Source organism: Canis aureus, chromosome 20 (assembly GCF_053574225.1).
Source record: "Canis aureus isolate CA01 chromosome 20, VMU_Caureus_v.1.0, whole genome shotgun sequence".
Lineage (NCBI taxonomy): Eukaryota > Metazoa > Chordata > Mammalia > Carnivora > Canidae > Canis > Canis aureus.
In genome coordinates this window covers 26,770,825-26,899,885 of record NC_135630.1, presented here as the reverse complement: position 1 = coordinate 26,899,885, position 129,061 = coordinate 26,770,825, and the positions used below count along the sequence as shown (strand labels likewise).

The following is a 129,061-nucleotide window of genomic DNA, read 5'->3' as shown; positions in this document are numbered from 1 at the left end:
GAGCACTGGGTGTTATTCTATATGTTGGCAAATTGAACACCAATAAAAAGTAAACATAATAAAAAATACCTTAAAAATGAAATGTGATCATTAAAAATAGTTATTTTTAAACTAATATTTGGATGTTAATCTAGGTAAAACACTAGCAAATATAAGTCTCTTACTGTTTTTAATCAATAGTTGGTACCACCTAGAATAAAAGTGATCTTTACTATTCTGAATGACTTTAGGAAGCCAGATGGAATGCAGTGTCTGAGATAATGATGCCAAAGTATGTGAAAGGACACCTGGAGGAAGTTGTTTGTCCCGAAGGATGTGTCTCTCCAGTCCATTCAGGATGATGACTACAACATTCCTCAAACAAGCAGGAGAAACTGCTGTTTAGAGAAAGTAACCCATCACACTCTTTATAACCAGCTTCGGTGTTGCCAAAGGGAGCATCCTCTCAAATATGTTAATTGTTGGCAAGAGGCAAACAGCCCTCCTCCCAGCAGGACTATGTTGTATTTCACCTCAAAAGGACAGTGTCTGAATTTCATCAGAATTTGTGTGGAAAGGAAGCAAGAAAGCAACACTTGTTTCAGTCAAAGATACTCAAGCTCCCTTTGACATTATATATTTGATCTTCTGTGTTGTTCTTGATGAACACTTACATTCAGAAAGGATCATAGGGTGCTTTTGAAAGGACGCAGAGTACCCATCAGTACGTTGGTCATGCTGCTCAGTAATAACTCAGATGGGGGTGCCTGAGCTTGTCAGTCAGTTTAGAGTCTGCCTTTGTTTTAGATCAGGCTGTCTGGGACCTGAAATATAGCCTACCAAGGATTTCCTTTCTCAGTGAGTGTTTTTTTTTTCCTGTCCAACTATCCTTCTTACCTCTCCTGCTCACTGCCCGCTTACCTCTCCAGCTCACTGTCTCTCAAATACATAAAGAAGTATTTTAATAAAATTAAAGAATAATCTGGGGCTGTGAATCACTATGAATAGAGGGCTACTGAACATGATGCATTTGCTTACCAAGCATGGGCTAAACTGCCACAGTTGGAACACTCATCATGTTAGGACTATAAAACATCCTGTACTATGAGATTTTGTATTTTTGAAACCCGAGTTACATCTCTCAAGTTCACTGAATGAGCAACACGAATACCTTAACTCAAGAAGGAATAAATGCATGTGAGAAAAAATTCCACTACCACACAGCTTATAATCTCCCCTTCAAACCCCCATGAAAATGGTCCACACACCTATGAAATACATTGTTCCTTATCATATCTGAATTCCCTCCAAAAGGGAAAAGAAGTCCAATTTCTAATTCAGGAAAACAGGCAAACATTCCATAGAAGAAATTGGAGACTCCTTCATTGATTTCTTGAGGGAAATTCTTGCACCAAACACTTGGCAATATTTAGGAGGATGCAGATTACTTGTCAATGCATTGGATGTGGTGTTCAGGAATTACTGAGATATCACTGTTTATATGGATAAATAATAAGACTGTATTGTAGTGAGTTACTAATAAGCATCATATGAGGGTGTGGGGGGCCATCCTTCTTGGTGGATAAAATACCTTCAGTTCAGGCCAAGGTCCCAGTGTTCCAGGATCCATCCCATATTTGGGGACCTGCTCAGCTCGAAATGTGCTTCACCCTTACCCTCTGCCCTTCTCTTTTCTTATGATCTCCCTGTCTCAAATAATTAAATAAAATTTTCCATAAAAGTTAATGACAACTTCAAGGAGACTGGCATACTGCATGAATAGAACTGATCTGCACATCCATTCCATTGATGAGTTCCCATAACTCATGCAGCTTATTGTGAAACCCAACTAAAAGTTCCTACCCTCTGGACATCTGGCAAAATCATTTCTGTGTCTGTAGATCCACATATACTTTCCTGTCTTTTGTAATTTTTTTCACTTGAATTTACCCATAATCTTGGTAGGTTTGTTTCAGTGCTAGAAATTATTCTTTTGTTCTATTTAGTATAGTACTCTACTGTATTTATTCACTAATCAGGTTTTTTTTAAAAAAGATTTTATTTATTTATTCATGAGAGGCACACAGAGAGAGGCAAAGAATAAGAAGAGGGTGAAGCAGGCTACCTTCAGGAACACTGTTGCAAGACATAATCCTAGGACCATGGTATCATGACCCGAGCCAAAGGCAGAGACACTCAACCACTGAGACACTCAGGTGCACCACTATTGAATTTGGATGAAAATACTCCATCTGGGAGAAATTCAGCTACTGGAACCTTACCATTTGCCAATAGCTATAGCAGTGAAAATGTTTGGGAGGGACAGGCTTCCCATTATCCATTAAAGATGTCATAGAAATCAAAAGTACTGCATAGGGATTATGATCAATCGAATTGTAATAGTGCTCTATAGGGAAATATGGTATAAACACTTGTGGTGTGCACAGTAAAGTATATAATACCACACAGTATTATGGTATTATATAGGTTATATATAATATATGTAGTACACATGAAAATAATGTAACCTTGTGTGTCATCTCAATTTCAATTAAAAGTAGTAATAATGTGGACATCTGGCTGGTTCCTTTGGGCATCTACTTTGGGCTCTTGTCCTGATCTAGGGTCCATTATGTATCCAGTGTCTTTGGGTACATAATGGCATGAATTTGTCAAAACACACATGAATGCATAACACGGAGCAGTCATTAATATATGTGGTCAACTTCAGTGATAATGTCTCTACCCTGGCTTGTTCTTTGCGATAAAATTTCCACAATAAATTAGGTGTGTATGATCATAGGAGTTGTGTATCAAGGGATAGGTTGATATGGAAATTTTTAAATGATATCTGGCATTATGATATCAATTTAACCGTAATCTCAGTAATAACACTCTTTATTAAAATATAATCAGAGATCTTACTTTGTTAGTATTTTACACAAACTAGGGTCAAATATTAGCTGCACAAAACCTCCCTTATAATCTGATCAAATTTGGGTGGTAAAATCAGATTTACCCTTTTGGGTATACACTAATGACTGATCATTTAAGTTAAGAATTTCACATGTGAAACAAATAATACAGCTTAGTATAATTCTTTGCACTATGGTGTCCTGATCACAGTAGAAGAATGATTCCTTTATCTTTTTGTAAAGAGAGTAAAAGAGAAAGTTAAGTAGGAGGGAGGTAGAGGAAAAGGAAGAGAGAATATTAGGGAAGCTCCACCATCAGCATGTAGCCCAACCTAGGATAATCTGATAACCTGAGGTCATGACCTGAGATGAATCCAGGAGACAGACACATATCTGAATGATCCAACTCTGTGCCCTGGAATAAGTTTTCTTGATTCAACTTAAGGAATGAATTTCCATGTTACTTTCTTTTTTTTTTTCCACATTACTTTCAATTGACTCTTACTGGTTGTATTTTGGTTTTACCCCAAGCATTAAGTCGTTTGGTTCAGGGTTGTGTCCCCATAGATCCACTTTGTTTACACAGCATGGAGTTAGGACAGGAACACGCAGTTGTTGTAAAAGAAGTTATGGGGGCAAATGCCTGAAAATTTCATGAGTCTGTGATTCAGATCTACAAAACTGGGAAAACACTCACCCTGTAATAAATCTGCTATGAAAGGGGAAGAAAAATCTTGAAAGTAGAGGAAAAGGAGACATTAACCATAATAGAATATGAGTTCCAAGGACCATGAGTTCTCAGAGAAGAGAGGTCAAAAGACACAGCAATGGTGACACATAGTGTAGAAAGAAAACATCTCTAAACCAAGGTCATTATGTTCAGGTAAGATAGCATTAAAGAATGCAGCCAAAAGGAAAATGAGAATTAAAACAACAAGTCAGCAGACAAGCAGGTGTAAAAACTGGAAGAATCAATCACTGGTAATGTATATATTTAATTATTTCATTTTTAAAAAGTAGATATTTTTATCGACATTCATATTTATTATTTTTATTTTATATTTATATATTTATTTTTAATGGTGTTCAATTTGCCTACATATAGAATATCAACCGGTGCCCACCCCATCAAGTGTCCCGCTCAGTGCACATCACCCAGTCATCCCCACCCCGGCCCACCTCCCTTCCAACACCGCTAGTTCATTTCCCAGATTTAGGAGACTCTCATGTTCTGTGTCCCTTTCTGATATTTACCACTCTATTTTTCTCATTTCCCCTTTATTCCTTTCACTATTTTTTATATTCCCCAAGTGAATCAGACCTTATAATATTTGTTCTTCTCCTATTGACTTATTTCACTCAGCATAACACATTCCAGTTTCTTCCATGTCGAAACAAATGGTGGGTATTTGTCGATTCCAATGGCTGAGTATTATTCCATTGAATACATAAACCACATCTTCTTTATCAATTTATCTTTCGATGGACACCGAGTCTTCTTCCACAGTCTGGATATTCTGGACATTGCTGCTATAAACATTGGGGTGCTGGTGTCCTGGTGTTTCATTGCATCTGTACCTTTGGGGTAAATCCCAAAGTGCAATTGTTGGGTCATAGGACAGATCTACTTTTAACACTTTGAGGACCCTCCACACAGTTTTCCAGAGTGGTTGCACCAGTTCACATTCCCACCAACAGAACAAGAGGGTTCTCCTTTCTCCACATCCTCTCCAACATTTGTTGTTTGGTGCCTTGGTAATTTTCTCCATTCCACTGGTGTGAGGTGGTATCTCATTAAGGTTTTGATTTGTATTTAACTGATGGCAAGTGATGCAGAGCATTTTCTATGAGCTTATTGGCCATGTCTATGTCTTCCTCTGTGAGATTACTGTTCCTGTCTTTTGCCCATTTCAAGATTGGATTGTTTGTTTCTTTGCTGTTCAGTATAATAAGTTCTTTATAGATCTTGAATACTAGTCCTTTACTGATACGTCATTTGCAAATATCTTCTCCCATTCTGTAGGTTGTCTTTTAGTTTTGTTGACTGTATCCTATGCTGTGCAAAAGCTTCTTATCTTGACAAAGTCCAAATAGTTCATTTTTGTTTCTTTTGCCTTCGTGGATGTATCTTGCAAGAAGTTACTGTGGATGAGTTCAAAAAGGGTGTTGCCCATGTTCTCCTCTAGGATTTTGATGGAATCTTGTCTCCCATTTAGATCTTTCATCAGTTTTGAGTTTATCTTTGTGTATGGTGCAAGAGAGTGGTCTAGTTTCATTCTTCTGCATGTGGATGTCCAATTTTCCCAGCACCATTTATTGAAGAGACTGTCTTTCTTCTAGTGGATAGTCTTTCCTCCTTTAACGAATATTAGTTGACCATAAAGTTGAGGGTCCACTTCTGGATTCTTTATTCTGTTCCATTGATCTATGTGTCTGTTTTTGTGCCAGTACCACACTGTCTTTTTTTAGGGTAGATCCTTTCCTTCTTTGGTTGGGTTTATTCCTAGGTATCTTATGCTTTTGGGTGCAATATCACCCAAAATTGTAAATGGGATTCACTCCTTAATTCCTCTTTCTTCAGTCTAATTGTTAGTGTATAGAAATGCCACTGACTTCTCACCATTGATTTTGTATCCTGCCACGTGACCAAATTGCTGTCTGAGTTCTAGCAATCTTGGTGTGGAGGCTTTTGGGTTTTCTAAGTAGAGTATCATGTCATTAGTGAAGAGGGAGAGTTTGACTTCTTTCCCAGTTTGAATGCCTTTAATGTCTTTTTGTTGTCTGATTGCTGAGGCAATCACTTCCAGTAATATGTTGAATAGCAGTGGTGAGAGTGGACATCCCTGTCTTGTTCCTGATCTTAGGGGAAAGGCTCCCAGTGCTTCCCCATTGAGAATGATATTTGCTGTGGGCTCTTCGCAGATGGCTTTTATTATGTTGAGGAATGTTCCCTCTAACCCTACACTCTGAAGAGTTTTGGTCAGGAATGGACGCTGTATTTTGTCAAATGCTTTCTCTGCATCTATTGAGAGGATCATATGGTTCTTGGTTTTTCTCTTGATGATATGATGAATCACATTGATTGTTTCACGACTGTTGAACCAGCCTTGTGTTCTGGGAATAAATCTTACTTGGTCATGGTGAATAATTTTCTTAATGTACTGTTGGATCCTATTGACTAGTATCTTGTAGAGAATTTTTGCATCCATGTTCATCAGGGATATTGGTCTGTAATTCTCCATTTTTGGTGGGGTCTTTTCTGGGTTTGGAATTAAGGTGATGCTGCCTAATAGAACAATTTTGGAAGTATTCCATCTCTTTCTATCTTTCCAAACACCGTTAGTAGAAAAGGTATGGTTTCTTCTTTAAATGTTTGATAGAATTCCCCTAGGAAGCCATCTGACCCTGGACTTTTGTGCCTTGGGAAGTTTTTGATGACTGCTTCAATTCCCCCCCCCCGCCCCCCCGGTTATTGACCTGTTCAGGTTTTTTATTTCATCCTGTTCCAGTTTGGGTTTTGTAGCTTTCCAGAAATGTGTCCATTTCTTCTAGATTGCCTAATTTATTGGCTTGAGGTTGTTCATAATATGTTTTTAAAACCATTTGTATTTCCTTGCTGTTGGTAGTGATCTTTCCTTTCTCATTCATGAAATTATTAATTTGAGTCATCTCTCTCTTCTTTTTAATAAGGCTGGCTAATGTTTTATCTATCTAATTAATTCTTTCAAAGAACCAAACCCTGGCTTTGTTGATCTGTTCCACAGTTCTTCTGGTTCCGATTTTGTTGAGTTCTGCTCGAATCTTTATTTACTCTCTTCTTCTGCTGGGTGTAGGATCTATTTGCTGTTTTTTCTCTAGCTCCTTTATGTGTAAGGTTAGCTTTTGTATTTGAGTTCTTTCCAGTTTTTGAAAGGATGATTGTATTGCAATGTATTTCTCCCTTTGGACTACTTTTGCTGCATCCCAAGTATTTTGAATGGTTGTATCTTCATTCTCATTAGTTTCCATGAATCTTTTTAATTCTTCCTTAATTTCCTGGTTGACCCTTTCATCTTTTAGCAGGATGGTCCTTAACCTCCACGTGTTTGAGGTCCTTCCAAGTTTCTTGTTGTGATTTAGTTCTAATTTCAAGGCATTATGGTATGAGAATATGCAGGGAATGATCCCAGTCTTTCGGTATCAGTTCAGACCTGTTTTGTGACCCAGTGTGTGGTCTATTCTGGAGAAAGTTCCATGTGCACTTTAAAAGAATGTGTATTCAGTTGAGTTTGGATGTACAGTTCGGTAGATATCTGTGTAATCCATCTGGTCCAGTGTATCATTTAAAGCTCTCATTTCTTTGGAGATGTTGTGCTTAGAAGACCTATTGAGTATAGAAAGAGCTAGATTGAAGTCACCAAGTATAAGTGTATTATTATCTAAGTATTTCTTCACTTTGGTTAATAATTGATTTATATATTTGGCAGCTCCCACAATTGGGGCATGTATATTGAGGATTGTTAAGTCCTCTTGTTGGATAGATCCTTTAATATGACATAGTGTCCCTCTTCATCTCTCTCTACAGTCTTCGGGGTAAAGTTTAGATTTTCTGATATAAGGATGGCTACCCCTGCTTTCTTTTGAGGACTATTTGAATGGCAAATGGTTCTCTAACCTTTTATTTTCAGGCTGTAGGTGTCCTTCTGTGTAATTGAGTCTCTTGTAGACAGCAAATAGATGGGTCTTGCTTTTTTATCCAGTCTGAAACACTGCACCTTCTGATGGGGTCATTAAGCCCATTCACGTTCAGAGTTACTACTGACAGATATGAGTTTATTCTCATCATGATATCTATTCAGTCCTTGTTTTTGTGGATTGTTCCACTGAACTTCTTCTTAAAGGGGAATTTTAAGAGTCCCCTTAAAATTTCTTGCAGAGCTTGTTTGGAGGTCACATATTCTTTTAGTTCCTGCCTGTCTTGGAAGCTCTTTATCTGTCCTTCTATACTGAATGAGAGCTTTGCTGGATAAAGTATTCTTGGTTGCATGTTTTTCTCATTTAGGACCCTGAATATATCCTGCCTGCCCATTTCTGGCCTGCAGGTCTCTGTGGAGAGGTCTACTGTTACCTTATCTCCTCCCCATAAAACTCAGGGATTTCTTGTCTCTTGCTGGTTTAAGGATCTTCCCTTTATCTTTGGAATTTGCAAGCTTAACTATTAAATGTCAACATGTTGAACGGTTTTTGTTGATTTTAGGGGGGGATCTCTCTATTTCCTGGGTCTGAATGCCTGTTTCCCTTCCCAGATTAGGAAAGTTTTCAGCTATGATTTGTCCAAATACGTATTCTGGACTTCTCTCCCTTTCGGTGCCCTCGGGAACCCCAATTAAACGTAGGTTTTTCTTCCTGAAGCTGTCGTTTATTTCCCTTAATCTATCTTCATGATCTTTTAATTGTTTGTCTCTTTTTTCCTCAGTTTCCCTCTTTGCCATCAGCTTGTCTTCTATATCACTCACTCATTCTTCCACCTTGTTAACCCTCATCGTTAGGACTTCTCGTTTGGATTGCATCTCATTCAATTGATTTTAATTTCTGCCTGATTAGATCTAAATTCTGCAGTCATGAAGTCTCTTGAGTCCTTTATGCTTTTTTCTAGAGCCACCAGTAACTGTATGATAATGCTTCTGGTTTGGCTTTCTGACATTGAATTGTATTCCAGATTTTGTAACTGTGTGGGAGAGAGGACTGTTTCTGATTCTTTCGTTTGAGGTGAGGTTTTCCTTCTAGTCAATTTGCTGAGTGCCATGTGGCTGAAAACACGTTGAATTTCTCTCAATAAAAAGAGAGAAAATAAATGAGGAATGAAAAATGAAAACAGAAAGAATAAAGGAAGAAAAAAGGAGGAAAAAGGATAAAAAGAGAGAAGAAAAAGAAAAAAATTGAAAAAAGGGGGGAGCAAACAGAAATCAAAAACCAAAAAAACAAAACAAAACAAAAAAAACGAGGGGGAGTATCCTCTGATATCCTCTGGTTTTGTATCCTGTAAGTCACCTGAATTCCCCTGGAACTTTCCATTGCTGCTTGGTCAATAATTTGTTTTTTCCCTGTTCATCTAGCTTGTCTTCTGGAGGTGTGGCCTGCTGTGGTGATATTTAGGTGTTAGCACTTTGGGGAGCTGCTCAGCTCCATGCCTTTTGCCGGGCTCAGTGAATGATATTTAAGCTGTTTATGCGGTGAGGCCATACTGAGCCTCTGTGGGGGTTGTTTTTCTTGTGAGGCCCCAGGAGGAACAAGCACAGTGGCGGCAGGCAGCTCAGGAGCCCTGGATTCAGCTCCTGAGTAACTATGGAGCCCTCAGTCTGCAGAGGCCTGGATGGTCCAGGAGCGCAGCCGCTGATCTGTTCAACTTGGGGCAAGAGTGTCCTTGCTGTCCTGTGCCCTCTGGGCCTCTGCCTTTCCCAGGGGGTAGCGCCAGATCATGGGCTGTGTAGCTGGTGCCCTGTGCCCTGGGGCCTGTGCTGTTGGAGTCACGCTCTCAGCTGCGCAGCCCCCTCCCCACAGAGTCTCTGCTGGAGCTGCCTCTGAGCTGTTCCTGGGTCGCACAGCCCCCTCCCCGCTGAGCCGCCACCTGAGCCACCTCCAACCTGCTCCCAGGTCCAGCCAGGCACATGCTGCAGCCCTTTAGGGAGCTCAACCATGGGTTGTGGTGCACTCTACCCAGGGCGTAGGTACTCTATTAGTGCCCCTGAGAGCCTGAGGGCATCCCTGCCCCTCTTGGGATCCTGCTCCAACTTCCGGGGAGTGCCTTTCCATCTGGAAAGATTGGTAAACTCCTGCTTCCACAGGCAGGGCTTTCCTCTCCTGGGGACACTTGCCCCGGCCATAGCCTGGCTCCTCATGGGCCCCTCCCACTTGGATGCCTTTTGATTCTTTATTTCTTTTTTTCCCTTCTTCCTACCTTGATAGAAACGTGAACTCTTCTCACTGACCTCAGCTGTTCTCTCTTTAAATCTCAGGCCGAATTCATAGGTTTTCAGGATGATTTGAAGGCTTTCTAGGTAATTTGGTGGGGACAGGTGACTTGGGGACCCTACTCTTTCACCATCTTGCCCTCACTCTCTAATTTTTCCAATTCTGCAGTATGGGAGTACCAGGAGACCTCTTTGCTTTTTTTATGAGCCCCCTTTAGATTTAAAATTGGGTCTCTGAATTTTAATTCTGACATGTACTGTAATAAATATTCCTTAGGTTTGTGGCGGAGAGTTTTACTTCTGGTTCTTTTTGCTTTTGTCAATTCTTTTTCTCCTCTTTTTGTGTAGTGCAGAATGGGTATATGAGTGAGCAGAGTCAAAAATATCAACCAGGACCTATGTAAAGAACACCCAGATAGGGGAGGCCTGGTGGCACAGTGGTTTAGCACTGCCTGTAGCCTAGGGTGTGATCCTGGAGACCCCGGATCGAGTCCCACATTGGGCTCTCTGTATGGTGCCTCCTTCTCCCTCTGCCTGTGTCTCTGCCTCTCTCTATATATCTCTATGAATAAATAAATAAAATCTTAAAAAAAAGAACACCCAGATAATTCCGAAGATGTCTAGGACTGGAAAATAATGGAAAAGAGAAACAAAGCCAAAGGAAACAGAAAGACCACAAAAGTGAAAAACAAATTTAAACAATAGTATATCTTAAAAAACAAATGGTGGGGAGGCCATGGTGCATGGGAGAGAATTTAATCTCACAGAGTGGACCTAGAGGTTGATCTTTTCCATTTTGAGTATATGTTGTTTTATATTATAGTAGGTGTTAAATCCATATTTATATAAATCAGCAAAACTTAAATAGAGAATTAACAGCAACCAGAAAGGCAGAACCAAGATAAATAGAGGGGTGGAATTGAAAGTTAGAGAGAAGGTTAACCCATAGAATAAAAAACACAGGACTCCACATGGCTCTGAGTGTATTTTGGTAGGTATGTTAGAAGGTGCTAACTTATACAAATAATAAATGATCAAGACACCCAAACCCATAACTCATATATCTACAAAAATCAATTAGGTACATTGATCATAATTCGAAGATGGGTACTTGTAGAAATATGAAATACAGAAAGGAAAATCTTAAAACAAAGATTTGTTGTAATATTATAGTTAAGGCAGGAAGAGAGAAAAAATATTGGAGAGTTTTAATCTGAGAGGAATTGAATTATAAGGACACATCTTTGAGGTCTCTGTACTATATTCCCTCAGCCCTGGAGTTTTCCAGTGCTATTCAGTAAACTTGCTCTTCCCCTGTTCTTCCAGCTGTCCATCTGGGGAGGGGCCTACTGCAGTGATTCTCATGTGCCTGTGCCTAGGGGCAGATGCCCAGTCCGTTGCCAGGTGGCAGGTTCACCATAGAGCTGTTTGTCCTCTGCCTGTTTCTCTAGCTCTTGTTCGAAGGATTCCTTCATTCCTGAGAGGCTGCAACTCTCAAAGATGAAAGAAAAAAAGAAAAGAATGGCTGTGGCTGGCCACATTTCCAACCCTCAAGCTAGGAGTGCTCCCTGTGTACTGAACTGAAGGCTCCAAGTGCACACTGGCTTAGACCTTCTAGAGTCCAGCATGGGGGCACCGATTTTTCAAACTGAAGGGTGCCTAGCAGCAGGAGAGCTTTCACTGCCTTGAGCCTTCCAGCTTCCACTTGTCCCAGAGGGAAGGGAGGATAGCCTACCTCTGTCTGCTCTGGTGCCCTGTGAGCAACCCCTATCTCCTCAGAGTGAACAAAACCAACAGTGTCTTTTTCCAATCCCCGGACTGGATGGTTTCCTTAGGAGTCAAATGTATATGGATCTTATACAGCCACCTGTGATTGTTCTGTAGAGAGATGTGGGTAATGTATGGGCCCAAACATTCCCTTCCACTCTGTAGCCTTCCAAGCTGAGGACACAGCCCCTAAATGAGTCACTCTCACATCCCATTTTAAAAAATGTATTCTTTTGCCTTCGAAGGCAAAAGAAACAAAAGCAAAAATGAACTATTGGGACTTCATCAAGATAAGAAGCTTTTGCACAGCAAAGGATACAGTCAACAAAACTCAAAGACAACCTACAGAATGGGAGAAGATATTTGCAAATGACATATCAGATAAAGGGCTAGTTTCCAAGATCTATAAAGAACCTATTAAACTCAACACCAAAGAAACAAACAATCCAATCATGAAATGGGCAAAAGACATGAACAGAAATCTCACAGAAGAAGACATAGACATGGCCAACACGCACATGAGAAAATGCTCTGCATCACTTGCCATCAGGGAAATACAAATCAAAACCACAATGAGATACCACCTCACACCAGTGAGAATGGGGAAAATTAACAAGGCAGGAAACAACAAATGTTGGAGAGGATGCGGAGAAAAGGGAACCCTCTTACACTGTTGGTGGGAATGTGAACTGGTGCAGCCACTCTGGAAAACTGTGTGGCTCAGTTAAAAATATACCTGCCCTACGACACAGCAATTGCACTGTTGGGGATTTACCCCAAAGATACAAATGCAATGAAACGCCGGGACCCTTGCACCCCGATGTTTATAGCAGCAATGGCCACGATAGCCAAACTGTGGAAGGAGCCTTGGTGTCCAACGAAAGATGAATGGATAAAGAAGATGTGGTTTATGTATACAATGGAATATTACTCAGCTATTAGAAATGACAAATACCCACCATTTGCTTCAACGTGGATGGAACTGGAGGGTATTATGCTGAGTGAAGTAAGTCAGTCGGAGAAGGACAAACATTATATGTTCTCATTCATTTGGGGAATATAAATAATAGTGAAAGGGAATATAAGGGAAGGGAGAAGAAATGTGTGGGAAATATCAGAAAGGGAGACAGAACGTAAAGACTGCTAACTCTGGGAAACGAACTAGGGGTGGTAGAAGGGGAGAAGGGCGGGGGTGGGAGTGAATGGGTGACGGGCACTGGGGGTTATTCTGTATGTTAGTAAATTGAACACCAATAAAAAATAAATATGCTATTTAGAGTAAAAAAAAATAAATTAAAAAAAATAAATAAAAAAATAAAAAAAATAAAAAATGTATTCTTGAAACTGATGATGCCCATGCTTAAAATGCAACATCTTCATCACACACTACCTCCTCCTTTCAGTAATTTCTTGGTTTGGTCATCACCCCAAATTGGAATGCCTTGAGCAGCCCAGGTCTCAGAGCTGCTCTGTGTTGTCCAAATTTATTATTTCCTTTAGAGGGAAGTCTGAGCTTAGTTTGACCTTGAAATCTGACACATCACCCTGGGTCCTTTTAGATACTAGCGATAATTATGAGCAAGGGATTGCATACATACTATTTCCTTATTATTCAACCTTTCTTACACTTTTCCACTAGCCCAGCTCTGTAGGATTTGGTCCCATCACTCCAAATTCTTTTACTCTACTTTTCATTTTAACTTTGGATGTATGCAAATGACTGAGACACAGCCACTTGTCAGTACCATCTAAGACATTCAGACCACCCAGGAATCAAATATATGTCATACCCACAATCTCATCCCTACTTCTCCTAAACCCATGCGTCAGTGAGCCAGTCCTTGAGCATCCCCGATTTCTGACATGAAGTATTCTGCTGTCTCCCTCTATCTTGACATTCTCATCTAGTTTCTGATTTTGAACACTGTGTTAGCATGAGACTCCAGATGATAAGGGCAAAGGCCCCAGAATATGGTCCTGATAACAGGCATCTGATGCATTGTGGGGATGCCACCCACAGTCTCTGACAGGCTGGCTATATATTCATGGGTTCCTCAAGTTCAGTTCTTCCTAGAACTAATTTATGGAACTAAGGAAAATGCTCTATTTATACTGTCAATGGTATTACAAAGACACATCCAGGTGTGCCCTTGGAGGGTTTCCAACCCTTCTTCTCTCTACAGGACAGTTAGGCTCATGTTACAAGCACCTCTTCCTATACTTGTTCTTTCCCTTACTAGGGGCCCAGGACAAGACACCTCACTGGCATTGAATGGGCAGATTGATCACTTAGGAGACCCATAGGTTTTTGAATCAATGTGCAAGGAACCAAAGGGAGAGACAAAAAAGAATCTGCACTATACTACAGGCATATATGTCAAAATTCATCGAGTTATAAACCTTAATTAAGTGCATTATACTGTCTACCATGTCCACCCCAGAAATCCTAGGAATAGAATACTGTCACATCTCAGAGATATGCACAGTGTTCAAAATGGACAAACTGGAATTTCACTATCCTTTTCCAATGCGGAAGAACGGATTATTTTACCATGAAAATGGGTAGAGTCGGCACTGGCAGAGGACTTGCAACTAGGAACAGGGAAACTATAACAACCCATGGGAAAGCGGGAAGAAAAGAAAAGAGGATCTCTCCCTTAAGGAGGAACTGGGTGTAGGGTGTAGGCAGGCTGTTGGAAATCAAAACCCATTGGATTGACTTGGGAGTTTCAGGTGTAGTGGCCTTTCATTCGCTCAGTCGTCATAATGGATCATTGTCTAGACTGTTGACATGGTAGGAAAACATTTTTCTTCCTGCTGATAGACTTCTTTTTCTTCCTTCTGGGTCTTCAAAAGGGTGCAAGGAGAGGTTCTTCTCTGGCCCACTAATTCCAACTCAAGTGTGGTTTCCTTTTGTCAGATACCCATATTCTTACCATTTCACTAAGCACTCCTTGGGATAATAAAATTCCAGGTTAAATCAGTCTGTATTTTCCCCCAGTGCAGTATAGTTGATTACATCACAACAAAGACACGGGCTGTATTTATTGGACTTATGTGAAAACCAAGCCTGTGAGTGGTTACAAATAATGCCAAGGTGCTCGACCAGCAGAAGGAGAGTCAGTCTGTGGGATGAGGACATTTAACCACAATTGGAGGCACAATTTCCACATCTCTACACTCTGCTGGGAGACCCTAATTTTCTACATTGGTCTTGGTATCAGGAATAATCTTTTTTTTTTTTTTGGTATTTTTTTAAATTGTAGTTCAATTTGCCAACATATAACACCCAGTGTTCATCCTGTCACAATCCCCCCTCCATGCACTTCACCCGGTCTCCGCATCTCACCCGCCTACTTCCCCTTCCACTACTCCTTGTTCCTTTCCCAAACTTATAAGCCTCTCATGCTTTATCACCCTCTCAGATTCTTCCCAATGCTTTTCTCTTCTCTCACCTTGATAACTTTCATTATTTTTTTATATTCCTCATATGAGTGAAACCATATGATGATTATCCTTCTTTGATTGACAAAATTCACTCAGCATAATACCCTCTGGTTCCATCCACGTTGAAGAAAATGTTTGTATTCATCCTTTCTGATGGCTGAGTAATATTGATTGTATACATAGACCACATCTTCTTTATCCATTCATCTTTCAATGGACACCTACGCTTCTTCCACAGTTTGGTTCATGTGGATATTGCTGCTGGACACATTGGAATTCAGGTGTCTTGCCATTTCACTTCACCTGTTTAGTTGGGTAAATCCTCAGCAGTGCAATTGCTGGGTCATAGGGCAGCTCTATTTTTAACTATGAAGAAACTCCACACATTTTCCCAGAGTGGCTGCCCCAGTTCACATTCCCACCAACAGTGCAAGAGGGTTCCCCTTTCTCCACATCCTCCCCATGTTATTGGTATTTCCTGTCCTTTTATTTTTCATTGTTCTCACTAGTTTGAGGTAGTATCTCATTGTGGTTTGGATTTGAATTTCCCTGATGACCAGTAATGAGGAGCAGTATCTCATGTGCTTGTTGGCCATGTCTATGCCTTCCTCTGTGATATTTCTGTTCATGTGTCTTGCCCATTTCATGATTGGATTGTTTGTATCTTGAGTGTTGAGTTTAACAAGTTCTTTATAGATCTTGAATACTAGCCTCTTATTTCATATGCCATTAGCAAATATCTCCTTCCATTCTGTAGGTTATCTTTTAGTTTTGTTGACTGTTTCTTTTGCAGTGCAGAAGCTTCTTACCTTGATGAAGTCCAAGTAGTTCATTTTAGCTTTTGATTCCTTTGCCTTCATAGATGTATCTTGCAAGAAGTTTCTGTGGCCAAGTTCAAAAGAGTTTTGCTTGTGTTGTCCAAAGGATTCTGATTGATTGTTTCACTTTTAGATCACATGTCCATTTTGAGTTTATCTTTCCATAACGTGTAAGAGAATGGTCTAGTTTCATTCTTCAGCACGTGGCTCTCCAATTTTTCCAGCACCATTTGTGGAAGAGACTGTCTTTACCAGTCTCTTCCAAAGAAAGACAGTCTTTCTTGCCTTGTCGGATATTAGTGACCCATCGAATACAAGGAACATTTCTGGGTTCTCTATTCTGCTCCCTTGATTTCTTTGTCTACATTTTTGCCAGTATCACCCTGTCTTAATGATCACAGCTTTGTAGTAAAGCTGGAAATCCGGCAGTCCGATGTCCTCCAGCTCTGGTTTTCTTTCAATATTGCCCTGGCTATTCGGTGTGTTTTCTGATTCTACACAAATCTTAAGATTATATGTTCCAAGTCTATGAAGAAAATCCATGGTATTTTGAATGCGATTGCATTGAATATGTACAATGCCATAGGTAGCAAAGTCATTTTTAAAATATTAATTATTACAATTCATGAACGTGGAATATTTTTCCATCTCTTTGTATCTTCCTGCATTTCCTTCAGAATGGTCTGTAGTGTTTAGGGTGTAGAATTTTACTTCATTGCTGAGGTCTATACCTAGGTGCCTTAGGCTTTTAGGTACAATTGCAAATGGGATTGACTCCTTAATTTCTCTTTCTTCGGTCTCATTGTTAGTGTACAAAAATGCTACTGATTTCTGGACATTGATTTTGTATCCTGCCACAGTGCCGAATTGCTGCATGATATCTAGCAATCTTGGGGTGGAGTCTTTTGGGGTTTCTGTGTACAGTACCATGTCATTTGTAAAGAGAGAGAGTTTGACTTCTTCTTTGCCACTTTGTATGCCATATATTTCTGTTTGCTGAGGATTGCTGAGGCTAGGACTTCTAGTACTATGCTGAATAGAGTGGTAAGAGTGGACATCATGGTCCTGTTCCTAATCTTAGGTAGAGCCTCCAAGTGTTTCCCCATTGAGAATGATATTTGCTGTGGGATTTTCATATATGGCTTTTAAGATGCTGAGGAATGTTCCCTAAATCCCTATACCCTGAAGAGTATAGATCAGGAATGATGTACATTGTCAAATGTTTTTCACAAATTATTGACAGGATCATGTCATTCTTGTTTTTTCTCTTGTTGATATGATCTATCACGTTGATAGTTTTACGAGTGTTGATCCAGCCTTGCATACAGGGGATAAATCTCACTTGGTCATGGTGAACAATCTTCATAATGTACTGTTGGATCCTATTAGCTAGTATCTTGCTGAGAATTTTTGTATCTTTCTTCATCAGGGATATTGGTCTAGAATTCTTTTGGGTGGAGTCTTTGTCTAGTTTTGGAATTAAGGTGATGCAAACTTCATAGAACGATTGTGGAAGTATTCCATCTCTTTCTATCTTTCCGAACAGCTTTAGTAGAATAGGTATTGTTTCTTCTTTAAACGTTTGATAGAATTCTCTTGGGATGCTATCCGCCCCTGGACTATTGTGTCTTGGGAGGTTTTTTTATTATTGCCTCAGTAATAATGCCTTCGCTGGTTATTGTTCTGTCCAGGTTTTCTATTGCTTCCTGTTCCATTTTTGTGCTTCTCCATAAATGCATCCAATACTACTAGATTGCCTAATTTATTGGCATATAGCTGCTCATAATATCGTTAAAATAATTTGTTTTCCCTTGGTATTGTTTGTGATCTCTCTTTCATTCATGATTTTATTAATTTGAGTCTTTTCTCCTTTCTTTTTTAATAATGCTAGTTAATGGTTCATGTATTTATTATCTTTCAAAAACAAACTCCTCAGTTTGTTTATCTGTTCTACAAGACTTCTGGTCTCTATTTCATTGAGTTCTACTCAAATCTTTATTATATGTCATCTTCTGCTTTGTATGGGTTTTATTTGCTGTTCTTTCTCCAGTTCCTTTAGGTGCGAGGTTAATTTGTGTACTTAAATTTTTCCAGGTTTTTTTGAGGGATGATTGTATTGCAATGCATTTCCCTCTTAGGACTGCTTTTGCTGTATCCCAAAGATTTGAACAGTTGTATCTTTATTTTCATTAGTTTCCATGAATATTTTTAATTCATCTCTTATTTCCTGATTGTTCCTTTCATCTTTTAGTAGGATGCTCTTTCACCTCCACGTGTTTGAGTTTCATCTAAAATTTTCCTTGTTGTTGAGTTCTAGTTCCAAAGCACTGTGGTCTGAAAATAGTCAGGGGACAATGCAAATCTTTGATAGCATTTGAAACGTGATTTGTGAGCCAGTATGTGGTCTATTCTGGAGAAAGCTCCATGTGCACTTAGGAAGAATATGTATTCAGTTGCATTTGGATGGAGAGATCTCATTTATATATGTGATCCTTTGTATCATTTAAAGCTCTTTTTTCTTTTGTGATGTTGTGCATAGAAGTTCTATCATTTGCAGAAAAGTGTCGAGTTGAAGTCCCCTACTTATAGCATGTTATTATATAAGTATGATTTTACTTTGGCTATTAATTGATTGAAATATTTGGCACCTCGCACTTTAGGGGCATACATATTCAACATGTTAGGTGTTTGTGTTGGCTATACCCTTTAAGTATGATACAGTGTCCCTCTTCATTGCTTTTCTACAGTCTATTGGATAATCTTTAATTTATCAAATGTTGGGATTGCTACACCAACTTTCATTTGAATGGCAAATTGTTTTCCACCCTTTCATTTTCAGGATGTTGGTTGCTGTGCAGCTGCATTCACTTTGAAAGCACTATGATGTCACACATTGCCAAGGTGACGAGAAGTATATACCTCTGCCTCTCTTCCTAACTGCAGCTCTGAGCTGAGCAGTTCCAATTTGATATTCCATGACTTCTCAGCTCTCAACCTAGCATCTTTGACGATGGGCAAACTCAATTGCTGCTACTGTGAATGTATGTTCCTAAACATCTTCTGAATGCTCTTTGCTACCAACTGAATAGATAACTCTTTCTCAAACTATTTTTCTCATTGTTTAAAGTTTCCTCTCCCCAAATTGTCATGCAGAGTTATACCTATGTGGTTTTTTTTTGTTGTTCTAGTCCTCCATTATTTTTTTTTTTGATTATTCTACCAAACTAGGTACCTTGAATATTGTGCCTCCATTTTGAAAAAATGTCTTATTTCCTACTATATCCTGCACCCCTCATTTGTCACCACAAAGTCTTCACAGGGAGAAATATGGTCACATATATTTTCAAGTTGTGGTACTGTCCTAAATTATATATTCACGTTATTAATTTCAGAAATAAGTGTGAATCCAGAAAGGTTGATATGGAGGATATTTGTTATTGGTTTTCAATGGTTTATAATATCTTCCTTACTGTGTCTTCCAAAATGGGTTTCAAGTTCTGTATTTGTGGGGACATGTTGTTATCTTCCTCTGAATGGTTGCCCAAAGTAACCTTGTGAATATGAGTGTCTATGTTTCAATTATTGTCCCAAACACACATTTCTTTTTACACTCTGGGCATTTTCCCTATTTACTCATTATAGAGATATCAATTTTATCCTAACTCTCATCTCATTCCTCCCCCCTAAGCTGTCAGCTGGAGAAAATATGATATTTTTGTCATTTTTGCAACAAATAGCCAGTCTTTCTACTTGCATTGAAACATGGATAATTAAGTATTTGCTTTAATGACTGAGAGATAAGCATGTAAGCACTTATTGGGCATATTAAAAAAAAGGTGATGTACACACATGAGAGACAGTACATTTTATAGAAGTGGAGAATGGCATGCATTTGCACCTAGCAATGTCACTTGAAAAGAGAAAGAGAATTCATTAGAGTGATTTTCATATAACATGTCTCTCAGTTCTTCTGACCTGCCCTTTAGAGCTCTTTCCAAAGGTAATGCATGGTTGTTTCTATGACATACCAAGTTCTCAGACACTGTTTTGAGGCATGTATGTGTGCGTGAGGAATAAATAATGCACAATGACATTGTTTAACACGTTTTAACACAAGATTTGATTTTAGTGAATCTACTTTCTTGCACGCCACTATTGATCTCATTTGATGTGCTGATCATGACCCAGGGAGTGGAAGGTTGTACAGGACAGTCATGTATATTTTTGATTAAGGGTCCTAAGAGTATTTTGGGGTGAAAACAATAGGTTTTTTTTCTGACACCCTTAATTCTGTCAAAACTAAATTTTCTTAAGGTAAAATATTGTGTTTAGGCAAACCTCTTACATGTTGGAGAGTAATGGTCTAGGAACTCAGACTGCCAGATTTCAATCAATCTCTGGAACTTGTAAAATGTGAGATCTCAGACAGGATATTTAGTTTCTATTTAACTTTCCTGATCATTATCCCTACATTTATTCCTTCAATGTTCAACAAACGTGTATTTGATGTTTTGTTGATTCTCCCTCCTCTTCGGGTAGAGAAAGGCACAGTGTTGAGGGTCATGAATTCCATATTAAGGATCCAGGATATGATTCGAAGCTTGTAGTCCCAGAGCTCATACTCTAATTAGAGAACTAAACTGCAGTGATTAGTCAGGCTTGGGAACATTGGTTACTGTGCAGAGGAGGAGCTTTAGCATCTGAGTTTAATGACCCCATCAAAAAGTGCAGGGTGTGAGACTGGATAAAAAATCAAGACCCATCAATTTGATGTCTTCGAGAGACTCATTTGAGACCTAAGGACACCACAGCCTGAAAATAAAGGGTTGTAGAACCATTTACCATTCAAATGGTCATCAAAAGAAAGCAGGAATGGGCATCTTTATATCAGATCAGTAAAAGTTTATCCCAAAGACTATAGTGAGATGTGAACAGGGACACTATATCAAGTGAGATGTGAACAGGGACACTATATCATACGTAAAGGATCTATCCAACAAGAGGATCTAACAATCAGGAATATTTATGCCCCAAATGTGGGAGCTGCCAAGTATGTCAGTCAATTAATAACCAAAGTTAAGACATACTTAGATAATAATACACTTATACTTGGTAACTTGAATATACTGCTTTCTACAATCAACAGATCTTCTAAGCATAACATCTCCAAGGACACAGCTTAAATATTACACTGGACCAGATGGATTTCGCAGATATTGATAAAGCTTTATATCCAAACGCTAGTGAATACATAGTCTTCTCACGTGTACATGGAACTTTCTCCACAATAGACCACATACTGGGCCACAAATCAGGGCTTAACCTATATCAAAATATTGGGATGGTCCCCTGTATATTTTCAGACCATAATGCTTGAAATTGGAACTAAATCACAAGAAGAAGTTTGGTAGGATTTCAAATACGTGGAGGTTAAGGTCCATCCTGATAAAAGATGAAAGGGTCAACCAGGAAATAAGAAAAGAATTAAAAAGATTCATGAAAACTAAGAAGAATGATGATACAACAATTCAAAATCTTGGGATACAGCAAAAGCAGTCCTGAGGGGGAACTACATCGCAATACAAGCATCCATCCAAAAAATGAAAAGAACTCAAATACAAAAGCTAACCTTGCACCTAAAGGAGCTGGAGAATAAAACTGAAAATAGGACCTACATCCAGCAGAAGAAGAGCGTTAATAAAGTTTCCAGCAGAACTCAATGAATTAGAGACCAGAACTGTGGAACAGATCAACACAACAAGGAGTTGGTTATTTGAAAGAATAAGATAGATAAACCTTTAGCCAGTCATTAAAAAGAAGAGAGAAAAGACTCAAATTAATAAAATCATGAATGAGAAATGAGAGACCACCACCAATACCAAGGAAATACAAACGATTTTAAAAACATATTATGAGCAATTATACGGCAATAAATTAGGATATCTAGAAGAATTGGACACATTTCTGGAAAACCACAAACTACCAAAACTGTAACAGGAAGAAGTAGGAGGCTTGAACAGGCCAATAGCCATGGAGGAAATTGAAGCAGTCATAAAAAACCTCGCAAAGCACAAAAATCCAGGGACAGATGGCTTCCCAGGGGAATTCTATCAAACATTTTAAGAAGAAACCATACCTATTCTACTAAAGCTGTTTTGACAGATAGAAAGAAATAGAATACTTCCAAAATCCCATTCTATATGACCAGCATCACATTAATTCCAAAATCAGACAAAGATCCCACTAAAAGGAGAATTGTATGCCAATATACATGAAGAAGCTGGATGCAAAAATTCTCAACAAGATGCTAGCCAATAGTATCCAACAATACTAAGAAGATTATTCATCATGACCTACTGGAATTGATCCCTGGGGTAAATCATGGTGTCTTTTCCTGTACCTGCAGGCGGCCTCCTGAACTTGTGAAAGCAGTACATATTCTGGAACCAGGTTTTTCCTGTATTTAGTCAGGAGCAACAATCTGAGTTTGGGTTCCCACAGGAATGAGGATCATAGGTGTAGAGAGAAAAACAAAAAAAATGAGTAGGAGACATCACAGACGAATGCAAAACATGAGAGACTCCTATGCTTGGAAAAAATTGGGGGTACTGGAAGGGGAGTTGGTGGTAGGATGGGGTGACTGGGTGATAGGCATTGAGGGGTGCACTTGATGGGATGAGCTCTGGGTGCTATATCATATGTTGGCAAATCAAACTCCAATATAAATATATAGAAAAATGTAACCACTAGAAAAGCAATCTTCCAGGTGTAGACCCATGTTCATCTTTTTTTCAAGCAAGGATGTATGATTTAGATAATGAGTTTGTGTCCATAGAGATTAGAGGAAGTGGAGGGACATGGACTCCAGTGCTCAGTGAGTTCAACCAGTGGATGGAGGCTGATTACAGAGTCAAGGAGCTCTTTGCTGTTCCCTTTTATGGCCCACTGGACAGCAGTTTGAGCATTTCCCTGAAGTGGTCTTAGATTGTTCAGGTCCAAATTCTGTGCTCTCATACTCAAGGTGACAGAAGCACTGATTCCAATTTGTCACTGCAGTGTCATCAGCAAAACCTCCCTCATTTCTTGTCCCCATGCTATTTAGCATTAAGAAGCCCCTGTTCTAAAACCCCTGGGCAGGGATTCAGTTCCAGGTTGCAAAGTACGTGCTTACCTTGTCTGGGTGTTGGGCCCCACACTAAACTAGGTACCTACCCAGGCTCTAGCCTGTATCAGGAAGGAAAGAGCGAGCTTCTGAAGAGGGTGATGTGTCCCCTCTCTGATTCATTCATCTGAATACGACCAGCACAGCTGTGTGGGGTCATTGTGTTGTCCATGCCCACAAGAAGCACGTGCTGGAATTTCTCTAGGACGTGACAGTGGACCATCTTTTCTAAGTGTTGCCAGGACCTCACGTTGTGCCTGCCTGATGTATAGGAGGCCAGAGACCAACAGAAATAAACAGTCATATAAGACTAGCAAATTCCACTTCATGAAATCCGAGGTCACAGAGGTCATAGCTTCCAAAATTTTGGATATACCTGAGCTATCCAAGGAGGCAGTTGATAGCCAGATTTGCCTGCATATGTTGAAATTACTTAAAATCATTGAAGTTACACATTCCATCCTTTATCATACAACCACATTTCCAGTGCCCAGTAGAGTATTTGTAAACACAGATTATTTCGATCATCACAGATGGCTCTCCTGGGCAGCAGCTCTGAGTCTGACACAGTGGCTCTCATGGACTCCGTCTAACCTGGTGTGTGGCCATCACCCATCACAGGTGGATCTCAGGTGGATCCATGTCCAAGTGAGAGCTCTCGTGATCTTCTGGAAATGGGGAAATGCCAGGTGTAGGAGGTTTGTTCCCTCAAGGAAGGATGCAACTGTGGTCGATGTCTTTTTGAAGAGCTCTAACTCCAAAAGCCCAGGGAAGGTCTGAGGATCTGGAGGAAAACAGGTGTTGAGAGTGCTCCCAAAGAGGCCTTAGCTGGAGTAGCAGGAATACGGGGTCCCACTCTCTAATCACTTCCTCATGCTGGTGTCCCTAAAGATTGAGTGGTGGAGAATATCGAGAACATAATTACTTGCAGATGAAGAATCCTTAGGTAGGGAACTACAATGAGGCCGGAATCAATGGAGAGGGTCCCTGGGAGCAGGATTAAATATGCTATTTGTAGACTGAGGTTGGGTGGGATGATATCATAAAGATTAATTATAGTTATTCAATTGTATTTATTTAATATTTATTTACTTGTTTATTTATTTATTTATTTTTTAATTTTTTAAATTTATTTATGATAGTCACACAGAGAGAGAGAGAGAGGCAGAGACACAGGCAGAGGGAGAAGCAGGCTCCATGCACCGGGAGCCCGACGTGGGATTTGATCCCGGGTCTCCAGGATCGCGCCCTGGGCCAAAGGCAGGCGCTAAACTGCTGCGCCACCCAGGGATCCCTATTTATTTATTTATTTAACTATGAGAGAGAGAAGTCAGAGGGAGAGGGAAATTCAGACTTCGCACTGACCAGTGAGTCTAACACAGTCCTCCTCTTAAGATTTTGGGATAATGATCTAAGCTGTAGTCAGACAATTAACTTACTGAGCCACGAAGGTGCTCTTCTTTGGCCTATTGTATCATAAATAGGGTTACTTGGGTAAAATGAGAAGAAACATTCTGTCCTGGGATAGGGTTATGCAGTTGGTCATATTCTTCTTCTTTTTATTTAACTATTATTCCTGAAGACAAGTTCCTGCTCCCTTTGTCACTGGGAAGCATTAAAGCCCTACCTTATGTTTGGTTAGAATTTCTTAGGAAAACAGCAGGAGAGGTTTTGTTTCAGGTTATTGCCTTTTGTCTTGGATGGAGCCAATCTCATGAGATGCACACTGCCATGCAGATCTGAACTTGCACAAAGAGTGCTTCTGTTGGTGCCAAGTGCTGTTAGAGCTGGGGACCCACTCCCTATGCATTTATGTGTCACACCGTAGTAGTGTGGTGCTACCCTCAGTTCTGGCCAGGGTGTAAGGGCACTCTATGGATGGGCATCCTAGAAATAGTCCCTCACAGCACATGCCTCTGGTTCCAGCAGAAGTGAGGTGGGAGGTATGGCCAGAATCGCAGTTCCCCCCTCCCCTCCTTGCACAATCCTCAGTCCTGGGACAAGAACAAAATCTGTACTTGCCTGCCTGTGAGAGAGGCTGGAGTGCAGCCACCCTAGGACTTTGCTGGGTGCACAGAATCTAGAGGACTGTGTGAAAGCCGCTGGGCTGCTGGCACACACTTGTGCTAAAGGTCCAGCAGAGTGAGACACAGGCTCTAGGCAGGGTGGCCAGTGATTCTGTTCCTGTCTGATTTCACTACTGTAACTACAGAGTGCTGAGCCTGCTCCCCATACCAGGGTCTTGGCCCAGCCTCAGACTTTCCCTCATGCCTGCCTGGAGCCCATGGCCCATTCCTTCCAGAATCAGGGCAAATTCTGGCTCAAGCTAGTATGGATGTGGCCTCACCTACTTTAGAAAACCCATTGTCCAAGATTTAGACTAAAGGATATTGCAGAAGATATTTTACCTCTAGTATCACATTCATTTCCTCTATGGGCTACGATATGTATGAGCTGTTCTAAAGATTCAGTGTGTTCCAGATTCTGTGTGAACACAGATGCAGTGTGTTCTCTCAAGGTTTGTGTCACTCTTTAATTTTTCCCACTCAATTCCACTCCTTTCCCTCATAATTCCTTTCACTATTTCTTATATGTCAGGAGGGTATTTGATGGTATGAGCATTGGATACTATACTATACGTTGGCAAATTGAATTTACACAACACTAAATAAATAAACATTTAAAAATATATAAAAAGGTTAAGTTTGTGTCAAATACCTAAGAGCACCCAAAGCACAAAGCAGTCAATATAGCCCAGTGGATGTCACCCTCATGGACACACCCAACCCCTGTGCATAGGCCCGCAGGCCAATTGCAACTACTCCAGAGTTGCCTGGCTTGGCTCTTTGATCAACTGATTAAGGAGGGTCGCATAAAAAGCTGATCATTCCCTGAGCATTCCCATGCCATAGAATATAATTTCTGTTGTAAGTGAATGAGGAGCGAAATGAGCAATTAATGTTTAGGAGAAGGAAGATGTAGTGAAGCAGGAGTGAGCAGAAAGAGGGAGCAAAACGTGGGAAGAGAAATTCATAGAAAATTTGGTGGCTTCTTTGAAGAATGGGATGACAGGCCTTGTTTCCAGGTTCAGGATATGGAACCTGAGACCAGGGAAAACACTCGAGGCCATTCCCATTATAGAGTTGAAAGGGTGCTGTTGCTAGGGGTGTTTAGGTAAGAAGACTAGAGCAGAAGGCAAAATTGAGTTCCGGGGTCGAAGACATAGATCCTATGAGCTGTGATTCATCCTCTTGTCTGCTTAACTGTACCCTATTCTTTCCTCAGGCCACCCATCACCATTCCTATGCTGATCCACAAGGAAGATTATTTTCGTGACTTTGAAGACTCATAACCTTAAATCAACATCATATGTAATTTATTCCTCTCATGGTTTTTAAACTAATTTTTTGTATGTAGTTTGTATGCAGTTTTTACTACATTTTGAGAGGGAGAGTCTCTGTGGGGGGAGGCACAGAAGGTGAGAGAGAATCCCACGAAGATTGCATGCAAATCCTGCTATGAAGCTTAGACCAACACTCTGAGTTCAGGACCTGAGTCAACCCCTTGAATAAGACACTGAACCTACTGAATCACCAGGCACCACCATCCTCTCTCTTAATGATATGCTCCTATTGATGATCCTAATCTTGCAGCGTTTGCTCTCATCCAGGCACTTGACAACTTGGGATCTTTAAATGTATAATCTCTCTCTTTTTCCCTGCCCAACAACTTCCCTAGTATTTCCTGGTAGGTGGTCCCAAGTCTACTTGAAAAATTGAAAGTATAGATCATAGCCAGATAGTTCATTCAGAGAGATTTCTGACCCACAGCCAATCCTTGAGCCCATTATCTTGTAGGCAGTCAAGGGACAAGGCCTTGGCTATAAAGATTGTATGATGTTTGGAGGTTGTATCCAGCATCTGGTGCATGGTTTACATCATAACCATTGGAGCAACTGTCTCAGCCTTTTATCCCAGAACCCATATACCACTCTCGCCACAGGCTCAGGATTCTTCACCATAACACCTGTCCCACCTAGACCTATGTATGTTATATTTTCTAACACTTGTTTCTAACACTTGTCCCAATTTCCTACCTAGGACCCAGCAATCAGAAAGAATCACCATTCACAATCACATAGGGTGCCTCACTTCTGGACAGCTCACCATAGCCTCTTCATACAATAGCTTCTCATCAAGGCATAATTGAAGCCTTTGTCTAGAATGGGTTTGCAACCTTCCTTCTGATGCTGGGGCTCTGCTCAACCAAAATAATAGCGGCTGATTTCCTTGCTCTAACAAGAACTGAGTCAATATTCTTTGTTATTTTTATTTGGTTGGCCATTGATCATTGTACAGGCAATCACACGGTGTCCACAGGACATCTTCAGAGCCTCCTGTTGTTTGAGCAAGGGTAGTGCTCATAGAGGCCCCCTGTGCCCTGCTCCTGGCAGCTATTGAGTCCATAGGAGGGGCCCTCCCATGAAGAGAGAGCCCGTGATCTGAAATGTGTTCTCTGAGGCAGTTCTAAGGTAGTTTGTACTCAGTATGGCACCTGAATCTTGTTTTGGTTCCCACTTCTTTGGATTCTAATGGAATCAGACTATTCCTTTAGGTCCCCTTATGCTGTCTTTTTCAGTTACCATTTTGTGCTTTGCTGTGCTGTGTAAAACTGGTGTGTGTCATAAGAAGACGTATCTGAGCATAGAAGCAGGAATAGTGCCCTGTGAGTCTTCACTGATCCATCTTCACAGAGCAGTGAGTGTGAAGATCTCACAGGACTAGAGTCCACCCTGAAGAAGAACTTTGCTGAGGGTCAGCAATCCCATCGGTTGAGTTTCTCCAACTGTCTCAGTTTTGTGTCCTGAGAGTATTCACTCTGAGGTTGTGACTGCTGGTGTGGACAGATCATTGGCTGTTTTTTTTCTGTGGTGTCCAGTTGTCATTCTTGGGTACTCATGGCATGAGGTACACAAATGTGATATTTCCATCAAATGTCACCAGCTGTATTGGGATAGTATAAACCTGAACCTTCTCTACCTGAAATCATGTCTATTTCTCCTATGTCTGGTTCTCACAAGACATGGTCAAGTTTTCAACTGTATACTGTTTCAATTCTTGATCCGATATTAATTCTTGATCCGCACCAGCTCACCAATGATGTTTTGGGTCTTCAAGGCCAACTCTGTATTAATGGAACTGAACAAATTCATTCTCTAGGGAATCTCTTAGAAAAGAAGGAAGATGAATGGGCAGTATTGTTGGCTGATACACTGAGGCCTCACAAAGGAATTTGGCCTCAAATTTATTTCATTAACCATTTGGCAAAAGCTAAAGAACAATTTGACAATGCTAGGCAAGAATAAACTAGTAATGTTTAGTAAATGTTCCCACACGCCTTCCTCTAGCTGTTTGTCTCCACTTCTATTCTTATTGCCCTTTGTCTCTTTCTCCTTCACCTCCTTCCCACTCCTCCCTTCTCCAGATACCACATTTTCTATGACAATTCACCTGAAGCACCAAAGTGCTACTTGCCTCTAAAAATCGACCCCTCCCATAGCCAGGTGTGAGGAAACAGCATACAGTTAAAAAGTTGAATCTGAGCTTAATGAAGAGATGCACTTGAAATTTTTTCTAACCCTCTCAAAAAGCAAAGGCATATTCCTATGCAATTTAGAATTCTTTTAGTTGCAGGAATGACCTGCTGCTATCTGTCCATTACCTGCTTATACAAACTCATGGTTAGGACATTCAGATGATGTATTTTGAATGGAAAAGCTGTTTGGACTGATCTGGAAAGTTACCTACAAGATCCTCTTTTCTACAGTAAATTAACAGTCAATGAGATATACAGAGAATGGGGGGAGTGCCAGGCCTTTGATTTTTCCTTGGGTCATGATCTCAGGCTCCTGAGATCAAGTCCCTCCTCAGGCTCCATGCTGAGCAATCCTACTAAGACATTCCCTTCATCCTCATCTAACCATACCCTCATCCAGACATACACTCTTTCCCTCTTTCAAGAGGAAAATAATAAAACAAGAATGAAATAATAATGGACCTTTCAAGCCATTCAAAATACCTCAATGAATGCTATGTGTATTCATCAAAATGAAAGAGGTTAGTCTGAGAAAGCAATATGGTTCATGATTCAAAGTAATGGCATGCAAAAAAAGAAAGATGTAGAATGTGAAATGTAATCTTGTATTTGCTCGCAATCTTCACAATAAGTAATATAGAGTTCAAAAGATATTAAAATTTTGCTGGAACACAGTTCATTATTTAAGATATAACCTATTTAAAGAGAGGAAAATATTTTCAGCTATCCATTTAAGTAGGAAACACTTTCAGAATCCTGTGAGTTCCTTGGTGCAAGTACACACTAGCAAGAATGTTAATCCAGTCCATTCCCTTTGGTAATACTGGTTCTTTCACTGTAAATTATGGGCTGAAATACCCATAAATCTAGGAATTTTAGCACCCAGACTAGAAGGCACTAGTTTAGTACATGCAGAGATGGTAACATCTTAAAACACTTAGGTATTACCCAAATTTTTCACCAACAAGGTAAGGCAAATGTTTCTCAAATATTCCTAGCAGCCATGTCCTACTAATCAACTGGACATGTTTCTGAAGGAATAGAGACATGTGTAAATCTGCCCTGACACATCACTAAATGGGACCTTATGAGGTCAATGTAAAAAGAGCAATGAAACTCTAGGAGGTTCAAACTTAAATAACTTTTAAAAAATTCAGAATTGGACATAATAATAAAGGTATTCAAACAGACGCCTTTTTCCAGGAAAATAGTATATTTTTGTCCTTTAAAATCCAAGTTGAGTATGTCATAAAGTAGCATTTATTATTTATTTTTTTGTTGGAGTTCAATTTGCCAACATATATCACAACACCCAGTACTCATCCTGCCAAGTGCTCCCCTCAGTGCCCATAATCCAGTCACCCCAATCCTTCACCCAACTCCTTTCCCCTACCCCTTGTTCACTTCCCAGAATTAGGTATCTCTCATGTTTTGTCAGGAGGGAGAGAGAATCCTAAGCAGGCTCCAGACACAGCAAGTGTCTGTCATGTGGGTTCATCTCAAGAATCTTAGGTCATGATCTGTGGCAAAAATCAAGAGTCACAATCTTAACCAACTGAGACATAGAGGCTCTCCAAGGCTTAATCACTTTTTATTACAGAATAACAATTCCTTGTACGGATTGATTTGAAGATTCATTTTCATTCACTTAAAGAGTGACAGCTTTGTAGTTTCTAGTTTGGATGATACTAAATAAAGCTGAATTTATTTGCAAAAGAACCTTGAATTTCTTGAAAAGAGACAGGTTTCATGGACTAACCATCTGAATTAGTTTGGATTAAGACCTCAAAAATTATTTTCAAAAGAATGATAGATGGTGGAGCAGAGGTCCTCATGTCAGCTACTCCCCTAAACTTAGCTACATAACTATCAAGCCATCCTGAACACTAGTGAATTCAAGCTGAAATCTAAGGAAGTATGGCCGACACTAAAAATAGGAAAGTGAAAAATTTTTGCCCAGGAGATATGGAAAAGCAAAATGGAAGGGATTAATCAGAGGATAATGGGTGGGGTGAGAGGTAGCTTGTGTGAGTCAGTTGCTTGAAAGTGAAAGAGCCCTGAAGTTCAAAATCTGGACCTTTAGATGTGCTCTTCCAGAGACTTCCCTGTCCTGCCATAGGTGAAAGGGCACAGAATCACAGGTAAGTGAGTGGGTCTCAATATTCCTGGAGTCCAGAGAGTACCCAAACACCTGAACCAGCAGAGTCCCATGTATTGGTTCAGGGAAATGGGCTAGATCATCAAACCTGGGAGAATGTTCAGCTTGAGGTGCCATCATCCATGGATTCAGGCTTGGCCAGGAGACCATGTTCCATGTTGAGTCCATACAAGGGACTGGAACACATCCTCTCCTTTCCTCTGGGAGGCATATTATGTGACCAATGGACAGGTTGAACGTTCTCCTTCTTGGGGACCAGCCACCACAGAATGGGACAATCTTCCCTCTCATCCAGGAAAAGGGGATGACAGCAAGAGCAGCAAAGATGCTCCCTGAAGAAACCTAAGCAAATTGCACATTTCGGTGTTCCCCCACATCTGCTAGGGGAGAATTGGAGGAGGCAGGCACCACTGGAGTCTGTAGATTTGTCAATCACCACTTCATTCATCTCCTGGGCTGGAGATCGAAGCGTTGTCTTTTTCCCTCTCACCCTGAAAAGGGGTATGAAAGGTTTCAGGAAATAAAATGCTCACAGAGCAATCAGCTTATATTGATTCTCTGACAAGGTCGGTGCAACACCACCCAGGCACAGACATCTGAGAATCTGTACAGCAGGCCTTTCCTAGGAGGATCACGTGGAAGAACGGGTGACCAGCACATTTCCTGATGAAACAGAACTGGAACTTCCAGCACTGGAGGAACATAGCAAAGCAACTCATCGTTTTCCTTTTAGGATGTTTTTCTTTCAAGATAAAATTGTCCTCTTTTTTTTTGTTTATTCATATCTAACCTAGTTTCTTGTTTTATCACCTCTTCTTTTTGAAATCTATATTTTTAACTACTATAATTTAAAGTCATATTAACATGAATTAGTTCCTATAATCTTATCTTTTGTGTTTACTGCAGAATATGCACTGATGTCTCTCTGAAGTTCAGCTTTCAATCTTTGAGATTTGTTTCTGAAAGTCATTATACTGCTGCATATCTCAGTTTTTAAAAATATTTTTGAGGGATTTCTGTATTATTGGTCATAGTGACTGCATCATTTTACATTCTCTCTTGGATATTTTAAGTATACAGTAATTACATGTCCTATTTAAAGCCCCAGTGAATCAGATCTTCTGAATCAGGTGGCTCTTCTAGGCAAACAATGAAGAATGGGATCAAAGTTTTGAACTGTGAAAAGATTATCAGTCATTCCTCATGGTCTTCTGAAAGTAAGATATTAACATTTCATTCTATTTCATTACATTTCGAAGGGTCTAAGTTCAAGAGCCTCCAAAAATAATACATAGCAAGGGGTCAAAATCTGTGTGCTTCCTCAAGTGAGTCAGAACATTCATCTGTTGAGAAAACAAAGGATCATATAAATGGCCCATTTGAAGTTACCATGGAAATTCCATCATGGATTTAAATATAACTATGCTAATGACACCTGGTTGACTCAGTTATGTAAGTGTCCAACTGTGATTTTGCCCTAGATCATATTCTCGTGCTCATGAGATGTAGCTTTGGAAGTCGCTCTGTGCTGCATATGGAATCTGTTAAGAATCCCTTCATCTTTTCCTCTTCCCTCCAGTGCCCACCCTATCTCTATCACACTGTTGCTCAAAAAAAAAAAAAAAAGAGAATCATTATTCTAGTTTGTTCATTGTCCCATTCTTAACAGAAAAGTACTAAGCCACATTCTTTTGGTTTTACATGACAATAAATCCGATATTCTGGTAAGAGGTTACTCTATAACCAGAATAGTCAACAGGCATTTTCAAAACATGTTCAGTTTTCTTTACTTAGGATATATTAATTAATTAATTTACTGGACAGAAAGACGAAAGTATGGGAATAGACAGAGAATATGAGTCAGGACACGTTAAGAAGGAGAATTTGGCTACCCAGAAGGGAGGAACACAACATTCAGCTGAATCCTTAACATGGGATCATGTACTGTCCCCTGGGAGGAGAATTAATTGATTGTTTCCACTAGCACCCTACAACTCAAATGTGATTGTCATTAATGGTACTTATTTGAATCTAATATTTGGACATTAATCTAGTGTAAAACATTAGCAAATATAAGTCTTTTATTGTTTTTAATCAATAGATGGTATTACATAGAATAAATCTGATCTTTACTACTATGAATGACTTTAGGAAGCCAGGTGGAACATAGTGTTTGAGATAATGCACCAAAGAAAGTGAAAGGACACCTGGAGGAAGTTGTTTGTCCCAAAGAATGTGTCTCTCCAGTCAACTCAGGATGTTGACTACAACATTTCTCAACCAAGCAAGAGAAACACTTGTTGAGGGAAAATACACCATCACACACTTTATAATCAGCTTCAGTGTTGCCAAAGGTAAGCATCCTCTCAAATAAGGTAATGCTTGGCAAGAGACGACTCAGCACTCTTCCCTCCAGGAAGATTATGTATTTCATCTCATATGGAAAGTGTCTGATTTTCATCAGAATTTCTGTGGCTAACAACCAAGAATGAGACATTGGATCATTGGTCCAAGATACTCAAGCTCACGTTGACAATATTTATTTGATCTTCTTCTATGAAATTCTAGATGAACACTCCCATTCAGAAGGGATCATAGGGTGCTTCTAGCAGGACGCATTGTATTCATGAGCACATTGGTCATCGTGCACAGGAATAACTCTGGTAGTGGTGCCTGAGTCAGTCAGTTAAGAGTCTTCCTTTGATTCAAATCAGGCTGTCTGGGATCTGAAATCAGCCTAGTGTGGGTCTCCTATATCAGTAACATGTTTGTCTTGATCTGTCCAGCTATCCCTCTCCCTTCTCCTGCTCACTTTTTCTCTTAGATACATAAGGAAGAATTTTACTAAACTAAAAGAACAATTCTCAGATAGTGGTTCACTATGGATAGAAGCCTACTGAACATGATGGCTTTGGTTATGAAGCTTGCAATGAACTGCCACTATTGGGCCACTAATGATGTTAGGGCTGTAAAATATGCTGTTATGGGATTTTTTATTTTTTTGAGAATGATGAGAGAGGCCATCGTGCAGTGTCATTGGGTCATATGTCCTGGAGAAGTCTCTTATTCTTTCTCCTTCTCTGTTTCTCTGGATTTCAGTGTCTATATCTGTGTCTCATTCTCTCAATTAAGTGTCTCTGTCACACATGCACCCTCATACACAACTCTATTGCACTGCACAGTGTTAAACAAGTCACTCAAGCCTAAGCTTCATGTACTCACAACCACACCAAATAATGAATATAGTAGCTTCCAAGAATTTTAGAATCATAGACATATTTTCTGACCTGGAAAAGCTTCCTATCTCATACACTCCCAAGCTCCAGGAATATGGAACATGGTGGCTGTCCTGAGAACAGCAATGTTGGCCCACGTGCCTTATTATTTAGAGGTTTCATCATCAAGAGACTGATTCCAGAATACAAACTACTTTTGTTGCTTTCTGAGATGATCTGCACTTACAAAAAAGGGAATACCATGAGGAACAGGAATGTGTGTACTTTATCATTGGTTCTCCTGGTGAGTCTTCAACAGCACATGAGCAACAGTAGTAAGGCAAAAGACCTCCAAAGGAAGCACAGGTTTTACCCATGAGAAAGAATGAGATATTCCTGGTGGATAGATCTCTCCAGTTCACTGAGGGATCAAGATTAAATTCTTAACTCAAGAAGGAAAAACTATATGAAAAACAAGTCCCCTTCTACACTGTTTATAACTACCTCATGTAAATGGTCCTTACAACTAAAGAAATACACTATTCCTTGTCATATCTGAATTCACTCCAAAGAAGAAAAAAGCCCCATTTCTACTTCAGGAGAACAGGCAAGCATTCCATAGAAGAAACTGGAGATTCCTTCTTTGACTTCATGTGGAAAAATTCCTGCACCACACACTTAGTGATATTTAGAAGGACACAGAATAACTGTCAATGCATTGGCTGTGGTGATCAAGAATTACTGAGAGATCACTGTTTTTATATGGATACGGGGCAAGACTGTATTGTAGTTAGTGATTAATAAGCATCATATGAGGGTCTGAGGGCCATTCTTCTTGGTGGATGAGGAAAAGCCTTCAGCTCAGGGCAAGGTCACAGTGTCCTGGAATCCATCCCCTATTTGGGGCTTTGCTCAGCTTGAAATGTGCTTCTCCCTTTCCCTCTGCCCTTCTCTTTTCTTATGCTCTGTCAGATAAATAATTAAAATTTTCAAAAAAGTCAGTGGCAACCTCAAATAGCCTGACATACTCAATGCACAAAGAGAACCGATCTGCACATCGATTCCAGTGATGAATTCCCATGGCTCATGTAGCTTGTTGTGAAATGCAACTAAAAGCTCCTATCTTCTGAACATCTGAATAACCATTTCTGTCTCTGTAGATCCACATACTCTCTTGACTTTTGTAACTTTTTTCACTTGATTATGCCCATAATCTTATTATGTTTGATTAAGTTCTATCAATTATTCTATTTTTTTCTATTTACTCTAGTGGTCTCTTGCATTTATTCACTAATCAGGTTTTATTTAAAGATTTTTTCACTTATTTATATGAGAGAGAGAAAGAGGGAGAGAGAGAGAGAAAGAGACAGAGAGAGGCAGAGACACAGGCAGAGCATAAGTAGGTTCCATGCTGGGAGCCCAACACAGGACTCAATCCTGGGACTTGGGCCAAAGGCAGGCACTAAACAACTGAGCCCCCCAAGGGTCCCCTAATCAGTTTTTTTAAAATAGATTTTATTTATTTATTCATGAGAGCCACACAGATAGATGTTGAGATGTGGGCAAGGTGAAGCAGGCAAAATGTGGGAAGCCTGATGTGGGACTTGATAGCAGGCCCATGAGACCATGACCTGAGCTAAAGGCAGATGATCGACCCCTGAGCCATCCAAGTGTACCACCATTCAGATACGAAGAAAATATTCCTCCAGATTTAAATACTGGAAGTATACCATTTACCAACAGCAATAACAATGAAATAGAATAGGAAGGCCAGGCTCCCCATTATCCATTAAAGAAGTTACAGAGATAAAAAATACAGCATGGGAATATGATAAATGGAATTGTAATAGTGCTCCATGGAGACACATATATCTACACTCATGGTGAGCACAGTATTAACCTATAAAAGTATCGAATCCCTATTTGGTGCACCTGAAACTAATGTATCCCTGTGTGCCATCTTGACTTCAATTAAAAAACAGTAATAATGTGAGCACCAGGCTGGTTGCTTTGGTTGGGTGTCTACTTTGGGTTCATATCATGAACCCAGGGTCCTTTGATACATAATATTATGCGTTTGTCAAAACACACACGAATTCATAACACAGAGTAGCCCTTATTATATGCGGTCAACTTCATTGATAATAATGTTTCCACACTGGTTTGTTCTTTGTGCTAAAATTTGCACACTAGAGGAGGCATGTATGATCATGGGAAATGTGTACCAAGGAATAGGGTGATGAGGAAATTTAAATTATAAGCTGCATTATGACATCACTTTAACCCTAATCTCAGTATTAAGTTCTGTTTTTAAAAACATAATCTGGGATCCCTGGGTGGCGCAGCGGTTTAGCGCCTGCCTTTGGCCCAGGGCACGATCCTGGAGACCCGGGATCGAATCCCACGTCAGGCTCCCGGTGCATGGAGCCTGCTTCTCCCTCTGCCTATGTCTCTGCCCCTCTCTCTCTCTCTCTCTGTGTGACTATCATAAATAAATGAAAAAAATAAAAAATAAAAAAAAATAAAAACATAATCAGAGATTTTCTGTTGTTAATATCTACACAGACTAGTGTACAAATATTATCTTCACAACACCTGTCTTTTAATCTGACCAATTTTGAGTGGTAAAAGCAGTTTTACCCTTTTGGCTATAAACTAATGACTGGCCATTTAAATTACAAATTTCACATATGAAACATAAATAATATGGCTTTCATTTTCGTCTTCATTAAGGTAGAAGAAAAATGATTCTTCTTTCTTCTTCTTCATTATTATTATGATTATTATTATTTATTTTTATTCTTATTTTTATTCATATTCTTCTTTTAAAGAAAGCAAAAGAGAAAGTGTAAGGAGGAGAGAAGTAGAGGAAAAGGGAAATAGAATATTAAGAAGGCTTCACCTGCAGCATATAGCCCAAACTAGGATAATCTGATGACCTGAGATCATGACCGGAGATTAATCCGGATACCAGACATATACCTGAATAAACTAACTTGATGTTCCTGGAATACCTTTTCTTGAATCAACTTAAGGAATGAATATCCTAGTTACTCTCAATTGTCTCATTTACGGGTTGAATTTTGGTTTTTCCCCAAGCATGAAATATCATGGTCCAGGTTTGTTTCCACAGAGACCCAATCATTTGTTGCCTTAGCATTTTGGTTGTAAACATGGGAAACTCATTACTGTAGAAAGAGCTCTGGTCATCTTCCTGTCAGAAGACCAAATGCAAATTTTAAAACTTGACACGCACTATCCAGGTTGAAAATTCACCGGATTAGGCACAGAAATATGATGAAGAAACAAAGTCGACAGTGGACATGAAAACAGATCAGGAGATATTGTACTATCACAAGAGGAATAGGAAAACAAAAGATGAATAAAAATTGATAGAACTTGAACCTGCATACATAGGGTACATTAAAAGTTCTAAGTTCCACAGCATGGAGTTCTTGCAGGAACAAGCAGTTGGTGTAAAAGAAGGTATGGGGGCAAAATTGCTGAAGTTTTAACAACTATGTGTCAGCAGATGGGGATTCAGTCTCTGGGACAAGGCCATTTAAACACAATCCAATGCACCTTGTCCACATTTCTATGTGTGTGGGGAACCTCTAAATTTATTCCTTATGTTTAGTAACAGTAGTAATACATTTAAGCCTTGTTCCTGATCCTCCACATGTGGGACTCTGAACTGGAAACTACTCTGATCCTAGGACCCTTGCTTCATCAGTTCCTTCAGAATGAAAGTGATATTTCTCCACTGATAGTTCCCTCCTGCCTCCAGTTGTTCCCAAACCCATTTGATTAAAGGATTCTGAGAAAGAATCCTCTCCCTTACCCAGAGGGCTGCTGTGCAGGCACAGTTGCAGCTTCGTTCCAAGCCCTTCCCTGGAGGAATCTGAAGAGGTGGAGGGCTATATAGACAGATTTGGAGTAATTCTGTCCACATTTCACCCACTACAGTCTAATAGTTTGCCTCAGAAAATGCTGCCAAAAGTCAGAAATGGCTTCCCTTGAGGAAAGGCTGCCTGCTATCACCAAGCCAGTCATAGTTTCTGGGTGATTTGAGAAGGGATTTTTTGGCAAAAGGGATCATGTATGCCATTATTTATTATATTGTGAACCCAATTATTGTTAGCTCCCTAGGTTGCTTCCCCAAGATACTGTTCTGACTTCCTCTAAGTATGAAAGCCTAGAGAATTGGTTGGTTTTCTTGACACGTGTTGATGAATTCAAGCTAGTGTTCAATATTATCTATGCTCATGCCACTGCCCATTTGTGTCTTCTTTTTGTAGCCCCGCATTTTGGAGATGCAGGAGGGAGAGTGACCAGGGCAACAAGAACAGAAGTGGAGATAGAATAACAGCTGAGGAAGGGAAGAGGGAGCATTTACTAAAGAGGTGGGTCTAGTTTATTGTTGCCTTGCCTTATCAAATTGTTCTTTAGCTTTGGCCACAAATGGTTAATGAAACAACTTTTGATGCTGAAATCGTTTGTGAGGCCTCAGTGTATTAACCAACCATCTTGCCCATTCATCTTATTCTTTTCTAAGAGATTTCTCTAGAGAGATTCCATTGAGTTCCAGTGATCTATAGTTGGCCTTGAAAACCCAAAACATCATTGGTGATGTGGTGAGGATCAAAAATTAAGATGTGAGAAGCAGACATTGGAGGAACATACACTTTTTCAGGTAGAGAAGAGGGTTCAGGTTTAGATGATCTTAATATACCTGTTGACATTTGATGGAAATATCACATTTGTGTACCTCAGGCCATGAGTATGCAAAATGACAACTGGACACCACAGAACAAATCGCCAATGATCTGTCCACCCCAGCAGTCCCAACCTCAGAATGAATACTCTCAGTACACAAAACTTAAATAGTCAGAGAACCTCAACTAATAGGATTCCTGATCCTCAGCAAAGTTCTTCTTCAGGGTGGATGCCAGTCCTGTGAGATCCTCACACTCATTGCTCTGTGAGGCTGGCTCAGAGAAGACTCACAGGGCATGATTCCTGCCTTTATGCTCAGATTTTACTTCTTATGACAGAAACCAGTTTTACACAGCAAAGCACAAAGTGGTAACCAAACAACACAGCATGAGGAGACCTATAGGCATAGTCTGATTCCACTAAAGAGTCCAAAGAAATGGGAACAAAAACAAGTCCCAGATGCCAGACTCATTACAATCTGCCTAGGAACTGCCTCAGAGAACAAATTTCCAATCCAGGGCCCCCTCTTCATATCATCATGGACTCAATAGCTTCAAGGAGCAAGGCACAGGGAGGCTCTTTGAGCACTACCCTTGCTCAAAGCAACAGGAGGCTCTGAAGAAATCTTATGGATCCCTTGTGATTGCCTGTACAATGAACAATGGCCAACCAAATGAAAATAAAGAATATTGACTCGGTTCTTGTTATAGCAGGGAGTCATTCAGTATTATTTGTGTTGAGCAGAGCCCCAGCATCAGAAGGATGGTTGCACACTCACTCAAGGGGGTAAAAGGAAGGCTTAAGTTATGCCTTGATGAGAAGCTATTGTATGGAGAGGCTATAGTGAGCTGTCCAGAAGTGAGGCACCCTATGTGATGGTAAATGGTGATTCTTTCTGATTGGTGGGTCCTAGGTAGGAAATTTGGACAAGTGTTAGGAAAGCTCTCAGTTATACAGGGTTCTAAGTGAGCAGTGGTTATGATGTAAAATCCTGAGCCTATTACAAGAATGATCTAAGAGTTATTCTAGAAGCTTGAACCAGTTGGACTGAAGGTTCTGGTGTAAACCATGCACAGGTGCTGGATACAGTCACCAAAAGTCATATCCTCTAACTTTTATAGACAATTCCTTCTCTCTTGACTGACTGTAAGATAATGGCCTGGTTCCTTGCTTGGCTGTGGGTCATAAATCTCTCTGAATGAACTATCTGGCTATGATTTATACTTTCAAATTTCCTAGTAGACTTGGGACCACCTACCTGGAGAAGGCTGGGGAAGTTGTTGAGCATGGATGAAAAGAGATTATACATTTAAAGATCCAAAGTTTTCAAGTGCTGGATGAGAGCAAATGTGCAAGATGAAGATACTACCAAGGAGCATATCATGAAGGGAGAGGTCAGTGGTGCCTGGTGACTCAGTAGGTTAGATGTCTTATTCAAGACTTTGACACAGGTCCTGAACTCAGGGTGCTGGTTTGAACTCAATAACAGGATTTGCAGGCAATCTTCGTTGCATTATCTCTCACCTTCTGCCCCTCCACCCAAAGAGTCTCTCTCTCTATCAAAATATAATAAATAACTACTTAAATAACAAAATAGTGTAAAAGGAATAAGAGGAAATACATTACATATGATGTTGATTTATGGATCTGAGTTTTTGCAGTCACCATCTTCCTTGCACAACAGCATAGGAATGGGGTGTGGGTGGCCTGGGAACAAAAGAGGGGACAGTAAAGGGGAGAAGATGATGTTAGTCACAGCTCCTAGGATCGATATCCTCTCCCCAAACTAAATTTTGCTTCTGCTCTACTCTCCTCACCTATACAACTCTGGATTCGCGATCCTTTCAACTTTATGGGAGGAATGGCCTCCAGTGTCTCTGTGCCTTCTCTGGTCTCAGATTCCATATCCTCAACCAGGAAAGAAGGCTTGTCATTCCATCCTTCAAAGAAGCTACCATGGGGGATCCCTGGGTGGCTCAGCGGTTTAGCGCCTGCCTTTGGCCCAGGGCGCAATCCTGGAGACCTGGGATCGAATCCCACGTCGGGCTCCCGGTGCATGGAGCCTGCTTCTCCCTCTGCCTATGTCTCTGCCTCTCTCTCTCTCTCTGTGCGACTATCATAAATAAATAAAAATAAAAAAAATAAAATAAAAAAAACCAAAGAAGCTACCATGGGCATCCAGGGTGGCTCAGCGCTTTAGTGTCGCCTTCATCCCAGGGCCTGATTCTGGAGACCCAAGTCTAATCCCACATCAACCTCCCTGCATGGAGCCTGCTTCTCCCTCTGCCTGTCTCTCTGCCTCTCTCTCTCTCTCTCTCTCTTTTTGTGTCTCTCATTAATATAAAAATAAAATCTTTTGAAAAAAGAAGCCACAAAATTGCCTATGCCTTTCTCTTCCCACATTTTCCTCCCTCTTTCTGCTCACTCCTGCTTCACTCTCTTCTATTTCACAAACATTAATTGCTCAAAATTGCTCAACCATTATATTTTGTGGCATGGGAATGCTTGGGGAATGATCTGCTTATTACATGACCCTCCTTAATCAGTTAGTCAAGGAGCCAATCCAAGCAGCACTGGATTAGTTGCAAGGGGCCTGTGGGCTTAGGAGCTGGGGCTGTGTGTGGCCATGGGGGCGACATCCCCCTGAGTTATCATGAGTGCTTTGTGCTTGGGGTTCTCTTAGGTTTTGACACAAACTTAACCTTTATTTTTTAAATGTTTATTTATTTAGTGTTATGTAAATTCAATATGCCAACATATAGTGTACCAACCAGTGCTCCTCCCATCAAATGCCCTTCTCCTGGAATATAAGAAATAGTGAATTGGATTATGAGGGAAAGGAGTGGGATTGAGTGGGAAAAATTAGAGAGTGACACAAACCATGAGAGACTCCTAAATCTGGGACACTCTGAATCTCTAGAACAGCCCATACATATCATAGCCCATAGACAAGATGAATGTGATGCCAGAGGTAAGGAATCTTGCCCAGTTTCCTTTAGTCTAAATCTGGGGTGATAGGTTTGATAAAGCTGGTGAGGCATCATCATTATCACCTCAAGCCAGAATTTGCCCTGGTCCCAAGAATGGCTAGGCCATTGACTCCAGGCAGGCATGAGGGAAAATCTGAGGCTGGGCCCAGACCCTGGTATGGGGAGCAGGCCCTGTACTCTGTAGTTATAGTAGTGTCAACAGACAGGAACAGAAACGCTGGCCACCCTGCTTAAAGCCTGTGTCCTGGGCCTGGTTAGACCATGAGAATAGCTCTAGAGGACCTTTAGCACAAGTGTGTGTCACCAGCCCAGCAGATTTCACACTGTTCCTCTAGATTCCCTGCACCCAGCCAAGGCCTAGGATGGCTGAACTCAAGCCTCTCTCACAGGAAGGGAAGTACAGGTTTTATTCTTTTCCCATCACTAAAGATTATGCAAGAAGAGGAGGAGGGAACTGTGCTTCGGGCTGTCCCTCCCACCTCACTTCTGCTGGAAGAAGAGGCATGTGTTGTGAGGATCCATTTCTGTGATGCCCATCCTTAGAGCTCCCTTACATGCCTGGGCAGAACAAGGGTAGCCCAGCACTAGTGCTGTGTAATATATAGGTGCAGAGTGAGTCCCTGGCTGTGCCAGCACCTGACTCCAACAGATGCAATATTTGTGCAAGTTCTGATGTGTGTCAGACCTATATTTCATGAGATTGGCTCCATCCATGACCAAAGGTCATAACCTGAAACAAAACCTCTCCTGCTCTATTACCAAGAGATACTATCCAAATATAAGGAAGGATGTTAGTGTTTCCCAGTGGCAAAGGGAGCAGGAACTGGTCTTCAGGAATGATAATTAAATAAAAATAAAAAAGAATATGACCAACTGCATAACAGAATCCCAGGTCTGAATGTTTATTACTATTTAATCCAAATAAACCTACTATTAATGATAGAATAGACAAAAGAAGAACACCTTTTGACTGTCTGTCTGCAGCTTGAATCATTTATCCCAAGATCCTAAGTGTAGGCCTATGTCAGGCTCCCTGTTCAGTGTGGGTTGTGAATATCCCTCTCTCTATCCCTCTGCTCTTCTCTATCTCTTTCCCTCTCTCTGTCTCTCTCTCATAATTTATTTTAATAAAAGGAAAAAAGGGACTCCCATCCAAGTACCCAACAGGCCCGACCCTGCTTAGCTTCCGAGATCAGATGAGATCCGGTGTGTTCAGGGTAGTATGGTGCCTTATGACCCAGAAATTGCACTGCTGGGGATTTACCTCAAAGATACAGATGCAATGAAATGCCGGGACAACTTCACCCCGATGTTTATAGCAGCAATGTCCACAATATCCAAACTGTGGAAGGAGACTTGGTGTCCATTGAAAGAAAATGGATAAAGAAGATGTGGTTTATGTATACAATGGAATATTACTGAGGCATTAGAAACGACAGATAACCACCATTTGATTCAACATGATGGAACTGGAGGGGAATTATGCTGAGTGAAATAAGTCAATTGGAGAAGGACATACATTATATGGTCTCATTCATTTGGGGAAGATAAATAATAGTGAAAGGGAATAGAGGGGAAGGGAGTAGAAATGGGTAGGAAATATCAGAAGGGAGACAGAACATGAAGGCTCGTAAATCTGGGAAATGAACTAGGGGTGGTGGAAGGGGATAGGAGGTGGGTAGGGGTGAATGGGTGACGGTACTTAGGGGGGCACTTGATGGGATGAGCACTGAGTGTTATTCTGTATGTTGGCAAGTTGAACACCAATAAAATATAAATTTATTATTAAATAAAAGAAAAAAGGGAGAAACAATTGTATTCCAATGCTTCATCTTGATATCACCCTGCCCACCCTCATTCTACAAATAACAGGTATAATCCCACTGCTCCCAGGGACCCTACCCTTTGATTCATGCCTCACTCTAGTACCCTACCAAAGGATTCTTCATCTTTAGTAATTGCATCCTCAGTATTCTCCATGTGATTAGAGAGTGGAGGCCCATATTCCTGCTACTCCAGCTAAGGCCTCTTCAGGAAGCCATCTCAACACCTGTTCCTTCTTGAGATCTTCAGACTTCTGTGGGCTTTGGGAGTTAGAGCCCTTCAACAAGACTTTGGCCACAGTTGCAAAGTTTTCTTGAGAGAAAAGACCCCCCTCACATGGCATTTCCTCATTTCCACAAGATCACCATAGGTCTCATTTTGACATGGATTCACCTGAGATCCGCCCATGATAGGTGATGGCCAAACACCAGGTTAGAGGAAGTCCACAAGAGTCACTGTGTCAGACAGAGAACAGCTGCCCAGGAGAGCCATTCGTGAAAATGGAAAAAATCTGTTTTTTAAAAATACTGTACTGGACACCAGACGTGCGGTTGTATGATAAAGAATGGAGGGAATCCCTGGTGGCTCAGCGGTTTGGCACCGCCTTTGGCCCAGGGTGTGATCATGGTGACCCAGGATCGAGTCCCATGTTGGGCTACCTGCATGGAGCCTGCTTCTCCCTCTGCCTGTGTCTCTGCCTCTCTATGTCTGTCATGAATAAATAATAATAAATAAATAAAATCTTAAAAAAAAGAATGGAGCTTCACTGACTCTATGTAATTTCAACATATGCAGGCACGTCTGGGTATTAGCTTCCTCCTTGGATAGCTCAGGTCTAGGATCTATAAAGGAGGAAGCTGTGACCTTCGTGCCCTGGGGTTCTTGCAGTGGAATTTGCTGGCCTGACATGACTGTTCATTTCCGTTGGTCTCTGGGCTCCTATCCATGAGGCAGGCACTACATGATATCCTGGCAGTACTCAGACAGGAAGGTCCACATTCATGTCCTACAGGAATCCCAGCAGAGGCCTCTTGTAGAGGAGAGGACTAGGGCCCCAGGCACATGTGCTGCTTCATAGTCAGATGAATGAGGCAGAGGGGGGACACCTCACACTCTTCAGGAGCTCACTCTTTCCTTTCTGATGCAAGCTAGAGCCTGGGTGTGTACCTAGTTGAGTTTGGAGACCAAGACTCCAGACAAGCTGATCAGGATCCTTTCCAACCTGGGGCTTGATCTCTACCCAGGGGTTTTAGAACATGGGCTTCTCAGGGCTAAATACTTTGGGGAAAAGGAATGAGAGAGGCTTTGCTGATGACTTTGCAGTGACCACCAGGGGTTAGTCCTCCTGTCACCTTTATTATGAATACACAGATACAGTTTGGGACTGAGGAACCTAAGATCATCAGGGAAAACCTCAAATTGATGTCCTGTGGACCATAAAATGGAGCTGCACAGAGCACCTTACCTCTGGAATCAGCCTCCATCCCTTGGCTGAACTCACTGAGCACTAGAGTCTATGTCTGTCCACTTCCTCCTATGTCCATGGATACAAACTCCTTACCTGAATTCTATGTGTTTACTTGTAAAAGCATAACCATGTGTCTTCACCTGGAAGACCTGTTTTCTGGTGGTTAATTTCTGTATTTTTTTAATTGTTTGATTTGCCAACATATAGTATAAAACCCAGTTCACATCCCATCAAGTGCCACTCTCAGTGCCTTTCAAATAGACACCCTATTCTACCACCAAACTCCTCTTCACTACCCTCTGTTTGTTTCCCATGGCAGGAATCTCTTATTTTGTCACTCTCTGTGACTTTTCCTACTTAATTTTTCTTCTACGGCTCTGATCCTAATTCCAGTGAGAACTCAGATTCAGGTTGTTGCTCCTGATTATAAACAGGAACAGCCTGGTTCCAGAATATGTACTGCTATCACTAGTTTCTTACGTCACTTGCAGGTACAGAAAAGAAAACATTTGGCTCAGCTCCCATTATATTGTCTGTCTGCATTCATTTTAAAGCTCTCAATGATTTGAGGAAGCCAGATGGAACATAATTTTTGAGATTCTGGTGCCCAAAAGCATCAGAGTATGACTGGAGGAAGTTGCTTTTCCTGAAGGATGTGTCTCTCCAGCCCAGTAGGGATGGTAACTACAACATATTGAAGCAAGCAGGAGAAACTGTTTTTGAAGGAAAGTGCCCTGTCATGCTGTTTATTTCCAGCTTTGGTATGGCCAACCATAAAAATCCTCTCAAAAAATGTAATGCTTGGCTAGAGGCAACCACTCAGCACACTTCCCAGGAGGAAGATTTTTTATTTCACCTCAAATGAACACTATCTGATTTTCATCGGAATTGGTGTGAAAAGCAACCAAGAAAGCAACATTTATTCCTTGGTTAAGGATATTCAAAGTCCGGGATCCCTGGGTGGCTCAGTGGTTTGGCTCCTGCCTTTGGTCCAGGGCATGATCCTGGATTCCCTGGATTGAGTCCTGCATTGGGCTCCCAGCATGGAGCCTGCTTCTCTCCCTGCCTCTCTCTCAATGCCCCCCCTCTCATGAATAAATAAAGTTTAAAAATCATTTGAAAAAAAGATATTCAAGGTCTCCTTGAAAACATTAATTTTCACTTCCACTCTGATCATCTGAGAGAGTGTAATGACCAAAGGATCAGAGGGTGCATCTAGAAAGACACAGAGTACCCCTCAGTACATTTTCATGCCACTGAAGAATAACTCAGGCACGGGTGCCTGAGTTGTTCAGGCATTTAAGAGTCTGCCGTCAGCGAAGGTCAGGCTTTCTGTGACCTGGAATCAAGCCTAGTGTTGGGTTCCCTGCTCAGCAAAGGGTGTGTTTTTCTCTCTCCTTCTGCCCTTATCAACCTCTCCTGCTCTCTTTCTCTCAAATAATAAATTAGATCTTGAAGAAAATTAGGGACAAATATTGGGACTTTTGCACATTATCATGGAGGGCCAGAGAATATGGAGGCATTTGGTTATAAAGCATGGGTTGATCTGTACTGTTGGGCCACCCATGGTCTCAGGACTCTGAAATGTGCTGTTAATGAGGTGTTTTGTTTTGTTTTGTTTTGTTTTGTTTTGTTTTGAGAGTGTTTACTGAGGCTATCGTGATTTGTCAGTACCTCTGTCTCTTTCATTCTCCCTTTCCTGTATTTCTCTGTGTCTCTTTATTTTCTCTCTATGCCTCAATCTCCTTGTCTCTCTCTCTCTTTCTCACACACACATACACACTCACAATCACACTCTTACACACGACATAGAGTCAACAAGTCACCTTCCCCAAACCTTTGCACTCATACACACTCCACTGAAAGAGAATACATTGGTTTCCTAGGAGTGTAGGACCATGGACCTATTTTCTCAAGTGGGAAAGCTGCCTATCTCACACACTCTGAAGCTTCAGCAAGATGGAATCTGGGTGTCTGTCCAGACTCAGTGTAGCAAGGATGCATCATCTGCCCTAATATTTACAGATTTTCCCAAGCAACAGACTGATTCCAGAATACATATCAGTTTGGATGATTTTGGACATGACCTACAGTTACAAAAGTCGGATAAATGGCTGTCAGTTCATGTGAGTACTTTGTCATTGGTTCCTCTGGAAAGTATTGACATGAAATGAGCAACAGTAGTAGTGCCAAAGGCCCCCAAAGGAAAACAGATTGCACCCATGGAGAAAGCATGAGCTTTTCCTGGGGGATAGATGTCTCAAGGTGACTGAAGCAGCAATTCCAAATACAGAATTCAAGGGGGTGAGAAAGTGCTCCTGAGCAAATGTCCCTTACTGCACAGTTAACATGCTCCCCTTCCAACAACGCACCAAATTGGTACTTACTCTGAAAACTATATTGTTCCTTATCATATGTTTATTCACTTCATAAAGAGAAGAACTAAGAGAGGAGCCTTTCTTATTCTGGCAAATGGGGCAGGCTTATAATACAAGTGGGTGGAGAATCATTCACTTAGATTTGATGAAAATATCCAGAACCACAGACTTTGTAACATCTAGAAGGGCAAAGTATAACTATCAGTGCATTGTTGGTGGTGCTCAGATATTTGTGAGATCACTCTTTATATGGATCCAGGAGAAGACTGAATGGTAATGACTGTGTAATAAGCATAATGGAAACACTGCTTAGCCATCGTCATTGGTGGATGAGGAAAAACCTTCAGCTCAGGCCAAGGTCCATGGGCCTGTGATCCCTCTCCTCTTTGGGCACCCTGCTCAGTGGGTTTGTGCTTCTATCTTTTCTCTACCTCACCTAGCATATACTCTCTCTTGCTTTCACTCTGTCTCTCTCTCTCTCATCTCAAATAAACAAAAACTTTATAAAAGGAAATGGCAACTTAAGCAACATGAAATAATCAATGTAAAATAGAACTGGTGTGTACATCGAATCCAAAAATCGGTTCCCTTCACTCATAGACATTGTTGTGAATCCCCAACTGAATGTTTCTAACGTCTTATGTCTTCCAAACCTATTTCTACTTCTGTAGATCCACATATGCTTTCATCTCTTTTGGTCGGTTTTGCACTTGATTTCAACCATCTTTGAATTTGATTTCAATCCTTTACAATGTAAGTCAATTTTTATCTTCTGTTTCTTTGAGTCTTTTACTCTATTGTATTTATCCAGGAATCTGTTGTTATAAAAATCATCCAGTATGGGAAAGATTTAAATACTGAATGCATATCATTTACAAATAGCCCTAGTTCTGAAAAGGGGTGGAGGGGACAGGCTTCCACATATTCATTGAGAGTCACAGCGTGAAAGGTACAGCATAAGGTATATGATGAGTGGAATGGCAATAATGCACATACATGTGTACATAGACACATGGTATCTATGCTTGGTGTGAGTGCAGTTTCAATAAACTTAACTGTCAAACATGTGTGGTACACATAAGTTAATGTAAACTAGGGGTCATCTTGACCCAAATGTAAAAACAGTAATAACATGGGCACCATAGTGGTTCCTTTGGTTGAGCTTCTCCATTTGGCTCGGGTCATGATCCAGGGTCCTGGGATACATAATATTATGCATACACCAAAATACACACTAATGCATAACACAGAACCGTCCTTAATAGCAGTGTTCGACGACAATGACAATAATATGTCTACACCAGTTCGTTCTTTGTGATGAATATTTCAAATTGATGTAGGTGTGAATATTTGTGGAAATTGTGTGCCAAAGGATAGGATGATAGGGAAAATTTTATATAATATGTTGCATTGTGGGGGGAGGAGCAAGATGGCGGAAGAGTAGGGTCCCCAAATCACCTGTCTCCACCAAACTACCTAGAAAACCTTCAAATTATCCTGAAAATCTATGAATTCGGCCTGAGATTTAAAGAGAGACCAGCTGGAATGCTACAGTGAGAAGAGTTCGCGCTTCTATCAAGGTAGGAAGACGGGGAAAAAGAAATAAAGGAACAAAGGCCTCCAAGGGGGAGGGGCCCCGCGAGGAGCCGGGCTGAGGCCGGGGCGAGTGTCCCCAGGACAGGAGAGCCCCGTCCCGGAGGAGCAGGAGCTGCACCGACCTTCCCGGGGGAAAGGGGCTCGCAGGGAGGTGGAGCAGGACCCAGGAGGGCGGGGATGCCCTCGGGCTCCCGGGGACAGTAACAGAGCAACTGCGCACCCAGGAGAGTGCGCCGAGCTCCCTAAGGGCTGCAGCGCGCACGGCGGGACCCGGCGGGACCCGGAGCAGCTGAAGGGGCTCGGGCGGCGGCTCCGCGGAGGGGGCTGCGCGGCCCCGGGAGCAGCTCGGAGGGGCTCGGGCAGGAAGAGGCTCCGTGCGGAGGGGGCTGCGCGGTTCCAAGAGCAGCTCGGAGGGGCTCAGGCGGCGGCTCCGCGGAGGGGGTTGCGCGGCCCGGGAGCGCGAATCCAACAGCGCAGGCTCCGGAGCACAGGGCGCCGGGACACAGCCCAGGATCCCGCCTCCCCCGGGACAGGCAGAGGCCGGGAGGGCCCAGGACAGCGAGGACGCTCCTGCCCCGAGCTGAGCACATCAGCGGCCCCGCCCCGGAGCCTCCAGGCCCTGCAGACGGAGTTCCTGCCGGAGCTGACTCCAGGTTTCCAGAGCTGCCCCGCCACTGGGGCTGTTCCTCCTGCGGCCTCACGGGGTAAACAACCCCCACTGAGCCCTGCGCCAGGCAGGGGCACAGCAGCTCCCCCAAGTGCTCACACCTGAAAATCAGCACAGCAGGCCCCTCCCCCAGAACACCAGCTAGACGGACAACTTCCAGGAGAAGCCAAGGGACTTAAAGAACACAGAATCAGAAGATACTCCCCGGTGGTTCTTCTTTTTTTTTTTTTGTTTTGTTTTGTTTTTGTTTTTGTTTTTATTTTGTTTTGCTTTTTGATTTGTTTCCTTCCCCCACCCCCTTTTTTTCTCCTTTCTTTTTCTTTCTCTTTTTCTTCTTTTTTTTTTTTTCGTTTTTTTTTTCTTTTTCTTCCCTTTTTTTTTTCTCTTTCTCTTTTCTTTCCTTCTTTCTCTCCTCTCTTTTTCTCTTTTTCCCAATACAACTTGCTTTTGGCCACTCTGCACTGAGCAAAATGACTAGAAGGAAAACCTCACCTCAAAAGAAAGAATCAGAAACAGTCCTCTCTCCCACAGAGTTACAAAATCTGGATTACAATTCAATGTCAGAAAGCCAATTCAGAAGCACTATTATACAGCTACTGGTGGCTCTAGAAAAAAGTATAAAGGACTCAAGAGACTTCATGACTGCAGAATTTAGAGCTAATCAGGCAGAAATTAAAAATCAATTGAATGAGATGCAATCCAAACTAGAAGTCCTAACGACGAGGGTTAACGAGGTGGAAGAACGAGTGAGTGACCTAGAAGACAAGTTGATAGCAAAGAGGGAAACTGAGGAAAAAAGAGACAAACAATTAAAAGACCATGAAGATAGATTAAGGGAAATAAACGACAGCCTGAGGAAGAAAAACCTACGTTTAATTGGGGTTCCCGAGGGCGCCGAAAGGGACAGAGGGCCAGAATATGTATTTGAACAAATTCTAGCTGAAAACTTTCCTAATCTGGGAAGGGAAACAGGCATTCAGATCCAGGAAATAGAGAGATCCCCCCCTAAAATCAATAAAAACCGTTCAACACCTCGACATTTAATTGTGAAGCTTGCAAATTCCAAAGATAAGGAGAAGATCCTTAAAGCAGCAAGAGACAAGAAATCCCTGACTTTTATGGGGAGGAGTATTAGGGTAACAGCAGACCTCTCCACAGAGACCTGGCAGGCCAGAAAGGGCTGGCAGGATATATTCAGGGTCCTAAATGAGAAGAACATGCAACCAAGAATACTTTATCCAGCAAGGCTCTCATTCAAAATGGAAGGAGAGATAAAGAGCTTCCAAGACAGGCAGCAACTAAAAGAATATGTGACCTCCAAACCAGCTCTGCAAGAAATTTTAAGGGGGCCTCTTAAAATTCCCCTTTAAGAAGAAGTTCAGTGGAACAGTCCACAAAAACAAAGACTGAATAGATATCATGATGACACTAAACTCATATCTCTCAATAGTAACTCTGAATGTGAACGGGCTTAATGACCCCATCAAAAGGCGCAGGGTTTCAGACTGGATAAAAAAGCAGGACCCATCTATTTGCTGTCTACAAGAGACTCATTTTAGACAGAAGGACACCTACAGCCTGAAAATAAAAGGTTGGAGAACCATTTACCATTCGAATGGTCCTCAAAAGAAAGCAGGGGTAGCCATCCTTATATCAGATAAACTAAAATTTACCCCAAAGACTGTAGTGAGAGATGAAGAGGGACACTATATCATACTTAAAGGATCTATTCAACAAGAGGACTTAACAATCCTCAATATATATGCTCCGAATGTGGGAGCTGCCAAATATATAAATCAATTATTAACCAAAGTGAAGAAATACTTAGATAATAATACACTTATACTTGGTGACTTCAATCTAGCTCTTTCTATACTCGATAGGTCTTCTAAGCAAAACATCTCCAAAGAAACGAGAGCTTTAAATGATACACTGGACCAGATGGATTTCACAGATATCTACAGAACTTTACATCCAAACTCAACTGAATACACATTCTTCTCAAGCGCACATGGAACTTTCTCCAGAATAGACCACATATTGGGTCACAAATCGGGTCTGAACCGATACCAAAAGATTGGGATTGTCCCCTGCATATTCTCGGACCATAATGCCTTGAAATTAGAACTAAATCACAACAAGAAGTTTGGAAGGACCTCAAACACATGGAGGTTAAGGACCATCCTGCTAAAAGATAAAAGGGTCAACCAGGAAATTAAGGAAGAATTAAAAAGATTCATGGAAACTAATGAGAATGAAGATACAACCGTTCAAAATCTTTGGGATGCAGCAAAAGCAGTCCTAAGGGGGAAATACATCGCAATACAAGCATCCATTCAAAAACTGGAAAGAACTCAAATACAAAAGCTAACCTTACACATAAAGGAGCTAGAGAAAAAACAGCAAATAGATCCTACACCCAAGAGAAGAAGGGAGTTAATAAAGATTCGAGCAGAACTCAACGAAATCGAGACCAGAAGAACTGTGGAACAGATCAACAGAACCAGGAGTTGGTTCTTTGAAAGAATTAATAAGATAGATAAACCATTAGCCAGCCTTATTAAAAAGAAGAGAGAGAAGACTCAAATTAATAAAATCATGAATGAGAAAGGAGAGATCACTGCCAACACCAAGGAAATACAAACGATTTTAAAAACATATTATGAACAGCTATACGCCAATAAATTAGGCAATCTAGAAGAAATGGACGCATTCCTGGAAAGCCACAAACTACCAAAACTGGAACAGGAAGAAATAGAAAACATGAACAGGCCAATAACCAGGGAGGAAATTGAAGCAGTCATCAAAAACCTCCCAAGACACAAGAGTCCAGGGCCAGATGGCTTCCCAGGAGAATTTTATCAAACGTTTAAAGAAGAAATCATACCTATTCTCCTAAAGCTGTTTGGAAAGATAGAAAGAGATGGAGTACTTCCAAATTCGTTCTATGAAGCCAGCATCACCTTAATTCCAAAGCCAGACAAAGACCCCGCCAAAAAGGAGAATTACAGACCAATATCCCTGATGAACATGGATGCAAAAATTCTCAACAAGATACTGGCCAATAGGATCCAACAGTACATTAAGAAAATTATTCACCATGACCAAGTAGGATTTATCCCTGGGACACAAGGCTGGTTCAACACCCGTAAAACAATCAATGTGATTCATCATATCAGCAAGAGAAAAACCAAGAACCATATGATCCTCTCATTGGATGCAGAGAAAGCATTTGACAAAATACAGCATCCATTCCTGATTAAAACTCTTCAGAGTGTAGGGATAGAGGGAACATTCCTCGACATCTTAAAAGCCATCTATGAAAAGCCCACAGCAAATATCATTCTCAATGGGGAAGCACTGGGAGCCTTTCCCCTAAGATCAGGAACAAGACAGGGATGTCCACTCTCACCACTGCTATTCAACATAGTACTGGAAGTCCTAGCCTCAGCAATCAGACAACAAAAAGACATTAAAGGCATTCAAATTGGCAAAGAAGAAGTCAAACTCTCCCTCTTCGCCGATGACATGATACTCTACATAGAAAACCCAAAAGTCTCCACCCCAAGATTGCTAGAACTCATACAGCAATTCGGTAGCGTGGCAGGATACAAAATCAATGCCCAGAAGTCAGTGGCATTTCTATACACTAACAATGAGACTGAAGAAAGAGAAATTAAGGAGTCAATCCCATTTACAATTGCACCCAAAAGCATAAGATACCTAGGAATAAACCTAACCAAAGATGTAAAGGATCTATACCCTCAAAACTATAGAACACTTCTGAAAGAAATTGAGGAAGACACAAAGAGATGGAAAAATATTCCATGCTCATGGATTGGCAGAATTAATATTGTGAAAATGTCAATGTTACCCAGGGCAATTTACACGTTTAATGCAATCCCTATCAAAATACCATGGACTTTCTTCAGAGAGTTAGAACAAATTATTTTAAGATTTGTGTGGAATCAGAAAAGACCCCAAATAGCCAGGGGAATTTTAAAAAAGAAAACCATATCTGGGGGCATCACAATGCCAGATTTCAGGTTGTACTACAAAGCTGTGGTCATCAAGACAGTGTGGTACTGGCACAAAAACAGACACATAGATCAGTGGAACAGAATAGAGAATCCAGAAGTGGACCCTGAACTTTATGGGCAACTAATATTCGATAAAGGAGGAAAGACTATCCATTGGAAGAAAGACAGTCTCTTCAATAAATGGTGCTGGGAAAATTGGACAGCCACATGCAGAAGAATGAAACTAGACCACTCTCTTGCACCATACACAAAGATAAAGTCAAAATGGATGAAAGATCTAAATGTGAGACAAGATTCCATCAAAATCCTAGAGAAGAACACAGGCAACACCCTTTTTGAACTCGGCCATAGTAACTTCTTGCAAGATACATCCACAAAGGCAAAAGAAACAAAAGCAAAAATGAACTATTGGGACTTCATCAAGATAAGAAGCTTTTGCACAGCAAAGGATACAGTCAACAAAACTCAAAGACAACCTACAGAATGGGAGAAGATATTTGCAAATGACATATCAGATAAAGGGCTAGTTTCCAAGATCTATAAAGAACTTATTAAACTCAACACCAAAGAAACAAACAATCCAATCATGAAATGGGCAAAAGACATGAACAGAAATCTCACAGAGGAAGACATAGACATGGCCAACAAGCATATGAGAAAATGCTCTGCATCACTTGCCATCAGGGAAATACAAATCAAAACTACAATGAGATACCACCTCACACCAGTGAGAATGGGGAAAATTAACAAGGCAGGAAACAACAAATGTTGGAGAGGATGCGGAGAAAAGGGAACCCTCATACACTGTTGGTGGGAATGTGAACTGGTGCAGCCACTCTGGAAAACTGTGTGGATGTTCCTCAAACAGTTAAAAATATACCTGCCCTACGACCCAGCAATTGCACTGTTGGGGATTTACCCCAAAGATACAAATGCAATGAAACGCTGGGACACCTGCACCCCGATGTTTCTAGCAGCAATGGCCACTATAGCCAAACTGTGGAAGGAGCCTCGGTGTCCAACGAAAGATGAATGGATAAAGAAGATGTGGTTTATGTATACAATGGAATATTACTCAGCTATTAGAAATGACAAATACCCACCATTTGCTTCAACGTGGATGGAACTGGAGGGTATTATGCTGAGTGAAGTAAGTCAGTCGGAGAAGGACAAACATTATATGTTCTCATTCATTTGGGGAATATAAATAATAATGAAAGGGAAAATAAGGGAAGGGAGAAGAAATGTGTGGGAAATATCAGAAAGGGAGACAGAACGTAAAGACTGCTAACTCTGGGAAACGAACTAGGGGTGGTAGAAGGGGAGGAGGGCGGGGGGTGGGAGTGAATGGGTGACGGGCACTGGGTGTTATTCTGTATGTTAGTAAATTGAACACCAATAAAAAAAAAAAAAAGAAAAAAAAAATAATATGTTGCATTGTGACATCAGCCTAACTCTAATATCAGTATTAAGGTCTATTTATTAAATCATAATAGTAGTTTTATTTGCTAATATTTAAGATGAACTAATATATCCAGATGTTAGCTTCTCAACAGCTACCATTTAATCTGACTATATTAGATTTCTCAGTGCAAAACTAAAAGACAACCTACAGAATGGAAGAATATATTTGCAAATGATGTATCAGATAATGGGCTAGTCACCAAGATCTATAAAGAACTTATTAAATTCAACACCAAAGAAACAATCCAATCATGAAATGGGTAAAAGACATGAACAGAAATCTCACAGTGGAAGACATAGACATGGCCAACACGCACATGAGAAAATGTTCTGCATCACTTGCCATCAGGGAAATACAAATCAAAACCACAATGAGATACCACCTCACACGTGTTAGAATGGGGAAAATTAACCAGGCAGGAAACTACAAATGTTGGAGAGGATGTGGAGAAAAGGGAACCCTCTTACACTGCTGTTGGAAATATAAACTGGTGCAGCCACTCTGGAAAACTGTGTGGAGGTTCCTCAAAGAGTTAAAAATAGACCTGCCTTATGACACAGTAATTGCACTGCTGTTGAGCCAGCCTTTCAACCAGAGGATAAATCCCACTCTGTCATGGTGAATAATGTTCTTAATGCATTGATCAATGCTATACGCTAGTATCTTGTTGAGAATTTTTGCATCCATGTTCATCAGGAATATTGGTCTGTAATAATCCTTTTTGGTGGGGTCTTTGTCTGGTTTTGGAATTAAGGTATTGCTGGCATCAGAGAATCAGTTTGGAAGTATCCATCTCTTTCTATCTTTCCAAACAGCTTTAGTAGAATAGGTATGATTTCTTCTTTAAAAGTTTGATAGAATTCCCCAGGGAATCCATCTGTCCCTGGACTTTTGTGTCTTAGGATGTTTTTGATGACTGCTTCAATTTCCTCCCTGGTTATTGGTCTGTTCATGTTTTCTATTTCTCCCTTGTCCAGTTTTGGTAGTTTGCGTTTTTCCAGAATTGCGTTCATTTCTTGTAGATTACCTAATTGATTGGCGTATAGCTGCCCATAATATGCTTTTAAAATCATTTGTATTGGGGATCCCTGGGTGGCACAGTGGTTTGGCGCCTGCCTTTGGCCCAGGGTGTGATCCTGGAGACCTGGGATCGAATCCTACATTGGGCTCCTAGTGCATGGAGCCTGCTTCTCCCTCTGCCGGTGTCTGCCTCTCTCTCTCTCTCGGTGACTATCATAAATAAATAAATTAAAAAAATAAAATAAAATCATTTGTATTTCCTTGATAGTGATCTCTCCTTTTCCATGCATGATTTAATAATTAGAGTCTTTTTTTCTTTTGGTTTTAATAAGGGTGGCTAATGGTTTATCAATGTCATTAATTCTTTCAAGGAACCAACTCCTGTTGTGGTTTATATGTTCGACAGTTCTGGTCTCTATTTCATTGATTTCTTCTCGAAACTTTATTATCTCCTTCTGCTGGGTGTATGTTTTATTTGTTGTTTTTTCTGCAGTTCCTTTAGGTGCAAATTTAACTTCTGTATTTCAGTTTCTTCGAACTTTTTGTGGGATACTTGTTGCAGTGTATTTCCCCCTCAGGACAGCTTCAGTAATAAGGTCTATTCCATAGATTAGATTCCATAGATTCCATAGATTTTGAACGGTTGTATTTTCATTCTCATTGAAATTCTGATTCATTTTCATACTCATTTTCAGTCTCATTTCATTCTAAATTGTTTACATGAATATCTTAATTCTTCTTGAATTTCCTGGGAGACAGAACATAAAGACTCCTAACTCTGGGAAAGGAACTAGGGTTGATGGAAGGGGAGGAGGGCGGGGGGTGGGGGTGAGTGGGTGACGGGCACTGAGGGGGACACTTGACGGATGAGCACTGGGTGTTATTCTGTATGTTGGTAAATTGAACACCAATAAAAAATTATTTTATTTTAAAAAAAAGTTAAAAAAAAGAAACGGTGATCTCACATAAATACCATCAGTGAACAGACACATTGATTGTAGATGTGCTTAAGACACATTTCAGTTATAAATCCTATTTTAATTAAAAAAAAACATTATATGGTCTCATTCATTTGGGGAATATAAAAATTAGTGAAAGGGAATAAAGGAGAAGGAGAAAAAAATGACTGAAAATATCAGTGAGGATGACATAAAATGAGTGACCTAACTCCAGGCAATAAAAAATGGGTAGTGGATGGGGAGGATGGGGGGTTTTGGGGTGAATGGGTGATCGGCACTGAGGGGGCACTTGGTGGGATAAGCACTGGGTGCTATGTTATGTGTTGACAAATTGAACTCCAATAAAAAATAAATCTCTTGTTGCTTGGAGATGGTGATGGAGATGGTGAGGTCTGTCATTACCATAAACATCATGTTGAAGTCTGCCAGTGTTAGTATATGATTATGTAAGTATGTTTTTATTTGTTTGCTAATTGATTGATATACTTGGCAGTTCCCACATTAGGGGCATAAATATTCATGATTTTTAAGTCCTCTGTTGGATAGACCCTTTCAGTATGATATAGTGTCCCTCTTCATCTCTTACGACAGACAGTCTTTAGAATAAAATTTAATTTATCTGATGTGAGGATTGCTACCCTTGCTTTGTTATTAGGACCATGTTAATGGTGAATGGTTCTGCAACATTTTATTTTCAGGCTGTAGCTGTCCTTGGGCCTCAAATGAGTCTCTTGTAGACAGCAAATAGATGGGTTTTGCTTTTTTATCCAGTCTGAAACCCTGAGCCTTTTGATGGTGTCGTTAAGCCCATTCATGTTAAGAGTTACTTTTGAAAGATATGAATTTAGTGTCATCATAATACCTATTCAATCTCTGTTTCTCTAAATTGTTTCCTTAGACATCCTATTTCTTTTATAGAGTCCCCCTTAATATTTTTTGCAGAGCTGGTTTGGCGGTCATATATCTTTCAGTTCCTGCCTATCTTGGAAGCTCTTGATCTCTTCTTCTATTCTGAATGAGAGCCTTGCTATATAAAGTATTCTTGGCTGCATGGTCTTCTCATTTAGGACCCTGAATATATCCTGCCATCCCTTTCTGGCCTGCCTGGTCTCTGTGGAGAGTCTGCTGTTAATCTAATATTTCTTCCCATAAAAGTTAGAAATTTCTTGTCACTTGCTGCTTTAAGGATCTTCTCTTTATCTTTGGAATTTACAAGTTTCACTATTAAGTATCGAGGCATTGAGCAGTTTGCATTCATTTTAGGGGGGATCTCTCTATGCCCTGGATCTGAATGTCTGTGTCCTTTCCCAAGTTAGGGAAGTTCTCAGCTATGATTTGTTCAAATACACTTTCCAAACCTCTGTCCCTTTTGGCGCCCTCTGGAACCCAATAAAACATAGATTTTTCCTTCTGAGGCTGTCATTTCTTTCCCTTAATGTATCCTCATGATCTTTTAATTGTTTTTTTTTTCCTCAGTTTACTTCCTTGCCATCAATGTGTGTTCTGTGTCAGTCACTTGTTCTTCTCCCTTGTTAACCCTCCTCATTATGACCTCCAGTTTGGATTGCATCTCATTCAATTGATTTTTAATTCCGTCCTGATTGTATCTAAATTCTGCAGTCATGAAATCTCGAAATATTTATGCTTTTTTCTACAGCCACCTGTATATTTATAATTGTGCTTCTGAATTGGCTTTCTGACATTGAATTGTAATAAAACATTTGTAACTCTATGGGAGAGAGTACTGTTCTTGATTCTTTCTTTTGTGGTGAGTTTTTACATCTAGTTATTTTGCTTAATGCAGAGTGGCCAAAAACAAGTTGTCCTGGAAAGGGGAGAAAAAGAGAGAGTAAAAAAGGGGGGACCAGCAGAAACAAAAAACAAGGAGTATCCTCTGATTCTATATACTGTAAATCCCTCGACTTCCCCTGGAACTTTCCAGTGCTGCTTGTTCAATAACCTGCTTTTCCTTTGTCCTTCTAAGTGGTTGTCTGGTGGAGGTGTCTGTTGTGCTGATTGCCATGTGTGTGCACCTGACAGATTGCCCATTCCCCTGCCAGGTGCACGTCTCATAGGAAACTTTTTATCCTGTGAGGCTCCTGTTCAGTCCCAGGTACAAGGTGACACCAAGAAGAATAACAACAGTGGAGGCGGCCAGCCTCCAACTCTGGATTCAGATCTCACAGCAACTACTGAAGCACCCAGTCTGCAGGGGTCTGGATACTCTGGGGGTGGGGTGTGTCTATCTGCACAGCTCAGGTTCACCCAGTGGAGGAGCATCCTTTTTGTCCTGTGTCTTCTCATCCTCTGCCTCTCCCTGAGGTGGGGGGGGGGGGGAAGCACCGGATCTTGGGCTTTGTCCCTTGGTGCCCTGAACTCTGGGGACTGCGCTGCTGGAATTGCAATCCCAGGGCCACCGCCTGAGCCGCACCCAAACAGTTCCGAGGGCCCCACAGGTCTGTTTGTGTAGCGACCACCCAAGCTGTCACCTGAGCTGCTCCATGGGCCACACAGCCCCCTCCACATTGAGCCTCTATGGAGCCACCACCTCTGCTGCTCTGGAGGCCCCACTGGGTGCATAAAGGGCTGAAGCTCGGCCCTAGATGTGTGGCGTGCTCCACCCCCCTGGGACGCAGTTCCTCTGTTAGTGTCCCTGGGAGCCTGAGGACATCTCTGCCCCTCCAGGGATCCTGCCTGAGCTCCCTGTGAATGCCTTTCCATCCGGGAAGATTGGTAAAGCTCCTGCTTCTCTGGCGTTGGGCTTCCCTGTCCTGGGGGACTCAATGCAGTTCCTCGCAGTGGCCCCTCCCACTTGGATGCTTTTTTATTTCTTTATTTTTCCCCATCTTCCTACCTTGATAAAAGTGTAAACTCTTCTCACTGTAGAATTCCAGCTCTTCTCTCTTTAAATTTCAGACAGAATTAATAGGTTTCCAGATTATTTGAAATTTATCTTTCAAAGGGTACAGATGACTTGGGGACACTAAACTTCCACAATCTTGCCCCTCTTAATTCTGTGACTTATTTAATGAATAATGGGGAGCCTGTCCCTGCCACTCTATTTCACTGATATCACTATTGGTAAATGGCATACTTCCAGTATTTAAATGTCTCCCTGATGGAATATTTCCATCAAATCCAAATAGCGATATACCTGATGGCTCAGTGGTTGAGTCTCTTTCTTTTGCTCAGGTCATGGTCTTATGGGCCTGAGATCGAATCCCACATCAGCCTCCCCACACAGAGCCTGCTTCACCCTCTGCCTATGTCTCAGCCTCTCTCTGTGTGTCTTTCATTAATAAATAAATAAAATCTTAAAAAACATGATTAGTGAATAAATACAATGGACTACGAGACAAAATAGAAAAAAAGAGAATAATTGCTAGTACTGAATCAAACCTACTAAGATTATGGGTAAAATCAAGGGAAAAAAGTTACAGTAGACAGGAGAGGACCTGTTTATATAGAGACAGAAATGATTTTGCCAGATGTCCAGGAGGTAGGAGCTTTTAGCTGGGTTTCACAACAAGCTACGTGAGCGATGGAATCTCATTATTGGATTCAATGTGCAGATCGGTTCTATTCATGCATTGAGTATGTCAGGCTATTTGAGGTGGTCACTGACATTTTTGAAGATTGTATTTATTTATTTGAGAGAGCATAAGAAAAGAGAAGGGCAGAGTGTAAGGGAGAAAGACATTTCAAGCTGAGCAATACCCAACTACTGTATGGATTCCAGGACACTGGGACCTTGACCTGAGCTGAAGGCTTTCCCTCATGCACCAAAAAGGTTACCCCCCAGACCCTCATATGATTCTTATTTATCAATGACTACAATACAGTCATGCCCTGTATCCATATAAACAGTGATCTCTCAGTAATTCCTGAGAACCACACTCAATGCATTGGCAGTTACTCTGTGTCCTTCTAAATATTGCTAAGTGTGTGGTACAGGAATTTTTCCATGAGAAGTCAATGAAGGAATCTCCAGTTTCTTCTATAGAATGCTTTCCTGTTCTCCCGAATTAGAAATGGGACTTTTTTGCTCTTTGGAGTGAATTCAGATATGACAAATATACCTGCCCTACGACCCAGCAATTGCACTGTTGGGGATTTACCCCAAAGAGACAAATGCAATGAAACGCCGGGACACCTGCACCCCGATGTTTATAGCAGCAATGGCCACGATAGCCAAACTGTGGAAGGAGCCTCGGTGTCCAACGAAAGATGAATGGATAAAGAAGATGTGGTTTATGTATACAATGGAATATTACTCAGCTATTAGAAATGACAAATACCCACCATTTGCTTCAACGTGGATGGAATTGGAGGGTATTATGCTGAGTGAAGTAAGCCAGTCGGAGAAGGACAAACATTATATGTTCTCATTCATTTGGGGAATATAAATAATAGTGAAAGGGAATATAAGGGAAGGGGGAAGAAATGTGTGGGAAATATCAGAAAGGGAGACAGAACGTAAAGACTGCTAACTCTGGGAAACGAACTAGGGGTGGTGGAAGGGGAGGAGGGCGGGGGGTGGGAGTGAATGGGTGACGGGCACTGGGGGTTATTCTGTATGTTAGTAAATTGAACACCAATAAAAAATAAATTAAAAAAATTAAAAAAAAAGATATGACAAAGAACAGTGTATTTTTTTAGAAGGACCATTTTCATGGGGTGATGGAAGGGGAGGTTATAAAGAGCGTAGACAGAGACCTGTTTCTCATATACATTTTTTCCATCTTGAGTTAAGAATTTCATGTTGCTCCTTTAGTGAACTGGAGAGATCAATCCCCAAGGAATAGCTCATTCTTTTTCAAGGGTGCAAACTGTGCTTCATTTGAAAGTCTTTTGCCTTACTCTTGTTCATCATATGCTATTAAATACTCATCAGGAGAACCAATGACAAAGTACACACATGACCATTTCCTCATGGTATCCTCTTTTTGTGTAAGTGCAGGTCATCTCAGAAACCAGCAAAAGTGGTTTGTATTCTGGAATCCATCTCTTGCATATGAAAACCTCTAAATAATAAGGCAGATGGGGGCAACCTTGCTTTTTTCAGGACAGCCAACTTGTTCCATGTTCCTGGGGCTTGTCAGTGTATGAGATAGGCAGATTTTCTAGGTCAGAAAATATGTCCATGATTCTACAATACTAGGAAGCTATTATAGTCACTCTGTGGTTTGGTTGTGAGTGCATGAAGCTTAGGGTTCAGAGACTCGTTTAACACTGTGCAATGCAACAGAGTTGTGTATCCGAGTGTGTGTGTGACACAGAGACAGTGAATTGAGAGAATGAGACACAGATATAGACACAGAAATCCAGAGAAAGGGAGGAGAGAGAAAGAATAAGAGAGTTCTTCAGGATGTATGTGCCACTGACACTGAACGATGGCCTCTCTCATTCTCAAAAACAAAAAAATCCAGGCAGCACCAGTGGCCCAGTGGTTTAACGCCACCTTCATCCAATGGTGAGATCATGGAGACCTGGGATAAAGTCCCACGTCAGGTTCCCTGCACAGAGTCTGCAAATCCCTCTGCGCTCCCTCCCTCCCTCTGTCATAAATAAATAAATAAAAATAAATAAAAATAAAAATAAAAATAAAAAATACCATAGCACAGCATATTTCACAATCCTAACACCGTTAGTGTCCCAACAGTGACAGTTCATCACAAGCTTCATAAACAAAGCCATCATGTTCAGTACCCCTCTATCTATAGTGATCCACCATCCGAGAATTGTTTTTTTTTTAGTTTATTAAAATTCTTCTTTATGTATCTTAGAGAAAGAGTGAGCAGGAGAAGTGAGAGGGGTAGTTGGACAGAGAAAGACAGACATGTTACTGATAAAGGAGACCCACGCTAAGCTTATTTCAGGTCCCAGACAGCCTGATCTGAATCAAAGGAAAACTCTTAACTGACTGACTCAGGCATCCCTACCTGTGTTATTCCTGAGCAGTATGACCAATGTGCTGATGGGTATTATATGTCCTGCTAGAAGCACCATATGATCCCTTCTGAATGAGAGTGTTCATCTAGAACTTCATAGAAGATCAAATAAATATTGTCAAAATGAGCATGAGTATCTTTGACCAAGGATCGAATGTCGCATACTTGGTTGCTTTCCACAGAAATTCCGATGAAAACCAGACACCTTCCATATGAGATGAAATACATAATTCCTGGTGGGAGGAGGGCTGAGTCATTGTCTATTCTCAAGCGTTACCTTATTTGAGAGGATGCTTACCATTGGCGACACCGAAGCTGGTGATAAAGTGTGTGATGGGGTATATTCCCTCAACAACAGTTTCTCCTGCTTGTTTGAGAAATGTTTTAATCCCCATCCTGAGTGGACTGGAGCGACACACCCTTCAGGAGAAACAACTTCCTCCAGGTATCCTTTCACTTACTTTAGTGTCATTATTTCAAACACTATGTTCCACCTGGCTTCCTAAAGTCATTCATAGTTAAAGATCAGTTATATTCTATGTAATACCATCTATTGATTAAAAACAATAATGGACTTTCATTTGCTAATGTTTTACACTATATTAATATCCAAATATTAGATTCAAAATAAGTACCATTAACGATGATCACATTTGAGTTGTAGGGTGCTAGTGGAAACCGTCACTTAATTGTCCACCCTTGGGATAATGCATGATCCCTTGTTCAGGATTCAGCTCCATGTTGTTCTACCCCATAACGGGTAGCTAAATTCTCTGTCTAAGCGTGTCCCAACTCATATTCTCTATTTCCATCCTTTTAATATTATCTCCAATAAATTATTTACGTAATAAATCATAAGTAAAAATGACAACCTAACTATAAAGTACATTTTGACTATTCTGATTATAGAGTAATGTCTCACCAGGATATCTCAATTATTCACAGGCAAAACAAAAACAATGTGGCTTAGTACTTTTCTCTTAAGAATGGGACAATGAGCAAACTAAAGTAATGATTTTTTTTTGAGCAACAGAGTGATATAGTGTGAGCACTGGAGGGAGGTGGAAAAGACTAAGGGATTCTTAGCAGATTCTATACGCAGCACAGAGCTACTCCCAAAGCTACATCTCATGAGCATGAGAATATGATCTAGGGCAAAATCAAGAGTTGGACACTTACATGACTGAGTCAACCAGGTGTCCCTAGCATAGCTATATTTAAATCCATGATTGAATTTCCATGGTAACTGCAAGTGAGCCATTTATATCATGTCCGTTGTTTTTTCATGAGATGGAATGTTCTGTCTCTCTTGAGGAGGCACACAGGCTTACAATCCTTGCTATGTATTATTTTTGGAGGCTCTTGAATTTAGACCCTTCAGAATGTGCTTTCAGAAGACCATAAGGAGGGGCTGATAACCTTTTCAGAGTTCAAAACTTTAATCCCATTCTTTATTGTTTGCCTAGAAGAGCCACCTGATTCAGAGGTTCTGATTCACTGGGGCTTTAATATGACATGTAATTGCTCTATACTTAAAAGACCCAATAGAGAATGTAAAATGATGCAGTCATTATGACAAACAATATGGAAATCCTGTAAAAAAATTAAAACTACAATATACAGGAGCATAATGACTTTCAGAAACACATCTTAAAGACTGAAAGCTGAACTTCAGAGAGATATCTGTGCATGCTCTGCACTAAACACAACAGATATGATTATAAAAACAATTTCATGTCCTCTGATAAGCAAATGGATAAAGAAAATGGAGTCCATCCATGAAATGGGATATTACTCTATTTCATGGAAGGAAATCTTAACATTGTTGACAACATGGATGGCCCTGGAAGCCATTATGTTGTGTGAAATGAGTCAGGATTTGTAAGACAAATATTGCATGATGTCATGTATATTTGGAATCTCAAATAGTCAAAGACAAAGAAGAAGAAAGTAAAATAGTGGCTGGGAGAAAGAACAAAAGAGGAAAAGGAGGTGATAGGAAATAAATATATTCAGCAAGGGCTCTTTACAACATAGAGCCCTTGATTAAGCAAGTTGTATAACATTTGCGAAAGTTACTGCAATGATATTTCCAAAGGCAGAGCCTAAACTAATGAAAAAGATGAGCTCTAGTAGATACTGTGTGGGCAAATTCTTCTATATACACAAAGAGAATGAAGGAACAACACATTCATTGGGGGCATGATGTTTGTGACTTACCAAGAGCTATCAAACTGATAGGCAGTGGGTCCAGAAGAAAAATGGAGTTGCTTCGGTTTAGAGAAGTTTCTCTAACATCTGAAATGTCCCTCAGGTACTTGAGTTCATGGAAAATACCCCTGAACCTGGATCTCTGTCAGTCTCCTCCTCAATTTCTCCTATACCAGGTTTACTGCGGGTGATACTACATACCCTGGGGGAGGTCCTAGAGCAAAGAATAAAGTGCAAATACAAATCAGCCTCCCACCTCCCAACCTGACCCCAAACACAATGCACTTCCCTAGGATAACCTCTTAAAATGGCTAGAGAAGCCCAAATGTGGCCATCCTCCTCAGCATTGACACCACCAGCTGTGTCATTAGAGGTCTCTCAGGGACCAGCTGACCACCCTCAGTGACCAGTGAGTGGCCTGTCCATCTCCCAAACTAACTCAGAATCCATGACATTCTAAATGACTGTCAAATGACAACTCTGACTGAAGTTGGATTTCTGTCAATGGAACAAACCTTGATGAGCACCTATTATGAATTCACAAAGAAAGTGGTTACTTAGGCTATAGACAGGTGGCTTAATGGATGACATCTAAGCCACACAAGGTTCCACTGACGGTTGGTCTCAGTAACATTATGATCAGCTAGGGATAAGGAATGACAGGCAGTGGGCTTTGACTGCACTAGTTCTGTGTGGGCCTCTTTCCTTCTCCTTCTTTGTTCCCTTTGTTCCCTCCCTTTGTTCCCTCTCCACTCTCTACAGACTAGTCATCCTTCTGTAGCTCCTACTCTATCTACAAGGGTACTAAGTCCCATTCTTTTGTGCAGAACCCTTTCTGGAGGCTTGGGTGTCTCAGATAATTAAGCATCTGACTCTGTCTCAGTACATCAACTCAGGTTCTGGGATCCAGTCCTGTATTGGACCCACACACAATTAAAAATATATGAGCCCACTCATATTGGGACATGTTTAAGCAGAGGGAAAACCCAAGCAAAATGTTCAGTCTTGGCATCATCAAAAGACTAAATTAACCATGGCACTTAGAAAATGTACTCATTTGTCAGTTGGTATTTTAGGTGACCACAATACTTTCCTTTTTTTTTTTTTTTCCACAATACTTTCCTAAAACAAAAATAGGATCTTATATAAAGGAAGAAGAAGATATAGAGGATGGGGTCAAAATTCATTATCACTCCATCATTATATTATAAAACCACCCCTTTTTTTTCTACCGATGGGGATATCCTGAAAATGCCCTACCATTCGTGAAATAAATACAAAGCAAACTAATTAAATAATGAGGCAGTTAAAAGTTCCAGGTAGAGTAGGCAATGACTTTCAATTTCATTCATGGATTGAAAGAAGTGCTGTTGGAATAGTAACTCTTTCATTTCCTGCTGTCAACTGAGCTAAACTAAAAACTGGAGACCTCCCTCACAAACATACATGAAAAGGGACACGAAGCCCTTACGTGTACCACAACACACTGGCAAGTCTTTTGCAAAGGGCTTTACTACAAAAAGGAGATAAGAGAAGCAGTTGGAGGGCCTGTAGGTGACACAACTTGGCGTAACACACCCTAATTGAAGCACCCAGGATATCTGGAAACAGTCTAAACAAATTAACAGGGTGGAAAAGATAGGTCTTCCTGGAAAACAAAGACCAAGACTTAGAAAAATGCTCCAGTTCAAATAATGAAGATATTGCAAGGAAAGAGGAAGCACTAAGATTCCTCTCTTGGATTTTGGATTCAATATGAATTATCTAGGTATATACACGGTCATTCTCATCAATTCCTGGTGGATTAGAAATGTTTTAATTTCACCCTGGTGCTCCTAGTTGTTTCTTAAATGCTCCTGCTCATTCTTGGAGGAGATATAACCTGTATGCTGTAAGTATCAAATAGCACACATATTTTTCTTCACTCCCCACTTAAGGGTCACCACCTGTGTCCCGTTAACTGAAAACACTAGTTTTTGCTTCTGTATGATTCCAGCCCTGCAGATTTACTTGGGAGAGAATTTGCAAATTTAATTGTACTATTGAATGTATACCGCAAGGTCAATGACTTGAGGTGGACAAAATCTGGCACCACAGTCTTGGGAACATCTAGGAGGACAAAAAATATCAGTGCATTTTTAGTTGTGCTCCAGTATTTGTGAGTGTTTATATAGATACAGGGGAAACTGGAAGCTAATGCCTGGGTAATAAGCATAAAGGGAGTTACTACGAGGCCATCCTCTTTGGTGGATGAGGAAAAACCTTCAGCTCAGGCCAAGGTCCAAGGGCCTGGGTTCCATCTCCTCTTTGGGCACCTTGCTCAGTGAGGTTAGGTTTCTCCACATTCCCTTTCCCTTTCCTTGCACACACTCTCTCTTGCTGTCTCTCTCCCTCTCTCAAATAAATAAAAACTTTTAAAAAGGCATAAGCAACTTTATTTAACAGGAAATAATTAATGTAAAATAGAACTGATGTGCCCATCAAATCCAAAGATAGTTTCCTTTCTCTCATAGTGTTGTTGTGAAGCTGAGCTAAATGTTCCAACCTTCTCAACATCTTCCAAAGCCATTTCTACCTTTGTAGATCAACATATGCTGTCAGCTGTTTTGTACAATTTTGCACTTGATTTCAACCATTTTTGAGGGCTTTTTCAATGTTAGGCAATCGTTATCATCAGTTTTTATTTATTTATTTATTTATTTATTTATTTATTTATTTATTTATTTATTTTAATCTGTATTTATTTATGATTGTCACAGAGAGAGAGAGAGAGAGAGAGAGAGAGTGACAAAGACATAGGCAGAGGGAAAAGCAGGCTCCATGCACCAGGAGCCCGACGTGGGATTCGATCCCGGGTCTCCAGGATTGCGCCCTGGGCCAAAGACAGGCGCTAAACCACTGCACCACCCAGGGCTCCCTCATCTGTTCTATTTAGCCTATTACTTGATTGTATTTATTCACAAATCTGTTTTTATAAAAATCATCCATTATGGGAAGACATAAACACTGCATATATACCGTTTAAAAATAGCCATAATTATGAGAGCAGACTGGACAGGCTTCCACAGATTAATTTAAAAAGGCAGGGTGAAAGGTACAACATAGGGAATATGAGCAATGGAATGGTAACAATTCTCTGTGGGGTCACATGGTATCAATGCTCGGGGTGAGTGCAGTTTCAATAAACATAAGTGCCAATCATAGGTGGTACACTTCAAACTAATGTATCGTTGTGGGTCTTCTTCACCGAATTTAAATGCAGGAATAACTTAGTAACTAGAGTGGTTCCTTTGTTTAAGTATCTACCTTTGACTCGGGCCCTGAACCCAGGTTCCTGTTTGATTATGCCAAACACACACTATTAAATAACACAGAGCATTCTTTAATATAAGTGCTCAATGTCAATAACAGTAATATGCCTACATTGCTTCGTAATTTGTGATAAATGTTCCACACTGATACAGGTGTGAATAATTGTGAAAATTATATGCCAAAAGATAGAGTGATAAGGAAATTTTTATATTATATGCTACATTGTGAAGTCAGCCTAATTCTCATGTCAATAATAAGATCAAATTTATTAAAAAATAATAAGAATTTTATTTGCTGCAGATCAGAGACCCCACCCCAGAGCATCCAGGTCCCTGCAGACTGAGAGCTCTCTAGATAGTGTCGAAGCTGAATCCAGGGATCCAGAGCTTGCCAACACCACTGTGGTTGTTCCTCCTGGGACCTCACAGGGTAAAAAACCCCAACTGAGCCTCAGTGACCTCAGCGGATAAGCAGCTTAAACATCAGTCCCTGAGATCTGCACCAGGGAGGGGGCTGAGCAGCATCCAGAAGTGCTAACACCTGAAAATCAGCACAACAAGCCCTCCCCAGAAGACCAGCTAGACAGACAGGGGAAAAACAAATTATTGACCAAGCAGCACTGGAAAGTTCCAGGGGAAGTCAAGGGACCTACAGTATGCAGAATCAAAGGATACTCCACCTTGTTTTGGATTTTTTTTTTTTTTGCTTTTTGCTTTCTGTTTCCTTCCTCCCCTTTTTTCTTTCTTTTTTTTTCTCTTTTTATCCCTTTCTTTTTTCTTTTTTCTTTTTTCTTTTTTCTTTTTTCTTTTTTCTTTATATTTTCTTCTTTCTCTTCTCTCTTTTTCTCGTTTCCCCAGTACAACTGGTTTTTGGCCACTCTGCACTAAGCAAAATGACTAGATAGAAAACCTCACCTCAAAAGAAAGAATCAGAAAAGTCTTCTCTCCCAAAGAGTCACAAAATTTGGATTACAATTCAATGTCAGAAAGCCAATACAGAAGCACTATTATAAAGTTACTGTTGGCTCTTGAAAAAAAGCATAAAGAACTCAAGAGACTTCATGACTGCGGAATTTAGATCTAATTAGGCAGAAATTAAAAATCAATTGAATGAGATACAATCCAACCAAGAAGTCCTAACGACGAGGTGGAAGAATGAGTGAGTGACATAGAAGACAAGTTGATGGCAAAGAGGGAAACAGGTAAAAAGAGACAAACAATTAAAAGATCCTGAGAATAGATTAAGGGGATTAAGTGACAGCCTGAGAAAGAAAAAATCTACGTTTTTGGGGGGTTCCCGTGGGCGCCAAAGGGGACAGAGGTCCAGAATATGTATTTGAACATATCATAGATGAAAAATTTCCTAATCTGGGAAGGGAAACAGGCTTTCAGATCCAGGAAATACAGAGATCCCCCACTAAAATCAATAAAAACCTTTCAACACCTCGACATTTAATAGTTAAGCTTGCAAATTCCAAACATAAAGAGAAGGTCCTTAAAGTAGCAGGAGACAAGAAATCCATAACTTATATGGGGAGGAGTATTAGGTTAATAGAAGACCTCTCCACAGAGACCTGACAGGCCAGACTTGCAGGATATATTCAGGGTGTTTAATGAGAAGAACATGCAGCCAAGAATACTTTATCCAGCAAGGCTCTCATTAAGAATTTAATAAGAGATAAAGAGATTCCAAGACAGGCAAGAACTGAAAGAATATGTGACCTCCAAGCCAGCTCTGCAAGAAATTTTAAGGGCGACTCTTAAAATTCCCCTTTAAGAAGAAGTACAATGGAACAATCCACAAAAACAGGGACTGAATAGATATCATGATGACAGTAAACTCATGTTTCAATAGTAATTCTGAACGTGAATGGGCATAAAGACCCTATCAAAAGGTGCAGGGTTTCAGACTGGATAAAAAAGCAGGACCCATCTATTTGCTGTCTACAAGAGACTCATTTTAGACATAAGGACATCTACAGCCTGAAAATAAAAGGTTCGAGAAACATTTACCATTCAAATGGTCCCCAAAAGAAAGCTAGAGTAGCCATCCTTATATCAGATGACCTAAATTTACCCCGAAGACTGTACTGAGAGAAAAAGACAGACACTATATCACAATTAAAGGATCTATTAAAGAAGAGGACATAACAAACATCAATATATATGCACCGAATGTGGGAGCTGCCAAATATATCAATCAATTAAGAACCAAAATTAAGACATACTTAGATAATAATACACTTATACTTGGTGACTTCAATCTAGCACTTTCTACACTCGATAGGTCTTCTAAGCACAACCTCTCCAGAGAAATGAGAGCTTTCAATGATACACTGGACCAGATGGATTTCACAGATATCTACGAACTTTACATCCAAACTCAACTGAATACAAATTCTTCTCAAGTGCGCATGGAACTTTCTCCAGAATAGACCACATACTGGATAATAAATCAGGTCTGAACCGATACCCACAGATTGGGATTGTCCCCTGCATATTCCAAGACCATAATGCCTTGAAATTAGAACTAAATCACAAGAAGAAGTTTGGAAGGACCTCAAACACGTGGAGGTTAAGGACCATCCTGCTAAAAGAAGAAAGCGTCAACTAGGTAATTAAGTAAGAATTTAAAAGATTCATGGAAACTAATGAGAATGAAGATGCAACTGTTCAAAATCTTGGGATACAGAAAAAACAGTCCTGAGGGGGAAATACATAGCAATACAAGCATCCATCCAAAAACTGGAAAGAACACAAATACAAACGCTAGCCTTACACCTAAAGGAGCTAGAGAAAAACAGCAAATAGATGCTACACCCAGCAGAAGATAGTTAATAAAGATTTGAGCAGAACTCAACGAAATGGAGAGCAGAAAACTGTGGAACAGATCCACAAAACCAGGAGTTCGTTCTTTGAAAGATTAATAAGATAGATAAACCATTAGCCATCCTTATTAAAAGGAAGAGTGAAATTAGTAAAATCATGAATGAGAAAGGAGAGACCACTACCAACACCAAGGAAATACAAATGATTTTAAAAATATATTATGAACAGCTATATGCCAATAAATTTGGCCATCTAGAAGTAATGGATGCATTTCTGGAAAGCCACAAAATAGCAAAACTGGAACAGGAAAAATAGGAAACCTGAACTGGCCAATAACCAGGGAGGAAATTGAAGCAGTCATCAAAAACCTCCCAATGGGATCCCTGGGTGGCACAGTGGTTTAGTGCCTGCCTTTGGCCCGGGGCGCGATCCTGGAGGCCCGGGATCGAATCCCACGTCGGGCTCCCGGTGCATGGAGCCTGCTTCTCCCTCGGCCTATGTCTCTGCCTTTCTCTCTCTCTCTCTCTCTCTGTGACTATCATAAATAAATAAACATTAAAAAAAAAGATTTATTTAAAAAAAAAAAAAAACCTCCCAATACACAAAAGTTCAGGGCCAAATGGCTTCCCTGGGGAATTCTATCAAAAAATTAAGGAAGACATCATACCTATTCTACTAAAGCTGTTTGGAAAGATAGAAAGAGATGGAGTCCTTCCAAATTAATTCTATGAGGCCAGCATCACCTTAAATCTAAAACCAAAGACCACACCAAAAAGGAGAATTATAAACCAATATCCCTGATGAACATGGATACAAAAATTCTCAACAAGACACTAGCCAGTAGGATCCAACAGTACATTAAGAAAATTATTCACTATGAGCAAGTAGGATTTATTCCCAGGACACAAGGTGGTTCAACACTCATAAAACAAACAATGTGATTCCTCACATCAGCAAGAGAAAAACCAAGGACCATATGATATTCTCAATAGATTCAGAGAAAGCATTTGACAAAATACACTTCCATTCCTGATCAAAACTCTTCAGAGTGTAGGGATAGAGGGAACATTTCTCAACATCTTAAAGGCTATCTACGAAAAGCCCACAGCAAATGTCATTCTCAATGGGGAAGCACTGGAAGCCTTTCCCCTAAGATAAGGAAAAAGACAGGGATGTCCACTCTCAGCACTGCTATTCAATATAGTACTAGAAGTCCTAGTCTCAGCAATCAGACAACAAAAAGATATTAAAGGCATTCAAAATGGCAGAGAAGAAGTCAAACTCTCCCTATTTGCTGACGACATGATACTCTACATAGAAATCCCAAAAGACTCCACCCCAAGATTGCTGGAACACATACAGCAATTTTGCACTGTGGAAAGATATAAAATCAATGCCCAGAAGTCAGTGGCATTTCTACACACTAACAATGAGACTGAAGAAAGATAAATTAAGGAGTCAATTTCATTTACAATTGCACCCAAAAACATAAGATACCTAGAAATAATCTTAACCAAATAGGTAAAGGATCTATACCCTTAAACCAAAGAACACTTTTGAAAGAAATTGAGGAAGACACAAAGAGATGGTAAATATACGATGCTCATGGGTTGGCAGAATTAATATTGTGAAAATGTCAAAGTTACCCACGGCAGTTTACACGTTTAATGCAATACCTATCAAAATACAATGGACTTTCTTCAGAGAGTTAGAATAAATAATTTTAAGATTTGTGTGGAATCAGAAAAGACCCTGAATAGCCAGGGGATTTTTAGAAAAGAAACCAGAGCTGGGGGCATCACAATGCCAGATTTCAGGTTGTACTACAAAGCTCTGGTCATCAAGACAGTGTGGTACTGGCACAAAAAACAGATACATAGATCAATGGAACAGAATAGAGAATGCAGAAGTGGACCCTCAACTTTATGGTCAACTAATATTCAATAAAGGAGGAAAGACTATCCACTGGAAGAAAGACAGTCTCTTTAATCAATGGTGCTGGGAAACTTGGAAATCCACATGCAGACGAGGGAAACTAGACCACTCACTTGCACCATACACGAAGATAAACTCAAAATGGATGAAAGATCAAGATGTGAGTAAGATTCCATCAAAATCCGGAGAAGAACACAGGCAACACCGTTTTTGAACATGGCCACAGTAACTTCTTGCAAGATTCATCCATGAAGACAAGAGAAACAAAAGCAAAAATGAACTATTGGGACTTCATCAAGATAAGAAGCTTTTGCACAGCAAAGGATACAGTCAACAAAATTAGAATCCAACCTACAGAATGGGAGAAGATATTTGCAAATGACGTATCAGATAAAGGGCTAGTTTCCAAGATCTATAAAGAACTTATTCACCTCAACAGCAAAGAAACAAAGAATCCAATCATGAAATGGGCAAAGGACATGAAGAGACATCTCACAGAGGAAGACATCAACATGTCCATCAAGCACATGAGAAAGTGCTCCGCATCACTTACCATCAGGGAAATACAAATCAAAACCACAATGAGATACCACCTCACACCAGTGAGAATGGGGAAAATTAACAAGGCAGTAAACCACAAAAGTTGGAGAGGATGCAGAGAAAAGGGTACCCTCTTTCACTGTTGGTGGGTATGTGAACTGGTGCAGCCACTCTAGAAAATTGTGTGGAGGTTCCTCAAATCATTCAAAATAGATCTGCCCTATGACCCAGCAATTGCACTGCTGGGGATTTACCCCAAAGATACAGATGCAATGAAATGCTGGGACACCTGCAACTCGATGTTTATAGCAGCAATGTCCAAAATAGCCAAACTATGGAAGGAGCCTCAGTGTCCATCAAAAGATGAATGGATAAAGAAGATGTTTAAAAAAAAGAAGATGTTGTTTATGTATAGAATGTAATATTACTCAGCCATTATAAATGACAAGTACCCACCCCTTTTTTTGATGTGGATGGAACTGGAGGTAATTAGTCAATTTCAGGACAAACATTATATGATCTCATTCATTTGGGAATATAAATATAGTGAAAAAGTATAGAGGGGAAGAGAGGAGAAATGGGTAGGAAACATCAGAAAAGTAGACAGAACATGGAAGAGCCTTAACTCTTGGAAACGAACTAGGGGATTTTGAACAGGAGGAGGGCGGGGGGTGGGTGTGACTGGGTGGTGGGCACTGAGTTGGTCACTTGATGGGATGAGCACAGGGTTTTATTCTGTATGTTGGCAAATGAACATCAATAAAAATAAATTTATTCTTGCAAAAAAGAATTTTATTTGCTAATAGTAAACATGGACTAATATTTCCAAAAGTTAGCGTTTCAACCGCTACCATTTAATCAGACCAATTGAAAGTTCTCAATGCGTTTTACTATTTTGGGTATGAACTAATGACTGACCACTTAAATTCACATTTTTCACACATGAAACAGAATATGGGTTAGTGTGTTTGTTTTTAGCATGGCACACTGAGCAAAATTTAATATTTTTTTGGAGAGAGAGAGAGAGAGAGAGAGCAAAAGAGAATGTGTAAGATGGAGATGGACAGAAGGAAAGAAGAGACAATACCAAGCAGATTCCATGCTAAATATGGGCGAATCTGAGGACCTTGTGGTAATGACCAGAGTTGGAACAAGGAGCCAGAAACTTACCTGACAGAAATATTCAGTTACCCCCTAGATCAATATTTCCTGAGTGAATTTAATGAATGAATTTTCGTGTCACTTTCCATTGACTCCTTTGATGGGTGAATTCACACTTTCTGCAAATGTGAAATATTGTCACCCACTTTTCAGTCCAGGTGTTCCCAGTTGTTTTCATAAATAGTTTTTATTTTGGGTTTTTAACTGTAGATCCTGGGAAATGGATGACCATAGAAAGAGCTGTTGACATCTTGCTGTTAGAAGACCATCAAAAATAAGTGCTAACATTATCACGTCAAGTTCAAACTTTTGATTCCATTCCACATCACTTTGAGGCAGAGTGTGCTCAAGAAAGGTGATATTCTTAAAGTAGCAGTTGTGTATTCTTAATCTAGGCAGCAGAGAAAATAAACTGAAAAAGTCACAATGAAAAACAACTTGGAGTCCCCCATCCGATATTTAAAGACACCTTTCATATAGTCTAGCAATATGTTTTGGCAAATAGGTTACAAAATGTTGAAATCTGAATTTCACAGATATCTGTGCATGATCTACATCCACATTCAGAACACCCAAACAATAAGAAAGGACTTCACGTCATTGAGAAGGATAAAAAAAGTAGTCTATCTGTACAATGAAATATTATCCCACATTAAGAGGAAGCACATCTCAATAATTATGATGACATTCATGCCTATGGAGGAGTTTATGTTAAGAGAAATTAGCAGGCAGTGTAACATAAATAATGCATGATGGCACTTATATGGGGAACCTTGAATAGTCAATACACAACATCAGAGAATAGAGTAGGTGCTAGAAGGAGGAACAAAAGGGAAATGTTGCAAGTAGTGTTCCAGCTTCAATGATATGAATTCAGTATGTTCTGGAATTCTATCTGCAATCAAGGGCCTGTGATAAACAACACTGTAGTATATACTTGAAAATCATGAAGAGGGATCCCTGGGTTGTGCAGCGGTTTAGCGCCTGCGTTTGGCCCAGAGCGCAATCCTGGAGACCCAGGATCAAATCCCACGTCGGCATCCTGGTGCATGGAACCTGCTTCTCCTTCTGCCTGTCTCTGCCTCTCTCTCTCTCTCTCTCTCTCTCTCTGTGTGTGTGTGTGTGTGAGTATCATAAATAAATAAAAACTAAAAAAAAAAGAAAAGAAAATCATGAAGAGATAAGATGATATCAAATCACTTAATGTCAAAAAAGGATGAGAAAATCATTAGTAGCAGTGTGTGTGGAGACATACCTTTCTTTAGGTGAGAAAATATACAAACACAGAACAACAGTCATTGAGAGCTGAAAGCATGGTGTTAACGACTTGCCAAGAGTTACAATATGATGAGGAAGGGGTCCAGGACACGACTGGAGTTGGATACCTGTGGAGAGAGGTCCCTGAATACCGGAGACCTTCCAAGGGTCGCAGAGATCATGCTCTGAAACCCTGAACCAAGGGCCGCCTCAGTCTCTCTCTCAAATCCTCTTGCTCTTTGTTCCCTGTTGAAGACATTTCATAATCTGGAGGGCTGCCTGGGCCAAGAGTAAGGTTCACATCCTAACTCAGACATCCACCTCCTGGTTTCAATACCTGACCCAAAACACAAAGGAGTTGCCCCCAAATCAAAATCTGTAATGGCAACTGTACCCCAACTGTGGTCATCCTCCCCCAGCATTCATACTGCCAGCCATCTCACATGAAGCCTTCTTGATTACCGGTGGACCATACTCAATTACAAGTGAACACTTGGCAGCCCTTGGTTCAGGGGTGCACAGCATGATATCTGGGACTCTTGGAATATCTCAGGTGTTCAGGGACCTCTCCCCACAGGGATCCAACACAGACCCTGTTCCAGAACCCATCGTCATTATATTGTAACTCTTGACATGTCATCAACACTATGCCTTAGCTCTCAAAGATGCTGTTGTTCTGTATTTCTATATTGTCTCTCCTAAATAAAGGTATGTCCCCACACAGGGTCTGCTAGCAATTCTCTTGTTGTTCTTTGACAATAGTGCATTTGATATCATATAACCTCTTCCTGACTTTCAAGTGAATAATACAGTGTTGTTTATCATAGCTTGTTGGTTGCAGATAGAAATCCAGAACACAATGAATTTGTATCACTGAAGCTTTGTACTCTATCTGCAACATTTCCCTCTTTGTCACTCCTTCTGGCTCCTACTCTATTCTCTGATGCTGTGTACTGACTATTCTAGGTTCCCCCTATAAGTGTTGTCATGCAGCATTTGTCATACACTGCCTGGCATATTTCTCTTAACATAATGGCCTCCCAGATCATCCATGACATCACAATTACTGAGATTTCTTTTCATTGTAGAGATTCACTAATTTTTTTATCCTTTTGTTCATCGATGCACAGGAAGTCATTTTTTCTTGCGTTTTGTAAATGGTGTTGCAGAACATGTGTAGATATCTCTGTGAAATTCAGATTTTAATTCTTTGTGACCTATTTGCCCAAACTCAGATTGCTAGATTATATGACAGATCTTTTTAGATATTGAGGAGGAGGTACTTCGTGTTGTTTTCATTGTGACTTTATTAGCATATATTCTTGGTTGGCTACTTAAGGCTACTGCTACCCCAAGGTCTTTGTACAGACCATTCTGAGTCAGGTGGCTCTGCAAGGGAATGAAGTGTAATGGGATCAAAAGTTTGAACTCTCATAATGTTATCAATCATTTTGGATTGTCTTCTAACATAAAGATGTCAACAGCTCTTCCTATGCTCATCCATTTCCCAGGATGTAAAATTAAAAACCCAAAACAAATAGTTTCACAAACAATTTATGAAATAAACTGTGTACAACTGGACTGAAAAGTGGGCTAAAAATTTTACAGTTGCAGAAACAAAAATTCACAATGGAAGGTACGATAAAAATTCTTTCATTAAAGTGACTCAAGAACTATTGTTCTAGGGGCTGCTGGGTGTTTCTGTCAGCTAAGTTTCTGCCTCCTGGTTTCAGTTCTGGTCATGACCTCAAGATCATCAGATTCACCCATTTTCAACAGGGAGCCTGCTTAGTATTCTCTCTTCCTTTCCCTCTGCACCTCTGCTCCTTAGACTTTCTTTTTTGCTCTCTGAAAAAAATCAGTATTCAATTTTGCTCAGGGTGTAATGCTAATGAGAAATATCCTAAGATATATATATTAAGTGATATTCTTTATGTTTCATGTGTGAAATCTTAATTTAAATGGTCAGTCAGGGATCCCTGGGTGGCGCAGCGGTTTAGCACCTGCCTTTGGCCCAGGGCGCGATCCTGGAGACCCGGGATCGAATCCCACGTCAGGCTCCCGGTGCATGGAGCCTGCTTCTCCTTCTGCCTGTGTCTCTGCCTCTCTCTCTCTCTGTGACTATCATATCATAAATATGTCACAATGCAGCATATAATATAAAAATTTCACTACTATGCTATCCTTTGGCATATAATTTCCACAATTATGGACAAATATACATCAGTATGGAACATTTATCACAAAGAACGACCCAGTGTAGACATATTACTATCACTGACATCAATCATTTATATTAAGGACTGCATTAGTGTGTGTCTTGACATATGCATATTATGTATCTCAGGACCCTGGGATCATGACCCAAGCCAAATGGGGATACTCAACCAAAGGAACCACCCTGGTGACCATGCTGTTACTGCTTTTACATTCGGGTGAAGATGACCACCAAGGGTACATTGGTTTAAGGTGTACCACATATGATTGACAATTATGTTTATTGAAACTGCGCTCACCCCAAGCATAGATACCATGTATTTCCATAAGGAACTATTACCATTCCATTGGTCAGATGGACTTGAGTGTGTACCTTCCTGTCTGGTGTTGCCAGGGTCTCATGTAGTGCCTGAATCATGATAGGAGCCCAGAGTCCAATGGAAATGAACAGTCATGTCAAGGCAGCAAATTCCACTGCAGAATCCCCAGGACAGAGTCACAGTTTCCTCGTTTTGGGATCATAGACCTATGCTATCCAAGGAGGTAGCCAATAGCCAGACATGCCTGCATATGTTGAAGTAACAAACTCAGTGAAGTTACACATTCTGTCCTTCATCATACAACCGCATTTCCAGGCCAAGTAGAGTATTTTTAAAGGACAGATCATTTCCATCATCATGGATGGCTCTCCTGGGCAGTTGCTCTGAGTCAGGCACAGTGGCTGCACATGGACCCCATCGATCCCAGTGTGTGTCCATCAGCAATCACAGGGGGTCTCAGGTAGAACTGTGTTCAAGTGACAGCTATCGTGATCTTGTGCATATAGGGGAAATGCCCGGTAAGTGGGATCCTTTCTATCAAGGAAGGTTTGTAACTGTGGCCAATGTCTTTTTGAAGGGTTCTAACTCCCAAGAGCCCAGGGAAGGTCTGAGTCTCTGGAGGAAGAGCAGGTGTTGACTGGTGCTTCCAAAGTGACCTCAGCTGGAATAGCAGGAAACAGCACCCCACTCTCTAATCTCCTCATCCTCATGCTTATGTCTCTAAAGATTGGGCAGTGCAGAATATTGAGAATGCAATTACTGAAGATGAACAACCCTTAGGTAGGGAACTATAATAAGGTGGGAATCAACTGGGGAGTGGCCCTGGGAGCAGTTGAAATATACCTGCTATTTGTAGTTTGAGGTTGGGCGGGATGATATCAAAAAAAGATTAACTACTGGAATGCAATTGCTTTCTTTCATTTTCTTGTATTTAAATTATTTATTTATTCATTCATTTATTTATTCATTCATTCATTCATTAATTGAAGAGAGAGAGAAGGGCAGAGGGAGAGGGATATTCAGATCCCGCACTGAACAGGGAGCCTGACACATGCCTACTGCTAGGATCCTGGGATAAAGATCCAAGCTAAAGCCAGACACAACCTACTGAGGCACGAAATTGCTCTTCTGTGGCCTATTCTATCATAAATATAGCGTTCTTTGGATAAAATAGTAAGAAACAACATAAATAGTGAGAAACACTCTGTGCTGGTTTTGGGTTGTGCAGTTTGTCATATTCTTCTTTTATTTTTATTTAACTATCATTCCTGAAGACCATTTCCTTTTCCTTTGTCACTGGCAAGCATCATAGCCCTTCTTTTGTTTAGTTAGAATCTCTTGAGAATAGAGCAGGAGAGGTTTTTCTTTCAAGTTATTGCATGTGGTCTTTCATGGAGCCAATCTCTTGAGATCTGCCATGCATAAAACTTACAGAAAGAGTGCATCTGTTGGATTCAGGTGCTGGCACAGCTGGGGACACACTTCCTTTGCCCCTGTGTGTCACACAGTAGTAATGCTGGGCTACCCTCAGTTCTGTCTGGGCCTGTAAGGGCACTATAGGAATGGGCATCACAGAAATGGTAACTTGAAGCACATGCCTCTGGTTTCAATAGAAGTGAGGTGGGAGGGATGGCCAGAAGACAACTTCTGCCACATCTCCTTTCACAATTCTCAGTCCTGGGACAAGAATAAAATCTGCAGTTGCCTCCCTAAGAGAGAGGCTCAAGTGCAGCCACCCAATACCATCGCTAGGTACAGGGAATCTAGAGGAATATGTGAAAGTTGTTGGGTTGGTGGTACACATTTGCGCTTAAGGTACTGCAGAGCTAGTCTCCTGGTCTGACCAGGCCAAGGACACAGGCTCTAAGCAGGGTGGCCAGTGTTTCTGCTCATGTCTGATATCACTATTACAAGCACACAGTGCTGGGCCTGCTCGCCAGCCAGGGTCCTGACCCAGCCTAAGACTTCCCCCCTCATGCCTGCCTGCAGCCCATGGCCCAGCCCTTCCAGGATTCAGGGCAAATGCTGGCCTGAGCTAGTATTGATTAGGCCTTACCCACTTTAGAAAACCCATCATCTCATTTTTACACTAAAGGAAATTTGGCAAGATACTTTACGTCTAGCATAGCATTCATCTCCTCTATGTACTACAGTATGTATGGGCTGTTCAAAAGATTCAGTGTGTCCCAATTTAGGAGTCTCTCATGGTTTGTCTCACTCTCTAATTTTTCCCAGTCAATTCTTCTCCTTTCCCTCATAATCCCTTTCACTATTTCTTGTATTCCAGGAGAAGGGTATTTGATGGGATGAGCCCTGGGTGTTACAGTATATGTTGGCAAATTGAATTTACATACAACTAAATAAAGATTTTAAAAATGAATGAAGTTTAAGTTTGTCTCAAGTACCTAAGATCACTGAAAGCACAAGGGAGTCACATGATAATCCCAGTGGGATGTCACTCTCATGGTCACATACAATTCCAGCCACTGGGCCCCCACCCCATTGCAACTACTCTGGCGTTGCCTGGATTGGCTTTTGATCAACTTGTTAAGGTGGTTCACATAAAAAGCTGATCATTACTCCACCATTCCCACATCGTAAAATAAAATGGTTGTTGGAAGTGAAGGAGAAGGGAAATGAGCAATTGATTAAGAGGAAGAAGACGGAGTGAAACATGAGTGATCAGAAAAAGGGACCCAAACATGGGAACAGAAAGTCATAGGTAATTTGGGGGCCTCTTGGAGGAATTGGATGAGACACCTTGTTTCCTGGTTCCAGATATAGAATTTGAGACCGGGGAAGGCACAGATACTCTGGAGGCCATTCACCACATAGAATTGAAGAGATCGTGGTTAAAGGGGTGTGAAGGTGAGCGGACTAGAGCAGAGGGCAAAATTAAGTTCCCAGTTTGAAGACATAGGTCCTAGGAGCTGTGACTCATATCCTCCTGTCCCCTAAACTGTTCCCTATTCTTTCCCCAGGCCAACACATTCCTGTTTTTATGCTGCTGCACAAGTAAGGTTATTTTGGTGACTGTGAAGACTCAGATCCTTAAATCAACATTGTATGTAATTTATTTCCTCTCATGATTTTCACACTATATTGTTTAATAATTACTTATTATATTTTGAGAGAGAGACTCTGTGGGTTGAGGGGTGAAAAGTGAGAGAGAATTCCATGTAGATTGCCTACAAATCCTACTATTGAACTCAAACCAGCACTCTGAGACAAGGACCTGAGCCAAAATCTTGAATAGGATACTTACATACTGGGTCACCAAGCACCACTATTCTCTCTCTTAATGCCATGCTCCTTTGTAGGACCGTCATCCTGCAGCATTTGCTTTCATCCAGGCACTTGTCACTTTGAGATGTTTATTTTTTTAAGATATTTAATTTTTTTATTTATTTATGATAGTCACACACACACACAGAGAGAGAGAGAGAGAGAGAGAGAGAGAGATAGGCAGAGGGAGAAGCAGGCTCCATGCACTGGGAGCCCAACGTGGGATTTGATCCCGGGTCTCCAGGATCGCGCCCTGGGCCAAAGGCAGGTGCTAAACCGCTGCACCACACAGAGATCCCTACTTTGAGATCTTTAAATGTATCATCTCACTCTTGAGCCCAGGGAAACAACTTCCCTAGCATTTCCCTGGTGGGTGATTCCAAGTCTACCTGGAAAATTGAAAGTATAGATCATAGTCATACCGTTCATTCAGAGATTTCCTCCCACAGCCAATCCAGGAACCAACCAATTATCTTGCTGTCAGCCAAACGAGAAGTCCTCATCTATATAATATAGAGAGTAGGACATTTGGCGGTGTACACCAGAACCTGTGGGAAAACTGGTTCAAGTTGCTACAGAATAGCCCTTATACGTCTCAAGCTACAGGCTTAGGATTCTATACCATACCCACTCTCCCACCTAGACCTATGTATAACTGAGAGCTTTCATAACACTAGTCCCAATTTCCTCCCTAGGACCCACCAATCAGAAAAAAATCAGCCTTGACAATCACATAGGATGACTCACTTCTGGACAACTCACTCTAGTCTCTCCATAAAATACCTGCCCATCGTGGCATAACTGAAGTCTTCCATTTACCCCACTAGAGTCAGTTTGCAGCCTTCTGTCTGAAGTTGGGGCCCTGCTCAACACTAATAACAGTGGCTGATTCCCTTGCTCTAACAAAAACTTAGTCAATTTTCTTTGCTATTGTCATTTGGTTGGCCGTTGTTCATTATACAGGCAATCACAAGGGGTCCACAACACCTTCACAGCCTCCTGTTGCTTTGAGCAAGGGTTGTGCTCACAGAGTCCTCCTGTGCCTGGCTCCTGGCAGCTATAGAGTCCATGGTGACATAGAGAGGAAGCCCTGGATTTGCAATGTGTTCTCTGAGACAGTTCCTAGGCGGTTTGTACTGAGTCGGGCACCTGAGATTTGTTTTTGTTCCCATTTCTTTGGACTATTTTGTGGAATCAGACTATTCTTATAGGTCTCCTTATGCTGTGTGGTTTTGTTACCATTTTCTGCTGTGCTGTGTTAAACTGGTGTGTGTAATAAGAAGAAATATCTGAGCATAGAAGCATAAATAATGCCCAGTGAGTCTTCTCTGAGCTATCCTCCCAGAGCAGTGAGCTTCAGGATCTCACAGGACTGGCATCCACCCTGAAGAACTTTGCTAAGGTTCACCAATCCCATCAGTAGAGCTTCTCTATCTACTTTTGTGTCCTGAGAGTATTCACTCTGAGGTTGTGCCTGCTGGGGTGGACAGATCATTGGCTGTTTGTTCTGCAGTGTCCAGTTGTCCTTTTGGGCACTCACAGCATGAGGTACACAAATGTGATATTTCTATCAACTGTCACCAGCTGTCTTGGGATCATCTAAAACTGAACCCTCCCCTCTACCTGAAAAAGTGTGTTTTGCTTTTACGCCTGCTTCTCAAAATCATAATTCCTGATCCCCACCACTTCACCAATGCTGTTTTGGGTCTTCAAGGCCATCTCTCAATGACCAGAACTGAAAAAATTATTCCCTAGAGAAATCTCTTATAAAAAGGAAGATGAATGGGCAGCACCATTGATTGATACACTGAGGCCCCACAAAGGATTTCGGCATCAAAAGTTGTTTCATTAACCGTTTGTATGGCCAAAGCTAAAGAACAATTTGACAACGCTAGGCAAGAATAAAATAGAGGCACATTTTTAGTAAATGCTCCCCTCTCCCATTCCTCCAGCTATTTGCCTGTCTCCACTTCTATTCTTAGTATCCCGGTTTCTCTCCCACCTGCACCTCCTTCTCACTACCCCCTTCTCCAGATACCTCATTTTTCCTGACAATTCACATGAAGCACCAAAGTGCTATTTGCATAAAATAGCCAGGTGTGCAGGAAAGAACAGATAATTGAAACCTTGAACTTAAGGTTAAAGAAGAGATATACTTACAGATTTTTCTACCCCAAGGAGAGCCAGGACAAATTCCTATACTATTTAGAATTCTATGAGGTGTATATTTGACCTTGTATTATCTGACCAATGTCAGCTCATACACACACACACACACATACACACACACATGGTTTGGTCCCTCAGATCCATTTTGAATGGCAAAGCTGATTGGACTGATCTGGAAAGACACCTACATGGTCACCTTTTCTGCAGTAAATGAAAAGTCAAGAAACAAACAGGAGTTTAGAGGAGTGGCCAGGACATTTTTTTTTGGCTTAGGTCATGAACTCAGGCTCCTGAGTTAAAGTCTTACCTCAGGCTCCATGGATGAAAATCCTGCTTAAGATTCCTTTCCTCATCATCTACCTGCACCCCATCTGGACTTACATTCTTTCCCTCTCTCAAGAAGACAATAATAAAACAAGAATGAAATAAAAAATAATTGAGCTTTCAAGCTATTGAAAAATCCACAATGAATAGTTTCTGTATTCAACAAAATGAAAGAAGTGAGTCTGAAAAACAATATGGTTCATGATTCCAAATATATAACATATTCAAAAAAGAAAGCTGTAGAATGTGAATTGGATCCATGTATTTGTTCCCAATCTTCACAAGAAGTAATATAGAGTTCAAAGAAAATTACAATTTTGCTAGAACACAGTTCACTGTTTAAGATGTAACCTATTTAACAGGGGAAAATATTTTCAGCACTCCATTTAAATAAGAAAAACTTTCATAATCCTGTGAGTTCCCTGGAGTAAGTAGACACTAGCAAGGATGGTTATCCAGTCCATTCCCTTCATTACATACTGGTTCTTCCATTGTAAATTAGGATCTGGAAGATACGAAAGCCTTTCAGTATGGAGACTAGAGGGCAGTACCTTACTACATGCAGAGATGGTAAAATGTTAAAGAACTCAGGAAATTACCAAAGTGTTTCACCACTAAGGTAAAGAAAATGTCCCTCAAATTTTCCTAGCAGCATTTTCCTGCTCTTCAACTGGAGATGTTTCTGAAGTAAGGGACAAATGTGAAAAAAAATGCCCATCACTGAAAGTGACCTTATCAGGTCTATGTAAAAAATGAGCAATGACAGTCTAAGATGTTCAAACTTTAACTTTAAAAAAAATTCAGAATTGGACAAACTAAGAAAGCTACTCAAACTGCCTCCTCAGACATTTTTTGAAGCAGTCATTGGAAAGGTGCATTGACCCAAGACTTTCAGAATAGGCAAATGATGATAGATATTGGGCAGCTTCCTCCCAAGATAATGGGCCAAGATGCTCATCCAATTCATTTCCATTCCCTTTCCCTCCTCAGGGAAAGCTCAGTTAAAATAATTATTTTCACTTTGCACAAACCACTTGTGGCCCTTCATCCAGAATAACTCATTGCCCCCACCTTTACTTTTTATTATACTTGCTATACTAATTATAATCATAGTTATGTTGGGACATAGCAAAAAGAAGCCATAATTCTCCCTTTCTGACTGCTGGATATGCCATCCATCACTGAAGTTCATGATAAATCCTTCTGGGAAATGTGGATTTCATCCAATGAAATGAATCACCGAAGCTGAAATTTACACCTCATATGTGAGTTCCCACTTAAGATCACTTTTGTTAGTTCAGACAAATTACTTGGAGAAGTTCCTATTCAGGCCAAAGATTAGAAAAATGTTGCCATGGGTGGATATTGCACAAATTAATAAGCCGGAAAAACATTGATCTCTAATTTTGGCAAATGTTCTGATCATAAAATATATGAACCAAAAAACAAAATGTATTACCCAGATGGAATATGGATCAGTGGAATCCTATAGGGATGAATAGTGATGGATGGTCACATTGCCCTAGATTTCTTGTTGGCTGGTGTGGGGGCATTGGTGTCATTGTTAACAACATCTATACTTGGCTGAACAATCAAGTTGTGTAGGCCGAACAAATGTGAGGTCCTTAGGGAAGAATCTGCTTGGCTTTCAGGTTGATTCTCTTGGCTTTCAGGATTTGTTCCTTGGTCTGGTTTAGGCAGATTGGATTCTTTGTTTTGAGGCACTTTTTATGGACTCTTAACTTGTTCTTTGTACATTTGTTTGTTTTCATAGTGGTCATAGCCCTGGTCCATTGCATTCTATCTGGAGCCTCACGAATGGTCAAGAAGACCTTCCAATTCATATTAATATGAAGGTGGCTAGACCATATGCAGCAGCATATGTGGGATCTCTGTTTTCTCTGAGTGGGTCAACCTCCCCCAAGTGAGATAAGGATCAAAATGGGAGACTGCAAATAGGAGACCCAAACGGGCTGTGGCGTGACCACAGATACACTTGAACACTGCTGTGAATTTGTCAGCAACCCTCTAAGGAAACCAACCAATTCTCTAGGCTTTCCCACTTACAGTAAGTCAAAACAATATCTTGGGTAAGAAGCCCAGGGAGCTAAACAATAACCCTTGTCATAATTGCAAGGGATGCCCTGCAATAGGACTCTGAACCATGCTCCCTGCACCACTCATGGCTGATCAGCGACATTCAGTGTTTGAAACCCAGGTCAGGAGTCAGAGTGACACCAATAGATTAGGTAAGGTGATCAGTGTCAGATATTCTATAGAAACTGGAGATGCCAGGCGCAAAGCGTCAGGTTGAGACCGTGTCCTCCATCCAGAATGTTAATCTTCGATGAGAAACACAGAGAGATAGACAGATATACAGGCAGATGCAGAAAAATGCTCCATGCAAGGTGCTAAATGTGGGACTTGATTACAGCTCCTAAGATCATGCCCTGAGATGAAGGAAGACGCTCCACTGCTGAGACAATCAGGTGTCCCCAGAAAGATAATCATCCAAATGTACGACGGGTTAGAGGCACAGAGGTAAATTATGGTTAAGCAAGAAATAGAAAAAATGGAATGCTAGAAGACAGATATGTCAAATGCATATGGCTGGGGCCTGTGTCCTAATCCTCAATCCTATGTGTTCTCCAGAATGATAGTAATCCATGAAAGACAGAGAGGCAGAGACACAGGCAGATGGAGATGCGTGCTCCATGCAAATAGCCCAATGTGGGACGCAATCAGGGGTCTTAGGATGATACCTTGAGAAGAAATCAGGTGCTCTGCTCCTGAGCCACTCAGGTGTCCCGAGAATTACAATCATCCAACTGTAGGATGGGGTAGAGGCACAGAGGGAACTTATGGTTAAGCAAGAAATATAAAAAGTAGGTGCTGGAATCCAGATGTAAGTGTCATGCAGATGGCTGGGGTCTGTGTCCTAATCCTTAGGATCTGAAAGTCAGGTTGCTATGTACATTGTGGAAATGACAGAGACAGGTTGGCATTGAGAATGAGAGAAGAGCACAGGTGTTGAACCAACTTGCAGAATTGTCCCAAAGTTTGTATCCCCAAACCTAAGCACCACTCTGTCCTCAGCACTGCATCCACCAGCGACCAGGATCTGTTTCCCAGGAGAGGATCCATATCTCAGGATGATTTTCTCTCTCAGATTTCATTAGTGAGGCCAACCAGCAGTCTCTGAACCGCCCTGTCCCTCCAAGAATCAGTCACTGTCCCCATGACATTATGTTGGTTATATTGACTGCCTCCCTGCTCAACCCACCCCTCCACTAACACATTCCTGTCACCTGATCCCTGTCCATTTCTCTCCTCTTATTTGGCCTATACATTAGTGTTTCTCTCCAGTATCAAAAAAGAAGAGAGGAGTGGTCATGGATATGTTGCTATACTCCCTTAAAATCAATCTATTAATGAAAACGAATCCTTTCAAATTGAAGGACACCTTCATGATTTGCAAGACTCCTTGGAGAATGAAAACAACTCTGCACAACTTGTAAACAGCCTGTCCATTCTTTGACCTTAGCGTCTTGGGAGACAAGGAGCTTCACCCACCCCTTCCTCTTATGACAACTCTGGCCTTGTAGAGAGGTGAATATGACATTAGAAGTAATCTATCTTGTTCAATGTCCCCAGTCTACAGGTGAGGTGAGAGAAATGCACAGGCTTTCTCCTACCCTTGAGAGGGCTACCAGGCTTTGATCCCAGCATTGAAAGAACTGGAGATACCCCTAGCAGGTGGAAGAACCCAGCATGGGGCCATGACCCTGATGTTGCGAACAGACCTATCACTCAGTAGCTAGTATAGCAAAGTCACACAGGAGTAGAGAACCTGGCCCTTTGGCCCAGAGCCCTCAGTCCTCAATGTTGTATTTAGGAAACCAGCTCTATGGGAACATGAAATGGAGAGCTTGTGGCTACTTTAGCAGGGTCACACAGACCTCTAGAATTCCCAGGCCAGGGAGGATCTCGAGAGGCTAGACGTAGGTCTGTCTAGAAAGCAGAATATAAAGCTACTTCATACTTACCAGGATACAGTGTAGTGCAAATGTAAATCTATACATTGGAAACAAACCAAAAACTCATTTGACCCACTGTATGGAGACATTTGATGTATTATGTTAGTCTCAACAGAACCTACCCACTCTCAGACATGTGCCTGTATCATAATACAGATGACCATGGATGGTCTTGATTCAAGATGTTATACTCTTGGCCTGACCTTAAAACCTTGGAATTGTTCCCCCTCTACCCTCATGTTGCCTGTTTTCTCTCTTTGGCATCCTTTTGCCTCTCTGTTTCTCCTGTCTTAATGTACAGCCCATGGCCTGAATTCCTTGGTCACCCATGGAATCCATGGGGGACCTGTCTCTGGACCCTAGACCCTCACACTTGGTATCACTCATCAAAAACATTCACCCCTGGGCATGACATGTAGCTGCATCTGGGGCTGCACCTGCCACAACCCTCTGGCTAGGGGAGAGGATTCTTTCTCAGGCACTTTTAGTCAAAATGGTTTTGAAACAAGAGTAGGGGCAGGAGGGGAGCATCAATGGAGAAATATCCCTTTCAATCTCAAGGAAATGATGTGGAAAGGATTCTGGGATCAATGTGGTCTCCAGTCTGCAGAGTCTCACATGTGGAAGATCAGAAACAAGAATTAGATGTGTTACTGATACTGGAATTCCACTGAGATTTAAAGAGAGATCAGCTGGAATGCTACAGATAAGATTTTTTTTTGCTTCTAACAACTTAGGAAGGCAGAAAAAAGAGGAATCAAGCAGGGGAGGGACACTGCCAAGAGCAGAGCTACATCCTGATGGGAAATCCTCAGGGACATGAAGCCCAGCCCCAGAAAAACAGATATTTTATAAATCCTCCCTGGATTCTTCCCAGACACAATGGCACTGAGCAGTGAACTTGGGCAGTATGGCAGGAGGGGCAGTGGAGCCTCCAGGGTCCCAGAGTCACTAACAGAGGAGGTGTGCCCAGGGGACAGTGCTATGCACACTGTGGGCTGACCTTGGCAAAGCACTGGAGTGTGCACCTGGCTGGGTCTCGGGGAGAAGCTGGTCAGTCAGCATGGGGTCAAGACAAATGGGTCTGCACCCTGCTGCCTTTGGGAGCTGTGGCCCTAGAAGCATGATTTGAACAGCTCAGGCCCCGAATCCCACGGAACTGGGGACACAACCCAGGATCACCCACCTGCCCTGGGATAAGCAGAGGTGACGGGAAACAGGACTGCAAGGACACTCATGCCACTGGGTGCCCCCAGGCTGTACTGATCATGGCCCACTGCCCTCCAGAACATCCAGGTCAGTTTAGACTGGGAGACTGTCGCAGTTACTGTGGGGAGCTGACTGCAGACCTGGAGAGCTGCCTGCAGCCAGTCTTCTTGTCCCTCCTAGTGTCACCTTGTGCCTGGGAGAGGCAGGGCCACCATGGACAGAGGCCTCACAGGACAAACAGATCCCACTGAGCCCTGCACCTGGTGGTGGTGGGCCATTTCCTCAAGTACACACATCTGCGAATCAGCACAGCAGGCCCTCTTCCAGAATACCAGCTGATAGGACAGGGGAAGAGCAAGTTATGGACCAAGCAGTGCTGGAAAGCTCCAGGGGATTTCGAGGGATTTACAGTATATAGAACTAGAGGGTACCCCTTTTTCTACCTTTTGCCGTGCAACTCTTTTTTATATCAGACTAAAATTTACTAATTTTTTTCTCTTTCCCACCTTAACTACAATATTTTACTGCCTCTTCATTTTTAAGTTTCTTTCTTTTTGACTCTCATATTTCTAAAATCACATGTTCTAGATAGATTATCCACTTCTAGATTCCCTTCAACATACTCAATTTAATTTTGGGAGATAAAGGAGATTTTTTTGGGGGGGTGTAATTTTTGCTTCCTCTGCTTCATTCTGTTATACAATTGTGGAAGTTAATACTTTCTAAAACATGACTAGCATGCACCCACAATCAAGTGGTATACCATGCTGGTTCATTCTGTAAGATTATATTCTCATTCTGCTGCCCTCACTTATCTCGTTTAAGTTTTGGTGGTCAATGTTGTCGTTTCTTCAAGTATTGCTGGTGTATATAAATTTTGGAATGCGTGTCTTCTAACATACAGAAATAAATGCACTCAGAACCAAAAGGATCTAGGACTGTCTAGGACAACTTAGGTGGAGCAGATTTCTCTCCACTACAATTTCTTCACCATCACCTTTCCCTGTCACTCTCCTGTTTTCCTTTCTTCTCCTTTTTTCTTTTTTTCTCATAACTTTTGCTTTTTCTCTTCATTTTTCTTCTTTCTTTCTTTTCATCTTCTTTGGGATCCTTAGCCTTGTATTATTTTACTACTTTGTATTAAATTAGTTTTTCACTTTAGTGGTCTCTTCGTTTTATTTTGTTCTGATCACTGTTTTCATTTTCTGGTCTCGGACCATGTCAGAGTCGCCTAGAGGTGAAATTTACTTAAGTCGTGGTTGATATTCTTGACTCACTGTTCTCAAACAGCAACTGCACACTGAGCAAAATGACTATAAAGAACACCTCACTAAAAAAGAATGAGTTAGAAACAGTAATCTTGAGCACAGTATTACAGAATTTGGATTACAACTGGATGTCAGAAAGCCAATTCAGAAGCCCAATTATATAGTTACAGGTGGCTCTGGAAAAACGCATAAAGGATTCAAGAGACTTCATGACTGCAGGATTTAGATCTAATCAGGCCAAAATTAAAAATCAATTAAATGACATGCAATCCTATCAAGGAGGGTTAAAGACATAGAAAATAATGAGTGACATAGAAGACAATTTGATGCCAAGGAAGGAAGCTGAGGCAAAAAGGGAAAAATAATTTAAAGAACATGATGAAAGGTTAAGAGAAATAAATAACAGCCTCAGGAGGAATAATTTATGTTTAATTGGGGTTCTAGGGGGCACCAAGAGGGACAGAGGACCAGAAGCATACTTGAAAAAATCATAGCTCAGAACTTGCCTAATTTGGGGAGGGAAGCAGGTTTTCAGATTCAGGAGATAGAGAAGTTCCTCAAAAAAAAAAAAAAAAAAAAAAAAGATCAACACCTCGACATTTCATAGTGAAACTTGCAAATTCCAAAAATAAAGAGAAAATCCTTAAAACAGAAATAGCCAAGAGATGCCTAACTTATATGGGGGGGAAATATTATAATAACAGCAGACTTCTCTACAGAGCCCCGGCAGGCCAGAAAGGACTGGTTGGATATATTCAGGGTGCTTAATGAGAAGAACATGGAGCCAAGAATACTTTATTCAACAAGGCTCTCATTCAGAATAGAAGGAGATATCAAGAGCTTCCAAGATAGGCAGAAACTGAAAGAATATGTGACCACCAAACCAGCTCTGCAGAAATATTAAGGAGGACTCTGTAAAAGAGAGAAAGTCCAAGGAAACAAACCAAAAAACAGGGACTGAATAGGTATTATGATGACACAAAATTCATATCTTTTAATAGTAACTCTGAACATGAATGGGCTTAATGATTCCATTAAAAGACACAGGGTTTAAGACTGGATAAAAAAGTAAGACCCATCTATTTGCTGTCTTCATGAGACTCATTTGAGACCTAAGGACACCAACAACCTAATGATAAAAGGTTGCAGAAAAATTTATCATTTAAATGGTCCTAATAGGGATCCCTGGGTGGTGCAGTGGTTTGGCGCCCGCCTTTGGCCTAGGGCACAATCCTGGAGACCCGGGATCAAATCCCACGTTGGGCTCCCAGTGCATGGAGCCTGCTTCTCCTTCTGCCTGTGTCTCTGCCTCTCTCACTCTCTCTCTCTCTCTCTGTGAATATCATAAATAAATAAAAATTAAAAAATAAACAAACAAATAAACAAATAAATAAATAAATAGTCCTAATAATAAAGCAAGGGTAGCTATCCTCATATCAGATATATTAAAGTTTATCCCAAAGACTGTAGTAAGAGATGAAGAGGGACACTATATCGTACTGAAAGGGTCTATCCAACAAGAATACCTAACAATCACGACTGTTTATGCCCCTAATGTGAGAGCTGCCAAGAATATCAATCAATTATCAAACAAATAAACACATATTTAGATAATCATACACTAATACTGGGAGACTTCAACACGATGCTTACTGCAAATGACAGATCTTCTAAGTACACCACCTCCAAGAAACAAGAGCTTTATCATTTTTATTTTTTATTGGAGATCAATTTTCCAACACATGCATAGCACCAGCGCTCTTCATACCAAGTGCCCCCTCAGTGCCCATCATCCAGTCACCCCAACACCCGCCAACCTCACCTTCCACTACCCCTTCTTCATTTCCCAGAGTTAGGTATCACTCATGTTTTGTCACCTTCACTGATATTTTCACTCATTTTTCTCCTTTTCCTTTATTCTCTTCACTAATTTTTATATTCCCCAAATGAATGAGACCATATAATGTTTGTCCTACTCCGATTGACTTATTTCACTCAGCATACTACCCTCCAGGTCCATCCAGTCAAAGCCAATGGTGGGTATTTGTCATTTCTAATGGCTGAGTAATATTAAATGAAACAACAACTTTAAATAATACACTGGAACACATGGATTTCACAGATATTTTCAGAAGTTTACAACAAAACGCAACTGGATACACATATTCTCAAATGCACATAAAACTTTCCCCAGAATAGAAAATGTACTGGGTCACAAATCAGGTCTGAAGTGATATTAAAAATTAGGGATTGTCCCCTGTCTATTTTCAGATCATAATGTCTTGAAACATGAACTCAATTACAGGAAGAAATTTGGAAGATATTCAAAAACTGGAGGTTAAAGACCATCTTGACAAAGGATGAAAGGGTCAACCAGTAAATTCAAGAAGAGTTAAAAAGCTACACATCTATAGATAGAGACATGATAAATAGCCCTCACGCATCCCAGAGAGAAGTGGCAGAATGCTGTCTGACCTTTTTTTATCAAGTCCCCCCATGTGGGAGGGAGGGGCAAGATGGCAGAAGAGTAGGGTTCCCGTCACCTGTCTCCACCAAATTACCTAAATAACCTTCAAATCACCCTGAAAATGTACAAATTTGGCCTGAGATTTAAAGAGAGAACAGCTGGAATGCTACAGTGAGAAGAATTCACGCTTCTGTCAAGGTAGGAAGACGGGGAAAAAAGAAATAAAGAAACAAAAGGCATCCAAGGGGGAGGGGCCCCGTGAGGAGACAGACTAAGGCCGGGGCGAGTTCCGCCAGGACAGGAAAGCACTGTCCCGGAGAAGCAGGATCTTCACCAATCTTCCCAGACAGAAAAGGGCTCTCAGGGAGTTAGAGCAAGACCCCAGGAGTGCAGGGATGCCCTCAGGCTCCCTGGGACACTAACAGATCACCTGTGCCCCAGGAAGAGTGCGTCCAGCTCCTTAAAGGGTGGCAGCACACATGCGGCTTGACCCGGGATCAGCTCAGAGGGGCTCAGGCAGAGGCTCTGCTTGGAGGGGGCTGAACGGCTCTGGGAGCAACATGGAGGGGCTCTGGTGGGGGCTCTGCAGAGAGGGGGCTGTCAGCACTGGGAGCAGCTCTGAGGGGCTCAGGCGGTGGATCTGCGGAGAGGGGGCTGCACATGCTGGGAGCACAAATCCAACAGCACAGCCACGGGTGCACAATGTGCCGGGGGCAAAGCCAAGTATCTGACCATCCCCCAGACAGGCAGAGGCTAGGAGGGCCCAGGACAGCAAGGACACTCCTGCACAAGCTGAGAAATCAGCGGCCACACCCTTGGAGAATCCAGGCCCCTGCAGACTGAAAGCTCCATAGTTACTGAGGGAGCTGAATTCAGGGCTCCAGGGCTGGCCACTGCCACTGTGCTCGTTCTTCCTGGGGCCTCACGGGATAAACAACACCCACTGAGCCCAGCACCAGGCAAGGGGAAGAACAGCTCTCCAAGTGCTACCACCAGAAAATCAGCACAACAGGCCCCTCCCCCAGAAGATCAGGTAGAGTTTACAGAAGTTCCAGGTGAAGTCAAGGGACTTAAATTATACAGAAACAGAAGACACTCCCCCATGTTTTTTTGTTTGTTTTGTGTTGTTTTGTTTGCTTTTTGATTTCTGTTTGCTTCCCCCACCTATTCTTTCCTTTCTTTCTTTTTCTTTCTCTATTTCTTCTCCTTCTTTCTTTTGTTCTTCCTTTTTTGTTTTTCTTATTCTCTTTTCTTTCCTTCTTTCTCTCCTTTCTTTTTCTCCTTTTCCTAATACAACTTGTTTTTGGCCACTCTGCACTGAGCAAAATGACTAGAAGGAAAACCTCATCTCAAAAGAAAGAATCAGAAACAGTTTTTTCTCCCACAGAGTTACAATATTTGTATTACAATACAATGTCAGAAAGCCAATTCAGAAGCACTATTATACAGCTACTGGTGGCTCTAGAAAAAAGCATAAAGGACTCAAGAGACTTCATGATTGCAGAATTTAGATCTAATCAGGAAGAAATTAAAAATCAATTGAATGAGATGCAATCCAAACGAGAAGTCCTAATGATGAGGGTTAATGATGTGGAAGTACAAGGGAGTGACATAGAAGACAAGTTGATGGGAAAGAGAGAAACTGAGGAAAAAGACAAACAATTAAAAGGCCATGAGGATAGATTAAGGGAAATAAATGACAGCCTGAGAAAGAAAAATCTATGTTTAAGTGAGGTTCCTGAGGGCGGCGAAAGGGACAGAGGTCCAGAATATGTATGTGAACAAATCATAGCTGAAAACTTTCCTACTCTGGGAAGGGAAACAGGCAGTCAGAAACAGGAAATAGAGAGGTCCCCCCAAAAATCAATAAAAACCATCCAACAGCTTGACATTTAATAGTTAAGCTTGCAAATTCCAAAGATAAAGAGAAGATCCTTAAAGCAGCAAGAGACAAGGAATCACTGAATTTTATGGGGAAGAGTATTAGGGTAACAGCAGACCTCTCCACAGAGAGCTGGCAGGCCAGAAAGGGATGTCAGGATATATTCAGGGTCCTAAATGAGAAAAACATGCAACCGAGAATACTTTATCCAGCAAGGCTATCATTCAAAATGGAAGGAGAGATAAAGAGCTTCCAAGACAGGTAAGAACTGAAAGAATATGTGACCTCCAAACCAGCTCTGCAAGAAATTTTAAGGGGGATTCTTAAAATTCCCCTTGAAGAAGAAGTCTTCTAAACACAACATCTCAAAAGAAACAAGACTTTAAATGATACACTGAACTAGATGGATTTCACAGATATCTACAGAACTTTACATCCAAACTCAAGTGATTAAACTTTCTTCTCAAGGGCACAAGGAACTTTCTTCAGAATGGACCACATACTGGGTCACAAATCGAGTCTGAAATGATACCGAAAGATTGGGATAGTCCCCTGCTTATTCTCAGACCATAATGCCTTGAAATTAGAACTAAATCACAAGAAGTTTGGAAGGACTTCAAACATGTGGACGTTAAGGACCATCCTGCTAAACGATAAAAAGTCCTAAATGGATATTAAGGAAGAATTTAAAAAGATTCATGGAAACTAATGAGAATGAAGATACAACCATTCAAAATCTGTGGGATTCAGCAAAAGCAGTCCTGAGAAGGAAATACATTGCAATAAAGCATCCATTCAAAAACTGTAAAGAACTCAAATACAAAAGCTAAACTTACCACTAAAGGGCTAGAGAAAAAACAACAAATAGATCCTACACCTAGCAGAAGAAGAGAGTTAATTAAGATTTGAGCAGAACTCAAAGAAATTGAGACCAGAAAAACTGTGGAACAGATCAACAAAATGAGGAGTTGGTTCTTTGAAAGAATGAATAAGATAGATAAACCATTAGCCAGCCTTATTAAAAAGAAGAAAGAGAAGACTCAAATTTATAAAGAGAGATCGCCATCAACACCAAGGAAATACAAATGATTTTAAAAACATGTTATAAACAGCTATACACCAATAAATTAGGCAATCTAGAAGAAATGGACACATTCCTTGAAAGGCACAAACTACCAAAACTGGAACAGGAAGAAATAGAAAATCTGAACAGACCAATAACCAGGGAGGATATTGAAGCAGTCATCAAAAACCTCCCAAGACACAAAAGTCCAGGGCTAGATGGATTCCCATGGGAATTCTATGAAAAGTTTAAAGAAGAAACCACCTATTCTACTAAAACTGTTTGGAAAGATAGAAAGAGATGGAGTACTTCCAGATTCATTCTATGAGGCCAGCATCACCTTAATTCCAAAACCAGACAAAGATCCCACCAAAAAGGAGAATTATAGACCAATATTCCTGATGAACATGGATGCAAAAATTCTCAACAAGATACTAGCCAATAGGATCCAACAATACATTAAAAACATTATTCACCATGACGAAGTAGGATTTATCCTCGGGACACAAGGCTGGTTCAACACTCGTAAAACAATCAATGTGATTCATCATATCAGCAAGAAAAAAAAAAAACAAGAACCATATGATCCTCTCATTAGATGCAGAGAAAAACATTTGACAAAATACACATCCATTTCTGAACAAAACTCTTCAGAGTGAAGGGATAGATGGAACATTCCTCAACATCTTAAAAGCCATCTATGAAAAGCCCACAGTAAATATCATTCTCAATGGGGAAGCACTGGGAGCCTTTCCCTTAAGATTACGAAAAGACAGAGATGTCCTCTTTCACCACTGCTATTCAACATAGTACTGGAAGTCCTAGCTTCAGCAATCAGACAAAAAAAGATATTAAAGGCATTCAAATTGACAAAGAAGAAATTAAACTCTCCCTCTTCACAGATGACATGATGCTCTACATAGAAAACCCAAAAGACACCACCCAAAGATTGGTAGAACTCATACAGCAATTTGGCAGTGTGGTAGGATACAAAATTAATGCCCAGAAGTCAGTGTCATTCCTATAAACTAACAATGAGAGTGAAGAAAGAGAAATTAAGGAGTCAGGCCCATTTACAATTGCACCCAAAAGCATAAGATACCTAGGAATAAACCTAACCAAAGATGTAAAGTATCTATACCCTAAAGCTACAGAAAACTTCTGAAAGAAATTGAGGAAGACACAAAGAGATGGAAAAATATTCCATGCTCATGGATTGGCAGAATAAATATTGTGAAAATGTCAATGTTACCCAGAGCAATTTACACGTTTAATGCAATCCCTATCAAAAAATCATGGACTTTCTTTGGAGAGATAGCAAATTATTTTAAGATTTGTGTGGAATCAGGAAAGACCCCGAATATCCAGGGGAATTTTAAGAAAATAAAACCATGCTGGGGGCATCACAATGCCAGATTTCAGGTTGTACTACAAAGCTGCGGTCATCAAGACAGTGTGGTACTGTAACAAAAACAGACACATAGATCAATGGAACAGAATAGAGAATCCAGAAGTGGACCTTCAGGTTTATGATCAACTAATATTCGATAAAGGAGGAAACAATATCCACAGGAAGAAAGACAGTCTCTTCAGTAAATGGTGCTGGGAAAATTGGACATCCACATGCAGAAGAATGAAACTAGACCACTCTCTTGCACCATACTCAAAGATAAACTCAAAAATGGATGGAAGATCTAAATGTGAGACAAGATTCCATCTAAATCCTAGAGGAGAACACAGGCAACACAGTTTTTTAACTCGGCCATAGGAACTTCTGATAAGATCCATCCATGAAGGCAAAAGAAACAAAAGCAAAAATGAACTATTGGGACTTCAAGAAGATAAGAAGCTTTTGCACGCAAAGGATACAGTCAACAAAACTAAAAGACAACCTACAGAATGGGAGAAAATATTTGCAAATGACGTATAGATAAAGGGCTAGTTACCAAGATCTATAATGAGCTTATTAAACTCAACACCAAAGAAACAAACAGTCCAGTCACGAAATGGGCAAAAGATATGAACAGAAATCTCACAGAGGAAGACATAGACATGGCCAACATGCACATGAGAAAATGCTCTGCATCACTTGCCATCAGGGAAATGCAAATCAAAACCACAATGAGATACCACCACACACCAGTGAGAATGGGGAAAATTAACAAGACAGGAAGCCACAAATGTTGGAGAGGATGCGGAGAAAAGGGAAACCTCTTGTACTGTTGGTGGGAATGTGAACTGGTGCAGCCACTCTGGAAAACTGTGTGGAGGCTCCTCAAAGAGTTAAAAATAGACCTGTACTATGACCCAGCAATTGCACTGCTGGGCATTTATCCCAAAGATGCAGATGCAATGAATCCCTGGGACACCTGCACCCCGATGTTTATAGCAGCAATGTCCACAATAGCCAAACTGTGGAAGGAGCCTCGGTGTCCATCGAAAGATGAATGGATAAAGACGATGTGGTTTATGTATACAATGGAATATTAGTCATAAGTAATGACAAATACCATTTGCTTCAATATGGATGGAACTGGAGGGTATTATGCTGAGTGAAATAAGTCAATCGGAGAAGGACAAAAATTATATGGTCTCCTTCATTTAGGGAATAGAAATAATAGTGAAAGGGAATAGAAGGGAAGGGAGAAGAACTGGGTAGGAAATATCAGAAAGGGAGACAGAACATAAAGACTCCTAACTCTGGCAAACGAACTAGGGGTGGTGGAAGGGGAGGTTGGTGGGGGGTGAATGTGTGATGGGCATTGAGGCAGTCACTTGATGGGATGAGCACTGGGTGTTATTCTATATGTTGGCAAATTGAACATCAATAAAAAATAAATTTATTATTTAAAAAAATCTTCCCATGTGTTGGCATCCACTTCACGGACTCAGATCGAGTGACTTTTCTCTCCCTAGAGACTTGATTATTACCTTCTGTAGCTTCCCGTTAGAAGTTTCACCACTTCTTCAGTAAATGAAGAATCCTACCCACTCACATGGGTATATACCTGGAATCCTACACAGGATGCCAGTAGATGCCCATCCTTACATGTGCACCAGAAGACATATCAGTGGAATTACCATGGCTCCCCTTTTGCAGATGTGAACCCAAGGCATGGATTTAGGCTAGGAAGGCTTTTCAGAGGGCCATGACTACAGAACAGAAATGAGGAGCACATCAGGAAGGACACCTGGGCTCACACGGATCCCCTAGAAGAAATGTTTTTCTCACTCATCCTCTACTTAAGCACACACCTGGAGCTCTGGACTCATGCCTTGAGACTTCCCTCCGTCATTACTGGGAACAGCAATGGTCACAGAAGCACGTAACTTCTGCCCTCTGGCTGCAGGTCTTTGGAGCAGATGTGGTCATGTGACCCAGGGTAGCCTAAACTCATTGGCTGTGCTAGGGCATTTGAAATTGTGAGTTCTGCAACCTAGAGGCTCTTATTTTTGGAACATTTTCTAAGTTTTGGGAATGACGCCAAGTAACTAATTGTCCATCTCCTCCTTACAGCACCTTATATTGATCATTCTTGTCCCCATCTTATAGGTGATCAACAAGGCCAGGAAGGTTAAAGGTCAAGATGTATACAGTGAGGAAGTAGCAGGGATGAGGTTCAGTTATTTGTATGTTATACTAGAGACTGTGGTCTTAACTGCCACATGGTGCTGCCTTTCTTAGTGGACCCCACATCTCCATAGGCCACCCAGTACTCACACGTCAAAATTCAAGTCTTTTCTCAATAACATGCAGTTCCCCAAATGCATCATGCTGGTGGTCGCCTCTGAGCTCCTCGTGTGTTCTTCCCCCTGCTTTTGTGTCCTCCCTGGCTTTGCGACCCCAGAGTGGTCTGTCCTTACTCCATATCATGGACCTCAGTTTCCTTCTTTGCAGAATGGGAAATATGCTGATTGTCATGCTTACCTCACAAGGTCCATGTTAGGCACAAGTGATTACTGTGAGAGCAGTTTGTAGACTTTCAAGTCTTGTAGCACATCAGAAAGTACAATATGAAAGTGGACAACTGAGTACCCATACAGGAAAGATAGAGAGGGATATTGTGTGGGGCGGTACTAATCTATAGTGTAGCTTCAGAACAAAGCTATACAGAGCAAGAGATGCCTGCATTGCTCACAGTTTGAGTGTCTGACTCAGGGTGTGATCCTGGAGTCCAGGTATTGCCCACATCAGGCAATTGTTATCTTCTGTTCCATTTACTCTATTACTCTATTGTATTTAGTCTCTAATCTGTTGTTACAAAATCATCCAGTATGGGAGATATTTAAAAATGGAATATATACAATTTACAAATAGATATGGTTGTAAGAAGAGCAGAGGGGATAGGCTTCTACATATCCATTATAAATGTCAGAGGGTGAAAGGTAAAGCATAGAGAATATGATCAATAAAATGGTAATAGTGCTCTATGGGGACACATGATATCTAGGTTTTGGGTGAGTGCAGTTTCAATAAGCATAAGTGACAATCATAGGTGGTACACCTGAAACTAATGCAACCTTGTGGTTCATCTTGACCTGAATTAAAATCAGTAAAATGTGGTCACTAGTGTGGATCCTTTGGATCAGCAACTCCCTTTGACTCAGGTTATGTTCCCAGATCCTGAGTTACATACTATTATGCATATGTCAAAACAATCCCTAAAGGAGATCAGTCCTTACTATGGTCAACGTCAATATTGATAAAATCTTTACGCCATTTTGTTCTTTGTGATAAATGTTCCACACTGATGTAGGTGTGAATAATTGTGGAGATTGTATGTCAAGGGATACGGGGAAAGGAGAATTTTTATATTATGTGCTGCATTATGACATCAACCTAACTCCAATGTCAGTAACATGATCTATTTTTAAAAACATAGTAGGAGTTTTATTTGCTAATATTAACATGGACTAATATGTCCAAATGTTAGCTTCACAATGCCTACCATTAAGTTTGACCAACATAGAGATCTGAATGCTATTTTACTCTTTTGGGTATAAACTAATGCCTGACTATGTAAATTAAGATTTTCAAACATCAAATATAAAGGATATGGCTTAGTATATTTGACTTTGGAATGGAACCCTGAGAAAAATTGAATGGTTCTTTTTTTGTAGAGAGAGCAAAAGAGAAAGTGTAAGGAGAAGAGGGGCAGAGGGAAAGGAAGAGAGAATACTAAGCTGGCTCCACGCTGAATACAAGTGAATCTGATGACCTTGAGATCATGACCAGAGCTGAAATCCAGGTAGTAGAAACAGCTGACAGAAACACGCAGGTGCCCCTACAACATTATTTCTTGAGTCAATTTAAAGAATGAATTTTCATGTTACAGTCCATTGACTCCTTTGATAGGTGACTTTTTATGTTTCTGAAAAGTTAAAATATTTTCGCTCAATTTTCAGTCCAGGTGTACTCAGCTGGTTTCATAATTAGTTTTTGTTTTGAGATTTTGATTGAATATCCTGGGAAATGGATGACCATAGAAAGACGTGTTGACATCTTTATGTTAGAAGACCATCCAAAGGGATCCCTGGGTGGCGCAGTGGTTTGGCGCCTGCCTTTGGCCCAGGGCGCGATCCTGGAGTCCCGGGATCGAATCCCACATCGGGCTCCCGGTGCATGGAGCCTGCTTCTCCCTCTGCCTGTGTCTCTGCCCCTCTCTCTCTCTCTCTCTCTGTGTGACTATCATAAATAAATAAAAATTTTAAAAAAAATTAAAAAAAAAGAAGACCATCCAAAATGAGTGATAAGATTATTAGAGTTCAAAATTTGATCCCATTAATGGTCATTTGCTTTGTAGAGAAACCTGAGCCAGAGTGTGGTGCAGAAAGGCGTTCGAGAAGCCATATTCATAAAGTACTCAACTGAAAATCTAAACTGATAAACATGGAATGGAAAACAACCTGCAGAGCCCCACCCTTAATATTTAAAAAGGTCTGTCATAAAATCTAGCAATCAGATTTTGGGCAAATAGGGCACAAGGAGTTGAAATCTGAATTTCACAGAGATATCTGCATGATCTGCAGCACCACTCTCAACACTCAAGAAAAAAAGAAAGGACTTCACATCCATTGATGAACAAAAGGATAAAAACTTAGTCTATTTTACAATGAAATATCCCACGTAGAGGAAGGAAATCACAATAACAGTGATGACATGCATGGGCCTAGAGGCCCTTATGTTAAGAGAAATAGGCAGGCAGTGTAAGACAAATACTGCATGATGATACTTATGTGTGGAACGGAGAAAAATCAATACACAGCATCAGAGAATAGAATAGGAGAAGGAGGGACAAAGCAGGAAATGTTGCAGGTAGGGTACACAGTTTCTATGATACAATTCAATCTGTTCTGGAATTCTTTGTGCAGCCAAGGGCCTGTGATAAGCAACACTGCATTATATGTTTGAAAATCATGAAGAGATTATATAATATCAAATTTATTTACTGTCAGAGAACAAGAGAATAGCTAGCAGACACTTTGTGGGGACATACCTTTATTTAGGTGAGACAATATAGAAAGACAGAACAGGACATTGTGTTGATGACTTGCCAAGAGTTACAAAACTTATGAGGAAGGGGGGAAGAGGACTGAGACACAATCTGAGTTGGATCCCAGTGGTGAGAGGTCTGTGAACACCTGTGAATTGCATACTGTTCCAGAGATCATGCTCTGCACCCCTGAACCAAGGGATACCTCATGTCTTTCTTAAATTCTCCTGCCCTGTGTTCCCTGTGCATGACATTTCATAACCTGGAGACTGCCTGTACACATCTTATGTAAACCATCCAATCCTGGTTTCAATCCCTGACCCAAAACACAAAGCAGTTGCCCCCAAGTAAAGCGATGGTATGGCAATGGGAACCCCAACTGTGGTCAACGCTCCCCAGGGTTCACACTGCCATCTGTCTCAAGTGGAGCCTTCCTGGGCACTGGACCAGCCTCAAATACAAGTGGACTGCTCCCAAGGTGATTCAAAACCCAGGATCTTCCAAGCATACTGTCCCATGAGTGCCCTGCCAAGAAGTTGCTTCCCTTAAACTGACCAACCATGATGTACAGTTAATGTGAATTCATGACATTCAAGCATGTTTTAGGCCTCAGGATGAATGTGTATTCAGACATATCACCACATATGTCCAATACTATTTTTTTTTCTTAAGAAGTCTCTATGCCCAACATAGACTAGGGCACATGACTCTAGATCAAGAGTCGCATTCTCCATCAATAAGCCATCTGGGTACCAGCTGCTCTGCTTCCAATTAGTACTTTTGTGCCATGTCCTGAAGTCAGACCATGTTATGACACTGATTGGTCAGGCATTGATCACCTCTGTATCTCAGCTGTACAAGTGAATAGCAGTGGGGCATGGATACCAAGCTAATCATAAACTGGCCACGGTTTCTGATCTTTCATTGTCCCAGGGGTAGGTCACAGGATTTCAGCATTACTATCGCTCACTGTAGAGACAAAGCCATCATGAAAGAAATGTCTCAAGTATGAACAGATTGAGGTCACATGCTGAGGAACTGAACACTGACAGACTTCAATAAGATTAGCCAATGGTGCCACTAAACCCTTAAAATATACAAACCGACCACAACCATGGCTTGAACTGACCACTATCATAACTTTAAGCTGACCATACTTTGAATTAACCAGATCTAAGACTTAGGACTCCTCAGGCTTTTTGTCTGTTCCTATTAGTGACTATGACAAGATCCCTCCCACTAAGGCTCAAGAGCATCCCTGGTAATGTAACCACTTAGGTGACCTCATAGTGGTAGAAAATGTTGGGACTTCCCTAGGCACAGGTCATTCCTGACACACAGAGAAGCTAAAGCTCCTTTATACAATAACCAATGATCCAATGCCTGAGTAATTACAGCAGCATAATTCAATAATAAGAGTATGAGATTTCAGACTCCAAGCTTGGATTCATATCAGAGCTCCTGAATTCAGAGTTCATGAGCCTCTTCACTGTGCCTCTATTTCTCCACCTGAGGAGGATGGAGAGTCAATGAGCATTAAATGAATAAATGTATGAATAGTGATCAGGGAGTTTAAGTAGAAGCAAAATATCGCGTCTGAGATCTCACATTTCACAAGTTCTAGAGCTTGATTGAAACCTAGGAATATAGGGGACTGCATGGTCCCAGGAGCATCTCAGAAGTGGCTATGGTAGGGGCCCAACCCAGAAGGGGCTGTGCCCCCAGCAACGTGATTCCAACAGCACAGGCCTGGGAGCACAGGGCGCTGGGGACACAGCCCAAGATCTGGTGCTCACCCTGGGACAGGCATAGGCTGGGAGGGCACAAGACAGCAAGGACACTCCTGAGGATGGGTGGCCCCAAGCTGAGCATACCAGCAGCCAAGCACCTGGAGTATCCAGGCCCCTGAAGACAGAGAATCCATAATTACTGTGGGAGCTGAATCCAGGGCTCCAGAGGTGGCCACCACCACTGTTGTTGTTCCTCCTGGGGCCTCACAGGATAAACAACCCCCAAAGAGAATCACAGTGGCCTCACAGGATAAACAGCTTAAACATCTTTCACTGAGCCCTGCACCAGGCACGGGGCTGAGCAGCTCCTCCAAGTCCTAACACCAGAAATTCAGCACAACAGGCCCCTCATACAGAAGATGTGCTAGACAGACAGGGGAAAAACAAATTATTAACCAAGCAGCACTGGAAAGTTCCAGAGGAAGTCAAGGGATTTACAGTATACAGAATCACAGGATACTTCCCCTTGTTCTTTGATTTCTGTTTGCTTCCCTCATTTCTTCTTTTTTCTTTTCCTCTCTTTCTTTCCTAATTTTTCCTTTTTTCCTTTATTCTTTTTCTTTTCTTCTTTCTCTTCTCTCTTTTTCCTCTTTTCCCATTACAACTTGTTTTGGCCACTCTGCATTGACCAAATTGAGTAAAAGAAAAACTCACAGAGGGAGGGGCAAGATGGTGGAGGAGTAGGGTCCCCAAATCACCTGTCCCCACCAAATTACCTAGATAACCTTCAAATCATCTTCAAAATCTATGAATTCGGCCTGAGATTTAAAGAGAGAACAGCTGGAATGCTACAGTGAGAAGAGTTCACGCTTCTATCAAGGTAGGAAGATGGGGGGAAAAGAAATAAAGAAACAAAAGGCATACAAGGGGGAGGGGCCCCACGAGGAACCGGGCTAAAGCCAGGGCGAGTGATCCCAGGACAGGAAAGCTCCGTCATGGAGAAGCAGGAGCTTCACCAATCTTCCTGGGCAGAAAGGCCTTGCAGGGAGTTAGAGCAGGATCCCAGGAGGGTGGGGATGCTCTCAGGCTCCCTGGGACACTAACAGACACCTGCATGCCCAGGAGAGCATGCCGAGCTCCCTAAACAGCTGCAGAGTGCAAGGCTGGACCAGGAACAGCTGGGAGGGGCTCAGGCAGCGGCTTTGCATGGAGGGGGCTGCGAGGCCCCGGAAGCAGCTCGGAGGCGGCTCCTGCAGAGGAAGAGGCTCGGTACGGAGGGGGCTACGCGGCTCTAGGAGCAGCTCGGAGGGGCTCCTGCAGTAGCTCCACGGAGGGGGCTGCCGGCCGGAACGCGAATCCAACAGCACAGGCCTGGGAGCCCAGGGTGCAGGGGACACAGCCCAGGATCCAGCCTCCCCCTGAGGCAGAGGGCTGGGAGGGCACAGGACAGCAAGTACGCTCTTGCCCTGAGCTAAGCAGAGCAGTGGTCCCACCCCCAGAACATCCAGGCCCCTCGGATGGAGATCTCTGTAGTTACTGCGGGGGCTGAAGCCAGGGCTCTAAAGCTGGCCCGCCACTGCGGTTGTTCCTCCTGGGGCCTCAAGGGGTAAACCCCCACTGAGCCCTGCACCAGGCAGGGGGCACAGCATCTCCCCCAAGTGATAACACCTGAAAATCAGCACAACAGGCCCCTCCCCCAGAAGACCAGCAAGACGGACAAGTTGCAAGGGAAGACAAGGGACTTAAAGTATACAGAATCAGAAGATACATCCGGGTGTTTTTTTGTTTGTTTGTTTGTTTGTTTGTTTGTTTTTGCTTTTAGATTTCTGTTTGCTTCCCCCACCGTTTTGACATTTCTTTCTTTTTCTCTCTCTTTTTCTTCTCTTTTTGCTTTTTTTCTTCCTTTTTTCTTTTTTCTTTTTCTCTTTCTTTCCTTCTTTCTCTCATTTCTTTTTCTCCTTTTCCCAATACAACTTGTTTTTGATGACTCTGCACTAAGAGAATGACTAGAAGGAAAACCTCACCTCAAAAGAAAGAATCAGAAACAGTCCCCTCTCCCACAGAGTTACAAAATCTGGATTACAATTCAATGTCAGAAAGCCAATTCATAAGCACTACTATAAAGCTACTGGTAGCTGTAGAAAAAAGCATAAAGGACTCAAGAGACTTCATGACTGCAGAATTTAGATCTAATCAGGCAGAAATTAAAAATCAATTGAATGAGATACAATCCAAACTAGAAGTCCTAAAGACGAGGGTTAAGAGGTGGAAGAATGAGTGAGTGACATAGAAGACAAGTAGATGGCAAAGGGGGAAACTGAGGAAAAAAGAGACAAACAATTAAAAGACCATGAGGATAGATTAAGGGGAATAAACGACAGCCTGAGACAGAAATACCTACGTTTAATAGGGGATCCTGAGGGCGCTGAAAGGGACAAAGGGCCAGAATAATTATTTGAACAAATCATAGCTGAAAACTATCCTAATCTGGGAAGGGAAACAGGTATTCAGATCCAGGAAATAGAGAGATCCCCCCCTAAAATCAATAAAAGCCATTCAACACCTCGACATTTAATAGTGAAGCTTGTAAATTCCAAAGATAAAGAGAAGATCCTTAAAGCAGCAAGAGACAAGGAATCCCTGACTTTTATGGGGAGGAGTATGAGGGTAACAGCAGACCTCTCCACAGAGACCTGGCAGGTCAGAAAGGGATGGCAGGATATATTAAGGGTCCTAAATGAGAAAAAAATGCAACCAAGATACTTTATCCAGCAAGGTTCTCATTCAAAATGGAAGGAGAGATAAAGAGCTTCCAAGACAGGCAGGAACTGAAAGAATATGTGACCTCAAAACCAGCTCTGCAAGAAATTTTAAGGGGGACTCTTAATATTCCCCTTTAAGAAGTTCAGTGGAACAATCCACAAAAACAAGGACTGAAGAGATATCATGATGACACTAAAGTCATATCTTTCAATAGTAACTCTGAACATGAACGGGCTTAATGACCCCATCAAAAGGCGCAGGGTTTCAGACTGGACAAAAAAGCAGGACCCATCTATTTGCTGTCTACAAGAGACTGATTTGAGACAGAAGGACACCTCCAGCCTGAAAATAAAAGGTTGGAGAAAAATTTACCACTCAAAGGGACCTCAAAAGAAAGAGGGGTAGCCATCCTTATATCACATAAACTAAAATTTACCCCAAACACTGTAGTGAGAGATGAAGAGGGACACTATATCACACTTAAAGGATCTATCCAAAAAGAGGACTTCACAATCCTCAATATATATGCCCCAAATGTGGGAGCTCACAAATATTTAAATCAATTAATAACCAAAGTGAAGAAGTACTTAGATGATAATAAACTTATACTTGGTGACTTCAATATAGCTCTTTCTATACTAGAGAGGTCTTCTAAGCATAACATATCCAAAGAAACGAGAGCTTTAAATGATACACTAGACCAGATGGATTTCACAGATATCTACAGAACTTTACCTCCAAACTCAACTGAATACACATTCTTCTCAAGTGTACATGGAACTTTTTCCAGAATAGACAACATACTGGGCCACAATTCAGGTCTGAACTGATGCCAAAAGATTGGGAACATCCCCTGCATATTCTTAGACCATAATGCCTTGAAATTAGAACTGAATCACAAGAAGTTTGGAAGGACCTCAAACAGGTGGAGGTTAAGGACCATCCTGCTAAAAGATAAAAGGGTCAACCAGGAAATTAAGGAAGAATTAAAAAGATTCATGGAAACTAATGAGAATGAAGATACAACCGTTCAAAATCTTTGGGATGCAGCAAAAGCAGTCCTAAGGGGGAAATACATTGCAATACAAGCATCCATTCAAAAACTGGAAAGAACTCAAATACAAAAGCATACCTTACACATAAAGGAGCTAGAGACAAAACAGCAAAAAGATACTCCACCCAGCAGAAGAAGAGAGTTAATAAAGATTCGAGCAGAACTCAATGAAATCAAGACCAGAAGAACTGTGGAACAGATCACCAAAACCAGGAGTTGGTTCTTTGAAAGAATTAATACGATAGATAAACCATTAGCCAGCCTTATTAAAAAGAAGAAAGAGAAGACTCAAATTTATAAAATAATGAATGAGAAAGGAGAGATCACTACCAACACCAAGGAAATACAAACGATTTTAAAAACATATTATTAACAGCTATATGCCAATAAATTAGGCAATCTAGAAGAAATGGACACATTCATTGAAAGCCACAAACTACCAAAACTGGAACAAGAAGAAATAGAAAACCTGAACAGGCCAATAACCAGGGAGGATATTGAAGCAGTCATCAAAAACCTCCCAAGACACAAAAGTCCAGGGCCAGATGGCTTCCCAGGGGTATTCTATCAAACGTTTAAAGAAGAAACCATACCTATTCTACTAAAGCTGTTTGGTAAGATAGAAAGAGATGGAGTACTTCCAAATTCGTTCTATGAGGCCAGCATCACCTTAATTCTGAAACCAGACAAAGACCCCACCATAAAGGAGAATTAGAGACCAATATCCCTGATGAACCTGGATGCAGAGATTCTCAACAAGATACTAGCCAATAGGATCCAACAATACATTAAAAAAATTATTCACTATGACCAAGTAGGTTTTATCCCCAGGACACAAGGCTGGTTCAGCACTTGTAAAATAATCAATGTGATTCATCATATCAGCAAGAGAAAATCCAAGAACCATATGATCCTCTCGTTAGATGCAGAGAAAGTATTTGACAAAATACAGCATCCATTCCTGATCAAAACTCTTCAGAGTGTAGGGATAGAGGGAACTTTCCTCAACATCTTAAAAGCCATCTACCAAAAGCCCACAGCAAATATCATTCTCAATGGGGAAGCACTGGGAGCCTTTCCCCTAAGATCAGGAACAAGACAGGGATGTTCACTCTCACCACTGCTATTCAACATAGTACTGGAAGTCCTAGCCTCAGCAATCAGACAACAAAAATACATTAAAGGCATTCAACTTGGCAAAGAAGTCAAACTTTCCCTCTTTGCCGATGACATGATACTCTACATAGAAAACCCAAAACCCTCCACCCCAAGATTGTTAGAACTCATACAGCAATTTGGTCATTTGGCAGGATACAAAAATCAATGCCCAGAAATCAATGGCATTTCTATACACTAACAATGAGACTGAAATAACAGAATTAAGGAGTCAATCCCATTTACAATTGCACCCAAAAGCATAAGGTACCTAGGAATCAATCTAATCAAAGAGATAAAAGATCTATACCCTAAAAACTATAGAACACTTCTGAATGAAATTGAAGAAGACAAAAAGAGATTCAAAAATATTCCATGCTCATGGATTGGCAGAATTAATATTGTGAAAATGTCAATGTTGCCCAGGGCAATTTACATGTTTAATGCAATTCCTATCAAAATTCCATGGACTTTTTTAGAGAGTTAGAACAAATTATTTTAACATTTGTGTGGTATCAGAAAAGACCCCGAATAGCCAGGGGAATTTTAAAAATGAAAACCATAGCTGAGGGCATCACAATGCCAGATTTCAGGTTGTACTACAAAGCTGTGGTCATCAAGACAGTGTGGTACTGGCACAAAAACAGACACATAGATCAATGGAACAGAATAAAGAACCCAGAAGTGGGCCCTGAACTTATGGTCAACTAATATTCGATAGAGGAAAGACTATCCACTGGAAGAAAGACAGTCTCCTCAATAAATGGTGCTGGTAAAATTGGACATCCACATGCTGAAGAATGAAACTAGACTACTCTCTTGCACCATACTCAAAGATAAACTCAAAATGGATGAAAGATCTAAATGTGAGACAAGATTCTATCAAAATCCTAGAGGAGAACACAGTCAACACCCTTTTTGAATTCAGCCACAGTAACTTCTTGCAAGATACTAAGGCAAAAGAAACAAAAGAAAAATGAACTATTGGGACTTCAAGAAGATAAGAAGTTTTTGCACAGCAAAGGATACAGTCAACAAAACTAAAAGACAACCTACAGAATGGGAGATGATATTTACAAATGACGTATCAGATAAAGTTCTAGTTTCCAATATCTATAAAGAACTTATTAAACTCAACAGCAAAGAAACAAACAATCCAATCATGAAATGGGCAAAAGACATGAACAGAAATCTCATAGACGAACACATAGACATAGCCAACGTGCACATGAGAAAATGCTCTGCATCACTTGCCATCAGGGAAATACAAATCCAAACCACAATGAGATACCACCTCACACCGGTGAGAATGGGGCAAATTAACAAGTCAGGAAACCACAAATGTTGGAGAGGATGCGGAGAAAAGGGAACCCTCTTACACTATTGGTGGAATGTGAACTGGTGCAGCCACTCTGGAAAACTGTGTAGAGGTTCCTCAAAGAGTTAAAAATAGACCTGCCCTACGACCCAGCAATTGCACCATTGGGGATTTATCTCAAAGATTCAGATGCAATGGAATGCCGGGACACCTGCCCCCTGATGTTTATAGCAGTAATGTCCACAATAGCCAAACTGTGGAAGGAGCCTCGGTGTCCATCAAAAGATGAATGGATACAGAAGATGTGGTTTATGTATACAATGGAATATTACTCAGCCATTAGAAATGACAAATACCCACCATTTGCTTCAACATGGATGAAACTGGAAGGTATTTTGCTGAGTGAAGTAAGTCAATCGGAGAAGGACAAACATTGTATGTTCTCCTGTTTTGGGGGAATATAAATAATATTGAAAGGGAATATAAGGGAAGGGAGAAGAAATGTGTGGGAAATATCAGAAAGGTAGACAGAACATAAAGACTCCTAACTCTGGGAAATGAACTAGGGGTGATGGAATGGTAGGAGGGTGGGGTGGTGGTGAATGGGTGGCAGGCACTGACTGGGGCACTTGATGGGATGAGCACTGAGTATTACTTTGTATGTTGGTAAATTGAACACCAATAAAAAATAAATTTATTATTAAAAAACTCACAAAAAGAAAGTATCAGAAACAGTCCTCTCTCCCTCAGAGTTACAAAATTTGAATTACAATTCAATGTCAAAAAGCCAAATCAGAAGGATGATTATAAAGCTACCCGTGACGCTACAAAAAAGCATAAAGGACTCAAAAGACTTCAGGACTGCAGAATTTACATCTAATCAGGCAGAAATTAAAAATCAATTGAATGAGATGCAATCCAAACTAGAAGTCCTAATAATGAGGGTTAATGAGGTGGAAGAACAAGTGAGTGACATAGAAGACTAGTTGATTGCAAAGAAATAAACAGAGGGAAAAAAAGACAAACAAATAAAAGATCATGAGGCTAGATTAAGAGAAATAAATGACAGTGAGGAAGAAAAAAATCTAATTGCGGATCCTCAGGGTGCTGAAAGGGACGGATTTCCAGAATATGTATTTGAACAAATCTGTGCCAGGGAATAGGAATATAGGGAAACTGTTTATACTACATGTTCAATTATTCTGAGGTATTCTAAATAATAAATTGTGTTCACAAGAAAGTAATGAGCTTCATTTTTGCTAAGATTTAAAAACAAACTAATACCCAAGTAGTGGCTGCAAATTATCTACTATGGAATTAGATCAAATTTGACTTAGAAATTAAATTTTACTATTGTGGTTCAAACTAATGTCTCATCAGAAAATTAAAATCTACACACATGAAACAAAAATAATATGCCTTTAGTATGTTGTCCTTAGGTATGTCATACTGAGTAAACTATAATAATGATTCATTATATTATGTTTATGATAGGAAAAGAGAGCAGGAAGAGAGGAAGGGCAGAGGGAAAAAGAGTACATCTTGAGCATCCATAGCCAATGTGGAGCTCAACATGGTACTAGATTTCAGGACCCAGAAATCATGACCTAAGTAAAAATCAAGAGTTAGACACTTAACTGACAAAGCCACCCAAGTGCCGCTAGAATAATTATCTTCAGTCAAATCAGTGAATGAATCTCTATGGTATCTTCAATTGAATCATGTGTATTGTGTGTCCTTTGTTATCTTCAAGATACAGGGTTTGATGACCCACATCCCAAAGGAGATAACAGATCTATTTGAACTTCAGGAATGTTGTTGTCCCCAAAAGTGGAGTTTCACTTACAATCTGTCCAATATCCTGGAGGGTTTTAAGTAGCTAATCTGTGAACAGAGCATGGTGCATGCCAAGTGTTTATTTTTTACCTTTTGGACTTTGTCACCATATTTCAAACATCTCTGGTAAATATTCTATTCTACATAAGTGGTCTGGAAAATTTGGGACTGAACAGATCACTTCTCTGTCTCATCCACACTAGTAGTCTAAATAGCAAAAATGGTGGTTGACCTTCTTATCCTTCATCTCTTGCTCTCCCTCCCTTTTCTTCCACCATGCTCTCCAATTCCAACTCATCTATCTTATTAATGCCTTATCTTTTCAGGCCCTCTCCCCTGTATCATGGGAGGAAGGTGTCATCTCTCAGTTCCCTAGTGTAAAAATTCTTGTCCACCCTTCCTTCAGGGCATCCTCTATCATAGTTTGAGCTCTTTTAACTGGTAGAAGTTTGTTGCCAAGGTAGAACAATCAAGGAATGTTGCAGTGACAAATCATGCCCCGACTAGGACAATCATGAGAGGAGTAATTGGTTGCCTCTCTGGGATGCTTGCTCAAGATACTGTTCTGAATTTCTATAAATAGGAAACTCTAGAGTATCTATTGGTATGCTTGGTGGGTTACTTCACACTAGAGTCCAAGTTTATCTGTCATCAGTCCACTGCCAATTTATATCTTCCATTCACACTCCCCGAATTTGGTCATTTTCTCACTTGTGAGGGAGTGACGCATTCAGAGAAAACTGGAGATCTCACGCTTTGCTGCTGCACATGTTCTAGTCATCTTCATATTCACCTGAAGTATAAGATCTTCTTGACCATTCACATCTTGAGAGAACATCTCTGTAGAAGCTGCTCTAGATAGAAGGCAAAGTACCAGGACTATGACCACAATGAAAGCAAGCAAACAAACAATGAACAAGTTATGATTCAAGAAATTGTACCTCAAACTGAAGGAACTGCATTTGGCAAGCCCAGACCAAAACATTAATTCCTGGAAGTCATGAGATTCAACCTAAAAGCCAGACAAGTTCTTCCAAACAGCACCTCACATCCTGTTCTGCCCTTTGATTTTATTGGTCCCAGCACAGAAGGTGTTAACAATGATAGACGTGACACTACACCCACCCATTGAGAAATCTAGGGCAATGTGACAGTCGCTCACTGTTCATGACAATACGATTTGATGGATCCATATTCCATGTTGGACATACATTGTATCATCAGGAACATGTGACCAATTACCAAAATTGGAGGTCACTGTTATACCGGCTTCCTGATGTGCAATCTCCACTGAAGGGAACATTTTTCTAATCTTTGGCATAAAGTGTAATTCCTCCAAGTACTGTGCCTGAACAAATTAAAGCGGTCCTATTTGGGAACTCACATATAAGTTAGAAATTCCAGCCTTGGTGATTCATTTCATTGGATGAAATCCACTTTTCCCTGAGGGTTTCCTACGAGCTTCATTAATGAATGGCCATATCCAAAAATCAGAAAGACAGGGAGCCATGGCACCTGTTTGGCTATGTTATGACCTAACAATGACTATAATTACTATAAAAAGCATAATAAGAAGAAAAGGGGTTAAAGGGGTCATTCTGGGTGAAGGGCAACAAGGGTTCTGTGGAAAGTAAAAATAATTATTTTTACTGACAGAAAATGGAGAAAGATTTCAATGAGAATCTTGGTCCATTATCTTGGGTGGAAGCTGCCCACTATCTATTATCATTTAACTATTTTATAACTTTTGTATCACCTACGTTTTCCTAAGACTGACTGCTTCCCAAAGACCTCTGAGGAGCCTGTCTGAGAGCCTTCTTATTTGTCAAATTCTGAATTTTTTAGAAAATGTAATTAAATGTTGTATTTCCTAGAATTTAATTGCGTTTTTTAAATAGGCATAAGTTCCCTTTCAGTGATGTGTCAGGGTAGTTTTTCATATTTGTCTCTTCCTTCAGAAACATCTCCTGTTGAAAGGCAGGAATAGGCTACTAGGACTATTTGCAGAACATTTGCCTTAACTTAGTGGTGAAAAACATGGGTAATATCCTAAGAGTTCTTTAAGATTATAACATCTACATGTAGTAAAGTAGTGCCGTCTAATCTGGGTGCTGAAATTACTAAACTTATGTATCTTCCACCTCCTAATTTACAGTGAAAGAACCAGTATGTGGCAGCCCAGGTGGCTCAGCGGTTGAGCGCCGCCTTCATCCCAGGACATAATCCTGGAGACCTGGGATCGACTCTCGCATTGGGCTCCATGAATGGAGCCTGCGTCTTTCACTGCCTGTGTCTCTGCCTCTCTCTCTTTCACTCTTCGACTCTCATAAATAAAAAAAAAATAAATCTTAAAAAAAAACAATACGTACCGAAGGGAATTTAATGAATAGCTATTCTTGCTAGTGTCTATTTGCACCAAGATAACTCTCAGTTATCTGAAAGTTTTGCCTATTTTAATGGGCCAATGAAAATAATTTCCCCTCCTAAATAATATCATGAATAATGAATTATTTAGCAAAATTGTAATTTCTTTTGAATGCCTATATTTCTTTCTGTGATGTTTGGGAGCAAATATGTGGATTCTTTTTACTTTTTTTTTCTTATTCTCTGTACAAAACTGTTGATCATCCACTTATTATATATGAGAATTACAGGAACATCTGGGTGGTTCAATAGCTCAGTGGTTGATCATCTCCCCTTGGCTCAGTTCATGATCACAGGATCCTACATCAGGCTCCCTACAGAGACCCAGCCTCTGCTTTTGCCTATGTTTATGTCTCTGTCTCTCTCATGGATAAATAAACAAAGCCTTTAGAAAATGAAAAGAACTGAATTACAAGGGAGCCTTAGATTATTTAAGCTTTGATTAGGCGGGGAAAGTCAAAGGACAATTTGGTGAACTCCTATGGATGATTGTCCAGGAATACCAATGTACTCTTCTGGAGAGAGGGAAATGTATTAACCCTCTGATCTATAGGCACACTGAGAAAGGAGACCAAATACTCAGTACAGCACAGGAAGTACCTTTGAAGAATTGACAACTTTTCAGCATCCGGGCGAGGTCCTACCTACCAGGAGGAAGAAAAAAAAATTTTTTTGTTTTTTTGAGGTCTTGAACAAATCAGTATCTTTATTCATTTGGAGCTTTTCCTGGCAGTACAAGGATGGTACTACCACAAGTGGAAGGTATATGAAGACTTATTTAAAGGCTTTTATTTTATTTATTTTTATTTATTTGTGATAGTCACACAGAGAGAGAGAGAATGAGGCAGAGACACAGGCAGAGGGAGAAGCAGGCTCCATGCACCGGGAGCCCGACGTGGGATTCGATCCCGGGTCTCCAGGATCGCGCCCTGGGCCAAAGGCAGGCGCCAAACTGCTGCGCCACCCAGGGATCCTAAAGGCTTTTAATTACAGGTTTGATCCTTACTTTCCACCTCATGTTATTGGGAAGTTTAGGTAATGGTTTTGTTGGCTCCTCTAATCATTCCTAGGTTGTGCTTTGAGCTCTGATTCTTTTACCTATGTCCAGGTGATTTGTATCCTGGGAATGTCATGTACACAACCAAATCCTTGTAAAGGTATGTGTTCCATACAACAGAGGAGCCAAAATCCTATCCAGAGCAGATGCATATGTTATGAATAGAACCATGGGACCTCAAGTCATGTCCTTGTGGTGTACATTCAATACTACAATTAAATTTGCAAAGTCTCTCCCAAGTAATTCTGCAGGGCTGGAATCACACAGAAGCATAGAATAGTGGTTTCATTTAAGGGGTCACGGGTTATGGTGATCCTTCGGTGGGGATTCAAGGAAAATCTGTGTGCCAATCTACTCCAAAGATAAGCAGGAGCAACACAGGTAGCATTAAGAAACAACTAGGAGCACCAGGGTTCACCAATAATTGATGAGAATGACTTTGTATATTTTTAGATAATTCATCTTAAATCCATAAGCCAACAGAAAGATCTGAGTGCTTCCTCTTTCGTTGCAACACCTTTATTCCTTTGAACTGGAGGAATTTTCTACATCTTGTTCTTTTGCCAGGAAAACATATCTTTTCTTCAGTGTTGATTTTGTTTACAATGTTTACATATGTCCTGGGTGCTTCCATTAAGTTGTGGTACACCAAGGTATGTCAACTGTTTGTCCTCCCACTGCTCCTCTTGTCTCCTCTTTGTATGAAAGCCCCTTGCAAATGTTCTATGAGTGTGTTTTTGTCCACGTAAGGGCTTCATTTCTGTTTTCATGTATATTTATGAGTAAGGTCTGCAGTTTTCAGTTTAGCTCAGTTGACTACAGGAGATGAAAGAATTACTATTTCAAAAGCAACTCCCTTTCCTCAGGAATGAAAGGGAAAGTCATTTCCTCGTATACCTAGAACTTTTATGCCTGGTGATTTAGTTAGTTTGCTTTGTAATTATTTCATTTTGCATGACTGTATTATGATACTGCCTTTCTGTAAGGAGTGCATTTTCAGGATATCTCCACGTGTAAGTAAAAAGGTGGTTTTATAGTTTAATGGTGGAGTTTATAACCAATTCTTACCCCTTCCTCTATATCTTTTTCTTCCTTTATATGAGATCCTAATTTTGTTTTAGGAAAGCAATGTGGTTACCTAAAATACCGACCAACACATGAGTACATTTACTAAGTGCCATGTTAGTTTAGTTTTTAGATGATGTAAATAGTGAATACTTTGTTTGGGTTTGCCCTCTGCTTAAACATGTCCCAATATGAGTGGGCAGTTCTATTCCTTTTTTTAAAGATTTTATTTATTTTTTCATCAGAGACACAGAGGGGGGAGAGAGAGAGAAAGAGAGAGAGAGAGAGAGAAAGAGAGAGGCAGAGATACAGGCAGAGGGAGTAGCAGGCTCCATGCAGGGTGCCCAACATGGGATTTGATCCCAGGTCTTTAGAATCAGGTCCTGGGCTGAAGGCGGCGCTAAATTGCTGTGCCACCGGGACTGCCTAGTACTTCTATTCCTAATTTTGTGTGACTCCAATACAGGCCTGGATCACAGAACCTGAGTTGACGTATGAGACAGTGTTGGATTTTTTTTTTTTTTGGATGTTTAATTTACTGATACAACCAGGCCTCCAGGATGGGTCCTGTGCAAAGGAATGGGACTTAGTTCTTTTTTTTTTTTTTTATTGGTGTTCAATTTACTAACATACAGAATAACACCCAGTGCCCGTCACCCATTCACTCCCACCCCCCGCCCTCCTCCCCTTCTACCACCCCTAGTTCGTTTCCCAGAGTTAGCAGTCTTTACGTTCTGTCTCCCTTTCTGATATTTCCCACACATTTCTTCTCCCTTCCCTTATTTTCCCTTTCACTATTATTTATATTCCCCAAATGAATGAGAACATATAATGTTTGTCCTTCTCCGACTGACTTACTTCACTCAGCATAATACCCTCCAGTTCCATCCACGTTGAAGCAAATGGTGGGTATTTGTCATTTCTAATAGCCGAGTAATATTCCATTGTATACATAAACCACATCTTCTTTATCCATTCATCTTTCGTTGGACACCGAGGCTCCTTCCACAGTTTGGCTATCGTGGCCATTGCTGCTAGAAACATCGGGGTGCAGGTGTCCCGGCGTTTCATTGCATTTGTATCTTTGGGGTAAATCCCCAACAGTGCAATTGCTGGGTCGTAGGGCAGGTATATTTTTAACTGTTTGAGGAACCTCCACACAGTTTTCCAGAGTGGCTGCACCAGTTCACATTCCCACCAACAGTGTAAGAGGGGTCCCTTTTCTCCGCATCCTCTCCAACATTTGTTGTTTCCTGCCTTGTTAATTTTCCCCATTCTCACTGGTGTGAGGTGGTATCTCATTGTAGTTTTGATTTGTATTTCCCTGATGGCAAGTGATGCAGAGCATTTTCTCATATGCATGTTGGCCATGTCTATGTCTTCCTCTGTGAGATTTCTGTTCATGTCTTTTGCCCATTTCATGATTGGATTGTTTGTTTCTTTGGTGTTGAGTTTAATAAGTTCTTTATAGATCTTGGAAACTAGCCCTTTATCTGATATGTCATTTGCAAATATCTTCTCAGGAATGGGACTTAGTACCCTGCCACAGTAGGGTATACAGAAGGAGGGGAAGTCTGTAGAGACTGGAATTGGGGAAACAAGGAAGGAGCAGGAAAGGGTCCCACTCAGAGCAAGGGCAGCCAATGCCCACTGCCTAGCAGACCTTATTCTCAGCTGCTCACACAGATACTGAGACCCGCAGTCTCAGTGTGCAGAACCTTTTTTGCTTAGATTTCATCCAATATGCTACCCGATATACAGCCCAAATAATCACTTTCCTAGTTAATTTATAATCAGTGCTCATCAAAGTTTGTCAGTTGAAAGGAAGCCAACTGCAGGCAGAGCTGCCATGTGACAGACGGTTTGAAATGTCATGGATTCTGAGTCAGGCTGGGAGATGGGCAGACCACTCATGGGTCACTGAGAATGGTCAGCTGGTCCCTGTGAGAGCTGTAAGGGAGACAGCTGGTAGTGAGAAACCTGGGGAGTCTGGCCACATTTGGGCTTCTCTGGCCATTCTAACAGGCTTTACCTGGGGAAGTGCATTGTTGTTGGGGTCAGCATGGGACGTGGGAGCCTGAGTTAGATTTGCCCTTCATTTTTGCTCAGGGACCTCCCCCAGGGTATTGAATTTGTCCCGCAGTGAACCTAGTGCAGGAAGATTTGAGGGAGAGACTGACAGAGCTCAAGGCTCAGGGGTAGTTGGTGTGAACTCAGGTGCCTTAGAAACATCTGAGGTGTTAAGAATAACTTTAAAACCGATACACCTCCATTCTTCCTCTGGACCCACCACTCATCAGTTTGTTAACTCTTGGTAAGTCACCAACATCATGCTCTTAATGAATGTGTTGTTCCAGCATTCTCTATTGTGTCACCTAATAGAAGGATTTTCCCACACAGTATCTGCTATAGCTCCACTTCTTCTTCAATTTAGGCACCACACCTTTGGAAATATTTTTTTATTTTTTTTAAATTTTTTATTTATCTATGATAGTCATACAGAGAGAGAGAGAGAGAGAGAGAGAGAGAGAGAGGCAGAGACACAGGCAGAGGGAGAAGCAGGCTCCATGCACTGGGAGCCCGATGTGGGATTCGATCCCGGGTCTCCAGGATCGCGCCCTGGGCCAAAGGCAGGCGCCAAACCGCTGCGCTACCCAGGGATCCCACCTTTGGAAATATTATCCCAATGACTTTCAGAAATAGTGTGAGCCCTTGTTTAATCAAGGGCTGAACATATTTAATATCCTATCACCAAATGTTTCTTTCCCTAAGGGATTATTTGACTTTCTCCTTCTTTGTCTTTGGCTATTTGAGATTCCAGGTGTATGTGACATCATGCAGTATTTGTCATAAAACTCCTGGTTTATTACACTTTACATAAAGGCTTCCAGGGCTACCCATTTGTCAACGTTAAGATTTTCTTCTGGGACAGAATAATATCTCATGGATAGACTCCATTTTCTTTTTTTCTTTTTTATTAGAATGTAAGTAAAAAATTTTAATCGAAGATACCTTTCTGCAAGATAAAATAGGAAAAATTCAACGTAGAGTTAATGTAGAGCTTTAAAGTGTTGTTAGATTATTACTAAAGAAATGTTAATTTTCCTTTAATCAATAATTGTATGGCACTTTAACATTTAACAATTGAGCATTTTAGCTTTTGTTTGGCAATTATTATTATTTATTTTATAAACGGGGATCCCTGGGTGGCTCAGCGGTTTGGCACCTGCCTTTGGCCCAGGGCAGGATCCTGGAGACCCGGGATCAAATCCCACCTCGGGCTCCCTGCATGGAGCCTGCTTCCCCTCTGCCTGTGTCTCTGCCTCTCTCTCTCTCTCTCGCTCTCTCTCTCTCTTTCACTCTCTGTGTGTGTGTGACTATCATGAATAAATAAAATCTTAAAAAAATATTTTGTATTGGTGTTCAATTTGCCAACCTATACAATAACTCCCAGTGTTCATCCCATCAAGTGACTCCCTCAGGGCCTGCAAAAAAGTCATGCCACCACCCACCGACCTCCCTTTCCAACACCCCTAATTCAATTCCCAGAGTTAGGAGTCTCTCATGTTCTGACTCCCTTTCTGATATTTCCCACTCATTTTTCTCCTTTCCCCTTTAATTCCTTTCACATTTTTATATTTCCTAAAGGAGTGAGACCATTTAATATTTGTCCTTCTCTGATTGACTTATTTCACTCAGCATAATAGCCAACAGTTCCATCTAAGTGGAAGGAAATGGTGGGTATTTGTCGTTTCTAATGGCTAAGTAATAGTCCATTGTACACATCTACCACAGCTTCTTAATCCATTCATGTTTCAATAGACAACAAGGCTCCTTCCACAGTTTGGCTATTTTGGACATTGCGACTATAAACTTTGGGGTGCAGGTGTCCCAGTGTTTCACTGTATCTGTAAGTTTGGGATAAATTCCCAGCAGTGTAATTGCTGGGTCTTAGGGCAGATCTATTTTTAAATCTTTGAGGAACCTCCACAGTTTTCCAGAGTGGCTGCACCAGTTCACATTATGACCAACAGAGCAAGAAGGTTTCACTTTCTCCACATCCTCTCCAACATTTGTTGTTTCCTGCCTTGATAATTTTCCTCATTCTCCCTGGTGTGAAGTGATATCTCATTGTGGTTTTGATTTGTATTTCCCTGATGGCAAGGGATGTGGGGCATTTTCTCATGTGCTTTTTGGCCATGTCTATGTCTTCCTCTGTGAGATTTCTGTTCATGTGTTTTGCACATTTCATACCTAGATTGTTTATTTCTTTGCTGTTGAGTTTAATAGTACTTTATAGATCTTGGATACTACACCTTTATGTGATACGTCATTTGCAAATATCTTCTCCCATTCTATAGGTAGTCTTTAGTTTGTTTACTGTTTCTTTTGCTGTGCAAAAGCTTCTTATCTTGACGAAGTCCCAATAGTTCATTTTTGCTTTTGTTTTCTTGCCTTCATGGATGTATCTTGCAAGAAGTTACTGTGGCCAAGTTCAAAAAGGGTGTTGCCTGTGTTTTCCTCTAGGATTTTGATGGAATCTTGTCACACATTTAGATCTTTCATCCATTTTGAGTTTATCTTCGTGTATGGTGCAAGAGAGTGGTCTAGTTTCATTCTTCTGCATGTGGATGTTCAATTTTCCCAGCACCATTTTTTCAAGAGATTGTCTTTTTTCCAGTGGATTGTCTTTCCTGGTTGTCAAATATTAGTTGACCATAAAGTTGAGAGTTCACTTCTGGGTTCTCTATTCTGTTCCATTGATCTATGTGTCTGTTTTTGTGCCAGTACCACACTGTCTTGATGACCACAGCTTTGTAGTACAACCTAAAATCTGGCATTGTGATGCCCCCAGCTATGGTTTTCTTTTCTAAAATTCTCCTGGCTATTCAGGGTCTTTTCTGATTCCACACAAATCTTAAAATAATTAGGTCCAGCTATCTGAAGAAAGTCCCTGGTATTTTGATAGGGATTGCATTAAACGTGTAAATTGCCCTGGGTAACATTGACATTTTCACAATAATCACAATAATCATTCTTCCAATCCATGAGCATGGAATATTTTTCCATCTCTTTCTTTCTTCCTCAATTTCTTTCAGAAGTGTTTTCTGTAGTTTTTAGGGTATAGATCCTTTACCTCTTTGCTGAGGTTTATTCCTAGGTATCTTAGGCTTTGGGATGCAGTTGTAAATGGGACTGACTCTAATTTCTCTTTCTTCAGACTCCTTGTTAGTGTATAGAAATACCAATGACTTCTGGGCATTGAATTTGTATCCTGCCACACCAATGAATTACTGTGTGAGTTCTAGCAATCTTGGGTTGGAGGCTTTTGGGTTTTCTATGTAGAGTATCATGTCATCTGTGAAAAGGGAGATTTTGACTTCTTTGCCAATTTGAATGCCTTTTATTTATTTTTGTTACCTGATTCTTGAGGCTAGGATTTCTAATACTATGTTGTATACCAGTGGTGAGAGTGAACTTCCCTGTCTTGTTCCTGATCTTAGGAGAAAGGCTCCCAGTTCTTCCCCATTGAGAATTATATTGGTTGTGGGCTTTTCATAGATGGCTTTTAAGATGTTGAAGAATGTTCCCTCTATCCCTACACTCTGAAGTGTTTTGATCAGGAATGGATGCTGTATTTTTTTTTCAAATGGTTTCTCTGCATCTATTGAGAGGATCATATAGTTCATGTTTTTTCTATTACTGATATGATGAATCACATTGATTTTTTTTATGAGTGTTGAACAATTCTTCAATCCTGGACAAAATCTCACTTGGTCATGGTGAATAATCTTTTTTTAAGATTTTATTTATTTATGATAGACATAGAGAGAGGCAAAGACACAGGCAGAGGGAGAGGGAGAAGCAGGCTCCATGCCGGGAGTCCAACGTGAGACTCGATCCTGGGACTCCAGGATCGTGCCCTGGGCCAAAGGCAGGCACCAAACCACTGAGCCACCCAGGGATCCCTGTGAATAATCTTTTTAATTTGTTGTTGTATCCTATTGTCTAGTAGTCTGTGGAGAACTTTTACATCCATGTTCATCAGGGATATGGTGTATATTCCTTTTTGGTGGGGTCTTTGTCTGGTTTTGGAATTAAGGTAATGCTGGCCTCATTGAACAAGTTTGGAAGTACTCCATCTCTTTCTATCTTCTGAAAAGATTTCATAGAATAGGTATGGTTTCTTCTTTGAACGTTTGATAGAATTCCCCAGGGAAGCCATCTGGCCCTGGACTTTTGTGTCTTGGGAGTTTTTTGATGACTGCTTCAATTGCCTCCCTGGTTATTGGCCATGTTCTGGTTTTCGATTTCTTCCAAGTCCAGGTTTGGTAGTTTGTGGTTCTCCAGGAATGTGTCGATTTCTTCTAGATTGCCTAAATTATTGGCATGCAATTGCTCATAATATGTTTTTAAAATTGTTTGTATTTCCTTGGTGTTGGTAGTGATATCTCCTTTGTCATTCATGATTTTATTAATTTCAGTTTTTCTCTCTTCATTTCTTTTTTTTTAATTTTTTTATTTATTTATGATAGTCACAGAGAGAGAGAGAGAGAGAGAGGCAGAGACATAGGCAGAGGGAGAAGCAGGCTCCATGCACTGGGAGCCCCATGTGGGATTCGATCCGGGGTCTCCAGGATCGCACCCTGGGCCAAAGGCAGGCGCCAAACCACTGCGCCACCCAGGGATCCCTCTCTCTTCATTTCAATAAGGCTGGCTATTGGTTTATCTTATTAATTCTTTCAAAGAACCAACTCCTGGTTTTGTTGATCTGTTCCACAGTTCTTCTGTTCTCTATTTCATTGAGTTCTACTCGAATTTTTATTAACTCTCTTCTTCTGCTGAGTGTAGGATCTATTTGATGTTTATTTCTCCACCTCTTTTAGGTTCAAAGTTAGCTTTTGTATTTGAGTTCTTTCCAGTTTTTGAATGGATGCTTGTATTGTGATGTATTTCCCCCTCAGGACTGCTTTTGCTGTATCCCACAGATTTTGAATGGTTGTATCTTCATTCTCCTTAGTTTCCATAAATCTATTTAATACTTCCTTAATTTCCTGATTGACCCTTTCATCTTTTAGCAGGATGGTCCTTAACCTCCACGTGTTTGAAATCCTTCCAAACTTCTTGTTGTGATTTAGTTCTAATTTCAAAGCATTATGGTCTGAGAATATGCAGGAGACCATCCCAATCTTTTGCTATCAGTTCAGACCTGATTTTTGACTCAGCATGTGGTCTATTCCTGAAGTAGTTCAATGTGCACTTGAGAAGAATGTCTATTCAGTTGCATTTGGATGTAAAGTTCTGTTGATATCTGTGAAATCTATCTGGTCCTTTGTATCATTTAAAGCTTTTGTTTCTTTGGAGATGTTGTGCTTAAAAGACCTATCAGTTGTAGAAACACTACATCAAAATCGCCAAGGATTAGTGTATTATTATCTAAGTAAATATTAAATTTGGTTATTAATTATTTGTTATACTTAGGAGCTCCCACATTCGTGGTATATATATTAATGACTGTTAAGTCCTCTTGCTGGATAGATTTTTAAGTATGTTTTAGGATCCCTCTTCATCTCTCACTACAGGCTTTGAGTTTAACATTAGTTTATCTAATCTACCTCTCTCTCTCTCTCTCTCTGTGTGTGTGACTATCATAAATAAATAAAAATTAAAAAAATAAAGCTCTCGTTTCTTTGGAGATGTTGTGCTTAGAAGACCTATCTAGTGTAGAAATGCTAGATTGAAGTCACCAAGTATAAGTGTATTATTATCTAAGTATTTCTTCACTTTGGTTATTAATTGATTTAAATATTTGGGACCTCCCACATTCGGGGCATATATATTGAGGACTGTTAAGTCCTCTTGTTGGATAGATCCTTTAAGTATGAGATAGTGTCCCTCTTCATCCCTCACTACAGTCTTCGAGGTAAATTTTAGTTGATCTGATATAAGGATGGCTACCCCTGCTTTCATTTGCAGACCATTTGAAGGGTACATGGTTCTCCAACATTTTATTTTCAGGCTGTAGGTGTCCTTGTGTTGAAAACGATTCTTGTATATAGCAAATAGATGGGTCCTGCTTTTTATCCAATCTGAACCTCTGTGCCTTTCAATGGGTCATTAAGCCCATTCACATTCAGAGTTACTATTGAAATATATGAGTTTAGTGTCATCATGATACCTATTAAGTCCCTGTTTTTGTGGATTGTTTCCTTGGACTTCCTCTTTCTTGTACAGGGTCCCCTTTAATATTTCTTGCAGAGCCGTTTTGGTGGTCGTATATTCTTTCAGTTTCTGCCTATATTGGAAGATATTTATCTCTCCTTCTGTTCTGAATGAGAGCCTTGCTAGATAAAGTATTTGTGGTTGCATGTTTAGGACCCTGAATATATCCTGCCAGCCCTTTCTGGCCTGTCAGGTCTCTGTGGAGAGGTATGGTGCTAATCTAATATTTCTCCCCATAAATTTAGAGACTTCTTGTCTCTTGCTGCTTTAAGGATCCTCTTTACCTTTGGAATTTGCAAGCTTCACTATTAAATGTCAAGTTGTTGAGTGGGTTTTATTGATTGTAAGGTGGGAGGAATCTCTCTATTTCCTGGATCTGAATGCCTGTTTCCCTTCCCAGATGAGGAAAGCTTTTAGGTATGATTTGTTGAAATACATATTCTGGACCTCTGTCCCTTTTGGTGTCCTCAGGAACCCCAATTAAATGTAGACTTTTCTTCCTCACGCTGTCATTTATTTCCCTTAATCTATCCTCATGATCTTTTAATTGTTCTTCTCTTTTTCCTTTGGTTTCCCTCTTTGCCATCAACTTGCCTTCTATGTCACTCACTCCTTCTTTTACTACATTAACCCTCTTCATTAGGATCTCCAGCTTGGATTGTATCTCATTTAATTGATTTTTAAAATTTCCTGATTCAATCTAAATTCTGCAGTCATGAAGTCTCTTGAGTCCTTTACGTTTTTTTTCTAGATCCAGCAGTAGCTTTATAATAGTGTTTCTGCATTGGCTTTCTGACATTGAATTGTAATCCAAATTTTGTGACTCTGTGGGAGAGAGGACAATTTCTGATTCTTTCTTTTAAGGTGAGTTTTTCCTTCTAGTCATTTTGCTCAGTGCAGAGTGGCCAAAAACAAATTGTTTTGGGAAAATCGGAAAAGATAGAAGGAAAGAAGAAAAGGAAAAGGAAAAAGGAAAAAGGAAAAAAGACAAGTAAAGAAAAAAGGGGGAAGCAAACAGAAAAAAAAACAAGGGGGAATATCCTCTAATTCTGTATACTGTAAATCCCTCACCTTCCCCTGGAACTTTCCAGTGCTGCTTGGTCAATAATTTGTTTTTCCTCTATCCCTCTAGCTGGTCTTCTGGGGGAGGGCCCTGCTCTGCTGATTCTCAGGTGTCAGCACTTGGGGGAGCTGCTCATTCCCCTGTCTGGTGCTCAGCCATTGAAAGTTGTTAAACCTGAGGCCACTGTGAAGCTCAGTGGGGGTTGTTTATCTTGTGAGGCCCCAGGAGGAACAACAACAGTGGTAGCGACCAGCTCTCCAGCCCTGGTGTCAGCTACTGCAGTAACTACTGGAGCTCTCAATCTGCAGGGACCTGGATGCTCTGGGGGTGGGGGCTGTTTATCTGTACAGCATGGGGCTGCCCCCCCCAGCAGGAGTGTCCTTTCTGTCCTCTGCCCTCTTGGCTTCTGCCTGTCCCAAGGGGAGTACCGCATCTTGGGTTGTGACCCCAGCATCCTGTGCTCCCAGGCTTGTGCTGTTGGCATCACGCTTCCCACCATGCAGCTCCCCAGCATGGAGCCTCTGCCAGAGCTGGCTCCAAGCTGCTCCTGGGTCCAGCCAGACACATGCTGCGGCCCTATAAGGAGCTCGGCCGTGGGGTGTGGTACACTCTACCTGGGACACAGGTGCTCTGCTAGTGTCCCAGGTAGCATGAGGGCATCCCCTCCCCTCCTGGGATCCTGCTCCAACTCCCTGTGAGTGCCTTTCCATCTGGAAAGATGGGTGATGGTCCTGCTTCTCCTGGATGGGGCTTTCCTGTCCTGGGGGCACTCGTCCCAGTCTTATCCTGGCTCCTCACGGGGCCCTCCCCCTTGGATGCGTTTTGTTTCTTTATTTCTTTTTTCCCCATCTTCCTACCTTGATAGAAGCATGAGATCTTCTCACTGTACCATTCCAGCTATTCTCTCTTCAAATCCCAAGGTGAATCTGTAGGTTTTCAGGATGATTTGAAAGTTATCTATGTGATTTGGTGGGGACAGGTGACTTGTGGACCCTATTTTTCCACCATCTTGTCCCACCCTCCGTGTCTAGGCTCCATTTTCTTTATCCATTTTATTTGGATAGACCTTAGTTTGTTTCTATAATCTTAACTTTTGTGATTAGTGCAGAAGAACATGCACAGATATCTGTCTGAAGTTCAGATTTCAAACTTTGAAATGTGTTTACCAAAAGTTATATTGATGTATATTGAAGTTCATTTTTTTTTTATTTTTTGAGGTAATCCCATATTGTTTGTCTTAGTGACTGCATCATTTTAAATTCTCTCCTGGGTCTTTTAAGTATAGAGCAATTCCATAATCTATGTAAAGCCGTAGTGAATCAAATTCCCTGAATCAGGTGGCTCTGCTAGGCAAACAATTAGGAATTGGATCAAAATTTTGAGCTCTGGAAAGTTACCAGTCATTCTTTTTGGGTTCTGTCAGTAAGATATCAACATATCATTGTATTTCAGTGCATTTCAAAATCTCTATATTCAAGAGCCTCCAAAAGAAACACATAGCATGGGCTATAAATCTGTGTACTTGCTCGAATGACCTAGACCATTTTATCTGGAGAAAGTACAAAGACATCATATAAATGGCCCAATTGAAGTTAGTATGGAAAATCATTCATGGATATAAATATCACTATTCTATTCTAGGGACACCTGGTTGACTGTGTCATGTAAGTGTTCAACTCTTTATTTTGCCCTAGGTCATATTCTAATGTTCATGAGAGTAGCTTTGGGTGTAGCTCTGTGTTACGTATGGAATCTCTTAAGATCTCTTCCCCTTCTCTCCTTCTCCAGTTCTCACTCACTCTCTCTCTCTCTGTCACTCAGAAAAAAAGAAGCATTATTTTATTATAGGCAGTGTCTCTTTCTTAGGAGAAAAGTAGTACATCATACTCTTTTTGTTTTACATGTAAATAATTCAAATTACCTGGTGAGAGATTTTTCTATAACCAGAATAGTCAACTTGTTATCAAAGCTTGAATAAGGGGCAGCCTGGGAGGCTCAGCAGTTTAGCACCTCCTTCAACCAGGGCCTGATCCTGGGGACCCTGGATCAAATCCCACATAAGGCTCTCTGCATGGAGCCTGATTCTCCTCTGCCTGTATCTCTGCTTCTCTCTGTGTGTGTCTCCATGAATAAATAAATAAAATGTTTAAGAAAAGTTTAACTAGTCACTTTCTTTTTTTTAATAATAAATTTAGGGATCCCTGGGTGGTGCAGCAGTTTAGTGCCTGCCTTTGGCCCAGGGCACGATCCTGGAGACCCGGGATCGATCCCACGTCAGACTCCCAGTGCATGGAGCCTGCTTCTCCCTCTGCCT

At 40.9% G+C, this 129,061-nt stretch overlaps 1 long non-coding RNA gene across 11 annotated transcripts; it reads left to right on the top strand.

Moving 5' to 3' along the window:
* Positions 1 to 18,760: 18,760 nt before the first annotated feature.
* Positions 18,761 to 81,859, top strand: LOC144291597 (uncharacterized). Of its 11 annotated transcripts, XR_013358939.1 has the most exons (7): positions 18,770 to 18,917; positions 21,023 to 22,250; positions 26,324 to 26,409; positions 32,051 to 32,243; positions 32,943 to 33,145; positions 38,305 to 38,409; positions 39,965 to 40,354. It is a non-coding gene; the product is annotated as an uncharacterized LOC144291597 (long non-coding RNA). The 11 variants fall into 11 exon arrangements; XR_013358933.1 differs by lacking the exon at positions 21,023 to 22,250 and having other exon boundaries at positions 18,764 to 18,917; positions 26,324 to 26,516; XR_013358932.1 differs by lacking the exon at positions 21,023 to 22,250 and having other exon boundaries at positions 18,765 to 18,917.
* The last annotated feature ends 47,202 nt before the right edge of the window (positions 81,860 to 129,061 follow it).